Source organism: Daucus carota, chromosome 6, assembly GCF_001625215.2.
Source record: "Daucus carota subsp. sativus chromosome 6, DH1 v3.0, whole genome shotgun sequence".
NCBI classification, from domain to species: domain Eukaryota; kingdom Viridiplantae; phylum Streptophyta; class Magnoliopsida; order Apiales; family Apiaceae; genus Daucus; species Daucus carota.
The window spans coordinates 19,276,907-19,399,126 of NC_030386.2; the positions used below are offsets into that span (position 1 = coordinate 19,276,907).

The 122,220-nt window shown below is 35.6% G+C and overlaps 8 protein-coding genes and 2 non-coding genes across 10 annotated transcripts; 5 read left to right on the plus strand and 5 right to left on the minus strand.

Moving 5' to 3' along the window:
- The first annotated feature begins 2,924 nt into the window (after positions 1-2,924).
- Positions 2,925-3,031, plus strand: LOC135147434 (small nucleolar RNA R71). The gene has a single exon (XR_010285011.1). It is a non-coding gene; the product is annotated as a small nucleolar RNA R71 (small nucleolar RNA).
- Positions 3,032-16,408: 13,377 nt separating this feature from the next.
- Positions 16,409-16,515, plus strand: LOC135147435 (small nucleolar RNA R71). The gene has a single exon (XR_010285012.1). It is a non-coding gene; the product is annotated as a small nucleolar RNA R71 (small nucleolar RNA).
- A 40,838-nt stretch (positions 16,516-57,353) lies between these two features.
- LOC108192897 (uncharacterized) lies at positions 57,354-64,780 on the plus strand. Its single transcript, XM_017359428.2, has 12 exons — positions 57,354-57,537; positions 57,988-58,131; positions 58,240-58,422; positions 59,310-59,392; positions 59,473-59,671; positions 60,869-60,990; positions 61,443-61,509; positions 62,369-62,419; positions 62,815-62,867; positions 62,969-63,179; positions 63,624-63,794; positions 64,360-64,780. The coding sequence occupies exons 1-12, from the start codon at positions 57,481-57,483 to the stop codon at positions 64,420-64,422; spliced, it is 1,404 nt and encodes a 467-aa protein (XP_017214917.1). The 5' UTR covers positions 57,354-57,480; the 3' UTR covers positions 64,423-64,780.
- A 796-nt stretch (positions 64,781-65,576) lies between these two features.
- LOC108227129 (dynamin-2A) lies at positions 65,577-79,867 on the minus strand. Its single transcript, XM_017402127.2, has 21 exons — positions 79,451-79,867; positions 77,560-77,610; positions 77,349-77,469; positions 77,144-77,230; positions 76,533-76,585; positions 76,257-76,371; positions 75,820-76,162; positions 75,015-75,162; positions 73,782-73,883; positions 73,543-73,662; positions 72,705-72,788; positions 72,490-72,617; positions 72,207-72,291; positions 71,965-72,106; positions 70,365-70,441; positions 68,988-69,044; positions 68,494-68,653; positions 68,244-68,392; positions 66,917-67,030; positions 66,760-66,827; positions 65,577-66,323 (listed from the first exon to the last, which is right to left on the minus strand). Exons 1-21 carry the CDS (start codon positions 79,592-79,594, stop codon positions 65,918-65,920), a joined length of 2,754 nt encoding a protein of 917 aa, XP_017257616.1. The 5' UTR covers positions 79,595-79,867; the 3' UTR covers positions 65,577-65,917.
- A 2,034-nt stretch (positions 79,868-81,901) lies between these two features.
- LOC108227130 (chloride channel protein CLC-c) lies at positions 81,902-90,020 on the minus strand. The gene is made up of 7 exons (XM_017402128.2): positions 89,546-90,020; positions 88,868-89,068; positions 87,953-88,130; positions 84,933-85,195; positions 83,709-83,978; positions 82,312-83,440; positions 81,902-82,164 (listed from the first exon to the last, which is right to left on the minus strand). Exons 1-7 carry the CDS (start codon positions 89,773-89,775, stop codon positions 82,075-82,077), a joined length of 2,361 nt encoding a protein of 786 aa, XP_017257617.1. The 5' UTR covers positions 89,776-90,020; the 3' UTR covers positions 81,902-82,074.
- A 4,207-nt stretch (positions 90,021-94,227) lies between these two features.
- LOC108224993 (glycosyltransferase BC10) lies at positions 94,228-97,451 on the plus strand. The gene is made up of 2 exons (XM_017399774.2): positions 94,228-95,298; positions 96,663-97,451. The coding sequence occupies exons 1-2, from the start codon at positions 94,735-94,737 to the stop codon at positions 97,302-97,304; spliced, it is 1,206 nt and encodes a 401-aa protein (XP_017255263.1). The 5' UTR covers positions 94,228-94,734; the 3' UTR covers positions 97,305-97,451.
- Positions 97,452-98,790: 1,339 nt separating this feature from the next.
- Positions 98,791-100,985, minus strand: LOC108192925 (pentatricopeptide repeat-containing protein At1g10270). The gene is made up of 2 exons (XM_017359464.2): positions 99,133-100,985; positions 98,791-98,984 (listed from the first exon to the last, which is right to left on the minus strand). The coding sequence occupies exon 1, from the start codon at positions 100,853-100,855 to the stop codon at positions 99,140-99,142; it is 1,716 nt and encodes a 571-aa protein (XP_017214953.1). The 5' UTR covers positions 100,856-100,985; the 3' UTR covers positions 98,791-98,984; positions 99,133-99,139.
- Positions 100,986-102,460: 1,475 nt separating this feature from the next.
- On the minus strand, positions 102,461-103,825 carry LOC108227003 (SUN domain-containing protein 1). The gene is made up of 2 exons (XM_017401996.1): positions 103,276-103,825; positions 102,461-102,937 (listed from the first exon to the last, which is right to left on the minus strand). The coding sequence occupies exons 1-2, from the start codon at positions 103,810-103,812 to the stop codon at positions 102,620-102,622; spliced, it is 855 nt and encodes a 284-aa protein (XP_017257485.1). The 5' UTR covers positions 103,813-103,825; the 3' UTR covers positions 102,461-102,619.
- Positions 103,826-106,196: 2,371 nt separating this feature from the next.
- On the minus strand, positions 106,197-107,346 carry LOC108226001 (SUN domain-containing protein 1). The gene is made up of 2 exons (XM_017400954.1): positions 106,750-107,346; positions 106,197-106,499 (listed from the first exon to the last, which is right to left on the minus strand). Exons 1-2 carry the CDS (start codon positions 107,344-107,346, stop codon positions 106,197-106,199), a joined length of 900 nt encoding a protein of 299 aa, XP_017256443.1.
- A 3,060-nt stretch (positions 107,347-110,406) lies between these two features.
- Positions 110,407-121,640, plus strand: LOC108227520 (protein HASTY 1). Its single transcript, XM_017402707.2, has 22 exons — positions 110,407-110,719; positions 111,858-111,959; positions 112,418-112,561; positions 112,645-112,725; positions 112,819-112,888; positions 113,026-113,096; positions 113,177-113,340; positions 113,419-113,490; positions 113,602-113,836; positions 113,953-114,015; positions 114,124-114,411; positions 115,567-115,677; positions 115,774-115,900; positions 116,121-116,290; positions 116,380-116,481; positions 118,182-118,285; positions 118,370-118,664; positions 118,790-119,034; positions 119,472-119,975; positions 120,084-120,378; positions 120,485-120,668; positions 121,212-121,640. Exons 1-22 carry the CDS (start codon positions 110,609-110,611, stop codon positions 121,286-121,288), a joined length of 3,615 nt encoding a protein of 1,204 aa, XP_017258196.1. The 5' UTR covers positions 110,407-110,608; the 3' UTR covers positions 121,289-121,640.
- The last annotated feature ends 580 nt before the right edge of the window (positions 121,641-122,220 follow it).

Below are 122,220 nucleotides of genomic sequence, written 5' to 3' on the forward strand. Positions count from 1 at the left end.
TATTCACTATATTTTTATTTTTTTTCTTTTTATTATTGGTGATTCATTGCTCGGTCTAAGGTCAGAGCGCTTCGCAGTGTAAATGCGTTACGAACACCACAAGACTTCACACACCAATTATTCACTCTATTCTAGTGGTTTATTTAACTGTGCAATGGTTGAGATCCCTAAAGATTTATGCACTAGTACCCATGTAGCGAGCGTTGGTTCAACAATCCCAAACCACGAAGGGCTTTAGGTTGTTAGGCACAAAGTCCCCTCAGACTTAGTTACTCGAGTACTAATGAGCTCAACCTAGTTAATTCTACCACTTATTTTTTTTTAGTGAATTTATTTACTACTCTTTTTTTTTTCTTTTTTTTTTTTTTAGAAAGGCATATTTACTCCTCAGTTCCCCCAAACTTAAGATTTACAGACTTAAGCTGAAGGGTGCTCAATTCAATCCTAGAATTCATGGAATTTCGTCTAAATCCTATCTCAAAAACATATGTGAATTACAATTTCCAACACAAGCAATTTCCAAGTACTAACCTAGCATTGCAATTGAAATTACTAATCAAGAACTACGCACATAACTCATCATAGGCAATTAACTTGGCTTAACTTCATAATTCATGCAAATGCTCGTGATACTAACTACGACAATTAGCTCTAAACATGAAAAAATAAAAAAAACGTGAGAAATAATCAAAGCAAAATAAAATAAACGTGAACTACATGAACTAACTAACACATGCAATAATAAACATAATTACAATACTATGCTCTTCCTTAGATTACCACCCCCAAACTTAAAATCTTCAATGTCCTCATTGAAGGTGATAAAAAGGATCGAATGTACCTAGAAGTCGGGAGGATCACCCTCCTCGGGTTGCGGATCAGGCGGTCTAGACACCATGCCATCTCCAAACACTGGCCAATCAACCTCAACACCAATGGTTCGAAAAGCACTCCCAAGAGCCTGAGTCAAATCCTCTGCAAAACGGCGGTGAATGTCATGCATGTCATCTATGCGCCGTGACAACCTTCTAAATTGCACATCACTTAAGAAATCTGGAGGTAGTGTGAGTTCGAGTTCGGAAGCTTCTTCAATAAATGGAGTACGATGCTCTTGAGAATTTTCAAGCTCTGCTACTTCTTCATCTTCGAAATCAGAATCCCCTGTTAAGACTCTCTCAAAGGTACTTGGCCTTAGCTTTTGCCCCGTCTCAGAATTTTCAACAGCTTCTAGTGGCTCCACCTTAAAGCATTCTTCTTCGTCGGTTGGAAATTTCATTGCGTTGAACACCTTAAAAGTGACACTCTGATCTTGAACTCTCATTGTAAGCTCTCCTTTTTGCACATCGATCAAAGTTTGGCCTGTAGCTAAGAATGGCCTCCCCAAGATAATGGGAATCTGCTTATCCTCCTCGAAGTCTAGAATGACAAAATCAGCAGGAAATATGAGCTTATCCACCTTAACCAAGACATCCTCCACTATACCTCGTGGGTAAGTGATGGACCGATCAGCCAGTTGTAATGACATGTTCGTAGGTTTCGGCTCCGGCAGCCCAAGTTTCTTGAAGACAGACAACGGCATCAGATTGATACTAGCTCCCAGGTCACACAAACACTTGTCGAAAGATAACTGCCCAATAGTACAAGGTATCGTGAAACTTCCCGGATCTTTCAGCTTTGGGGGCAATTTCTGCTGCAATACAGCACTGCACTCCTCGGTCAAAGCCACAGTCTCCAAATCCTCAAGTTTGATTTTCTGAGATAGAATACCTTTCATGAACTTAGCATAACTCGGCATTTGTTCTAGAGCCTCCGCAAAAGGTATGTTGATTTGTAATTTCTTGAAAACCTGTAGAAATTTAGCGAATTGTTTGTCGATCTTATGCTTCTGCAGTCTCTTCGGAAAAGGTGGAGGTGGATATACTTGCTTGACCCCAATATCAGCTTTCGGGCTAGATTCCTCGGCTGAATCCTTGCTTGCTTCCTCGTTGATTTTATTCTTGTCAGCTTCAACAACAGTTTTTTCACTATCTAACTTAGATGAGAGCACGGGTGTTTCAACCTGTTGATCACTCTCTTCCTTGTTTTGCTCTGTTGCTGATTCTTTTTCCTTCGTAACCTTTCCGGACCTTAAGGTGACAGCCTGTACCTGTTCCTTCATCTCTTTCTTACCCGGATTGGCCTCGGTATCACTAGGAAGCGTTCCTTGTGGTCTGTTTATCAACGCATTAGCAATTTGCCCAATCTGATTCTCCAAAGTTTTGATTGACACCGATTGGCTTTTTACCATTAGTCTTAATTCTTCCAATTCTGATCTTTCATTGGAAGACTGTCCAGCCACCCCATGATTTTGTTGCTGGAATCCGGGTGGATGGAATTGCTGTCTCGGTGCAAACTGTTGTTGAAAACCAGAAGGGTTAAAAGGTCTAGATCCTTGCTGCTGAAACTGTTCCTGTTGTTGTGGCATGTAATTCTGATTATTGCTCCAGCTGAAATTCGGATGATTCCGATTATTAGGATGATAAGTGGCCGGAGCTGGCTGTTGTGACCTCTGAAAGTTGCTCACAAATTGTGCTGATTCACTAGAGATGGCACACTGATCAGTAGAGTGAGTACCAGCACATAATTCGCAAATTGAGATTGGCTGTTGAATTCCTTGGTTAGCCAGAGAATCGACTTTCATCGTGAGAGCCTTAAGTTGAGCAGCAATAGCTGTAGACGTGTCAAGATCAAGAACTCCGGCTACCTTCCCTTGAGTAAGTCTTTGAGTAGGGTTCTGATATTCATTAGCAGCCATCATTTCAATAAGATCATAAGCTTCTTCATAACGTTTAGCCCATAGCGCACCTCCAGAAGCAGCATCAAGCATAGGTCTGGATTGAGGTCCAAGACCATTATAGAAACAGTTTATTTGCATCCAATCTGGCATGCCATGATGGGGACACTTCCTTAGCATCTCCTTATATCGCTCCCAGGCTTCACAGAATGTTTCTCCTGATTGTTGAGAGAATTGAGATAGAGCATTTCGTAGTGCAGCAGTCTTTGCCATGGGGAAGAATTTAGTGAGAAATTTCTGAGCTAGATCTTCCCATGTAGTAATAGAACCAGATGGTAAAGAATGCAACCATCCCTTAGCCTTATCTCTCAGTGAAAATGGAAAAAGCCTTAGCTTCACAGCATCATCAGAAACTCCATTAAATTTGAAAGTGTCACAGATCTCTATAAAATTACGTATATGCATATTAGGGTCTTCAGTAGGAGAACCCCCAAACTGTACCGAGTTCTGGACCATTTGAATAGTTCCTGGTTTGATTTCAAAGGCATTGGCTGCGATTGCAGGCCTGACAATGCTTGACTGGATATCATCGATCTTTGGCATAGAGAAATCCTTCAATGCCTTACTGTCTGGTTGTGCTTCAGGTTCTGTCATTGTTTCAGAATCAAAAGAAGAAGATGAATCAATTGCTTCCTTACGAGCTTTAGAACGTGTTAGCATAAACGCGACCCAAGTACCTGAAATAAAGAAAAGAAAAGAAAAGTGAGAAGAGAATAGAATCCTAGTCAGTGAATTTTAATGCACACTGATGACAAGTACATAAACTAATTAATTAACATCGAGTCCCCGGCAGCGGCGCCAAAAACTTGTTCGCAAAAATCTACACGCAAGCGCACGTGATCACAAGTAATATATTTGTTCGTTCCCACAGAGACTGGTGAATTAAGAATACGCACCTATGCAACAATGTATGAGTAATTTTCACTGCTAAGACAATTAACAAGGATGTGTTCTTTTATACTAATAACTAAATTTACTAATCAAAATCAGAATAGGAAAACACATGGGATTCTAACTTCATTATCGAATTCATCTAGAATTGAAATTACTGATTAACATGCGACTGTTGATCCTAATCAGACAACACGAAAGTAATACATGCCAACTCTCGTTGCACACATATCATACCAATCAAAATCCACAATTAAGACAGAGATCTCATGGACACCAACAAAGCTCAGACCCTATATCTCTATAGCGGTAGTGTAAGCAAAGAGGTTTAATAACAGGTCATCTATCATGATTAAACAGGGTGATAAAAATAGTTCAAGTCTACCACAAATTATGCTTCATTCAAATAATCCTATGTTTACATGGCATAGTTCTAAATTCAATCATCCACTCTCGCTTCAGAAAGAATTAACAAACAACTTAGAAGTTAGCTACGCTCCTAAGAAGAATAAGCACGGCGCATGCAAAGAAATCAACGTACGTCACAAAATCAAGCAATTAATATTCTTTACTAGACTACATCGATAAGTCCATTAGAATCCCATGAAGGCGGTTAGTTCTTAATCGAACTAATCGACATCATGGGTTCTAATGAAAACATGATAAATAAAAGACGAGAATTAAACATAAGACAATTGCTTGAATTAATAAATAAGAACACAACGTTACAGAATTGATGTTCACGATCTCGCTCGAAACTGTCACTTCCTCGCGAAGAACGATCCAATACAATTCACTAATGTGTTTTTATTACAAGAGAAAAACTGATAAAACTATATTCCGATATTCTACGATACAAGTGAGGCTAGGGTTTTTACACATGAGAAATTAGATACATTGACCAAGTCAACCGGGCCTTGACCGCTGCTAAAATCCATCAGAAAAGCTGCAAAAATCGGCCCGGAACAACTCTGCTGGGCGCGGCCGCGCTAAACTAGCGCAGGCGCGCTAGTGGGACAGTAGCTAGCGCGGGCGCGCTAAGATCTAGCGCAGGCGCGCTACTGTCTGCCACTGGCAGCCCGTTTCTTCGTTTTTTAGCTCGTTCTCGCGTGCATGCCCTTCCTCGCTCTAGTACCACTTCCGTAGGTGATCACGGTTGCATTTAGCACATGCAACAAGCCCTTTAAACCCCTAGACAGCTCTAGTGGACGAGTGTGTTCTCGTGAGGGTTTGTAGAAGATGTACCCACAAAATCCCAAGTCGTGATGAATCCACAATTCTCTATTCTTGCAATTAATGCACCAAAAACAACCTAAAATGAGAGAAAATCACTTCATCACCTCAACTCGTGACCTGCACAGAAAAACACTAAAAACACATCAAAAGACACTAAACACTTAAGTACAACCAACCAATTTAAGTGGAAATGAAGGCCTATAAGTGTGTATAAATACCACTTATCAATATCTTCCTAAAATTCTTTGGAAGACCGCCATAATGCTTCAGGATGAATTTGGCGATTGCAGAGGAACTGGATCCATTTCTCCTCTTCAAAGAACATATGGCGTGAAAGATCCTCTTCATTTTAAACAAACTAGAAGTTAGATATATTCCCAATTCTAAAATCATTTTATATGTACTATATATATACACAAATCATTCAAATAGTGTATAAAGAATTTACCTCTTCATAGGAAGGATGAAAAGGCTTATAGGTACTAGATTGTGCATTCATCATAAGAACCATTATGACGATATTAGCTGTTTTGTCTCACCCAAAGAATGCTCTCCCAAAGACTTTGATATTAATACTCCGATCTTTGTGTGTTTGTGTGTGTTTCATTTGGATGTCAGTAATAGTTGTTGATTTATAATGACCTAACCGTAATGTGATTGGTTAGATGTAATGAGGTCCGTTGGATTAAACCTAATCTATTGTTGTGGGAGGGAGTCTTTTTTGGGAATATCCCTTCGACGCGGTAATTACTAATTTTCAAAATGATGATTATTTAAATTTAATGTTGATCAAGATCTAACTATCATCAGTCATGGTTTCGGTGTTAGGGTCGATAATACAATGGATCGTCATTCTGTCTAGGAGGATAGAATTGTTGAAATGCACTACAAAAAAACAGGGCAAAACCGACCGACAAAAACGGTCGGTTAAGCAGATAGGCGGTCGGTTTAACGCCTAAAACCGACCACAGAGGGTGGTCGGTTTTAACCTGGTTGGTTTAGCCGATTTGGTCGGGTTTAAGTCTTAAAACCGACCACATGGACGGTCGGTTTTATTCTTACCAGAAACTCGTGGATTTGGGCCCCACATTGCCATCTGGCGCCACGTGGGCGCAGGTGCAACGTGTCAAAATAAAACCGACCAGCTTCGGTCGGTTATAATATTTGACCTTTTTGGTCAAACATTTTGGGAGCAGACCAAACCCGACCGGTTGTGGTCGGTTTTAATGATTGACCTTTTTGGTCAACCATTTTTTGCAGGCAGACTAAACCGACCGAAGGTGGTCGGTTTTAATGTTTGATCTTTTTGGTCAAACATTTTGGTAGCTTTCTGGTCGGGTTTATAGCAGAAGGGTGTTGTCTCAGATGATTAAAACCGACCGGATAAAACCGACCGTTGATCATTAAAACCGACCACACAAAACCGACCGGAAGCTCTGGTCGGGTTTATAGCAGAAGGTTGGTGTCTCAGATGATTAAAACCGACCGGATAAAACCGACCGTTGGTCATTAAAACCGACCACACAAAACCGACCGAAATACTATGACGTCGGTCGGTTTTCTGGTGTTTGTTTCTGGCAGAAATGGTCGGTTATGACACACGGCGGTCGGTTTTCTGGCTTGTTGAATGGTAACAGCGGTCGGTTATGTCCTTTCCGGTCGGTTTTGACCTAACTTTTTATGGTATAGACGGACGGTTATGTCTGTTTTCGGTCGGTTTTCTGGGTATTATTTGGAAAAAAATAGCTGTATTTTCAATTTATTGCCACTACCTGCGATCGGCGACCAACAAAGCAACCAAAAATACAACCAACAAACCACAACCAAAAATACTAAAAAGAACCAAATATTATCATAACGCAAAACCAAATATTAACATTAACAACAACCATGTCTAATTAGGGCAAACCAAAAGCCCGTGGCAATCCAAATCCATAGTCTAACAAAGGCAAATCTAAATCCAAAGTTAACAAACAGGGCAAAACCAAAGCCCGTGGCAATCAAAATCCAAACTTCAAGAAATAACCGAAGTGCAAAGCTAATCTAGAGAAACAGTGGAATCGGAATCTACAGGACGTTCAGTAGCACCCGCAGCATCAGCACCGGCATCTGCATCAGCACCCTCACCGTCACCGCCATCCTCCTCCGACAACTCCTCTGGATCAGTATAGTCCTTCTCTGCTTCAAGCCTCCGTTGTTTTTCCTAATTGCACATATAATAGACAATGGCAAACAATAAATAAGGCAATAGACAATGACAAACTATAGAGCAATACAAGTAGATAACAAACAAAAATTTGTACCTCTTCAAGTTTTCTTTGCATTTTGTTGACAATATCCTCCACCATCGACCCAACAATGTGCACCATCTCACCACCAATAGGAGTATTCCATTGAACCCTTGTAGCTGGGTCGGCAGCTGGATCGGAGGCCTCTAGTGCGGTCCGTGCAAAAGTGGCGATCTCTTCATCGGTCATTTGTCGCTGAAACTGAAGGGGGTTCGCACGGACCTCATCTAGCACATTTCGCACAACAGAGAGGTATACATTGTCGGGAATGATGGCTTCTTGTCTGCGACCGGAAGATCCACCGGCTTCGCCCCTTGTTGAATCCCTGTATCGTGAGGCTAGAGTTGGAATAAGTTGACTTGCACGAGCCTCGGGGAACCCAACAAGGTAGTCCTTCTTAGGCTTCTGGCCTTCGGCAACCCCGGTCGCTGACAACCACCATTCCAAGGGCTCGTCTCTCTCCCCTGTTTGTGTAACCAACACCGGCATGCTTTGCAAAATAGAAGCATATCGTGTCTACAGAAAAATGTAGATCAATTAGTCCATGAAACAACTTAAAAAGTACACGGGGTGGTATACACGGGGGGTAAGTCAATAATTTATTTACCGCTATGGCCATGGCAGCCGGTGTGGTATACACGGGGTGCTCTGGATCACCTCCAACCCTTGTATGCGTTTGGTTCCATACTTCGAGCCGAGTTGGATTCTTTCCTCGTTCTTTCCTTTTCATTTCCTTCAAAAAATAATTTAAATCATCAATGAAACATATATATGTATTGAACATTAATTAAGAAATTTAGGTGCGTATGACATATATTTATATATACCTCTTTTATTTTATTGAAAGACCGGGCACCAGCACTATGCAACCGCTCAACATGGTTGCGGTTCGTAGATCCAATGGATGATCTGTGCAAGTGGCCTTCATTCTTCTCCCAATAATTTAACAAATCCTTCCAAAAAGGTTCGGACCAATATTGAGGTTTCAAACTCAATTTTGAACATCCTCTTTCCTTTGATTTTTGCTCAATGTTTGTCTTGAGCTCATTCATTGTCCTCTTGATTGTGTTCTTGATATGCTTCTCGATTATCTTTGTTGCTTCGGACCGACTTTGTCCCTTTTGTTGCTTGAAATATTCCTACAATTACAATAAAGACAAGATAAATAAACATACATATATGGTTAGATTATTTACTTAATCACGACCAACAAAACATATATATATATACACACATTTATATATATATTCTCTAAGTTGATTTTTACCCACTTTAAATTCTTTCACTATATTCTCTAGCCATTTGGGATGGGCGTCATCAATGTCAGTGAACGTGTAACGTCCAACTGGCCACCTTTCCCGAATAATAGCAAGCAAAGTCTTCTTGGCTTGATCATCTTCGACACTACCAAAATTTGACAAGTGAGTTATATTATTTATCGTATATATATACACACATACATATATGTTCGTTTGAAATTAAATTATAAACATATATATAAATGGGGTGCAAGAAATAACGACAAGTAGATAGACTTACTATCCGCCCGAAATATTAATACGGATTGGTTTAGGAGGCACTTTTCCAAACAAACCGGTTGAATGGGATCGTGGCCTCCTAACTATCCTCCTTGGAACCTCCTCTATCGGGTTCTCTCCTTCATTCGGATTATGTTCTTCATCCGAATCAGTTGGTTCATCACGAATAGCCAAAGTGCTCGACTTTCCTTTACCCTTCCGGGTGGAAGTCTCCTTGGCTTTTCCCCTACTCTTCTCCTTGCCCTTGCCCTTGCCCTTATCTTTCCCCGTATCCTTGGCCTTCCCCTTGCCTTTTCTTGCCATTAAGGCAATGATCATGATCACAACCACGAAAAACCACCACAAGGTGCCCTAATCAAACACCATAAATCAATCATTAGAATATGAATCAAAAACCACAACCCCTTAATTACGAATCAAAGTGCCGAATAGAATCAAAAACCACAACCCCTAAGTTACGAAACAAAATGCCAAATAGAATCAAAAACCACAACCCCTTAATTAATTACGAATCAAAATGCCAAGTAGAATCAAGAACCACAACCCCTTAATTAATTACGAATCAAAGTGCCGAATAGAATCAAAAACCACAACCCCTTAGCTACGAATCAAAATGCCAAATAGAATCAAAAACCACAACCCCTTAGCTACGAATCAAAATGCCAAATAGAATCAAAAACCACAACCCCTTAGCTACGAATCAAAATGCCAAATAGAATCAAAAACCACAACCCCTTAATTAATTAATTACAAATCAAAATGCCAAATAGAATCAAAAACCACAACCCCTTAATTAATTAATTACGAATCAAAATGCCGAATAGAATCAAAAACCACACCCCTTAATTAATTACGAATCAAAATGACAAATAGAATCAACAAATTACCCGAGACTCGAGCCTAATTGCCCTGGGATAATCAACTAAAGATACACAAGATACCCTATTTTTAGTCAAATTTACCATATTCATGCTCATGACATAACCGATGAAGAAAAATTGCATGTAAATTTCAAAACTAACATATACATAGAATGCATACATATAAATGCTTGAAAACGTGACAAATTTAAGTTGAATAGGGTTATATACTAACAAATAAGCCAAGAACATGGTTTGGACTATATGAATTGAACTTGAAATTAGTTCGAGAATTACCGAGGAAAAGGAGTTTGGTGGAGAGGGTTTTCGGGCCTTGATTCTTGGAGCCATTCTTGGAGTGTTGAAGTCGAGTGTTGAAGTCGGAGTTTGCTGGAGAGGATTTGCTGGGGGAGTTAGAGTTTTCTGCGAATGAAGGAGAAAGGGGCTGTTTTTTTTTGTTTATATACTGACGTATCAAAACCGACCGACAACACGGTCGGTTATGACTTGGGGAAAAGTGCAAATCCCAGGAACGACGTCGTTCTCAGCGCGCGGGCGTTTTAATTTTTCGTGAAAATATTTCATTTTCCGCGTAAAATACAAGCGGTCGGTTTTACCGGATGTCGGTCGGTTTTATTGAATTAAAAATAAATCAATTTTGTTTTATTATGAAATTAATAATAAAACAATTAATATTTATATTATTCATTTAATTTTAATTTAGATAATTTATTATTTACATATAAAAGTTAATTTTGTGCTTTTAGAACTTGAAAATTAGGCGAATTATAGTTTTTAATAAAATATTTTCTTAAATTATTATTATATTATATATTCTTACAGTATAAAAAGGTTATATAATTGTATCTCAGTATCTCGAAACCATCCGATTCTTTGTCTCCGCGTTGAAGAGATTATCTTATTAACATCCGTACGGTTGGATCGCTGAAATAATATAACATATAATTTTGAATAAATTAATTTGTTCAATGTAATTCAAAATAAGACTTCTGGTCTATGATCGGTCTTCAGTTTAAGTGATCCACACATCAAGCAATGTTTTGCGAATCGATAAAAAATTTAAACATATTATTCAAGTTCATAAACAACATGTGTGACTTCGGAAAGTGAAAATTAGGTGAATCATATTTTTGAAAAAATATTTTCTTAGTTTAGGTGCAAGGCGGTCGGTTTTGGGCTGATGCGGTCGGTTTTCTGTGTTGTTGAATGGTAAAAGCGGTCGGTTATGAGCCAAAGCGGTCGGTTTTCTGGGTTGTTGAATGGTAACCACGGTCGGTTATGACGTCAGACGGTCGGTTTTCTGGGTTTTGAATGGTAAAACCCGGTCGGTTATGTTGTTTGTCGGTCAGTTTTATGTGTTAGTTTTTTTCAAAACAAAGGTTGAGCTATTTCTTATACACAATACCTACGACCAAACAACCAAACAATCAACCAACTTCTAAGAGCTAAAAATTCAAGTACTAAATTCAATAACATTATAAAAAATGCAATTACATTAATCAATTTCATCAAATCCATCATCATCATCCTCAACATCCTCATTATTTTCATTCTCGTCATCACTTTCTTCTTCTTCTTCTTCTTCTTCGTCTTCTTCTTCGTCATCTTCGTCGTCATCTTCTTCATTCTTTTCTTGTTCTTCTTGTTCTTCCTCCTCCTCTTCAAGTCGAACGAACGGTAATGTTCCATATTGTTCAAAATCGACAAATAAGGAGAATGAACTAGTGGCATTTGATCTATCTTCTTGATAAGCTTCTTCAATATCATTTGATATTTTGATGGATTCGCTTATCGGGCTACTTTTAGACTTGACGACCGAATACCATTTGCCAAGTGGATGCAATACACTAGGAGCATAGTAAACCTGGGAAGCTTGACTAGCCAAAATAAAAATCTCATCTGACTTCAATCTTGAAGTAATATCGACGGTCACCACCCGATTTTTATCAATCACAACACCATTTCCGACACTATCAAACCATATACATTTGAATAAATATACATAATTTCCTCCCCGATAAATAAGCTTGACAATTAACAAGGATGTGTTCTTTTATACTAATAACTAAATTTACTAATCAAAATCAGAATAGGAAAACACATGGGATTCTAACTTCATTATCGAATTCATCTAGAATTGAAATTACTGATTAACATGCGACTGTTGATCCTAATCAGACAACACGAAAGTAATACATGCCAACTCTCGTTGCACACATATCATACCAATCAAAATCCACAATTAAGACAGAGATCTCATGGACACCAACAAAGCTCAGACCCTATATCTCTATAGCGGTAGTGTAAGCAGAGAGGTTTAATAACAGGTCATCTATCATGATTACACAGGGTGATAAAAATAGTTCAAGTCTACCACAAATTATGCTTCATTCACATAATCCTATGTTTACATGGCATAGTTCTAAATTCAATCATCCACTCTCGCTTCAGAAAGAATTAACAAACAACTTAGAAGTTAGCTATGCTCCTAAGAAGAATAAGCACGGCGCATGCAAAGAAATCAACGTACGTCACAAAATCAAGCAATTAATATTCTTTACTAGACTACATCGATAAGTCCATTAGAATCCCATGAAGGCGGTTAGTTCTTAATCGAACTAATCGACATCATGGGTTCTAATGAAAACATGATAAATAAAAGACGAGAATTAAACATAAGACAATTGCTTGAATTAATAAATAAGAACACAACGTTACAGAATTGATGTTCATGATCTCGCTCGAAACTGTCACTTCCTCGCGAAGAACGATCCAATACAATTCACTAATGTGTTTTTATTACAAGAGAAAAACTGATAAAACTATATTCCGATATTCTACGATACAAGTGAGGCTAGGGTTTTTACACATGAGAAATTAGATACATTGACCAAGTCAACCGGGCCTTGACCGCTGCTAAAATCCATCAGAAAAGCTGCAAAAATCGGCCCGGAACAACTCTGCTGGGCGCGGCCGCGCTAAACTAGCGCAGGCGCGCTAGTGGGACAGTAGCTAGCGCGGGCGCGCTAAGATCTAGCGCGGGCGCGCTAAGATCTGCCACTGGCAGCCCGTTTCTTCGTTTTTTAGCTCGTTCTCGCGTGCATGCCCTTCCTCGCTCTAGTACCACTTCCGTAGGTGATCACGGTTGCATTTAGCACATGCAACAAGCCCTTTAAACCCCTAGACAGCTCTAGTGGACGAGTGTGTTCTCGTGAGGGTTTGTAGAAGATGTACCCACAAAATCCCAAGTCGTGATGAATCCACAATTCTCTATTCTTGCAATTAATGCACCAAAAACAACCTAAAATGAGAGAAAATCACTTCATCACCTCAACTCGTGACCTGCACAGAAAAACACTAAAAACACATCAAAAGACACTAAACACTTAACTACAACCAACCAATTTAAGTGGAAATGAAGGCCTATAAGTGTGTATAAATACCACTTATCACACCCCCAAACTTAAACTGATGCTTGTCCTCAAGCGTCAACGACACTATACAATAATACAATGCAATGCATGAATGCAACTACGTGATGAATGAGTGAACTATGAAGTAATTGCCTTGCCAATTATAATACCTCAGATTGTGCTAATGTTCTCGAATTTCACTTCTCTCGCTACTAAGTCAATTACTCTTCTATTTACAAGTGTGGAGTGCCAGTGTGTGCAAGCATGCTCTTTTATTGAGACAAGACAAAAACTACTACTCCCACAGAATCCCAATCAAGAATCGTAAAAGTTTAAAACTAACACCCCGTCATTCAAGTCCAACTAAAAGCCAAGGTCCCAAAGAATGTCCACACCCTTCTATTTTATTCACTATATTTTTATTTTTTTTCTTTTTATTATTGGTGATTCATTGCTCGGTCTAAGGTCAGAGCGCTTCGCAGTGTAAATGCGTTACGAACACCACAAGACTTCACACACCAATTATTCACTCTATTCTAGTGGTTTATTTAACTGTGCAATGGTTGAGATCCCTAAAGATTTATGCACTAGTACCCATGTAGCGAGCGTTGGTTCAACAATCCCAAACCACGAAGGGCTTTAGGTTGTTAGGCACAAAGTCCCCTCAGACTTAGTTACTCGAGTACTAATGAGCTCAACCTAGTTAATTCTACCACTTATTTTTTTTTAGTGAATTTATTTACTACTCTTTTTTTTTTCTTTTTTTTTTTTTAGAAAGGCATATTTACTCCTCAGTTCCCCCAAACTTAAGATTTACAGACTTAAGCTGAAGGGTGCTCAATTCAATCCTAGAATTCATGGAATTTCGTCTAAATCCTATCTCAAAAACATATGTGAATTACAATTTCCAACACAAGCAATTTCCAAGTACTAACCTAGCATTGCAATTGAAATTACTAATCAAGAACTACGCACATAACTCATCATAGGCAATTAACTTGGCTTAACTTCATAATTCATGCAAATGCTCGTGATACTAACTACGACAATTAGCTCTAAACATGAAAAAATAAAAAAAACGTGAGAAATAATCAAAGCAAAATAAAATAAACGTGAACTACATGAACTAACTAACACATGCAATAATAAACATAATTACAATACTATGCTCTTCCTTAGATTACCACCCCCAAACTTAAAATCTTCAATGTCCTCATTGAAGGTGATAAAAAGGATCGAATGTACCTAGAAGTCGGGAGGATCACCCTCCTCGGGTTGCGGATCAGGCGGTCTAGACACCATGCCATCTCCAAACACTGGCCAATCAACCTCAACACCAATGGTTCGAAAAGCACTCCCAAGAGCCTGAGTCAAATCCTCTGCAAAACGGCGGTGAATGTCATGCATGTCATCTATGCGCCGTGACAACCTTCTAAATTGCACATCACTTAAGAAATCTGGAGGTAGTGTGAGTTCGAGTTCGGAAGCTTCTTCAATAAATGGAGTACGATGCTCTTGAGAATTTTCAAGCTCTGCTACTTCTTCATCTTCGAAATCAGAATCCCCTGTTAAGACTCTCTCAAAGGTACTTGGCCTTAGCTTTTGCCCCGTCTCAGAATTTTCAACAGCTTCTAGTGGCTCCACCTTAAAGCATTCTTCTTCGTCGGTTGGAAATTTCATTGCGTTGAACACCTTAAAAGTGACACTCTGATCTTGAACTCTCATTGTAAGCTCTCCTTTTTGCACATCGATCAAAGTTTGGCCTGTAGCTAAGAATGGCCTCCCCAAGATAATGGGAATCTGCTTATCCTCCTCGAAGTCTAGAATGACAAAATCAGCAGGAAATATGAGCTTATCCACCTTAACCAAGACATCCTCCACTATACCTCGTGGGTAAGTGATGGACCGATCAGCCAGTTGTAATGACATGTTCGTAGGTTTCGGCTCCGGCAGCCCAAGTTTCTTGAAGACAGACAACGGCATCAGATTGATACTAGCTCCCAGGTCACACAAACACTTGTCGAAAGATAACTGCCCAATAGTACAAGGTATCGTGAAACTTCCCGGATCTTTCAGCTTTGGGGGCAATTTCTGCTGCAATACAGCACTGCACTCCTCGGTCAAAGCCACAGTCTCCAAATCCTCAAGTTTGATTTTCTGAGATAGAATACCTTTCATGAACTTAGCATAACTCGGCATTTGTTCTAGAGCCTCCGCAAAAGGTATGTTGATTTGTAATTTCTTGAAAACCTGTAGAAATTTAGCGAATTGTTTGTCGATCTTATGCTTCTGCAGTCTCTTCGGAAAAGGTGGAGGTGGATATACTTGCTTGACCCCAATATCAGCTTTCGGGCTAGATTCCTCGGCTGAATCCTTGCTTGCTTCCTCGTTGATTTTATTCTTGTCAGCTTCAACAACAGTTTTTTCACTATCTAACTTAGATGAGAGCACGGGTGTTTCAACCTGTTGATCACTCTCTTCCTTGTTTTGCTCTGTTGCTGATTCTTTTTCCTTCGTAACCTTTCCGGACCTTAAGGTGACAGCCTGTACCTGTTCCTTCATCTCTTTCTTACCCGGATTGGCCTCGGTATCACTAGGAAGCGTTCCTTGTGGTCTGTTTATCAACGCATTAGCAATTTGCCCAATCTGATTCTCCAAAGTTTTGATTGACACCGATTGGCTTTTTACCATTAGTCTTAATTCTTCCAATTCTGATCTTTCATTGGAAGACTGTCCAGCCACCCCATGATTTTGTTGCTGGAATCCGGGTGGATGGAATTGCTGTCTCGGTGCAAACTGTTGTTGAAAACCAGAAGGGTTAAAAGGTCTAGATCCTTGCTGCTGAAACTGTTCCTGTTGTTGTGGCATGTAATTCTGATTATTGCTCCAGCTGAAATTCGGATGATTCCGATTATTAGGATGATAAGTGGCCGGAGCTGGCTGTTGTGACCTCTGAAAGTTGCTCACAAATTGTGCTGATTCACTAGAGATGGCACACTGATCAGTAGAGTGAGTACCAGCACATAATTCGCAAATTGAGATTGGCTGTTGAATTCCTTGGTTAGCCAGAGAATCGACTTTCATCGTGAGAGCCTTAAGTTGAGCAGCAATAGCTGTAGACGTGTCAAGATCAAGAACTCCGGCTACCTTCCCTTGAGTAAGTCTTTGAGTAGGGTTCTGATATTCATTAGCAGCCATCATTTCAATAAGATCATAAGCTTCTTCATAACGTTTAGCCCATAGCGCACCTCCAGAAGCAGCATCAAGCATAGGTCTGGATTGAGGTCCAAGACCATTATAGAAACAGTTTATTTGCATCCAATCTGGCATGCCATGATGGGGACACTTCCTTAGCATCTCCTTATATCGCTCCCAGGCTTCACAGAATGTTTCTCCTGATTGTTGAGAGAATTGAGATAGAGCATTTCGTAGTGCAGCAGTCTTTGCCATGGGGAAGAATTTAGTGAGAAATTTCTGAGCTAGATCTTCCCATGTAGTAATAGAACCAGATGGTAAAGAATGCAACCATCCCTTAGCCTTATCTCTCAGTGAAAATGGAAAAAGCCTTAGCTTCACAGCATCATCAGAAACTCCATTAAATTTGAAAGTGTCACAGATCTCTATAAAATTACGTATATGCATATTAGGGTCTTCAGTAGGAGAACCCCCAAACTGTACCGAGTTCTGGACCATTTGAATAGTTCCTGGTTTGATTTCAAAGGCATTGGCTGCGATTGCAGGCCTGACAATGCTTGACTGGATATCATCGATCTTTGGCATAGAGAAATCCTTCAATGCCTTACTGTCTGGTTGTGCTTCAGGTTCTGTCATTGTTTCAGAATCAAAAGAAGAAGATGAATCAATTGCTTCCTTACGAGCTTTAGAACGTGTTAGCATAAACGCGACCCAAGTACCTGAAATAAAGAAAAGAAAAGAAAAGTGAGAAGAGAATAGAATCCTAGTCAGTGAATTTTAATGCACACTGATGACAAGTACATAAACTAATTAATTAACATCGAGTCCCCGGCAGCGGCGCCAAAAACTTGTTCGCAAAAATCTACACGCAAGCGCACGTGATCACAAGTAATATATTTGTTCGTTCCCACAGAGACTGGTGAATTAAGAATACGCACCTATGCAACAATGTATGAGTAATTTTCACTGCTAAGACAATTAACAAGGATGTGTTCTTTTATACTAATAACTAAATTTACTAATCAAAATCAGAATAGGAAAACACATGGGATTCTAACTTCATTATCGAATTCATCTAGAATTGAAATTACTGATTAACATGCGACTGTTGATCCTAATCAGACAACACGAAAGTAATACATGCCAACTCTCGTTGCACACATATCATACCAATCAAAATCCACAATTAAGACAGAGATCTCATGGACACCAACAAAGCTCAGACCCTATATCTCTATAGCGGTAGTGTAAGCAAAGAGGTTTAATAACAGGTCATCTATCATGATTAAACAGGGTGATAAAAATAGTTCAAGTCTACCACAAATTATGCTTCATTCAAATAATCCTATGTTTACATGGCATAGTTCTAAATTCAATCATCCACTCTCGCTTCAGAAAGAATTAACAAACAACTTAGAAGTTAGCTACGCTCCTAAGAAGAATAAGCACGGCGCATGCAAAGAAATCAACGTACGTCACAAAATCAAGCAATTAATATTCTTTACTAGACTACATCGATAAGTCCATTAGAATCCCATGAAGGCGGTTAGTTCTTAATCGAACTAATCGACATCATGGGTTCTAATGAAAACATGATAAATAAAAGACGAGAATTAAACATAAGACAATTGCTTGAATTAATAAATAAGAACACAACGTTACAGAATTGATGTTCACGATCTCGCTCGAAACTGTCACTTCCTCGCGAAGAACGATCCAATACAATTCACTAATGTGTTTTTATTACAAGAGAAAAACTGATAAAACTATATTCCGATATTCTACGATACAAGTGAGGCTAGGGTTTTTACACATGAGAAATTAGATACATTGACCAAGTCAACCGGGCCTTGACCGCTGCTAAAATCCATCAGAAAAGCTGCAAAAATCGGCCCGGAACAACTCTGCTGGGCGCGGCCGCGCTAAACTAGCGCAGGCGCGCTAGTGGGACAGTAGCTAGCGCGGGCGCGCTAAGATCTAGCGCAGGCGCGCTACTGTCTGCCACTGGCAGCCCGTTTCTTCGTTTTTTAGCTCGTTCTCGCGTGCATGCCCTTCCTCGCTCTAGTACCACTTCCGTAGGTGATCACGGTTGCATTTAGCACATGCAACAAGCCCTTTAAACCCCTAGACAGCTCTAGTGGACGAGTGTGTTCTCGTGAGGGTTTGTAGAAGATGTACCCACAAAATCCCAAGTCGTGATGAATCCACAATTCTCTATTCTTGCAATTAATGCACCAAAAACAACCTAAAATGAGAGAAAATCACTTCATCACCTCAACTCGTGACCTGCACAGAAAAACACTAAAAACACATCAAAAGACACTAAACACTTAAGTACAACCAACCAATTTAAGTGGAAATGAAGGCCTATAAGTGTGTATAAATACCACTTATCAATATCTTCCTAAAATTCTTTGGAAGACCGCCATAATGCTTCAGGATGAATTTGGCGATTGCAGAGGAACTGGATCCATTTCTCCTCTTCAAAGAACATATGGCGTGAAAGATCCTCTTCATTTTAAACAAACTAGAAGTTAGATATATTCCCAATTCTAAAATCATTTTATATGTACTATATATATACACAAATCATTCAAATAGTGTATAAAGAATTTACCTCTTCATAGGAAGGATGAAAAGGCTTATAGGTACTAGATTGTGCATTCATCATAAGAACCATTATGACGATATTAGCTGTTTTGTCTCACCCAAAGAATGCTCTCCCAAAGACTTTGATATTAATACTCCGATCTTTGTGTGTTTGTGTGTGTTTCATTTGGATGTCAGTAATAGTTGTTGATTTATAATGACCTAACCGTAATGTGATTGGTTAGATGTAATGAGGTCCGTTGGATTAAACCTAATCTATTGTTGTGGGAGGGAGTCTTTTTTGGGAATATCCCTTCGACGCGGTAATTACTAATTTTCAAAATGATGATTATTTAAATTTAATGTTGATCAAGATCTAACTATCATCAGTCATGGTTTCGGTGTTAGGGTCGATAATACAATGGATCGTCATTCTGTCTAGGAGGATAGAATTGTTGAAATGCACTACAAAAAAACAGGGCAAAACCGACCGACAAAAACGGTCGGTTAAGCAGATAGGCGGTCGGTTTAACGCCTAAAACCGACCACAGAGGGTGGTCGGTTTTAACCTGGTTGGTTTAGCCGATTTGGTCGGGTTTAAGTCTTAAAACCGACCACATGGACGGTCGGTTTTATTCTTACCAGAAACTCGTGGATTTGGGCCCCACATTGCCATCTGGCGCCACGTGGGCGCAGGTGCAACGTGTCAAAATAAAACCGACCAGCTTCGGTCGGTTATAATATTTGACCTTTTTGGTCAAACATTTTGGGAGCAGACCAAACCCGACCGGTTGTGGTCGGTTTTAATGATTGACCTTTTTGGTCAACCATTTTTTGCAGGCAGACTAAACCGACCGAAGGTGGTCGGTTTTAATGTTTGATCTTTTTGGTCAAACATTTTGGTAGCTTTCTGGTCGGGTTTATAGCAGAAGGGTGTTGTCTCAGATGATTAAAACCGACCGGATAAAACCGACCGTTGATCATTAAAACCGACCACACAAAACCGACCGGAAGCTCTGGTCGGGTTTATAGCAGAAGGTTGGTGTCTCAGATGATTAAAACCGACCGGATAAAACCGACCGTTGGTCATTAAAACCGACCACACAAAACCGACCGAAATACTATGACGTCGGTCGGTTTTCTGGTGTTTGTTTCTGGCAGAAATGGTCGGTTATGACACACGGCGGTCGGTTTTCTGGCTTGTTGAATGGTAACAGCGGTCGGTTATGTCCTTTCCGGTCGGTTTTGACCTAACTTTTTATGGTATAGACGGACGGTTATGTCTGTTTTCGGTCGGTTTTCTGGGTATTATTTGGAAAAAAATAGCTGTATTTTCAATTTATTGCCACTACCTGCGATCGGCGACCAACAAAGCAACCAAAAATACAACCAACAAACCACAACCAAAAATACTAAAAAGAACCAAATATTATCATAACGCAAAACCAAATATTAACATTAACAACAACCATGTCTAATTAGGGCAAACCAAAAGCCCGTGGCAATCCAAATCCATAGTCTAACAAAGGCAAATCTAAATCCAAAGTTAACAAACAGGGCAAAACCAAAGCCCGTGGCAATCAAAATCCAAACTTCAAGAAATAACCGAAGTGCAAAGCTAATCTAGAGAAACAGTGGAATCGGAATCTACAGGACGTTCAGTAGCACCCGCAGCATCAGCACCGGCATCTGCATCAGCACCCTCACCGTCACCGCCATCCTCCTCCGACAACTCCTCTGGATCAGTATAGTCCTTCTCTGCTTCAAGCCTCCGTTGTTTTTCCTAATTGCACATATAATAGACAATGGCAAACAATAAATAAGGCAATAGACAATGACAAACTATAGAGCAATACAAGTAGATAACAAACAAAAATTTGTACCTCTTCAAGTTTTCTTTGCATTTTGTTGACAATATCCTCCACCATCGACCCAACAATGTGCACCATCTCACCACCAATAGGAGTATTCCATTGAACCCTTGTAGCTGGGTCGGCAGCTGGATCGGAGGCCTCTAGTGCGGTCCGTGCAAAAGTGGCGATCTCTTCATCGGTCATTTGTCGCTGAAACTGAAGGGGGTTCGCACGGACCTCATCTAGCACATTTCGCACAACAGAGAGGTATACATTGTCGGGAATGATGGCTTCTTGTCTGCGACCGGAAGATCCACCGGCTTCGCCCCTTGTTGAATCCCTGTATCGTGAGGCTAGAGTTGGAATAAGTTGACTTGCACGAGCCTCGGGGAACCCAACAAGGTAGTCCTTCTTAGGCTTCTGGCCTTCGGCAACCCCGGTCGCTGACAACCACCATTCCAAGGGCTCGTCTCTCTCCCCTGTTTGTGTAACCAACACCGGCATGCTTTGCAAAATAGAAGCATATCGTGTCTACAGAAAAATGTAGATCAATTAGTCCATGAAACAACTTAAAAAGTACACGGGGTGGTATACACGGGGGGTAAGTCAATAATTTATTTACCGCTATGGCCATGGCAGCCGGTGTGGTATACACGGGGTGCTCTGGATCACCTCCAACCCTTGTATGCGTTTGGTTCCATACTTCGAGCCGAGTTGGATTCTTTCCTCGTTCTTTCCTTTTCATTTCCTTCAAAAAATAATTTAAATCATCAATGAAACATATATATGTATTGAACATTAATTAAGAAATTTAGGTGCGTATGACATATATTTATATATACCTCTTTTATTTTATTGAAAGACCGGGCACCAGCACTATGCAACCGCTCAACATGGTTGCGGTTCGTAGATCCAATGGATGATCTGTGCAAGTGGCCTTCATTCTTCTCCCAATAATTTAACAAATCCTTCCAAAAAGGTTCGGACCAATATTGAGGTTTCAAACTCAATTTTGAACATCCTCTTTCCTTTGATTTTTGCTCAATGTTTGTCTTGAGCTCATTCATTGTCCTCTTGATTGTGTTCTTGATATGCTTCTCGATTATCTTTGTTGCTTCGGACCGACTTTGTCCCTTTTGTTGCTTGAAATATTCCTACAATTACAATAAAGACAAGATAAATAAACATACATATATGGTTAGATTATTTACTTAATCACGACCAACAAAACATATATATATATACACACATTTATATATATATTCTCTAAGTTGATTTTTACCCACTTTAAATTCTTTCACTATATTCTCTAGCCATTTGGGATGGGCGTCATCAATGTCAGTGAACGTGTAACGTCCAACTGGCCACCTTTCCCGAATAATAGCAAGCAAAGTCTTCTTGGCTTGATCATCTTCGACACTACCAAAATTTGACAAGTGAGTTATATTATTTATCGTATATATATACACACATACATATATGTTCGTTTGAAATTAAATTATAAACATATATATAAATGGGGTGCAAGAAATAACGACAAGTAGATAGACTTACTATCCGCCCGAAATATTAATACGGATTGGTTTAGGAGGCACTTTTCCAAACAAACCGGTTGAATGGGATCGTGGCCTCCTAACTATCCTCCTTGGAACCTCCTCTATCGGGTTCTCTCCTTCATTCGGATTATGTTCTTCATCCGAATCAGTTGGTTCATCACGAATAGCCAAAGTGCTCGACTTTCCTTTACCCTTCCGGGTGGAAGTCTCCTTGGCTTTTCCCCTACTCTTCTCCTTGCCCTTGCCCTTGCCCTTATCTTTCCCCGTATCCTTGGCCTTCCCCTTGCCTTTTCTTGCCATTAAGGCAATGATCATGATCACAACCACGAAAAACCACCACAAGGTGCCCTAATCAAACACCATAAATCAATCATTAGAATATGAATCAAAAACCACAACCCCTTAATTACGAATCAAAGTGCCGAATAGAATCAAAAACCACAACCCCTAAGTTACGAAACAAAATGCCAAATAGAATCAAAAACCACAACCCCTTAATTAATTACGAATCAAAATGCCAAGTAGAATCAAGAACCACAACCCCTTAATTAATTACGAATCAAAGTGCCGAATAGAATCAAAAACCACAACCCCTTAGCTACGAATCAAAATGCCAAATAGAATCAAAAACCACAACCCCTTAGCTACGAATCAAAATGCCAAATAGAATCAAAAACCACAACCCCTTAGCTACGAATCAAAATGCCAAATAGAATCAAAAACCACAACCCCTTAATTAATTAATTACAAATCAAAATGCCAAATAGAATCAAAACCACAACCCCTTAATTAATTAATTACGAATCAAAATGCCGAATAGAATCAAAAACCACACCCCTTAATTAATTACGAATCAAAATGACAAATAGAATCAACAAATTACCCGAGACTCGAGCCTAATTGCCCTGGGATAATCAACTAAAGATACACAAGATACCCTATTTTTAGTCAAATTTACCATATTCATGCTCATGACATAACCGATGAAGAAAAATTGCATGTAAATTTCAAAACTAACATATACATAGAATGCATACATATAAATGCTTGAAAACGTGACAAATTTAAGTTGAATAGGGTTATATACTAACAAATAAGCCAAGAACATGGTTTGGACTATATGAATTGAACTTGAAATTAGTTCGAGAATTACCGAGGAAAAGGAGTTTGGTGGAGAGGGTTTTCGGGCCTTGATTCTTGGAGCCATTCTTGGAGTGTTGAAGTCGAGTGTTGAAGTCGGAGTTTGCTGGAGAGGATTTGCTGGGGGAGTTAGAGTTTTCTGCGAATGAAGGAGAAAGGGGCTGTTTTTTTTTGTTTATATACTGACGTATCAAAACCGACCGACAACACGGTCGGTTATGACTTGGGGAAAAGTGCAAATCCCAGGAACGACGTCGTTCTCAGCGCGCGGGCGTTTTAATTTTTCGTGAAAATATTTCATTTTCCGCGTAAAATACAAGCGGTCGGTTTTACCGGATGTCGGTCGGTTTTATTGAATTAAAAATAAATCAATTTTGTTTTATTATGAAATTAATAATAAAACAATTAATATTTATATTATTCATTTAATTTTAATTTAGATAATTTATTATTTACATATAAAAGTTAATTTTGTGCTTTTAGAACTTGAAAATTAGGCGAATTATAGTTTTTAATAAAATATTTTCTTAAATTATTATTATATTATATATTCTTACAGTATAAAAAGGTTATATAATTGTATCTCAGTATCTCGAAACCATCCGATTCTTTGTCTCCGCGTTGAAGAGATTATCTTATTAACATCCGTACGGTTGGATCGCTGAAATAATATAACATATAATTTTGAATAAATTAATTTGTTCAATGTAATTCAAAATAAGACTTCTGGTCTATGATCGGTCTTCAGTTTAAGTGATCCACACATCAAGCAATGTTTTGCGAATCGATAAAAAATTTAAACATATTATTCAAGTTCATAAACAACATGTGTGACTTCGGAAAGTGAAAATTAGGTGAATCATATTTTTGAAAAAATATTTTCTTAGTTTAGGTGCAAGGCGGTCGGTTTTGGGCTGATGCGGTCGGTTTTCTGTGTTGTTGAATGGTAAAAGCGGTCGGTTATGAGCCAAAGCGGTCGGTTTTCTGGGTTGTTGAATGGTAACCACGGTCGGTTATGACGTCAGACGGTCGGTTTTCTGGGTTTTGAATGGTAAAACCCGGTCGGTTATGTTGTTTGTCGGTCAGTTTTATGTGTTAGTTTTTTTCAAAACAAAGGTTGAGCTATTTCTTATACACAATACCTACGACCAAACAACCAAACAATCAACCAACTTCTAAGAGCTAAAAATTCAAGTACTAAATTCAATAACATTATAAAAAATGCAATTACATTAATCAATTTCATCAAATCCATCATCATCATCCTCAACATCCTCATTATTTTCATTCTCGTCATCACTTTCTTCTTCTTCTTCTTCTTCTTCGTCTTCTTCTTCGTCATCTTCGTCGTCATCTTCTTCATTCTTTTCTTGTTCTTCTTGTTCTTCCTCCTCCTCTTCAAGTCGAACGAACGGTAATGTTCCATATTGTTCAAAATCGACAAATAAGGAGAATGAACTAGTGGCATTTGATCTATCTTCTTGATAAGCTTCTTCAATATCATTTGATATTTTGATGGATTCGCTTATCGGGCTACTTTTAGACTTGACGACCGAATACCATTTGCCAAGTGGATGCAATACACTAGGAGCATAGTAAACCTGGGAAGCTTGACTAGCCAAAATAAAAATCTCATCTGACTTCAATCTTGAAGTAATATCGACGGTCACCACCCGATTTTTATCAATCACAACACCATTTCCGACACTATCAAACCATATACATTTGAATAAATATACATAATTTCCTCCCCGATAAATAAGCTTGACAATTTCTTCTAATTGTCCATAATAGTCAAGATTATTATCATGTGAAGTCCCCTTAACAATGACACCGGACCCGGAAGCTGATCTCGTACAAAATTTGTATCCATTAACTTTACAAGACTCAAATGTCATTACCTGCATAGCCGGTCCCTCAAGCAAATATTGAAAACGAGGTCCATTTACATCATCTTGTCCAACCTAAAAATTAACCAATAATCATTAAAAATATATTGGACAAATAAATTCAAATTCAAAATCAAAAGAAAATTGAAAAAAATACCTTTTTCAATAACCACTCTTTAAATCGGGCCTTGATGAAACAATCTAATTGCTGAGGTGTTGTCCCCGGACGTTGTCTCATAACACGATCTGTATACCGTCTGAAATTAAAAAATAAAATATAAATAAAAGGGGCTTAAATTACAAATAAATTCTAAATAAATTCTAAATGATACCTAAGATAAGGTTGGATTTCTGGAGAGTTCAAAAGTACATAATCTTCTGCTAGCTTTCGCTCCTTGTCGGTCATATAACGAGTTCCTTCTTTACCAAGAGATTCAATTGGATATGCAAAAACTTCTAATTTTTCGGATTCATCAGCATCAAAAAAAGCTTCATTGCGACGTACTTTATTATGAATTGAGTCTGAGGCAAAGTAGAAGGAACAAAAATTAAGAATCTCCTCCTCCATATATCGTTCGGCAATTGAACCCTCAACTCGCGCTTTATTACCAACCTTTTGTTTAAATTTCCCTAATAACCGTTCAATTGGATACATCCAATGCCAATAAGCGGGTCCTGCTAGTATAATTTCTTCTGCTAAATGTATTATTAAATGCTCCATTGAATCAAACCAAGTCTGAGGAAAAATTGTTTCCAATAAACACAATGCTCTAATAACCGATTTCGTCATTAGCTCCAAGTCGGATCTCGTAATCACGGATGAGCATAAATCTTGAAAAAAATTAGAAATCGTTGTCAAGGCATCCACAATAGGTCCTGGTAGAAGCTCGCGAATTGCTAGAGGCAACAATTTTTGAAGGAAAATATGACAATCATGCGATTTAAATCCAAAAAACTTACACTCTTTAGCATTGCAACAACGAGATATATTTGAGACATAACCGTCTGGAAGTTTCAACGACTCAATCCACTGACATAGAAGTTTGAGTTGTTTTCTATTTAGAGCGAACGGTGCTTTTGGTTTTTTGCCATTTTCATCAATCCACAAATGAGGCAACACACCGAAGTGTTTGCAATCCGACCTTGCCTTGTGGTGATCTTTTGACTTCTTACCCCCAACAATGGTAAAAAATATGTTCTCAAACACATTTTTTTCAGTATGCATTATATCAATGGAATGGCGCAAACTATGTGAAGACCAATAAGGGAGCTCGTAGAACAATGGGGCATGAGTCCAATGATGCTCAACCCCATATCCATCACTTCTCTTCTTTTTGTTAGTCTTTCCGGGTGGTGGAAAGTCTATGTTTCCAATCCAAGTTTTAACTTCCTCCCCGGATAAGCGTCCACGCCACAACCTTCTTTCCGAATGGTCAAACAAGCAACTCTTCTTACGCAATGGATCATTAGGTTCAAGAAATATTCGGTTAGTGCCATGAAAAGAACATTTCCCTGAATGTTTTAACTGAAACCCCTGTACACTTCCCAGACACACTGGACATGCCAGCTTTCCTTTCCCCGACCAACCACTTACTATACTCATGGCAGGAAAATCACTGATGGTCCACATAAGAGCCGCTCTCATGGTAAAATTTTGTTTAAGAGATTGGTCATATGTTTGCACTCCAGTATACCATAATGTCTTCAATTCATCAATGAGAGGTCTAAGATATATATTAATATTTTTCCCAATACTCTCCGGACCCGGTATAATATCGGTCAAAAACATATACGGTCTCTTCATACACATGGAAGGCGGAAGATTATACACAACAATAACCACGGGCCACACACTATATGTTTTGTTACCCGTATTCCCAAACGGGTTGAAACCATCGGTTGCAAAACCAAGTCTTATATTTCGAATTTCTTTAGCAAATGATGGATATCGGATGTCAAAATTCTTCCATTCGAGACCATCCGCAGGGTGACAAATTTCTTCTTCATTGACCTCTCGGTTTTTGTAGTACCTCATATGATCGGATGTATGTGCCGACATATATAACCGTTGTAGTCGTGGAATCAAAGGAAAATGTCTTAAAATTTTCCTCGGAACTTTCTTACCATTTTTCCTTGATTTATCCAAATATCGATTACAACTACATATATCACACACAATTTTATCTTTGTCATCTCCATAAAATAGCATACAATCATTCTCGCACACATCAATTTTTTCATATTCCACCCTTAAACTTTTCATAACCTTTTATATCTCATAATAAGACTCGGGTAATGTGTGCTTTTTTGGTAACACGTCCATAATGATCTTAATCAAACTATTGAAAGCTTTGTCACTACAATTAGACGCATTTTTGAACTCCAACAATTTTGCGGTAAAACTTAATCTTGTATATTTTGTGCAACCGGGATAAATAGGAGCACCATTTTCAACAATCGCCTCATAGAATTCCTTAGCACTATCATTAGGAGCTTCTTCAACATTAGTAGTACCCGTGGTATCATAAAATTCATGATTCGAACCAGCAAAATCATGTAACATGGAGTTGATATCAACTGTATCATCTACTACCCTCCGAGATTCTCGCGTTTCACATGATTTTCGCTTTTTTTTTATGCAAAACCTCCCCGTGCGATGTCCACACCGTATAACTCTCCATCATACCCTCGGAAATCAAATGAAATTGAACATCATCTACCCCTAACCAATTCAAATTTTTGCAAAGCTTACAAGGACATTTTATCATACATCCCTCCATTTTCAAACTTGCAAATTTTAAAAATTCTTCTACACCTTCTCTATATGCTACATTTAGAGTAATTTTATCTCGTTGCATCCGGTAACTAATCCAACTCCGATCAATATTTGTCATCTACATAAATATACACACATATACATATTACAAATTATCCCAAAATATTATATAAACACCATGCATACAAATTATTCTCAACAAAATAAATAAAACAATATGCATATTTACAATGTGATTATAAGAAGAGTAGCTTACTTTTTTGATAATTGATTCTCCTTCTTTTCTTCTCCTTTCTCTTCTTCTTCCCCTTTTTTTAAAAGCTTTTTTGTAAAATGAAAGAAAACAATGGTTTTATGATTTTAGCTCGAACAAAACCGACCGCCTGTCATATCACTGCGGTCGCTTATAGCGTTTTTAAGAAAACGGCGTCGTCTTCCATCTCCAACGCACCTACCCGCCGTTTTTTAAATATTAAAAAATTGGTTAAAACCGACCGCGCGGCGGTCGGTTTTAAGTAGCGAACACGAAACGACATCGTTCCCATTCAACACATCGATTTCTCGTGATTGTTGGCCTGTACACCGACATAACCGACCGCAGTAACCGACCGACAGGTCGGTCGGTTTTATTGTATGGGTAATGGTAAAACCCGGTCGGTTATGTATGTTCCGGTCGGTTTTCTGGGAATGTGCTAATGGTCAAGGTGGTCGGTTATGAGTAAAGGCAGTCGGTTTTGTCGCTTAAATTTTTAAAAAAAATACACTGCAATGACGGAACTGGTTTTATATCAGAAAACTTGAAACAAATGCAAACATTTTATTTGCAAGTCGTCTGATAAAAAATCAGCCCCGTCAACGGTACCTTTCTTCAACATATTTCAAATCAAAAAATATGCTAATGATAAATTCAACTCAAAATATTTAAAATCAAAAAATATGCTAATGTCAAAATCAAATCGAACTCAAAATCAATTAAAATAGTTGAGTAATATCAATATTCAAACCAAATTAAAATTTCAAATTTCAAATAAAATGGATGACTATTGGGAATAGTCACTTGGAAGGGTGTGACTATTGGTTAATGGACTCTTGGGATTGAATTCATGAATAGATTCATGAATGTCATTAATAGGTGACTTTTCACTTGATTTACTAATCCACTATAAATACCACACTAAAATTAATCTTTTTAACACAAAACCTTCAATCAATCTCACACATATACACAACAATGGAAGTCACCCTCAATCACCAAAACAAAACCGTTACCATTAACGGAAACACCTACGGGCTATTCGATATCCCGGATGAAATTTGGGCCGAACTTCGTATATGGCACGAAGACATGGCCAACATCATGTTCATGCAACTTGATTTTATTCTCGAGGAGGAGAGGCTCGAGGCGGAAAGGATAGCAGCGATACGAAGGCAAGAGTGGTTAGTGCGCTTCGCGGGGATGATGGCCGGGAAGTTAAAGAAATAAAAGGAGGAGGAGGTGGGTAAGGGCAAAAGAAAGGCGGGCGACGACGAGGCGGGCCCTTCGGGGGTTTGAAGATGTTTTTAAAGTTGTTTAAAAATGGTTTTTTATGAATGTTTTTTATTGTTTTTATGAATTTTATATAAGTATTTGTAATGAAATTATCATGTGGTTTGCTTTCAAGATTTATGTTTATAATTATGCTTGTTCTAAACTCAAAAATCCACCAAACATATACATAAACAAAATTTATCAAAAATCGATGAATCATGCTTACAAAATCCACCAAACATATACATAAACAAAATCCACCACTAATTCGACGAATCATGCTTACAAAATTCACCAAAAAATCAAATTCAAAAAACAAAATCAAAATCACACTCAAAATCATATACACACATACACAAACATATATATACATACATACACAAACATATAAAGAGAAATTAAGGGAGAAATCGATATACCTTTAATTTGAGAAATTAAGAACCCTAATTTGAGATTGAAATCCAATCGAGACCGAACCCTAAATTGAGGGAGATATTTGTTGGTGGAGGGAGGGAGGGAGGGAGGGAGGGAGGGAGAGGGAGAGGGAGAGAGAGAGAGAGAGAGAGAGAGAGAGAGAGAGAGAGAGAGAGAGAGAGAGAGAGAGAGAGAGAGAGAGAGAGAGAGAGAGAGAGAGAGAGACATCTTGTGAAAAAATGAAATGGGGAAAAAAGAGGAAGAAAATCAGTTTGGGGAAAAGAAGGAAGAAAAATGAGATGAGGAAAAAAGAGGAAGAAAATCAGTTTTAGCGAAAATAACAGGTCAAAACCGACCGTCGGCGGTCGGTTTTGTGTTTCGAGTTAAAACGCGTCGTTTTGGCTTATAATTTATTTTAAAAATAATTAAATATAAACCATATAACCGACCGAAGACGGTCGGTTATGAGTTTTATTATAAAACGAAGGCGTTTTGTAATAAACCCCCGTCGTTCAGACTCATTATTTATTTAAAAATTAACTAAAATTCCAAAATGTCTTAACCGACCGAGGAGCCGGTCGGTTAAGATGAGTACACGTCAGCATTAAAACCGACCGTATTCGTTGTGGTTGGTTAAAATATGTCTGGGTCTTGCCAGCAAGACAAAACGACGTCATGTTGGGTTATAACCGACCGATATACCTCGGTCGGTTTTAAATCGACACTTTTTTCCGCCGGTCGGTTTTAGACGGTCGGTTTTGCCCTGTTTTTTTGTAGTGATGGTAAGGCCATTTCTATCCCCATCGGGCTACTGAGGATGTTTGGGTTTCCATAAAATTCTCAATGATTGATATACACCACTAAGTAGTCTGCCCGGATGTACAAGGTGTGAGGTAAACTATCTCAGCAGAGTTGTGAAGCATCCCTTGAGATTGTCAAACATTATGTTAGGAAAAGGAAGAAGCTTGTGCCAGAGGAAGGAGTGAAATGCGCACACTAATTCTAGTTGTCAGTATGTGTTTGCTTTATCGACTTGTGCTCACTATTTCAATCATGGTCGATGTATTCTTCCGCAAACGGTGTCAAATTTTGTTGAATGAGAAATAGGTTAGTCAGCTTCTAGTCTTGTGAATGACGTGTTTTAAAAGTTGTGTTGGTGTATCTAGACTTTATATGCCCATGCAAAATGGTTGTAAATCCAAGAATTTGAATTATTTAGGGTTTTCTAACAAAGAAAACCTATCACTTGATAGATTATACAAGCTTCCATATGGATAATTTTTATCTCGTGGGATAGAATTACTTCGAGGTCAAGATTCACAGACTTAGACTCTATTAAATTTTATTAATAAGGATTACTACTTAGCCTAAGAAAAACCAATAAAATTAACAAATACTAAGTTTCAATCCATCATTAGCTGGGACTTAAACTATTTAATAAGCTTGTACATTGTTGAGACCATATTTCACAACAATGAGAGTCTTTGACTCAATTAAATTTGGTGTTTATTCACCAATTTCATTAAATCTACATCATGTGTTATATCGATTCATGGCCTTGTATATGAAGAGGGCTGGGTTAATTTTAATAGCACACTGATTGCCTATATCAAGTACTTATGTTTATAAGAAAAATATCCAAAAAGGCTTTATGTGATATTGGGGTGCTACATTTGTATTTGGTATAAGATTAGAAAAGGGTTTAACATCTCTAAATTTATTTGATAAATGTAGCATAAGTTGATAAACACATAATACTATGATTATTTATCAACATGAGGGAGAGTGTATTGTTTTTTTGACCCCTTGTTAGTTAAAACTCCATGTAGTTAAGTGATAGTATTTAACAACATCTTTATAGTCTAATAATAGTTTATGTGCAACTAAGAACCAGCAATTCCAACTTTTCTCATTTAAACTTATTTATCCCCATGCAAACGCCATACAAGATTATATACAACAAAAGTAGGAGATAATTTTTCCATGTGAAAGGATACCATCTTATTATTTTCAATATTACAAACCCATAATTCAAATCTAAAGAAAATGATCTAACTAAATAAATGAAGATGATAGCATCCCTATAGGGAGATCAATCTGAGATATTTTTCAAGGGCCAGTTTTGTAATTATAGGATTTGTGGGATTGAAGTGGTACATACATACATTTTTTCCACGATAATTTGTCCTGGCTCATAATACATCGATGTTCACTAAAGATTTCATTTTTTATTTAGTTATATAGCGAGATAAACAATATCAAACACAACACACTAAACAATATCCGGCGTCCAATTTACAATTAATGAGCACCATTTTGCATTTATAATTAATTAAAATAATTTAGAATTTTGCATACGGTGTTTTACTATACTTTATATGTAAAAAAATCAATTTTACCAACAATAGAAAAAATCTATATTATAATACTCGGTCTGGTATAGTAAAAAAAATTTATGGTTAATTTATAATCATCATTCACGGTGAGAATCTTAACCACTTATAAAAATTTCATCAACCATTCAATTTATATACCATAACTTTACACATCTATGATATGTATATAAGGTTATTCTCACAATTTAGATTGCTAAACATATATGTAATCGGCAAGAAATGTATAGTAAAAAGATAATATAATCACAACCAGTTATTGAGTGTTGCCATTAAGAGTATGACAAGCAAATTATATATTTTATAAAGTGAAATTTTATCGAGAAGGAAGTTTAAATGAATTTTTGACTCTGACAAGTTTCTCGCAGGCGACTAGCTCTTTAAGCCGACGAAGCAATATCTTCCTAAAATTGTTTGGAAGACCGCCATAATGCCTCAATATGAATTTGGCGATTGCAGTGGAACTGGATCCACTTCTCCTCTTCAAAGAACATATGGCGTGAAAGATCATCTTCATTTTAAACAAACTAGAAGTTAGATATATTCCTAATCAAATAAAATCATTTTATATGTACTATATATATACACAAATCATTCAAATAGTATATAAAGAATTTACCTCTTCATAGGAAGGATGAAAAGGCTTATAGGTACTAGGTTGTGCATTCATCATAAGAACCATTATGACGATATTAGTATTATGTCTCTCCCAAAGAATGTCTCTCCCAAAGACTTTGATATTAATCCTCCGATCTTTGTGTGTTTGTGTGTTTTTCATTTGGATGTCAAGTAATATATAATTGTTGATTTATAACGACCTAACAGTAATGTGATTGGTTAGATGTAATGAGGTCCGTTGGATTTAAACATAATCTATGGTTGTGGTCCGTTGGATTTAACCATAATCTATGGTTGTGGGTGGGAGTCTTTTTTGGGAATATCCCTTCCACACGGTAATTACTAATTTTCAAAATGATGAATATTTAAATTTAATGTTGAGTTCTATATTAGTTTTTTTATATTCGAAGTTTTTTATTAAATAAAAGTTATGTTTGTTTAAACCATATTCATATTTTTATATAATTTTAATTTTATGATCTAATTTAATTTATTATATATTATATACATGATATATAATAACTGAATTATTATGTTTGAGCTTAGTTTAGTTTAATATATAATTTAAATTTTCCTATATTTTATTTTTTGAATTAAATTATAATTCAAATTTTCCTATATTTTATTTTATTTAGTGTATATAAGGTTATTCTCACAATTTAGATTGGTAAACATACATTTAATCATCAAGAAATGTTGTAAAAAGATAATATAATCACAACCAGTTATTGAGTATTGCCATTAAGGGTATGACAAGCAAATTACATTTTTTATAAAGTGAAATTTCATTGAGAAGGAAGTTTAAATAAATTTTTTTGACTCTGACAAGCTTCTCGACTAGCTATTTAAGTGGATGAAGCAATATCTTCCTAAAATTCTTTGGAAGACCGCCATAATGCTTCAGGATGAATTTGGCGATTGCAAAGGAACTGGATCTATTTCTCCACTTCAAAGAACATATGGCGTGAAAGATCATCTTCATTTTAAACAAACTAGAAGTTAGATATATTCCCAATTCTAAAATCATTTTATATGTACTATATATACACAAATCATTCAAATAGTATATAAAGAATTTACCTCTTCATAGGAAGGATGAAAAGGCTTATAGATACTAGCTAGGTTGTGCATTCATCATAAGAACCATTATGACGATATTAGCTGTTATGTCTCTCCCAAAGACTTTGATATTAATACTCCGATCTTTGTGTGTTTGTGTGTGTTTCATTTGGATGTCAGTAATAGTTATTGATTTATAATGACCTAACAGTAATGTGATAGGTTAGATGTAATGAGGTCGGTTGGATTTAAACCTAATCTATGGTTGTGGGAGGGAGTCTTTTTTGGGAATATCCCTTCGACGCAAGAATTACTAATTTTCAAAATGATGATTATTTAAATTTAATGTTGATCAAGATCTAACTATCACGCGGTCCAAACTTCTTCTTGGAGTTGAACTCATTGTACTTATCATTTTTGATTACTTCTCATCGAGGTTATAATTACTATCTACTTTACGATTCTCTGTGTTGCTTGCGACCCCATTCTTTCAAGACCCCTTGCTCGGTCTGAATGTACTTCGTTGCTCTTTCCTAATGGGCATCAATGCTTTTACCAGTGATCTTGCGAAGTTTCCTTAGGTTGGTTCTCCTTATACAGCCACCATAGTAACCTTCTCAGCTAAGTCTGGGACTTTTAATGCTTCCTCCATAAATCAATTCATGTAGTCATTAAGAGACTCGTCTTTTTCTCGGTCATACTTAGGTATTAAGCAGAACCCTTATCATGAATTTTTTTGCAGATAAATTATTCAAAGAAGGTCTTATTCACTTCTTTAAAATAGGTTATTGAGGTTGCAGGAGTTGATTATATCACCACTTCTCCTTGCCCCCCAGGCTTCAACGAAAGGCCCTCCAGTTTATGACATCATATTCCGGATATAGTAACATTGCAGGGAGGAAGGTCCTCACATAATTAGAGGGATTGTCCATTCCATCATATGCCTTGACGGGTGGCATCTTGAATTTGTGTAAAATATGGGTGTTCACCATTGTAGTGATATAAGGAGCATTTAGATCATTACATCATCGAGTTGAGTGTTTAGTACAATAGGTTCGGTCCTTTTTTGGCGAGGTTCATCCGTCTTACTTATAGGTGACCCTCTCGGAAGTGTTTTATGAAGTTAAATTGCCTCGAGTCTCGAGTGCCACTCTCGTATTGGCTCGGGTCGTGCGGCTAAGTTTACCTTCAATCTTGCCAGCTTTTCATCATGAGTGGTTACATTAGCTTGAATCCTTCTCCGTATCCTTTCATGAGTTTATTTAATCCTTCATCACGGGGAACTCCCTTCTTTTTCATCAATCATGGTATGGGTGTTAGTGTCGATAACACAATGGATCATCGTTCAGTCTAGGAGGATAAAAGTGTTGAAATTGTAGGCTCATTTCTATCCTCATCGGGTTGTTGGGGATGTTAGGTTTTCCATAAAATTATCTATGATTGCTATACAGCACCAATTAGTGTGCCCTTGATGTACAAGATGCGAGGTAAACTTCCATCTGAGCTGTGAAGCATTCCTTGAGATTTTGAAACATTATTTTGTGCTGGAGGCAGGTGAGACACGCTCAAACTGATTCTAGTTGTCATTATGTGTTTGCAAGATCGACGTGTGCTTAGTATTTCATTCATGGTCCATGTATTCTTCCCACAAACAGTGGCAAATTTTGTTGAATGAAAAATAGGTTAGTCGGCTTCTACTCTTGTGACTGACCGTGCTTTAAAACCTGTGTTTGAATATCCGAACTTTATATGCGAGTGATTGACACTTTGCACCCCTTATGTTTAGGCGCTTTTTCGATTTGGTCTCAAACAATTTTTTTTGGCAGTATGCACCCAAAGTTTGAGAAGCGCTTCACTTTGCACTCCTTTGACCACTCTCCGTTTAATTGAACGTTAAAGTTAACAGATGTGGGGTTTACACTTTTCACCCCACACTTTACACTTTGCACCCCACATCTGTTAATTTTTTTCATGAGTATTTTTTTTCATAAGTATTTTTTGTATCGGCTAATAGGAAAAGGGTGACAATTGAGGGACCTGTAAGCCCTTGAAGCTATGTCACCTTGCATGTCTATTAACGTTTCGGTAAAGTTTCTTAGTAAGCATAATAGGTAGTAAATATGTTCAAGTGCGTTTGATGATTGCAAATGCCAACCTGAAATCCATGACGTTAATTTGAGGTATAGTTCAGAGATGGTACTTTTTTTCACTTAGATTGTTGATATGGACTATTTTTTTCCCTGATAATTCTGCTTCTTGCGGGACCGCACTTTTATATTATGCATTAAATGTTGTGTACACTTCATATATGATTAAAAGTATACTGAAAACCATGCTTTAAGGTATCAATCTACACTTTGTAATAATTAAAAGTCTTGAGATTTCAAGCTTTCGGTTGCTGGAAACTAAATATTGTATTTAACTTGCACATATATATGCATTATCATTAAATTCTGCAACACTGAAAGAAAATTAAATTTGAACTCGTCTCAAACTTATGCAACACATGTAATTCATGACCAAAATAGAAGCTGGCTGTTCTAAAATTGTAAATAAGTTAAAATAAAGCCATTCTGAAAATACAACAGTGCATATATGCTTGTTTTAATATGGCTGAGGGTTTTCCTGAATGGTAGAAGTATCTACAGGACTATGTTTCATGATCACACTTTTCTATTTGGCATAGATCATAAAATTTAGGGCAATAATGACCTTGCATATCTATCCATGTCAAAAGTAGTTTCAAAGGGTGAGGGTTTACATTTATGAAAAGAATATTTCAAAATACTCATGAAAAAAATTAAATTTGTGGGGTGCAAAGTGTGGGGTACTGCAAAGTGTAAACAACACATCTGTTAACTTTAACGGTCAATTAAACGGAGAGTGGTCAAAGGGGTGCAAAGCGAAGCGCTTTTCAAACTTTAGGGCGCATACTGCCAAAAAAAATTGTTTGAGACCAAATCGAAAAAACGCCTAAACATAAGGGATGCAAAGTGTCAATATATGCCGGTGCAAAATGGTTGTATATCTCTAACTATGTATGAGAATCAAGTCCAACATGTATTTCCAAATTGTGGGGTTGAGTAAATATATATGATTTAGAAGTCTAAGAATTTGATTTCTTTAAGGTTTTCTAAAAAAGAAAATCTATCACTTCATAGATTACAGAATCTTCCATGTGGATACTTATTATCTTGTGAGAACAAATTACTTCTAGGTCAGCCTTTATAGTATTTGACTGCTATTAGAATTTATTTACAAGGATTACTAATTACCCTAACAAACACCAATAAAATTAACAAATAATAAGTTTCAATCCCGTATTAGCTCGGTCTTGATCCGTTTATGATAATTTTTAATATTACCAACACATAATTCAAATCTAAAGGACATCATCTAACTAAATAAATGAAGATAATAGCATCCCTAAAAGGAGATCAATGTGAGCTATTTTGCATAGATGTTCTTCACAGATTTCATTTATGTTTTAGTTAGTTAAAAAAAAACATTAAACACAACTCACCCATCAACAACCGGTGTCACGATTTACAATTAATGAGCACCATTTTAGATTTGTAATTAAATAAATATTTGTAGATTTTTACATATTGTGTTCTATTATGTTTTATATATGATAAAATTCAATTTTACCAATAATAGACAAAATCAATATTATAATACTTCGTTTGGTATAGTAAAAAAATTTTATAATCATCATTAAGCCCCACAATCTTAACCACTTGATAAATATTTCATCGTCGCTTCTTAGTGCTATATTTATGTTAATGCACTTTCCAATAATACGTAAGCAAACAATTCTTCTTATATGGTAAAACTTTACACATCTATAATTTGTTTATAAGGTCATTCTTACAATTTAGATTTTACGCATTAATAATTTGTTCATAAGTTTATTCTCGAAATTTAGATTGGCAAATATATATCTGTTGCGTAGTAAGGGTGTCTTAAGTCCTATTACGTGTCCGATGTGTGAAGGCGATATCGAGCATTTACTGCATGTCTTCTTTGATTGCACTTTTGCTCAACAATGTTGGTCTAGGTCTACTGCTGGTTTAAATCTTGATATGAGGTTAGTTGACTCAGCTCCTGCCTGGCTTCTGAATCAGATTAGTGAGGAAGAGGATGGCAGAGTCATTAAAATAGCTACTGTGCTCTGGGGAATATGGTTTGTCAGAAACAAGAAGCTTTGGGAAGGTAAAAGTATTACGCCTGCTATTACTGTGAAGTTGAGTTCGACACAAGTGGAGGACTGGCAGTCTGCAATGCACAGGAAGGAGCTTTATTCTGCTGGGTTTAGTAGGACTGAGGAGCAAGATTGTTCCAGTTGGAGTCGGCCACAGGAAGGCTGGGTGAAACTAAATGTAGATGCTTCTGTTTTTAATGGTGTTGACTCGTTTGCCATAGGAATGGTGTTGAGGGATGATAAGGGCGAGTTTATCAGGGGTAAAAACTTGCGGCATGCACGGTAAATGTCATGGAGGCAGAGGCTATTGGTCTGCAGGAGGCACTAGCATGGCTGGAGGATATGGGTGTGCAAAATGTAATCATCGAATGTGATTCACAACTGTTACAGATGCTGTGCAGTACAACAAAGAATATCAACTTGAGGTTGGTAATGTCCTTGAATTCTGTCGCGCCAAGCTTCGTCAAAGAGCTGATTTCATTCTCCATAATATTAAAAAGCAAGCAAATAAGGTGGCTCATTACATGGCTAGGATTCCTTGTTTGGTTGGTTGCTACAACATTTTTACGTCTCCTCCGCAAGATGTGTTGGAGTCTTTGTATTCGGATATTTCTCCTATTTAATAAATTATCCTTTCCTCAAAAAAAGAAAAAATAAGCAAGAAAAAAAGTAGCAAAAAGATAATATATATAGTTCACAACTTGTTAGGAAGTATTGCCATTTAGAGTATGACAATCAAATTACATCTTTTATCCCGGATCAGTTGTTCGGTTTCAAGTTAGACATAAATTTGGAGAGCTGGGATGTAGTTAATCAAGGATTAAAAGATGTAATTTGGGATGATATTAAGGTAGTTAATATTGATTCTGAATTCTCACCGATTTCATATCAATTTTTTGATTATTCGGTAAATAATCTCATTATTTACAGAATCGTTGGAAACTCGATGATTCACGAAAAAGATCGTGTCGGAGAAGGCAGCAAAGCAATGGCGGGATTTCAAGGGTAAATGACATGTGTAGTCTATCATTTCATCAGCCGAGAGCAGTGGAAAATATACAAAACTAGACGCGAATCTGAGGAATTTAAGGTGAAATAAAGTCAGGAACATAATGACTTTCATGGACTGTTAAAATTAATTTTAATCTCATTTTTTTGCTGCTTTTGAAAACAGACAATAAGTGACGCGCGAGGCAAAAGAAAGTCCAAAAGATATATAAGCATGTGCATTTTCTTGGGCCGAGTGGATATCGTGCAAAAAGGACTAAGTGGTCCATTGAGGATCCCATAGCTAGTCTGGAAAATTCGAAATCTCTTGACCCGTCGATTTTATCGAGCAATCGTAGTGTACGTAATTATGACTGGGTTAGAGCGAGGGACGGATCTACACTGGGGCAGTGGGGGTACTTGCCCCCATTAGATTCTGTAGTGTTTAATATTTTCCACTATACATATATCCTCAATTACAGTTTTGACCTAGTAGTTCAAGCTTGAGTATGGTACAGAGTTTGTTTAGGTTCGAGTCCTGTGCAGCAGTAGTAATTGTTCACATGTTTCCTTACTACACTCTCGTCCTACTATACTAGGCTACAAAAAGGTTTTGCCCCCTCATTGTTCGAAACCTGGCTCCGTCCTTGGTTAGAGCACGTATAATAAAGAAGGAAAGTGGCGAATATTACATCCCAAATAGTTAGACTGAGGAAGTGTTCGAGAAAATGGTGAGTTTCGCATTTTAAGTAAAGTCAATTTTGCATCTCACATGCACCTGACTAAACAGTATATATACTTGCATAATTAGGCATTAGTCCAACAAAGTAGTACTTAAATTGAATTACAGACAAAAAAATATCTTCCAAATTCACAAGCAACTGACTTTTATTAAGGTGCGTAGCTGGTATGGCATGGGACCTCCTTTATTTCCTAAATTTTGTGATGTAGAGTACAGAAGCTTAATGTGATTTTGAAGTGGCCTCAGTTTGGACTTAATAAAAGTCATGTGATTGCTGGCCGTTTGGGAAACACAATTTGGGAGTTGAGTACTACCACTTTATTCATTACTAAAGAAATTAAAATTTTAATATATATGTATATGCGAATTAATTTATTGGTATGTACATGAGTATAAGGAATGATTTTCTGCGTACACATTTATTGTCATTGCAACTATAGTGATAAGATGACTTGTGAACATGTGGCTTGAACACTGGGAGCATTGCTTTAATCTCTGTATATATGTGAAGAGAAGTTCTAAATTTAGTTAAGTGCCATGAGCTCAGAGACCTTGTCAAGTGGTGTTATCACGGCCTTAAAAGTACTCATCACTAGTATAAACACCCGTCCTTGTAGTCGAAGTTGTCTAGAAGGAGACCAGACACCTAAGAAACGTTTCTTTTTTTTGCCTGACCTTTACATAGAGCATATAACACTATTCTTCATGTTGAAGCATAATAAATTATTAGGTGACCTTGGTTTGGACTTAGATTTTTCAACTTGTGGGGCTAAGAAAATATACATCTTTTGAGTCACTAAAAAAAAACACCACATATATAAGTGTAACATTTTCAGTAGGTGAATGTTGGACATCACTCCAATTTATTTATTGTTAAAGAAATATAATATATTAATTTATTGTGAATTCTGATGTACAAAAAATTATGAGAAATTTATTGCAAGTAATCTCACAATACATGTTAAATATCTGTCTAAACTTGCTGCAAGTGAAATAGGAATCAATAGGCCAATCACAGAAAAACTAATAAAAAATGAATTGATATATCAGTTGTCCGGTTTCTATATACACAACATTTGCGCTTAAACAATCAGCTCGGATCATATATTAGTACTCGGTCCTTTTATAATAAAATTTGCTTACACTTATCCTATGAATTCTCATCATTTTTATATTAGTACTCCACTTATGTCCTTTTATAATGAAATATGCTTACATATATCCTATGAATTCTCACCACTTTATATCATTTTTATCATACAGGGTGAGTTGCAGAAACAAGTTATAGATGGATCTTGGAAGCCAGAGGGTCATGATAATATTTTATCACGGACATGGGACGTAAGGAACATGGAGGACATGTTAGACACAATTACACAAGAGACACCAAAAAAGTTCAGAATGAGTGTAATGAAAAATTAAGATGATGAACACAAAACTTCAAGGGATATATCTTTCATCATTTAAAACATACGGGCTTGTCATTTTCGGAGGATAATTTCTTGAATGATATCGGAAACCGAGGGCATGATATTTTTCGAAGCAGCTGCATCAGTGGAAGAACAAGATCATATATCAGAGCTAAAGGTACAATAATAGTCTAGTTAGTTTCTATATTGTAATTGTCTTAATTTTCTTTATTTATAGGCTTAGGGCAGTGTATTCCCGTCTAACAGTGAAGGCAGCAACATGATTCATAATAATCCACTTGCCCCTCGGAATATTAGAGTATCAGTTGATGTCTTGATGATGGTGTACTAGAATTTCAACAGTCTCCCCTTCTAGTGCCACGCAATGAACATGAAACGATAGGAAATGCTGAGGGTAGTTTTGTACAGTGGCCTAAAGACCTCGTGATATTAGGATAGGTATATAATTTATATTTAGGTATTGGTTTTTTTTAAATTTAACTGCCTTGTTATGTGCTTCTAATTGTGATTGATTAGGATCCCATATTATTGGAAAATAAAAAAGGTCATTACAAAAGCTCGAAAGATGTTGTCACAAGGCCTAAGAGCAAAGGTTAAGCAATTCAAAGAATAAAGGCCTTTGTGACGAAAATTCAACTCAAAATTGTCGATCCTTACACTGCTTGCTTGAGCAATCTGGTCAAAAGGTACAACATTTACTTTTGAACAAGATGGAAAACCTCCTGTATACGTGACATGCCCTTTTTTTATAATCCTAAATTTAAAAAAAAAAATCAATCATCACATATTTTATAGGTATATAATTTTTAGTTATTATTTGATTTTTTATTAAATATTCAAATTAAACCCGAACCGAAACCCGAAAAAATCCGACGTAACGGATTTGGATATGATTTGGATCTTCATTTTAGATATCCAAAAATGCGGATCTGAACCGACCCGAAATATAATGGATCGGGTCTAGATATCAAGATACACGATCCGATAGTTGGCTTAGACATTTGGCGGGGCTTAAAAAAATTGCAAATTCTGGGCGCATAGTGCCTCCGCCCCTGATTACTTCTTTATTTTATTCTGGTCCATTTTGGAATACACACACATATTAAGAAAAAAGTTGGTTAGATAGAATCTTATCTCATGTATCATTAATTATTGCATTGATAAGTGAGAAGATAGTTGAGTTTCAAAAAAATCACAATAAATATAGGGATTTAGTGCATTGAGAAATAAGAATAATATTGAGTTTCAAAAAAAACACAATTAATATGTAGATAAATTTCTATTGAAAGAAAAGAGGGACAAGTATTTTGGGACAATTTTTTTTCCAAAAGATACATATAAATTGAGACGGAGGGAGTATTAAATTTGATAGGTCCCGCCAATTTACCCACTTTTCAACTAAATTTACTCATTTTTACTACCTTTTCTTAATATCCATGAAAGTCAAACAAACTCACATAAAAATGAGACGAAGGGAGCAATGTTTATATTTTGTTAGGTTCAAAGTATCGTAGAAGGGGGGGTTGAATACGATACTCACTACAATTTAAAATTCTTTCGAATCTTGCGGATATATAAATTGCAGTCCTGTAATGGGTTTCGTGTTCCGGATATATATTGGGTCAGTTTCTAAGGATATTTAAATATTAAACCAACACACAATATTTTCAAGGTATATCTGTATATTGATAAATACCTCGAAGGGTGCTATAAATCCAAACCCGAAAGTTCGGCTACAATGGCCACTACTCTCAAAATTACAAACTCTAACCGCTACGGATATTTTTATTACAAAGCTAGGCTAGGGTGTATATATAGTGGGAGTAGCCGTGCAGAGCAATATACATATACATATGTTTAAAAACATATATACATATATATTATATATATTATATTTAACTAAATATACATATATACATATATAATTATATTTGTACATATACAAATATATAAGTGCACACATATATAAAATGTCACTTCCTGATATGGCTTTCTGTGGAAGCTTTGACATATGGCATTTGAGCAATAAGCTTTGGCATAGCTGATGGAGACTAGGCATTTGACTTGGCTTGGATTTGGAACAAATGACTTGTTATGACTTGATCAATTCTTCGATTGATAAATACTTTGCAAACTCCGTACGTGCTGACGCTTAGTGCACTGGTCTGGTTCACAAGCGACTAACACTGAAGTCAAACATTGTACCGTCTTTGTCAGCAAACATTGATCAGTCGGTTCCGGGTTAGTTTATGCTTCAGTTTGTTGATTATAAATAACCAACCAAGATATATAGAAATATCTTGTTTCAGGGGTTGCACTGAAATCTTCTGAGTACTTAGACAACATCTTCCTTGCTTCCACAATCTTGAATACTCCAATCTTTATTCTTCACCGAGGCATGAACATATTAATGAACTTTTTCCAGTGAACTTATTCCTTCAAGACTGTAGATGGCTTCTTCAACCTTTGTCTTCGTATCTTCCGATTCCGGTGCAGACGTAGTGTTATTTACTTGTCATGTTCTATTGTTGAGTTATCATCCCTATGTAGCAGATAGGGTTGTCTTTACATTTAGACTTACAATCTCCCCCTATTTGTTTGTTAATCATAACAAGCAAATCCTCTGGAGGATAACTCAACTAACACTAGAAAAAGTATTGTCCTGGACTAGTAAATAATGCTACAATGTTTCTGGATCATATAATACAATTCCAGATTTCATGAATAGAAATAATAGATGTGCATATCACCTTTATTTCTCTGGTTCTTGCTTACCTGCCAGATAATCCTCATAGTCTGTCTTGAAGAGAATTCAAAACATTCCATTATGCAAAGAACAATCAGCAGCTTCTTTAAATTCTTCAGTGGTGATGAATAAGTTCCTGTCTACCACTTACTGAAGAATAAATGTATCACCATGATTCCTCACAAGTAAAGAACAAGTCTTTGCTTATGCTTCTTCCTCTAACAAAGATAGTGGTGAACCAATACCACTACTTCCTAGGAATCATACCACGTACCACCTGAATAATATTGCAATACATTGGTGAGGTGTACATGAGTTATTTACTTCTCCTCCCATTACCTGAATCAGGTTCCCCTTAGTGATAAGTAGCTATCTTCCTTAGATGAAAGATCAATCCTCCTCCTTAGTTGAAAGATGAATCTCCCCTCAGTAGTACACAGCTAAAGAGTAGTTTAATCCTCCTTAGATGTAGACAGCTAAAGAAAGCTAACTTACTTTTTCTTCCCCCTTTCTTATATTCTCCCCCTAAATATATTCTCCCCCTTAGTTATGGAATCCTCCGAAGATATGTGGTATCAAATATGGTCAAGGAACGTGTACAATACTTCCTGTACCAAAAGATAATATCCCCGTAGAGAACTAAAAACCGCTAAAGCTGGGTTTGAATAAAGAGTTCAGAAGAAGGGTTTAATTTGGTTGGGTTATGGAAAAGTAATGAGTAAAATCTGACAATCGTGTCCCTTTGGTGTTACCAAATGATAAAGCTTCCCGATATTGTTAGGTCGCAATACCAACTGTTAGATCCCTAGTAAGGTTTCGATAACATCTTCAACATGGCTCCAACGGCAGTCAGTCGAACATTTCAGTGAAAGTATCCACTTTGCGTTTAGGTATAAATTTGGTAATCAGTGGTTATCTCACTAAACGTTCTGCAGGTGTATCACTCAACACTCAATTTTCTCTTGGTTTTTGGGTAAGGGTGTCACTCACGAGTTCTGGAAGTGTATCCCTCCACACAAATACTAAGCTTCCAAAATGCTGAGTACCTGCAAAAAAATCACCTTAGCCACCCTTAAAGGGGGTCACGGGTGGTGCAATGGGAGTTCGTAATTCCCAGTCCCTGCAGACTCATCAGATAAATCCGAATCATGGTCCACAAGTTGCCAACCACTAAGTGGCTTATCCAATTAAGGATCCAGAGTTGTTTGCTCTGGGAGGTTAGACAAAGGCTTAATTATGGCAAAGGCCTAAGTCCTCCTCAATGTCTATGAAGACACTTGATTCAAATGAATCATCAACCATAAGTTCACACCGTGAAATGGAATGAACTATAGTTGCTTCCGTCAATTCTTTCAACAACTTGTGAGCTTTCAATACCAATTATTATTATATGTACCTCACAAGTGTTTCACTCTTCTCAATATCCTATGTGTTTGCACTCACTCATGCTCACCTATTTCTCATTCTGATATCTCACTGGTTCTTCTCAGAATCTCACCAAGTGTTTGGCTCACAGTGTTTCTCTCAGCACTCAAAGTATGATCTTCTGTACCTGCATGAGAAAATCACCATAGCCCCTTCAAGAGAGGTCACTGGCGGTGCAATGGGGTTTCGTAAATCCCCGATCCTCAACTGACTCATCAATAAATTGACTCATAGTCAGAGAGTTGCCGATCTCCTATAAATAGGAAATCCATTCCGATTGGATCCAGATCTGTTCTTATCTGGGGAGGGAGACGAGAATCCTGAAGATTTGGCAATTGAGACCCTCGTTTCCTCCTTACACCTATAAAGGCATCAACCATCTTATTTACCGTAAAATGGTAAATGAAGAAGTTGCTTCTGGAACAAAACCTTTAACCTTACTATGCACTCTCTTGTATTGTGTCCATAAGATTTTCTGTTTAGGCTCTTCATCAGTGATTACTGATGATGGGCTTGACTCAATACAAGATGCTCTGGCTGACGAGCGAATTTCAATGGACTCATCCTGTTGAGAGAATGATTCCAGAGACTGTTTAATTGCCTTTTCAACTCTATCTTCTTTTGAGAGAATACAGATGAGCAACAGTTACCTCAATTTTCAAAACACCTTTTCTCCTTGAGAGGTAGAGTTGTGGGTACACTATCCCTCACATCCTTATTTGCTGCAACAAGTACAGTTTCTCCCTCATTGACCTCTAGTCTAATAAGTTCATTATCGCTCCAAGGGGAAAGTTGGGATGTGTTCTGAATTTGGTTTTATGGTCTGGGATAAATATTGTTGGTTTTCAACCTTATGACTATCTAGGAAAGCCAAGAGGCTGATTAAGTTCCGATGAACAGAGAGATATAAATGCACTTTAGAAAATCTATGATTTTGAATGAAAGCAATTGCATTTAATCTTTTGAGGAAAAATGAATCAGTTGTGATTGTAAAAATGATTTTCATAAAGAATGACAATCACAACTGATGAAAGAATCAAAGTTTTCCATTAAAAACTGGTTTGAGTACGAGAGTCTGAATCTATGCATAAAAGGTTTAAATGAACTTGTCTTTGAAAAAGACACAGACTCCTGTTTCTCACTACAATTTAAAAAGGAGACAAGAAAATTTATGCGCTACAGTGTATAAAGCACTCACCACAATAATTAGTGAAAAGGCCTCATACTAGCACATTGTCAAAACAGACGCGGCAAGTGACAAAGATCACCAAGTACACAAATACAAGATAATCAATGTCTAGTCCTATGACGCTACATGTATAGATGCAAAATATTCTAAGAAATATTTATGAAATAGAGTAGTGGATACCAATTGCTGAAATCAATTGATAAGAAAATTTTATTGAAGAAACTCACCACTCCAGAACATAAATATGAGACTGAATAAAGATTCTGTTGTCTCCCTTGTACTCAGAATATTAAACACCTAAAATATATTAGCACCAGTGGTTTTAAGAAATATGCACAATATTTCACCAGTGCCAATACATCACAATCAATTCGCAAATAAAACATCAATAAAGCATCAAAAAGAGATACCAATTAAATATTTCAAAACGTGAATTAAGCATGCTTCTATTATTCTATCAAAGTCAATCATGAAACAAATAAGCATATAATTGTGGATCACAATTTAACTAAGATAAAATAATAATTACCTACGCGATATCATATAATTATCAGATCAGCATATAACAACTAAAATCATGACAATCATACAAAGATATTCGCAAGCCCGAGGGAAAGTTGAAGAAAAGTTCACAAGTCCTATACATGTAAGCATTGAGTACAAGTAAACTCACACAACTCCTCGCAGAAAATATTAACAATTAATATTAGTGATATACATATAAGCATGCAAAATATCACTAACACTAAAAGTATCACAACTATATGCAGTTAGACATGAAATAAAATATCAATTAATAAATCATCAAATATCCAACACAAATAGTTATGCTTCAAGTATATACACTAATATAAATGGATTCAGCCTAGAGAGAATCTAAGTAACTCCACAAATACTAGTATATCATGACTAAATTCTAACTAGATTCTAACCACATACCAATTACTCATACAAGTCACAAGTCTAGAAACAAATAAGTCATGCTTCAGATTTTATACCTATAAAAATGAATTCAACCTAGAAAATAATCCTAAGTATGTTCACAAATACAGATATGTCACGACCAGATTATGACAAACTTCTCTACTAGATACCAATTGTTAAAGAAGTATAGTTCAAGAAAAATAACATAATTAAATAATGCTTCATGTCATCTCTAATCATTTAAATCATGAACATTTAAGTCACTTAATTGTGATCCACCATAATTTAAATAAATTGAAATAACAAACACTCATGCTAAAACATATAATCACCATCTAAGCATGCAAAGCAATAAACATGGCAATCACATATAATAGCAAAAAGCACGAGGTACTGGATTTTAAATAAATTCACAAGTCCTATGTATAGACAATTTAATACTCATGAATTCATTCAAGAAATACGATAGACATGCTCATGAAAGAAGTAATACCTTATGTCAACGAGCACTAGATCGAGCAATAGGTCCTTAGGTTCCAATAGCAAGATCCATAGGTTCCAGGGAGTAGAGAGTGCTTTATAGAGTTGCTGGAAATGGAGTTATTTCCTTGTTCTTGACATCTTCTTATTATAATAAGAAATCAACCTCCTTCCACGAATGACAGCTTCATGAGAGAATAAATCCCCTATCTTTCTGACAATCTGTAAAACAATATCTATATAGTTGTATAGGTTAAGCACAGTATCTTTAGGGTACCATTCCAATAGATTAGGCAATCCCCAAAAATAACTATAAACCTCTTAACAACTAATTGGATAGGTTCTCCAAAATCTACCCAGAACCATGAGCATTAACATAAAGAAAATATAACATGTGATCATTTTTCAGTTAAGTAAAGTGATGAGTTGAATACCTCTAAGACTTGACATTTCAGTGGATGTACCTTTCTTGTATTGATCAAGTTCAGTGGTTGTTGGCTTAAGTCTTGGCAGGTCTAGAATCTTCCAAAATGCGCATATTCAAAAGATCCTTGACTTCCTTTTATTGCCATCATTCTTTAGACTAGCTAGTAGACCATAAAGAATTTCAACTTTCCAACAAACTCATCATATCACTAATCTGCATTCACTTAGCAATTATCTTGCACAAGTGACGTTAGTCCACATATAAGATAATCATGGTATCACAGCACATATAGTCTTATTGTGTGTGCCTTGTATCATGAGAGGTAATAATTTGGATACCGAATATGACTCTAGCAAACAGATATTAAAATAATATGCTAGTCAGAAGTCATACCATGTCCGTGACGATCATCAGGACTTGGATAGCAACTCAATGAGAGCTGATGAAGAAAGTCCTTGAAATGTTGTATGAATATTCATCTTCTAGCTCACCGTAATATCCTGAACCCGAGTCTCGTCAATGGTGCTTTAGTTCAATCATGAAGGTCGTTGAGTCCCCTAAGATGTAGAGTCCTGAACTTGAAGATTCTATTTCCATCATCTTCATAACCTTCTCTTTTGAAGTAACTCTAAGCAACCAAATTGGCTTGTCCCTCGTAACAGAGCCAAAAACATCCAGTTGGAATCTAAATACCCGACAAGTACTAAGTACTAAATTGTCATTAGGTTAGGTATTAGAATTCGCACAATCTGCTTTACAACTTGATTGAGATCATATTGTTGTGCAATCACTCAATCTGGATCCCTTTAAGAGCTTCTGAATCTTCCTCAAGTTTCACTTCAGATTGAAACCTAAAGAAACAACAGTCTTTGACAATAGCTCTCCCAGTCTTCAGTTCACCATTAGGAACATTTAAGAACTAGAACCCGGGAATGATATTGACTCCAAACCCTTTGTCTAAGCAGATACGTTCTTGATATGTCATGTTCATCTTCAATATGGTGTTGAGTTTGACTAGTGAATCCACCAAATGCTCCCCCTAAGCTGTTGCTGGGATCTCCTTAATAATCCTTATCCTTGCAAAGAGATTCTGCTTGGATCTGGATCATTATTAAACCAATACTATCACCTTTAACAGCTTGGAGCAAAATGTCGTTCAATGTCCCGTATAGACTTACAATCACCTTCTGTTCATTAATCATAATCACCCTGTAGACTGTAGACTCCATAGAGTAGCCGAGGAAAGTATTCTTTGATCTTCAAATGCAAGACTTGCAAAGAGGCATTTTCCTCCAAACACATACCAAGAGTTTGTGTTTGCTTATGATTGGCCACTGACAAGAATGGTGTCTTTCTGGATTTATCAATGATCAGGGTTCATCTTGATCAACCTTCATTTGTGACGTCTTGTCCTTCGAATACATACGAACAACACGAAAGAATCTAGAGTAGTCAATGATCATCGCAAAAAGATATCTGGCTTTGTTTGCAGACATGACATTAGCCGATCCGTAGAAATCCATACGTATCATCTGAAGCGGCTCAGTAATGTTGATCATATCTTTGCTTCTGTGTGATGCTCCTTCGACTTCCCTATTTTGACATAACTCATATCCTTCATCCAATTTGAATTCCAGATGAGGTAGTCCTCTCACCAATTCTCTTCTTACTAATAAAAAGAGCTCCTTGTTTTGACATACAAGTTTGAGAGCTTCAAGTGCCATAGCTAATACTCATCTGATGAAGCTTCACTATCAAAACAGCTCACTCCATCTTCAGTTGAAGTTCCATATTAGCTACGAGTAAAATTCACATCCTTCCTGATTTAAGATAAAACACTATTCCATGAACTGACATAATGTCCTTTGTCAGAGAACCGTCTGATACTAGGAATGTGTGTTTTGACTTCTTGCAAGAAAGATATGCTTCCATGATGACATTCCAGGAAAGCAGGCATGTCCCGCAAGAGAATCTTTGTTGTCATCTTTCAAAGATTATTGACGGAACTGCTCACATGATCACATTTGCTAACAGGGTACTTTTGGTGAATCATATGATTTCAGCTACTCGGCAAACAGAGTGCACCAAAAATCATATGGAACATATGTAACCTGCAATCACAAATGGAAAGAGTTTTATGGTCCCCAATCATAACCAGGTCCGGATGGATTAGAGATTTTTCTTTAACAATGGTAACAACAGAAGCAACCTTAACATGCTAATTCTTATCTAGACATTGCCCTAATGTGATTCTCAAACATGCTTTTCTAAAATCAATGCAAGTACAAAGACATGCATTCATGACATGAAAATAAGCAGACATGATGTTGAATACGCATGGCAACCAATCAAAGATAAGACAAGAGCAAAACAGGCAGTTATGCAATTCAGAAGATTCAGTACTCTCTACTTAAACCAATCAACACAAGTGCAACAGGTAGCAAGTAGAATTTCAGATATTCAATAATCTTCTAAGAGCATAAGGATCTGATTCCACTCTGTTGTTATATGGCATTATACTATCTCTATTACCTAAGTCAGTTTTAGATCTAACATGAAGTTCTAATAGTTCTACTGACATAAGGTAGACATTCCATCATAGAACAAATAAATTCCTTAACAAACAATTCAGACTAGATAAGCAAATCTAATTGTACTAGGGAATCTGAAAGTAAGTGTTTTAACAAAGTTATACATGCTAGGATCATAAACCCCTAAAACTAAGAGGCGTGTTCCAAAGGAAAGCTTCTAATCTCACCATTGCAAATAATCAAATCCTAAATATTCATACACATGTTAAGAATCTGCTAAAGACACATGCACAAGATTATCATCAAACCTAGTTACTAGAGAAGTGATCTAGCATACTAGTTCAACATTATTTGTTGTGATGCTACCATGCTTGTGCTTGTGTATTAAACATTTCTACTCAGAAATTTATAACATGCTTTGAATATAAAGAAATATGTATTGCATAGTTAGAAAGAATTCGTACCTGAGATGTGCGAGTCGAGTCATCTTCAGAGAATGCTAGGATAGCCAAATAACCATAATCATCCTTCTCATCAGCAACTGATCCATCTCACACCTTTCCTTATGTAGCATAAGAACTTGTTATGATGCTCAAAGCATCCACTTACATTTCAGACAAGCCCCATCATCCTTGTTTGTCGAGGCTTCAATATATATAGCAACCCTTCTTTGCTAAAGATACCAATAAATATTGTGTAACTGACCAACTCAGTTTTCAAACAACCTGTCGAACTGAACCCCGAAGAGTCTCCGCTTGAAACCAATGGATTCCATCTGAATCTGATACGACTAAACCTCTCAGACAGTGTTATACTAATCCTTGAAGTTTTGTCCTCACATTCTTTAAAAGTGTTAACTTTCGTCAACTTGAGCTTCCTCAAATTCAGAAGCTATAAACTCTTCTGTTCAATCCTAAGGATCTGTCATTAATGCACGAAACTGATGTGATGCGGTAGTAACTCGATAAATATATCCTTAAACCTCCACAGTTCTCTGTCTTTGGTTTAGTTGATTCTGGATGGATTTAGCATTGATATAATTCACTGTGTAATTGTGTATATCCCTGAATCACTGAGTTAGATTGAAATCCCTTGAAGATTCGTCCGCAAAAACTTCTCTTTTCCTACTACTAGTGGTGCCATTCAAAGTTGACATTCCGAGCCCTGGAAAGATGCTTTATTGCAGATGTAGCAAATTCCCATCCTGATCTGGTGATCTGATAATCAAGTCGGAGTAATTTCTCAGATCAAGGCCTGAAGTACCTTCTTCAAAATCCACTGTTAGTAGTACCAAATTAGTCTTCAATGGAATCTTCTTCGAATCACAATCAGCTTTGTTGAACATAGAAAAACTGCTTCTAACAATCCTTTGAGTAATCAATTGGATTGGGTCATCAATGTACTTCCATTACCGGTTCTGAGAATTTGGTATTTGAAAGCTCGGTGTTTGTCTTGTGTAATCCTGATCTGTCTCAACTAGATGTCAATCTGATTTGTCTTGGAGTAGAATAATTAAGAAGGTTACGGGACACTTGATTATTTAAACTAAGTTTAAATTATAAAGAAAATAAATTTAAAAATAAGTTTTAAAAGATGAAAGAAAATAAAGTATAATATAAACTTAAACTTAGTTAAATCTATAAAGTAAATTTAATTTTCAAGTGTAGAACAAATTTATTTCAAATTCATTTAGTAAATATATTAAAATTTATTTGATAAATTTAATTTTTGAAAATATTCAAGTGTCTCGTCTCCAATTAAATCATAGCTTCCAGAACAAACTAAATTGAACCCTTGAACTTGAACTTATATCCATAATCAGTTAAATCCTATTAAATTTGTATTTTATATTTTAACTTAAATTTAAATCACAAACTATAAAAAATTTAAATAATAAATTTATAAAATTTATGATAAACTTAGGGGTCGTTTGGTTCGCTTCGGGGAAACGGAATGGAATCCAGAAAGGGCAACGCGGAGGAAGGAAAGGAATGATCCTTAATTGTTTTACTTGTTTGGTTTTGTTGCAGAAACGGAATGGAAATTTGTGTGATTAATTTTATATTCGATTTTTTTAATATTATATGATTTCAAAAGAGTTAAATGTATTCATATCTATAACAAGATAATTTATTTACATTCTAATGAATTAATATAATTTATTTAACCATACTATTAATTTCTAAAATAAATTTAAGCAAATTTATTAAATGAATTTAGTAAAGTTTATAAAGTAAATTTAACTAAGTTTATAAGATAAATTTAATTAATTCATAATAAACTCAATTATTAAGTTTAAAATAAATTAAATCAAATTTATAGATTAAACTTATTAAAATTTAAAATATAAATTTATAAGTCCCGGTCCAAAGTTCAGTATCCGACAGATAATCCTTGTTTAGGCCTACACACAAATTCAACAACACAAACCGGAAGAACATTTCCCCTAATCAAATATCAAAAGCTAGGTTCTTGATTTTCCGTACGATAAGGATCCTGATTTGTATATCAATCAGCCTGCTCTGATACCAATTGTTAGGTCCAAAGTATCGTAGAAGGGGGGGTTGAATACGATACTCACTACAATTTAAAATTCTTTCGAATCTTGCGGATAAATAAATTGCAGTCCTGTAATGGGTTTCGTGTTCCGGATATATATTGGGTCGGTTTCTGAGGATATTAAAATATGAAACCAACACACAATATTTTCAAGGTATATCTGTATATTGATAAATACCTCGAAGGGTGCTATAAATCCAAACCCGAAGGTTCGGCTACAATGGCCACTACTCTCAAAATTACAAACTCTAACCGCTACGGATATTTCTATTACAAAGCTAGGCTAGGGTGTATATATAGTGGGAGTAGCCGTGCAGAGCAATTGTCCATTTCATCCCGAAGGATGATTGAATTGTGAGAACCACAATCACTTATTTATAGGCTTCATAAACTAACCATGGTTACTGAGTTCGTCCTGGACGAATTGAGTTCGTCCTGGACGAATTCATATGTAACTGTGGTTAGTTAAATACAAATTATCCAGAAACTAACTCCACAATACTGAAGTTACGCCAATTGAAAGTCAAAAGTTGTTCCTCAGTCAAATGTTGTTCCTTAGTCAAATGTTGTTCCAGTCAAACCTTGCGCCTGGGTCAAACCTTGTGCCGGAGTCAAACCTCGCGCCTGGGTCAAATGTTGCGCCAACGTCAAACCTTGCGCCTGGGTCAAATGTTGCGCCAAGGTCAAACCTTGCGCCTCACAGTGTATAGAGTATACTGGGACTTAGAAAAAATTCTAAGGCAAATATGAACTTGCTCCACCATTGTAAATGTTTCCCTTGTTATCACTCCCTGGACCAAGTTGACTTGAGTTTGCTCCTCCATAGTAAATGCTTCCTTACTTAGCCAAATTAGCTCAAATCTTGAGTTGGCACAATTCATATATTATATATTATATTATATTCATAATATTCTATAAATATATGTATAAATAAAGATATATATATATATATATATAGATATTATAAATAATATTTATATAAACATATAGTAATATATATACATATATTTAAATATATTCTCATATATTTAAATATATATAATATACATATAATTATATGTAAATATAAATATAAATATATATATAGATATATATAATTACCTATAGATATAAATATACATATATTTATGCACATAATATAATATATATATATATACACTTAAATATATAAATGTTTATGTAAAATATAAATACATATATTATATACATATATATTTATTTAAATATATATACATATAAATATACATATACATATGTTTAAAAACATATATACATATATATTATATATATTATATTTAACTAAATATACATATATACATATATAATTATATTTGTACATATACAAATATATAAGTGCACACATATATAAAATGTCACTTCCTGATATGGCTTTCTGTGGAAACTTTGACATATGGCATTTGAGCAGTAAGGTTTGGCATAGCTGATGGAGACTAGGCATTTGACTTGGCTTGGCTTTGGAACAAATGACTTGTTATGATTTAATCAATTCTTCGATTGATAAATACTTTGCAAACTCCGTACGTGCTGACGCTTAGTGCACTGGTCTGGTTCACAAGCGACTAACACTGAAGTCAAACATTGTACCATCTTTGTCAGCAAACATTGATCAGTCGGTTCCGGGTTAGTTTATGCTTCAGTTTGTTGATTATAAATAACCAACCAAGATATATAGAAATATCTTGTTTCAGGGGTTGCACTAAAATCTTCTGAGTACTTAGACAACATCTTCCTTGCTTCCACGATCTTGAATACTCCAATCTTTATTCTTCACCGAGGCATGAACATATTAATGAATTTCTTCTAGTGAACTTATTCCTTCAAGACTGTAGATGGCTTATTCAACCTTTGTCTTTCTTATCTTCCGATTCTGGTGCAGACGTGTTATTTACTTGTCATGTTCTATTGTTGAGTTATCATCCCTATGTAGCAGATAGGGTTGTCTTTACATTTAGACTTACATATTTTTCATTACTAACTTTTAACAGATTTTTGTTTCTAGCTTCGGTAGTTTTTAACGTGACTACATGTCATCTTCTTGTTTTTTTCATTTATATATATACTAGTTCAGAATCTGTCCTTTACGACGATTCTTTAATAATACATGAACAAACAATATTTGTAGAATAAAGTTAAACTTTATTAAATATTTCAATTTAATGCTAATATTAAGATTAAAAAAAATAAAATTAGACTATAAATTATGATTAAAAATATTGAAATATGTTTTTACATAATTTTAAACTTTGATAGATTTCTTTTATGAATTGATCAAGCAAGATGACTATATATTATAATAAAATCATTATGTTTAAAACACATGTTGTGGTGTCATGTAGAATGTGTTATACTAATCGATTTCATCACTTCTATTCCATCCATCACCTGGTGTTCTCTTCATCTTCTTTTCTTTTCATCATGAGCAAACTTATCAAAATAAATAATAATATAATGATAAGTTAAACATTCAAAACATATTCATAAACTAAATATTTATATGATAAAATATTATATTACACTTGCAGTCAAAGAGATGAATCTATGTGTACGTAATCTATAATAGATTAGAATGTACCTTTGTCGATTGCTTTGATTCATACTCTTGTTTAAAAGTTCATCTCGACTTAAAAATTTCTGCAATTGTGAAATTGTGTTAGTATAATGTAACTCTTTATTGTATTACACAAAAAACTAAAAAAACATTAAAGTTAAGAATGTGTGACCTCAATTTATAGGAATTTATTGATTATCCCTAAAATGCATATATGTTTAATACATGAAAATATTGAATTATCAAAAGTTTTTTATGTTTATGATATACACACTTCCCAAAAATTTGCACAGTCTTGGAAGACAAAATATTATAATCAAAAATTTTCTTCCAATGATTTCGAATATAATTCAAAAATTTCATAAAATTAGAAAAATAGAACTTACCAAATATTATAATTTGAAACTACCTTCCAATAATTTCGAAACCGAAAAAATAAGTTTTAAAATTTTTCTTCCAATACCAGAATAGGTAATTTTTGAACTTTCACCTCCCAATAAATAGCTACTATTTAAAATATAATTGTTAGAATTGGGAATAATAAAATTAAAAATTTTAAAATTTGACTAATCATTATAGTTAATATTATCGGAGGTCATAAAGTCATATGTTCACCCAATTTTATCTAATTATCTGTTTTTAGACTTTTAACTAACTTGCTACATGTGTGTTCAGCAAATTTTACCCGATGTATTTTTATACTTGCTAACAGTTTTACGGTTCTTGGCCAAACACCTTCAAATGTCCTACCTCTGTCCCATTTTAACTGATATTTGACTTTTTAACACGTATATTGAGGAGTAAAAAAATAATATCTACACTTAATAAAAAATTTCAATTCTTATATCAAATAAAAGTTCAGATTCTAAATTTTTATTTGATATAAATTTTATAAAAAATAATTATGTTTAGATGTGATTTTTTTAACCCTTTAAAATACGTGTAAAAAAGTCAAAAGCAGTTAAAATGGGACGGAGGGAGTATCTTTTAAACATATATTTTATAAAATTAAATTAATGAAAAATCTCAACAACAAAAAACAATGTAAAAATGTACTCCGTGTGGGAAGCCAGTGACCAGCAGATTTTGAGTGTGCGCGCAAGATTGTAGTTTTTTATATTTTACTAAGATTCTATCTCACTGTAAACAAGGTTAGCTCAAGCTCAAATCTCTGGCCATGGCAGTGGCCATGGCTGCTGTCTCTCCGTTTCTGGGCTTCATTCAACCTCGTCTTGTAAGCATCTCATTCTCTCACTCTTAGCAAAATTTTCTTAATAAGAGTACATATTAAGAGTTTATTTGTCTTATGGGTTTTGTTAGTTTTGGTAGCCCTTCTCATCTTAAGTGGTATTTTTGTTTAAGAATGTTAATTTTTGATTGTTTAATTGTTCTGGGCCGTTATAATTTTGTGTGTTCTTTTTATTACATAGGATAGTTGTTAAAGTTTGGTTCTTGATTACTATTTTAAAATTTGCTATTAAGGGCTTCCTGTATGTTTGTTGGGAATCTTGTTTCTTGATATTACTATTTTGATGGGAGTGTTTGCTTGTGCTAAAAAAAATGCTGATATAGTGAAATTGTGTTTAATTCCCCTTTGAATATTGTTGGGGTTTATAATTATACCACCAAGGTAAAGTTGTTGGGGATTAGAATTTATGAAAATGTTTTTGATTTGTGAATGTAGAGGAAATCAGGTAAGGGGCAATGCTTCAGGGATTCAGTTAAGAAAGGGAGAGTAATGGCACTTTTCTGGGGTCCTAAAAAGGAGGTGGCGCCTGAAATGAGTCTTTCATTGCCGGATTTCATGCAGGCACAGATATACTCCGAGGTATCATATTTTGTTTTATGGAATTTGTGGTAGATTGTATGCTACTTGACCAAATTAGAATTTTCTTCGTTGCTGAAGTTGTTGCACATTGTATTTCTTCTATATTAGGGAGACTCGGCAAAATCTGAAAATGTTAAAAAGGTATCAGTTTCAGTAGTTTCTTCAATTTCAGAGGTTTCGTCAGAGGAATGGGATGCATGTAGTCTTGATGCTACAGGACCCAAACAATATAATCCTTTTCTTGCACATAATTTTCTTTTGAGCTTAGAGGAGTCGCGTTCCGCCGTAAAGGTTAGCAAATGCTGTGTAACTCCTTTTATCTATGGACTGATCTTCTTTACTCAAAAAATTGAACTAAATAAATATGCTTATTGCTAAATGAAAAGCGTAATTAAAAAAAAGTTAGAACTTCCTTTTTATTTTTCACTATATAAGATCAAACGTGTGATTCATGTCTAACTTTGGTGTGTTTATAGCTGTGGAAAATGTCAGTAACATGTTCTCAGGTTTCACAAAAATCGTTACTCATTAAAGCTTAGGTACACTAAAACGACTTCTCATTCAAATTTTTTAATCCCCTCGTAACACTATATCTGAGAATGAGGTCATATAAGCCGGATTCTCAACACCCTATTGCAATTCTTTAGCCTGAAAGGGCCTACATTCTTATAAATTTGAAAAAAATCCCTTGACTTCTGAGGAGATGACAGTGGTTTGTGAATCTCTCACATTCCAACTAAACCTTACATAATATTTTCGAATATAATATTAAATATGATTCTCATTACTATTTTGCTTTCATTTTCTGGGGGTGATAATTTATTTTAAAATATACTCTCGACTGACATTGATTATCTTTATCTTTACTTGCATAGTCTAGCTCACTCTTAGATATTTTTGCTTTTCTGCATACTTGCTAATAGAAATAGTATTAGCTTATGAAAAAGATTTTGTGAAGATTATGCTCTCCAAATTGAAACATTCCAGATGTACAGCCATCACTTTGATATATATATATATATATATAAAATTGTTGGTTGTAGATATTGAATTTTAGGTTTTAATGTTTACCAGTTTCTTTGTGCAATAATAAAAAAACCCAGGTGAAGCTTGTTTTGGACCGAAACTTTCTTGGTGCTTAATCTTATTATTTAGATTGAGCCTGTATTTATTTTCAGGAAACAGGATGGGTACCGCAGCACATCATCGCTCGAGATGAACATAATAATATATTAGGTGTAGTTCCACTATACCTTAAAAGGTTTGCACCTGATTTGCTCAGATTCAGATCTGTGGACATTCTTCGCAATTAGCTCACCTCAACTTTTTGCATCTTTGCAGCCATTCATATGGAGAATATGTTTTTGATCATTCATGGGCAGACGCCTACTATAGTTATGGTGCAAGGTACTATCCGAAGTTTCAGTGTTGTGTACCATTTACTCCAGTAACTGGGCCAAGGATCTTGGTTCGAAACAATTCATATAAAGATCAAGTTTTTGATGTTTTAGTATCTGCATTGAAGGACTTAGCAGTCAAGGTATTGGATATATCTTATTATTTGCCTTCGCTATCTTTTTAGCATGTAGAATTATTGTTTAAGGCTTGTGCAAATATTTAGTAAAAGCTTATAAATGTTACCATAGGTATGACTGGTAATCATGCCTTGGTATTATGGTGAGAGAAATGTCTTTTGTCACTTCATCTAGTTTGAAAGTAATGTTCAACATTGGCGTCGATTTATTTCCGGTATGCTTTGACTTTTTGTGAGAATCTTATTGCTCCATTAGTCAATTTACCATCCGAACAAACAATGAGTAAAACAATGCTATATAGTGTGTACATACTACATAGAGGGAGGGACCTTTCACACTCTGGCAAGTATGTTCTAGAGCCATTTGTATTCTGTACTTTCTTATAGTAAATTTGTTAAACAAGTAATATTTGTTAGTATTTTCCTGATCCATGTTATATTGGTATGAATTTAATGATTCCGTAGTCTTGCAAACTCATCCCTCATTATTACAATAACAAGGTTCACTATAATATTACGTGTTTATGACATATAGTTCCTTCCTGATTCCCTTTTCCAAAGAAAGCACTAACGGAATCTAGCATTTATAATTGAATGAAATTTCTTTGATGAATGATGGTCTTATTTATATTTGAAATGTTGTGTTTCAGTTTTAATAAATTCTGGAAGAAAAAAAAAGGTGTTATCAAATATATTATATAATGAATGTTTGTATGACTAAGATTTTTCAAACAATAGTAAATAAAAAGATCTAGTCATTACTCATCAGAGAGTACTAACCAGTAGTTATTTAAGACGACGTTCAGTCATATATTCTAATAATGTTATTTTTTGAGAAAGAGTTTGAAGCTCAACAAGATATAGCCAGTTCTAACAGATCACATGAAACTATACACGGAGGCAGATACATACCCCAATTTCTATGTTAGTGAGGTGAACTGAAATTTGATTTTGTTGTTTTTCTTAAGAGTGATATATGGGAATCAGGTTGTTTCGGGGGGTAGACAATATAGTTTCCTTTTGCTCATATTTTCACCAGTGTATTTATTATGTTTCAGTAGTTTCTATAATCTTTCGAAAGATAGGAAAGAGTGATCATTATTCCTAAAAAATACTTTATTTGAATTGCCAGAATTGTATATCTTTAATAACCTGTTGTAAACAGGTTATACTGATAAATAATTGTAAAACTTGTTTTAACAGTTTCAAGTTTCCTCCCTGCACATTACCTTTCCATCAGAAAATGAGTGGCACAGACTGAAGGACAAAGGTTTTCTTCAAAGGACTGGAATGCAGTATCACTGGAAAAACCGGAACTATAAAAAGTAATTATATGTGTGTACATGTTTGAATTTATATTCTAATGCACGTATTCTTTCCATCTTAGCATAAAGGCAAACCTCTTTTCCTCTAGCTGCATACCAAGTCTGTTTTGTGAGGAGTCAAAAAACAAATTCACTTGTTCAATGGAGAATCTTATTGTGTTATATATTTTAATTTAACCGCACTGTTTTATTGTTTTTTAGGAAATAATTTCCCACATTGTAGCGAAGTAATCTATCTGAACCTAAAGATCTGTGCAGAATTCATCTTCTGTTTATGCTGAACTACTTTAAGTCATTATGGTATCTTTAGAGAATTCTTCAAGTCTTATGTGCTGATCAGTAAATGATGTGAAGACACCTCAAATTTTGTGTTATGGATGCAAATGAATATAACTTTGGTATTTAGTTGTCGTTGAAAGAAACTATATTCATTTACTATTTTTATGGCACAGCTTTGATGATTTTCTGATGGACATGAAGCAAAGTAAAAGAAAAAATATACGTCAAGAGCGTAAAAAGGTTAGTCTTCCCTGTGTGAGATTATATGCAAACATCTCTTGTTACTGGATGTATTTTCCTCCACTTGTGTAACCAGGTCAAAAATTAACATTTTCCCATAAAACTTAATAGTAGTGCATGTACTGCTTCAGTTTCCACACTCATAAAATGTGTAAATAGTAAATCATTTGATGATGAAATATCCCGTCCCTACGTTTACCAACAATTATGTCCAAAAGCACGACAGTAGTTTAGAGAACCATGAGCTTGAACTATATTCCTTTTGTGGTTGCGATTTTTTTACACTTATAAGATTTTTGTAAAACCGAGACTCTATTATAGAAGTAATAGGAGTTTTATATCTTAGAAAACCTTCAGATAGATCAAAGTCAACTGCTAGAATGTTGATATGAGAAAAATATGTATCTGATATAGCCATGCATGCCTAAAGACCTGAGAAGTGAGAACTTGATCATGTAGATTGTTGCTGTCTTCTTTCTTTCCTTCATTAACTCTGCGTAGCTTAAATCATTGTTGGTTTTTTTATTGATAAAAAAGGAGAGAATGTCACGCCAAAGAGAGTGATTTTTCTGAACTCATATATATTCTGAATACATTAACTTGTCTTTTATAGGCCAGCACATAAAAATAAACATCCCTAAAAGATAGGACTTCAAAATAGTTATCACTACTAACTTATTTATTCTAATTTCCAACTAATTCTACTTGTCCAATAGCTAACAATTTAAATAATTAAAAACGATTCAAATAACTTTGAATTATTAATCTTAACAATCATGATAAGGGTTGAGGGATGTAAATCAAATCTGCCTAGACAATGGCATTGCTACTAATGTGATTACTCTTCCGTTCTCTGCAGATTCCTGCCCAAAATTTAACTATGAAACGCCTAAGAGGTCATGAGATTAAGGTAATGACACGTCTTGCTTGCTTCTTTTTTCATTTTTCTGCTTAGTCATAAATGTGAAGTGTTTTTCATTTATACGAAATGTGCAATGTAGAGTAATTGAGCATGGTGCACCATTTAATTATATTGCATTTTGTGATATTGTGATTTCTTATTCTTCTGTCTGCGAAAAATTATCTGTACATTATTAAATCTCGATGTTTTTGACATTTTGTGTTACATTGATTGACAATGTTCCAGTTATATGTTGCAACTTTATAAAAGAGGTTTTTTCTTGATTAGACTTCCTTTCTCAAGTAAATTTAGTTGTGTGTTGTTATTGTTGTCTGTAGCTATAAGATTCCTTATGACAAATAATTATTTCAACCACTTGCATCATTATTATCGTTTATTTGCAGGCCAAGCACTGGGATACCTTCTACAAGTTCTACAGGAACACAACAGATAACAAGTTTGGTGCATGCTTCCTTTTGCTTTTGATAGCTGTATAAACAAAACAAAAAGGTAATCTAATCGTTAGAACTGAGTTGGTGTTTTTGTGTTAACCTACAGATGGGGCACCGCGTATCTTACAAGGGAGTTCTTTCACAGCCTAGGATCGAAGATGGGGGATCAAGTATTGCTCATTGTTGCTGAAGAAGGAGATGAAATTGTCGCCGGAGCACTGAACCTTATCGGGGGAGATACTTTATTTGGACGATTATGGGGCTGTCTGCCACATGTGTATTATCCAAGTTTGCATTTTGAAGCATGTTATTACCAGGTTTGTTTAGCCTCTTAACAAAAGCATGTCTGGCACTGTTAGCTGATTGATGATGCTGTCTCTCGGTAAATAGTTCATATCCTAAAATAATGGCCTGGGTGCCACTTCCACCAAATCTTCATATCTTGTATATTAAGTATATGTATATTGTTCATGTTTCCATGCATCTCTTCGAAATATTTTGGTTCCCACAAACAACAAAAGACGTCCTCATTCTATCTGTTAGCATGATATCTTACCATGGAGCTCTATACTATTTTACCTCAATATATTTGTCTTGATGAGGATAGAGTACTGTATCAAGGATAGCATTTAAGAATTATGGACATAGATAGCTGGTAAATTGCTAATAAGCTGATCCTTTCATGAAATAACTAGTCTTATAGATTATAAATGAGAGATGTTTATTGCTGAGCCCTGACAGACTTTACAACTCTATCACAGGCAATAGAAGCTGCTATTGAGCTTAATCTTGACAAAGTAGAAGCAGGAGCTCAAGGTGAGCACAAAATTCAGAGGGGTTATCTGCCAGTAACAACATACAGCTGCCATTATATAGTGGATGAAGGTTTTAGACGAGTTCTTGGAGACTTTTTGGCTCGCGAAACAGCTCAGGTGATGGAATTATCTAGTAATTCTAAGCAACTTTAAGAAATTTTAGAAGTAAACCTTGGAAACTACAAATCCAAATATTCTATGCTTCACTAGGGTTTTACAACAGTTTTCGACCTTAAAAAAAACCGACTAAAACATTTGAGCTTATTAAGTAACAAATTTCAGAATTATCTTTCTAATAACGGATATTCTGTTCATTTATACCATGGATTTTTTTAATTTAGGATGCCCAGTTGTCTGTCACTTCAGTATCAGACAATCCAAGCACATAATTGGCTGTATCATGTTTGACTAGTATGGAGAATGCTAATAGTGGTCCCAATAGATGTTCCATAGGGGTGGTGATTAAGTACTTGATGTTTCTTTGGTTTTGTACCACACACATTCCTGCTTAGACACGTCACTAGAAACTTTATTAGTGCTGCAATATGTTTCAGTTTACAAATATTTCTAATTTGCTTACAGTTTGAATTACTCCTTGTGCAAGTTAAATATTCTTTTCAACTAGAAAATGGACAAACTGTGCGATATTGATATGCCTCTGTCAAAATGCATGTTTTTACAGGTCGAGCTTGTCACGAAACTTTTTCAAGATTCTGGCCCTTTCAAAGATAAAAATACAGCATAGCTTTGAAGTGTGCATGCTTTTGATCAATTCGAAGAAGCAGCTAGCGAATCAGATTATATTGTAATGATATAGTGACAGACAATTCTTAAAAGAAAGGATGCTCGTTTTAAGAACTAAATTAGAAGAAAACAGGTGTCACGGAGAAAAAGACTTGTGAAAATATTGATGAATACATTAGCTGCTGTATAGGCATGTGGGACATATTGTACAGTGTGTTAAGATGTACCCGCGATAAGGACGTCTAAGAACTGGGAGTAACTGTTACTTTGTGCAGAAGAACCACGCTGGTAATTTGTATGTAAATAATTGCAAGTTTGATATCTCGTGTATGCTATACGCCTTTGGTTTCTGTTTGTAAGATCAATATGGTTGTCGAAGATACATTGTGCACTTGTTCAGTGCAGAACGGAGGTTCAAACTAGGTGCCTAACGAGGCTTCTGTAGTGTTTTGGACAAGTATGAAGTATCTAATCGCGCGAAGTCACCTGTTAACTTTAAAACATTCTGAAAGAAGGCAACAAGTTATCGTCCTTTCGCTCATATGCTCTAGCGATCCTGAAGTTGTTAATTTGATTAATGTTCAAGATGATCCTGCTACCAAAATGAAAAATAATATTGCCATGCATTCCCTTTCAAAATAAATAAATATATATATATTGCCATGCATTTTGGACAACCCTGTGATCAAATTGATCAAACTTGGACTTTGCAATCATGGATTTTGTTCAAAACAGTAGTAAAATAGAGATTTATTTCAAATTAAAATTCATATTTATATAATAAATGACTCTTGACTTCCATTATGTGCTGAGATAATTACTTTTTTTAAAAAAAAACATTTACTTTTATTTCCAAAAATATATGACTTGTTTTCGAAAAATTTCAGAATAATAAGACAAGCCAAACAAAAATGTATTTGGTATAACAGTTTTAATTAAGCCATGTATTTGAGCCGTCTGTTGAATCAAAAACGATATTTAGAAGCCAGAGAAAAAATGCTCCAATTTGCATGGAAAACTTTTAGGTCAAATTTGATCAAACCAAAAGAACATTCAATATTATAATTATGTGATGTTCTGCTGCTCAACATCCTTGCACATCATAACTATATGTAATATTGTATTACACTTCATAAATGATTGTAAAGCTGATCCTGCTAGTAATATCCAAAATTATATTTCGATTTAATAATATTTTCTAAATATACAACCAAAGCGTTTCAATAATATTTCTAAATGATGGTGAAGGCCCCCAAGAAGGGGGAAATTTAACTGAACATAAAGATACATTTACAGCCCCACAACCGCAAGCACAAGGTCCGAGAGATAAAAACCTCACTGTGTCTATTCAAAAAACAAACTAGTAAAATTATACAAAACCTACTCAAGCATAATTTGGGCTGGAAGAAACTCTATAAAGGCAGGCAGGCAGGACAGAACACCTACAGTGCAAGAATGCAAGAAGCCAGCTCATCGTATAATTAAGACTTTTAAGTTTAAAACCTATATCCAGAGCCAGACGGAGGCACAGGTGGTAATCGATTAGGGGTGCGCCGGCCACCAGGGTTTGAACCTGAGTCTGCATCACCATTTTCTGCAGGATCACGACTATGACCATTGGAACCTGTTCTTGAAGAATTACCAAATGAATCTGAACGACCATTAGCAGCAGCATCAAAAGCAGATCTCCAATCATCACCTGCTGAAGGCCCATTGGTCCTTGGGCTACTTTCAGGGGTATCGCCAGACAAACTGGAGGCAGCGGCTGCTCGGTTGTCATGGATACTAAGTTGCCTCGTAAGTTTTGAAAGCAGGGAGGATTGTTTCTGATAACGCTCCCTTCTGTGCTTTACATTCTGGTCCTCCATGAGCAGCTCTTCAATCCTTGCTGTACTTTGGGAGCTATCAAAAGTTGCATTAGAAGTTTAAAAACTACTTGAAGAATAAAAAATTTAGTGATGACTAACTTCCCGGTCTGGAGGGATCTTACAAACAGGATTTTGTTTTATGCCACATGCAAGATAAATGATGATGCAAATATTTCATAATGTGAGAAACAATTACTTATTTCAAGATATTTACTCAAAATACTAATAATGTTTATACCGTATGTGAGGTAAATGATGATACAAATATTACGAATGTGACAAAAAGGTTATTATTCGAAGATATTTACTCGAAAGACTGATAATAAATATTTCATGCATATACTTGTATGGCTTTGTATAAAAAGTACTTGAAAAACAAGACCCAGGAGTTCAACAGACCACCTGTCAGATCAAATATTAATGTTGCTAGCATATGATCTGCACATTCACACTTAAGAATGGTCGCTAACCTTACAGAACTGTACAACTTGTTAAGCATGTCTTCCTTAGCTTTCTCTACTTGGCAAAGAACAACAGCCTGCACAACCAGCAGAAAAAAAAATAAAAGGTCTAGATACAGATATACAGCAGTATGTATTGTAGAAGAGATCGGGAAAATGGACAAACTTTTGGGACATTAGCAGCCAGGCTGTTCAGTACAGCTTCAACATAACCTCGTACTTCTTGGGCCATCCATCTGAGTTCCTCTTCCGGGTCTGCAGGTCTTCTGGCCATTGTGTCCTAAAATTTGTATTCAGAAAACATTTCAGATACAAGTAAAGTTGGACTAGACAATTGAAAAAAGAAATAGATCTGGAAATAATTACTAGGAAAATATTTACTCCTAATGAAATATATATATATATATATATGGGAAAAATCTTAATTAAACCAGTCCGGGTTCGACATTGAGACTTGCGAACGTATGATTGTACCCAGTCCAAATCTAATTCAAAGTTCTGATTAATGCAATCCAGAGTCTAAAAGCATATTCAGATTCTTAGCTGTCTCCGGTAACTTCTTCTCGCTAAATACATTTTATAGGTATCATCTTAAATCCACATTTCTCTTCTTTTTTTAACAAGAAAAAAACTTTTAGGTGGAAAATTTATACAAGCAGCAATACCCACAAATGACAGCCTTCACCATTCATGTACCAGTGAATTATAAAATAATGTTACGCACTCTATCTTGAACAGGATCAGTAACCATCTTGAAACTGAAACTGAATAGATCTGATATCAAAAACACCAGCAATCACCTAAGGCCGAGACTAAGGAATGGCTAATAAGGTCCTTACTTATATTTTAGCAGAGGGAGGACACAACAAAACAGAAAAGGAAAGGGATCTCATATGAGGTGCAAAGATACAATTACAATATTATTCGGCGCTCAATCAAACCATATGTCTATATGGTGAAGGATAAATCTGAACTCTGTACACCTTAAATATTGGTAGGCAGCCAGAACTGTACAGCAGTATGCTATATAGCTTAAAGGTATAACCAGGAGTCCTTAAAAAACAAAAACCAACAGCATAAACTATTAACTATTCTGAAATTGCAGGAATGTCCAAACAAGAAACTTCCAAGACCATCATCTTGACCTAGCAGGTTATCAGTATTTTCTTGCTCAATTCCATGTCTGATACTAAATTTCAACTGCATGGTTTGGTTGCTGTCCATGAAAGAGAATAAACCAAGTCACTGTACTATGCTCATGCTGCTGAGCACCGACCGCAAGAACCTAACAACACTGTTTTTTCTCCTTTTCTTGACTTCTGTTATATTTGTCCATTACCGTGTGCTTCTCTATCTTCCCTTTTTTTTTGTTTATGAAAAGTATTGTAACTGTCAACATTTCCTTAAAAAGCGTGCAACTGTATTAAACATTAAGCATGACAGTCTAAATACTCCCTTTAAGAAAAAATTAAGTTGGAGTACTAATTACTTACAAGAGAACCATCAGAGAGACTTTGTCTCATAGGAGTACCATTTTCACCCTTCGCTTGGCCTCCTTTAACTCCAATCACTTTTCTTAACTTGTTCAACCACTCAACTTTGTCTGCCATGCTCTCAGCCTTTAACAGAACAGCACTATGAGCTGCATAATAAATGTAAAATTTATTAAAAAGTAGTAATTTTAAAATAAAAATGCATCTAGACCTAAACAATATTGCTACATTTAAATAGATAGATGTATACCTTTCAACACCGTCTTATATGCAACCTTGTTAGTTATCTTGAAAACAAGATTTGGTTTTCCAGCATCTGGACCATTTGCTTTTTTATCCTTGGAACTTTTTGATGGGGGTTCTTTTGATGGGGGTTCTTCTTCCTCGGAAGCATCTTCAATAACACAATCCTAATTCATTCCCCAATCAGGATTAAATTCAAAGGCAAATAATCTTAAAACTATATTTTACAATAACACTTCAGTCAAAAGAATCATAAAACTAACTACAAGGTTCAAATGAAATGGAACATATCAACACAAAAATATTAGGCATTCAACAAAGATGTTTCGTGGAAAAAGCAAAAGAATCAAGAAACTAGAACATTATTGACCGGCAGAATTCATCCTGTAACACTGTCTATCCCCCTCAGAAAAGAACAAAAAATTATTCAAGTTATAGCTTGAGACATGAGACAAACAAAACTATATAGTTATCTTCTTTTCTTTCTTGAATTGAATATACCTCCAAAGTAATGACTCCACGGAAGTGACGCTCCTCCTGTTTCTTGGTGTATCCAAGCTGCCAAAAAAAGAAGGCAAAAAGAAAATGAGAACACAAGTTAAAACCATATAAATTTGATGGTTTCATTTAACAAAGGAGGCTAGGGACAGGATAACTATAATTTCTAGATATTAACAATATATTTTCTACAAAATAGTACCTAGTTTAGCTACAGGGAAAGGGAAGAAAAGTTGACATCTGTGGTATACGACGAACAGCACACCAACAAATAAAATCTTGAACAATAACTAAATGCCAAACATATTCTTAATATTTATCAACGTTTTTTTAGAGATGTGAATCACTAGAAGCAAAACTATAAATATACTAGGAATATAGGATTTCAAGTATAAAATAATATATAAGACAGTCGAAAACATATGTGTGCATGTGTGTAATATAGATAGATGCATGTATGTATGTATGTGTTTATATATATATATATATATAGGGCCGCGCTCTATGGAGAACACGTTTTAGCTTGAGAACATTATTGTTCAGCTGCAGAACAATACAACATTAAAAAAATAAAGTAGCTGCAAAACAATTGTTCTGCACTTTTTGAAAGTGCAGACTGTTCCCATTGTTCTCACAGACAAACTGTTCTCACTTGAATCACTGCCTATATATATATAGGCTAGTGATCAAAATACAAATCAACCCTTAAATATAAACTAAAAAACAGTACAATATAGTGATAATCATCTCAGAAAATAGTGATTTGTGTTGCAAAAATTGGTGAAAAACTCCAGATCTATCCTTGCAACAAGGATTTGCAATCACACTCCAGACCTGGTGGTGGTGGATTTGGCAGTCGTGGAGATAGTAGAGGTGGAGATGGAAGTGGTGGACATGAAGGTGGGGGTGGACATGGCAGAGGTGGGGGTTGAGATGGCGGAGGTGGCAGTGGCAGGGGTGGAGGTTGACGTGCTGGAGATAGGAGAGGTGGAGATGGATGTGGTGGACATGGAGGGAGCGGGGGACGTAAGGTGGGGGTTGAGATGGCGGAGGTGGAGGTGGAGGTTGAGGTTGAGAAATTAGTGATATTCGCTTTAGAAATGATGGCGGAGATGGGGGTTGAGATGGCGGAGGTGGAGGTTGAGAAATTAGTGATATTCGCTTTAGAAATTAGTAATATTTTTGTTGGGTTTGTAGTTTGTAGTAGAATAAGACTATGTATACACACACACACAGACACACACACAGTGTGTGTGTGTGTGTGTGTGTGTGTGTAACTATATGTATGTATTATGTAACATCCTTGGTAGAACTTTAGCGTCTCAAAAAAGGTTCCAGGTTTCTTTATCGCAAACCTACACGAAATACACTGTGACTAACCTTTCCAGTTTTCTCGTTTAAAACGAACCATTTTCTACTCCATCCATCCGTCTTTGTGCTTTTCTTCAGCAGAAATCCTGCAAATTATAGCACAAACTCATCACCTGGTAAAGTGCAGGATGCTCAAGCATAACAGCAATAAAAAAATACACACACACTTGGATATACAGCTTCGGTATATAAGATGAAATATAGGTCAGAAAACTAGTGGAATACAAGCGCCATCTTTCTCAAAGTAGAAGTTGAGCTGACACGTAACACTCAACAATTTTACTATTTATTTTAGTTAATTAGCCACTGCTCACAAGCTTTGCAATGAAATAACAGTAAAGATTACAAGTTACAGTTATAACAATCACAATTATTTAATGTAATATTAACAAGAGGTTAAAAGATCAAGTGTTAGTCGAGGCATGTATGCCTGAGCATCCAAATTTCTGCAATTGATCTTTAGAAAAATGATTTAAAAATATTTTTTGAATTTTCATTATTTTTATGTTATAAATTATCCTCACTCCTTCCCACCCATTTCTTTACATTTTGGTTGGGCACGGAGTTTAATAAAAATGTATAAATTAGTGTAAAAGAGTAACAACAGTGGGTAAATTATGAACTTTTATAATATAAAAATTATCTCACTCATCTCACCCACTATATCATAAAAGTGGGCGAGTGAGATTAATTTTTATATCATAAAAGTTTACTACTTTTAAAAAGTTTAAGTGTAAAGAATTCGAGAGGGACATCCCAAAGAAGAAACTGTAAAGAAATGGGTAGGGCATAGGGAGTAATGAATGTGCATCTAGTATAAGCAAATGAATGTTGGGGAGATTACCGTACTTATATAAGATATAGATGATTCTAACAGTAGTGAAATTATTGAATGAACAAAGAGGTATAAATACTTTCGGTGATTAAATGAACTGGGGTGATGCTGGAGAGGTATGCGAAGGGGAAGGATAGATAGATAAAACACCTATCTCCGCCGAAACACAATAAATTTTCAAATTTTATCATAGAAACAGTTAACCAATTCATATTTAACTCTGTTGAAAAAAAATGATTGAAACAATTTATATATAGATACTTCAATTTGATTTACATGTAAAATATTATTTAGGAAACTACTCTTCCCTGGTTTCAAGTATCAACTGTCTAATTTTACTAATAAAATATAGGAAAGAGCTCCTTTTGGGCCTCTACTAGCATGACTCAAATATAATTCTGATAATTTTCTGTCACATAATTAAATTATACAGATATATAGAGAAAACTATATCTATATTTCAAGGAATAGCTAGGAAGACAAGAAGATGGTATCGACTCTGATGACCAACCAAGGGGAAACTTGTTTAGGCCTTACTTTCCCTTCATCCACTTATTATACTCTCAATGAATTCAACGAAGTTCTTTTCTGAATGTGAGCTATATATGAATCATGATTACCATTTAAACAGCAACAGAAGCGCTAGCCACAAAACACTAACCAAGCATAGTTGATTAGCTAATAATACATGGTTCGTGTACACAGCCATAAGAGAGTACATATATATATATATAATATATATATATATATATAGACCAGAACTTCACTACAAACCTGCTGTTATCTCCCCTTCTGAACCTGCGGTCTTCAAGGCTGGTGTCTCTGGTGAATCCTTTTCTGAACGACTCAACTTGTCCTTCAATGATTTCAATGCTCCGCCGCTTTGTTGTTGGCCTCCTGTTTGAGGACTAGTTGCCTGAGTGAAGCATATAACATAATATAGTGAGAGATAAATAAAAATTTCAGCTTACAAATGCAAAATACATATTTTGGAATATGCAGAAATTGTGATTTACCCTATTCGAACTAGACTGCTCCGCGTCAACTGCCCTTTTTGAACCGCGGTTTTTCAGCTCATCTTCCCGCCTCTGCCTGTCCATCCTGGTTATGCCAATTTGGTAGAATAAAATAAATTAGCATTTTATTTAAGAAGAATCATTAGAACTGATAACTATTTCATCTAACAGATTGTCACAATTAACAGTGAAAAGATTGCCAATTCATATTCACATTGTTCTTCTGCTTCAAAGAATGCAAACCATTTGTTCTTGAAATTGATCAGTTAAACACTATGCCTACCTCCTCTGCACCAGACGGATGAAGTGTTGTGGAGGGACAAATGCACGTTCCATATCAACAAGTGCCACAACCATGTTTTTTGCTTCAGTTTTAAACCCTTCCAGAGCAGTAGTTGCAATTGCCACAACCTAGTTCATGATAAAACATTAATGCCAGCGACCAAAATGTTGCCAGAGTAAAACAAAAGAATGTGTGCAAGCTGAAAGAAATTTTACCTCTCTCTTAAAAGGAGGATATCTTCCTAGCCCTGGGGTAGCATTTGCAGAAGCTGAGACTATATCCACGAGTACCCGATGCACCTATATAATGAGGGAGTCAACGGTAATGCAATTGACAATATTATTATATAGTACAAAGATATAGAATGGATCAGCATAGCTTATTTACGTATAATAAAGTGTGTTTGTTAGATGAGATAATGAGTTTTTGCCTGTTTTGCAGAAGATAACTTTTGTATTTATGGACCACCTATAATCTATAATTTGTCGGTGTATCTCAAATCGTAGGAAACATAGAGGTTTCTTATTTTTCTGGTCATATATGGAAGTTACTAATAAGTCACATTGTTTGTGAAAGCAAAAGTCTTTACATGCGAACTCATGACTTCAGATGTTTCAAAAGCTAATGCAAATAATCATCTAAAAGGTAATGAACCGATTAGAGCTAAAATCAATGACAAAAAAGTACTTGAATATTACTTGAGATATCCTCTTTGACTCTCTTCGCTTTTGCAGAGCGACAATAATATAATGTGATTACAAATAGAGAAATGTCAAAAATCAATCACAAGCGCATGCCTGTGACCTAAACTTCACTATGCCATTAAATATTTTATTGTAAGACTTGGTCCAAAGACCACATAATTAACAAGTCTAAATAAAAACAAGGTACCCCAGATAGAACATCAAAAAATGTGCAAAATTTATCTTGGGCTGGCTTTCAAACATTACCACTATCAAGATTACACAACCAAACTAGGGAACAACAGTCACAAAGAGGATGCTGTATTATCAGATGCATTTATACATATCACAAAGAAAATAATAAAAATACCTCATCAACACAAAGGCGGGATGGTTCTTTAGCCATTTCTAAAACACCCTTTATCAAAGATCTTAGACCTTTCTCAGGAGATATCAGATAAGGTTGATAACCATCTGCTTCTAAAACAACCTGCCACCCAATGAATTGATTAGTAAGAGATCGACAAAGCATAAGACACACTTGAAACCATTATATATATACACACAATCAAATAAGATCAGGAGACTGCTCATAATGGAGATAAATACCCTCTTGACGTTGTTCATGTCAAAATGTCTGTCTAGAGGGAGCTGTTTAATTCTATTAGGAAAGTTCCCCTCAAAACTAGCAACCACCTTCCATCCACTACCCTGCAATAGAAAACACCCAACATAATAAGCAAAGGTAACAATCACATTTCCGGTATCTAATGTGAAGGCCAGAAGCTTAAACGTTTTTTAAATTACATAAAATAAAGTACACCTAACTTTAGCAACCTAACACTCTGCATCCCTCCCCGTGGATACTGCTTATGATATGACAAATGTAAGAACCAGAGCAACAGAAAACTTAGCCATCTATCAACTTGCCATAATCATGAATGCATTTATTACCAACTATTTTGCGTCTTCCAAATTCCAATACATAACACATCAAAGGAGGGTAATGTCCTTCAGCTACAAATCCAACCTTAGCTTTATACTTCAAAGAACTTTCTCAAAAAAAGGTTTCTAGAACAGGGTGCCCAGGGAGAGGAAAAAGTAAAATATGAACATTATTTCAAGATCTACAGGAAGTACCACCTCCTAACTTGGGGTAAATTAACTTTAATTTGACCATAGCTAAAGTTACTGCACCATTTCTTAAATAAAACAACCGCCATAAATCTCTTGCCACTTGTTAGTGTTAATTAACACCAACATGTTCAGTATATTCTATTTACTTTTTATTATAATATTAACCTAAGAAATCCTCCAAACTTATTAACCCCAAAAATCATATTACATTGCGCAGCATAGATGCCTCCAAGACTACTTACATCCATAATAACATGCTATTTTCTTTTCATGCAGAAAACGCTACACATGGTGCTAATTACAAAACTGCTGATACATATATTGGGCGGTTTGGCTTAGCTTAAAAGTACTTACATAAGTGAGAAGTGATTTATAAGTAAAAAAGTAACTTTTAATCTATGTGTTTGGATAATCTTTTTTATATTTACAACTTAGTAAGCATAAAAATTATTAATATAACAATAAAATATTATAAATTATCTTTTAAAGTGATTTATGCAACTTTGTACAGTCAAATTTGAAAATAAAATTATGTCACCAAGTTAGGTTAGGATTTTCAACTTCTCAGCTTCTGGCGTATAATTCAGAAGTTGGCTTATAACTTCTTTAAACAAATATACAGAATATTTAGTGTTGTCTGAATGACACTCTATTGGTAAAATTACATAAATAATGAATTAATCAGCTTTTTTCTATTGGTCTCACCTCACCGGTTGTAATATGTTGTAGAAATCTATCCTCGAATTCACGGCAAAGCTCCAACGCCAAGGCCTTTGTGCCTTCAGAGCTACTAACCATTTGTTCACCAAGCTTTACTAATTCATCTTTCACTACTTGAGACTTACCCTGCAGCCTGCAAAAATTTAATATAAACCAAAAAAGTAAAATAACTATTGAGCAGTTTGAGCTCCAGAGTTTGAGAGTACTACATTGAAAAAGGAAAAAGAAGAAAATTCTCAAGTCACGAGTTCACAGCAGGCTATGGTGTAAGTGTACATTAGTATAAGAAATTCATTATCCATTAGAAAAATAATACACACATGCATTCTCATTAAACTCCTAACTTCCAAAACCTAAACCATAATTCCGAATTCGTAGCACATAGGTGATGAGAAACACAATGCAGGACCGAGCACCTCTTCTCTAGATATAATTAAATAGAGAAGCATAATTAGTGAATTTCTGACCAAGTAGCGTAAACCTTGTACTTTAAAAATTACATGTCCTTCCCTGTTGTGCATTTTAGTTTTCTACATACTGTTAGCCAGATCCCATATAAACAATCACAGAATACATGCTGTCCACCGCCGTCATTTAAAAAATTAAAACATATAAGTAATCTAACCACTAGTTCAAAATCAGTAGTGCATAGTCAGGTTGAATGGATAAAAGTAATAGTCACCTTAATCACTTGGATGTATTACCACCAACTAGCAAACAAAGAAGCCATCCAACAAAAGAAAATCCAAAACCAAAATTATTTAAAGCAGTGTCATGAAATAAACTATACCCAGATAGAAGGTTTGGGAGCCTGATGCTCATACGCTTCCGGATTTGTTGAGCAAGGGTTTCCACTAGTGCTAGTCTACCAAGCTTACTTTGAGGAGCTCCCACTAAAATCGACTTAAGACTTTCACTCTCAGCACGCCAAGCAGTTTCTAGTGAATTATCAGATCCAACAGTTCCGGACTGTGCAGACGCTATAGAAACAGACTGACCAATCAGCGCAACCCAAGGTATGTCGGAAGTACTGCGTGGTCCCTGGTTCAAAAGCAGAGCCTGAACAGCTGCAAGAACCTTTGGTTCTGAAGATGCTTGATCTATCTTACTAATCACGCCAATGGTTCTTGTACCTTGATAAACGACATTGGCCCAACAAATTTTTTTACAAATTGAAAACTCAAATATAACAAAATTAAAAATATTAGAGGGTTCAAGTAGGTTTACTATCTCCATCGTATTCTTTTGCAATTCTCAGGGCTTTTGCAGAGGAAACATCTGGTGCTTGTGAAGCAGGTATAATAACTAATAATATTGCATCACTGTGCTCGGCATATTTGCTCTGCAAGAAAAGTAGTAGTGAGGCTTGCTTGACAAAAAAATATGGCCCTTGTTAATAAATATAAAAAAAAAAAAAGCTTAATCAAATAAAAATTTATTGCAAGAAACAAATTTTCATGAGATAATTAAAGTAAAATCAATTCTACTCAAAAAAAAACTCACCACTGAATCACCTTTTTCTACTCCAGGCAAATCAATCAGTTTCAACGGAGGAGCTAAATAAAAGAAAAATAACCAGTCAATCAGAAGTAAGATAATGTACAGTACAAATCAAAGCACCAGAAAAGGCTTACGGTTGTTCTTCCAGATAAGTATTTTTCCAAGTGGTGTGAAAGAGATAGGGAGCCAAAATGGTCACTTCTTCATCTAAGATGTTTCTTACTTGCATAGTTGTAGTTATTATAGTATTCTTCACAATTCCTCCGTTCGTATCTAACTAGTTGTTTTAGTGCAAAATTGAAAGTTCGACAGTTCATGGCGGTAATTGCTTTTTCTACACTGCCCTACCCTCACTTATCTTTAAGTGAGTTTACTAGAATAGGGGTCTGTTTTATTTATTTTATAAAAAAAGCTACTAGAGTACTAGTTACTCAAAGGTATTTTCAGAACTTAAAAGCACATGTCATTATCTTCTGCGTCATCATCAGTTTGGGCTTCAGATGATTTTATTGATAAAAATAAACATGGTGAAAAAACAAAATAACAATAGATGGCAGGATACGCAATTCTGTGAGTTGCTTACCAAAAAAACGTTACACAAAATTAACACTAACCTGTACTTGTTCGAAGCTTCAGATATATCTCATCATTCTTACTTGAGTTTTTGCTGAGCCTATCCTGTAAAGAATGTCGTAGTGCACCTACGATAAATAAGAAAGCCACAAGTTTGTAATTTACAGTAAATACATTGTTAGGGTTAGCTAACAATGAGCTGTGTTTGTTATTAATAAACAACCATTCATCAGTTAAAAATCATACTTGCAGAAACTGGTTGAGATTTACTATCGATCTGCAAAACAATTGATTTGCTGCTTAAAGAATCATCTCTTTTTAAATCGATGCATATTGGAGCACGTGTTGCACCACCTTCACCAGTTGGCTGTCAAATAAAAATGTAATTTTCATTTTAGGAAAATCATAAGAAGTTGAATGAAACTCATAACAAATTTTAAGCAGTAAAAATGCTTACCAAAGCAGGATGTCCGATTAGACTGTTCAAAACGGCTGATTTACCCGCACCCTAAACAATTTTTTCCACAACTAAGTTAAGAGCACTTTCAAAATTAAGATATCCTAACCAATATTCAAGTACAAGTTACAACACCCCTCCCATAATCCAAACAGTACACGGAGAGTATTTGTTACTGATGCAGCCACAATAATAATTCTTCATAAAAGCTATCTCGTACTAATAACGAAACAGAACAAAGTCTTTAAAGTAACAACGATAAACTACTATAGTGATATCACCATTCACCATACTAGTGATGGAATAACGAATCATGACACAGAGAACCACTACAAAAATGGCAACATGCTAGTCATGGTAGCAAGATGTTAAATTCATACAATCAAGGAAAAAATAAATCTACCAATATTTGTCTCAAGGAAATTACAACCATAGTCCATACAATCAAATATCATTTAACTGTAAAATACGTGTAGGTTAAAAACATCTAATAACAAAATCCTGCACCAATCTTTTCCTCGAGATTAAATTCAATGAAATTTTAGCATTCGTCTTCTAAATCATAAAAGATATGTGTTTTATCTTCTAGTCCAAACTCATAATAAAGTCATTGCATTGCTTGTGATGAGGAATCTTAAAATGTATCTATTTAAAACAAAGGCAACTTAAAAAAAAAAAAAATAACCAAAATATATGTATTTGAAGCATGTGTTTGCACGTAACACCGACATAGGTAGCATAAGGTGACAAGGAGCATGATGATGAGCACATTGGTGATAAAGGGTATTCCGCTAATATTGTGATAAGAGTTATTCATATACTAAGATTATAGGGCTAGATTTTGCATCAAATGCTTCCTACAAGGTGCTACTAGTAGCCAATACGACATATTGGTCGGTGCCCGTCATCGTGGTGGATAGTAGTTGCTGCAGTAAGCAAAACTTGCTTCTTTGAAGTTATTATGTCATAATAATGACGGACTACATTAAAAAAGATAAACAGCCAGAACCTGGAAATATGTATCTATGCCTGAAACCCACCAATCCAAAGAAGCAAAGGTCTGATAAACCATATCGTATTAAGGGGTTTTAAGCAATTAAATTGTGTTAAATTTCCCTTTTCCTTTATTTCAACTTTTTTGGTAAAAATAGAAAGTGTCATCGAGTGCTAATAATCCACCTGCACAATAAAGACCTATACAAGTGGCAGCAACAACTAAAATGCAATCGGCACAAGTGTGAATTTTCTCAAAACAACAGCTTAATGTATAGGGATGATTGGGGTATCCTATCCAGCTATCCTTATAACCAACTTTTGGGGAAACTGATCATACAAAAAGGTAGATTGTAACAAATTATAGGTACAGAATCAAAAAAGAAACGGACATCTGCAAAGATTATATCAAAACCTACACAATACTCCAATGGTTCATCTTAGTAACACTATGTCATTAATAACAAAATATCACACTATTGTGCTTGAAAAAGAATCTAATATCCGTCTACTTCTTCACTAACCAGCAAACCAAAACAAAAGCCTTAGGTGCACCGTGTAATTATAAAAATTTCAAAAAATGTGTAAATATACAAATAGCTCTGTGACTAAATACTGATAACCCGAAAAAACTAATTCCACTTAATATTCAAAATGAGCATTACAGCTCGAAATTTTCGATTTCCTACACTTATTGGTCATTTTATCCATTTACCAAACACATTATAATCCTCCAAGCAGATCACTATCCGTATTCAACTCATATTCACGATAACCAACTAAATTTAACATCAACACACAGCTAAACCCTGAGATCTACCACATAACCAATCAATCACATCAATTATTCAATTCCAATAATAATCAAATACACATCCAACAAAAACACCAAACTCACAGTATTTCCAAGCGCAACGACATTCATAAACGTCGAACTCCGCCTCGACGATCTAGAACTCTCATCCACATCCTCATCCGCCAGCACCGCAGCAGCTTGCCGCATCGAATCGGAGAGCTGAGATAACTCATCGATCGCCTCCATCACTTAATCAACAATTTCTCAAACAATTCGATCTAAATCGAGATCAAATAAGTCTAATCTAAATCAATTAAGTTAAAAATCAAAATTAATTCGATCTAGTTCAGAGAGAGCCAGGGGGAGAGAGAGAGAGAGAGAGAGAGAGAGAGAGAGAATCTAGGTTTACAGGAAAATTGGAGGTTGTGAATTTTGAAATAAGCTTTGCTCTCTCGCTCTAAACTGTGTTTCTATCTCTAGAAATTGGGTGTAAAAGTATATAGCGAGCAGTTGTTATGCATGCCATCTGCGTGCATCTACTGTTGGCTTAATGGACTCTCTGCGTGTTTTTACCGTTTTGGATGATTTAGGAAATATAGGATCCTTTTCGAATTACAAAATCTAGGAATCTTTTGTTTCGGGGGCACAATATTAGGCGGATAATAAAATATAGGAAATTTTTCCGTTTCTTTTGTTTACATGATCTAATCATAGGCCATGACTAAAATTGATTTTAAGAAAAATTTAGGATGAATAAAATTTGAGATTTATTTATATAATTCTTCTAATATATTTAATAGTTAGCAGATTAAAGTAATAATTTATATTCAATTCATTAACTCGACAAAATACAAATTTTCAAATCAGTAAAAATATCAAACCATTAAAAACATGATTGAGGAATCTACATGAAACTCTAACGAGACACCATATTTACAGATCGTTTAATAAAATACAAAAAAAAAATTGTTTAGATGTCTAATCTCTCGACGACATTCTTTAGTAATTTGACCGAAATTTGATACCATTGGAAGTGAGCTTCGAATTGCCTGCACCACAGCCAAGCAATTCAACTCCAACTCCACTCTTGTACAGCTCTTTTGTTTGATCCATGACAGTGCTGCTTTCACAGCCATTGTCTCTGCGGCGACACAACCCCAGCATAGCTTCTTGTTTTTGTTTCGACTAAATATCATGTCCCATCTCTCGTGACCAAACCAATACCATACCATAACAGTTGTTGCATCAACTGTTACCTTTATTGTATTTCCTAGTGGTCTAATCCATGACATAGCTCCATCTCCTTCCCTCAGAGTTTGAAGAAGAGCACTTTTCTAATGAACTTGGGCTTGTATCCATTGTAAAAGTTACTACTTTGCCGAAGCAAATACATTATTCACTTGCAAATAGCTCCGAATCCAAATTAAATTGTTTTTAGCTTTCCATAATGCCCAACTGACCATGACAATTTTCGCACGTTTGCTTTAATTACAACCTTCTAGCATACGACATAACCAGAAGAAAAACTCTTATTCATCGAGACCCTGGTCATTGGGCAAAATAATTCTCTGAGCACTGGGTAGCAAATGGACTTGTGACTAACCCGTGCAAAATCGTCTCATCCTTTCTTAAACAAACTGGACATTTCTTCTCTACTTGCACATGCTTATGATCAGGTTGCACCATAGTTGGTAGACAACATGAGAGTGCCCGTGCACCAAAGAAGATTAAGAGCTTTCGACGAGCCTTTATCTTCCAAATCTGGCTCCATATACTTGACCTGTCACCCATATTACATAAATCCTTCTGCTGTTGAGGCAAATTGTATGCACTCTTAACTCAGTACATACCACTGTTCTGCGGATTCCATATCTTCGTTCTCAAACTCACTAAGGGGGAGTTCCAGAATACAGCATTGATCTCTTTCATTGAATGAGACTCTAATGATGTCAAGATTTCACTTCTTTTTATCAATTTGGGAGAAAGACTCCACCGTATTACTCACCAGAGTTTCAGACTCAGTTCTTATATAGTAAAGATTAGCATTAAGTATGAGACTTTATTCAAAAAAAAACATTAAATATGAGATTAGATTCTTTACAATTTAAGAAATTAATATTCGAGAAAAAGAAGTTTAGATAATTTTAATGAGATTGAAATTCTTATATAAAATTTCTTTTAAGTAATGGTAGTTGGGAGTATTAGTATTAAAGTAAAAAAAAATAGACATGATTAATTAGATTTTTTTGATAAAAATCAAATATTATATTATGCAATTACGAAAATGTTTTTGAACTTGCACCTCATATTCAATTTTAACGGAAATTTTTTAACGGACGGGTTACAAATTGAAGTTCGTTTGAAGTTTGAGGGTGAACTGTCACGTTTCAAAATATGGATACTTTTCTGTAATTGTGCGGAAGTTAAAAGTTACAAACCGCAATTAAATCTAGATAAAAAAAATTTGTTTCCAAATGATTGTATAAATTGCACTTTGTGGGAAATTTCTCACAGAACACTAACACTATTCAAATGTACAACAAAACAGAGAAAGAAGATGCAACCCTCTTGTATTATTTTTATTAGGCACTGAAAGTACACCTCTATTATTAATTTGTCTCATAAGCAGATATAAGTTCACTAAAGTATGTACTTGCCAATAAATAATCATTCTAGTTACACAACGATATCTATGAGAATATAATAAAAAAATCAACTTGCTGGATTTACTTGTGGGGATTGATATGTGGGTAGAGCCCCAATATGTGCTCTGGCATGAAGTCGTGCCTCGTCAGGATACCAACAATAGGCGGCCTCTGCAAATCATCACAAAATAAAAATAAAAATGTGAGCTCGTCAATATATACAAATACAAGGACCAAGTGTGGTTTTCCCTGTACAAAAAGTTATTTGCAACAGAAACTTAGAAGGTGTACTAGACATGTAAAAGAAAATTATCTTACCCCTGGTGACTTTGGCACCACACACAGGTGCCTAAGGCCAACCTCTCTAAACAAGACTGCAGCTTTGGCCAACGACATTGTCTCTACAACTGTGTATGGAGATGTATTGGTGATAGGGTGAAGATCGACGAACATTTCCATTTCTTCTTCGGTGAGATCCAAATCTTTTAGTTTGAGCCCCTTCCCTGATCCGGCCTTCGCAAAATCAGAGGCCTGAAACTTACTTAATAATTCTTTTCCAGACAACTCCCTTTGCTTGGTAAACCTCTTTCCGTGGAGCAAAACGAGCAAGTGAGACCTCAAAACAAGTCCGCACAATTCTGGGGCACTTGCAAAAGGAGGCTCGTCAATAACTGGAAACCCATGATGTTTTGTCATCTTCAAAGAATGATATATGTTACCAACTCTCTCTACAGCACTAAACTCTATTAAAGGTCCAGAAACAACATCCCCTGCTACCAAGTTTCTCATGTAGGGTTCAGCATGAGCTTCCAAATAAGGCAGACCCTTCATCATCACTATTTGGTCATAAACACCCTTATTGAAACTATCAGCAACAGTTTTAGAAACAAGGAGCACAAGCATCACAAGTGGAAGCATCAAGAGATTATTGGTGAGCTCGAGAAGAATGACACAAAGTGATACTGTCATTCTCATTGTGCCACCAAGGAAAGAGGCAGCCCCAAGCAGAGCAAAGAGCCCTACATTGAGGTTGGAGATATGGCCAAAGAGGGTTCCTGCAACCCGTCCGTAAGATGCTCCAGCAAGTATGACAGGTATAAAGAGCCCGGCAGGAACGGCAATACCATAAGTAACTATACCAAGTAAGAACATAGCAGAAAAGAATATAAGAAGGGAAGAAAGGCGAAACTCTCTAGGATTGCTAGAGTTAAATAAGTTGCGAATAGCATCATCATTGGGATTAAGGAATAGGGAGGCCAGGTCGTTATAATGGTCTGGTTGACATTGAAAGTTCTTATAGTTTCCCGAACGGCCTATGGTTGGGCATTGAGCTTCCAGACCTGGTGGACAGGGAGTGCATTCTGTGAACCACGGAAGACCGTATGAGCAACAAGATGTGAGAAGAGAGACGGTAATGACGAGCAAAAGCTTATAAGCTGGACCTCTCCTGCATTCCACAAAAAATAATAAACAAAATCAACACTTGTCAATTGTCATTTAAATTAGTCAGCCAAAGAGTTGAGTTCTGGGCACTGTGGGAACTTGTAGCAGGAGTAACATGACAACAATCATTCAACAGATTCCAGATAACACCTTGCAACACAATTTTTTTTAAAAAGCATATTGTAGTGCCAGCCACAATACAACTTAAAATTATTTTTCCTAATCAACAGGATTAGCAATATTAATACCAGGAGAAAATTTTAGGGACATACTCATTAATGATGCTATAAGTTCGAAGGACCTTGTCGACGAGATAGTTGTAAAAACTTCCAAAGATACCACCAACAACTCCAAGTACTATAACTGCCAGAAGATCTGGCACAGTATAATTAGTTACTGCGGAATCCATATCGAACATGATGAGACCACCTTCTCCAAATAGCCCGCATTTGCCACTCTTACAAAATGATATGAGAGATCTCAGTACCATAGCCACTACAGCAGTTGTGAAAAAGGTTCTCCACAGAAGAGCACTCCGCCACCTAAATACAACAGGAAAGAAAACCAAGTAAGAATACTATTTTTAGGTGTTAGTTGACCTTTTTTCTGGCCTAGTCATTTTCCAAGTACATTGAAGATAAAGATGGGAATCAAAGGGTCACTCCTGATTCTCAACAGATTCCATATGTATATGTATATAGATACATATATTTACTCAGGTACACTAACAAATGAATGGTTATCATCTATCATCAAAAGCTTGATTTTTTGATTGCGTACTGTAATCAGAGTTGTTTCACTATTCTGTCGTTCCTTCTGTAGTATAAATTCCACCTGAAATCTGACTGAAACCTCCAATGCTCTCAATCTTAGTAAATATATTAGCCTGTTTTGTGAGGTTAGCTAGTTACTGCCTAATGGAGTGTGCAAAATATAAAAATTGATTACTGATACATTTATTTTAAGAGCACGGTTGGACAGCTCAAGTGGTTAAGAGCTTATCCTCCGTTATCCCAAGTCCTGGGTTATAAGCCATATTTGTTAAAAAAAATGCAACTCTTACCATTCTTCTTAATTGCATTGGTTTGTATTTAGTTTATATTTAAGTTGTTTGTATTAGAGTAGAACCATTTATACATGTATATAGTCTTTCTCTAGTACAAACTACTAAATACAAACTAAAATACAAACCAATTTTTTGAAGAGGATGGGGAGGTTTGTGGGCCTCGAGGATGGACCCTGAGCTGGGCCTTGGCAAGGACTAGGTGGGGCCTAGTGGGCGGGGGTGGGGTCAAGTATTGACTCTTGAGCTTGTCTGGAGGCCATCTAGGGCCTGTCCGAAGCCTTAGTGGGGCCCCAGGTGGATTGAGTGGGGTCAGGGTGGGCCCCGGGTGGGTAATGTCATCTAGGCCTAGTTTGAATTTGATCACTAGTCTATATATATCTCTATGCATGTATATATGTATGTGTGTGTGTGTGTAAAAAGAGAGAGAGACCATGAGGCTGCTTCTTCAAGAGCAAAGAGAACTCCGCCAACTGGAGCACGAAAGGCAGCCGCCACACCAGCAGCTGCTCCACAAGTGATCAAATCTCTACGGTCCCTGTCATTTTTGAAAAACCTGAGCCATTTCCAAGTCAAATGGTACTTGCGTGAACCTCCCTGTCCAAGCAAGTTGGCTATGCAAGCTCCAGTGTGTACCATGGGTCCTTCTTTACCACAAACAAATCCAGCAGCAACACCAAAGATAGAGCCGAAAATCTGAAAAAGGTAATCCAATAAAGATCAGATTGTATATATATATATTTTAATGTGGTTGTAGAAAATAACCTTCTGATAACTGCTTTATAAAACTCCCTTTGCATCAAAAAGGTAGTCACTAATTATTATCCTACAATCTCTGAATGATTTCTAGTACATGTATGCTGCAAAAATTGAAGGTAACAGACCATGACTCTGATTCTCTAGAGCCATGTACTAATTCTCCTAGTACATGTTATATTTCATTCAGATGGTTTTTGACTATAGGTTGTGTTCATCAAGCGTGAATGCAGTGTTGATATCTTAAGAAATATTTATCCTTTTGGAACTAGTAAGTGTTATATATTGAAACAATTAATATTTAACTTGTAAGAGGGTTTTGGTAAGATAACACATGATAAACTTCATATAAAAAGAAACTAACATCATGCAAATTAGTAACATTGAGCTTGGAAGCTATCATACACGATGGGAGACAGAGAACTAGCAACCATACATAAGCATAACAAAAGCAATACACATTATAGGTGACACAAAATTGTCTAAACTTCAGTTCTCTGATGGTTATCAATGGCATCTAAAAAGAGCACGCACGTGAAAGTGTTACGGAGTATGTCCTAATTTAAAGATGAATTGTTCGCTCGTTCATTTAAATTACATCAATCCTAGGAACTCTTTTCCTGAAATCACATTGAACATTATAAGCAGAATGCGATTTTCAGAAAACAAACAAATAGGAAGATTTATATAATCGTTTGCCATCATCTATGTTACTCCATCTCTTCTATTCAGGTTGCCTACCCGTGTTCGACACTTAGACACTCGGACACGACACTTATTTCGTGCAGGATCCTTTGACTAATATGTGGACATTTTGACCAATTTAATAATCAATTATGAGTCAAACTTACAATTCAAAAGAAATATGTGAGAAGAAAGAAGTAAGAATAGGATTAAAGTAGAGAAGACACCTGCAAAATCATGTATAATTTGATTTTTATTGTTACTTTTTGTTAAGATGTCTAAGGGGTCATTTGGCATATTTAAAATAAAAAATATCTGAATGATTAAAGTATCTAAATAATCTGAATGAATAATAAATCTGAATGTTGAATGATTAATATTATTTTTTAAAGAAATTATTAAATGTCTGAATAATACTAGCTAAAATATGATATATTATTATTATATCTCATTATTATTGATTGTAATTTATCAATCGTCGTCACTATCAAAATACTATGCGGTTTTTTTATTATTTTATTTTTATAAATAAAAAAAATTAATTATTATATACTAAATATATATTAGTTTCAATATATATATTAATATAATATAGATTAAAAATATCAATAAACGATTATGTAATGAATAAAAATCATGCAAATTTATCGTATATCATTTAAATTATAAAATAGTACTAATAATTATAAGCAGTGGAGCATAATAGAGTGATGAAATCAGAGTGAGGATTAGCAGTTGGCACATGAATCTACCTCTTATTATCAATCGTCAATAGTCAAAAGCTCTCTTAATGCTTCAGCCAAGTTTTTGGGCAGGAATCAATAAGTTGTTTATGAATAGCTCAGTTGAAAATAATGTTGATCCAAACGAGCTTAACTGATGAGACGGTCAGATTCTACACCATTCAGCTTCAGTAAGCAGCAAACAAATGAGCCCTAAACTACCATAATTGTTTATGAGTAGACTACGACATGTCTCGGTACCTGTGTCCAAAAATAGGACAGTGTCCCCCATTTTCAAAGTTTCCAAGTCCGACACTCGGAGATGTGTCATGTCCGACACTCCTACCCGAATCCGAGTAACATAGGACAATATTATAATCACATATATACCATTGGCTCATGAAGAAGAACTAATAATCTCATCAAGCACTATAACATGAGAGCACAAACGTAATGATATCTGCACAACTTAAGGCCCTATTTCTTGAAATTATACTGTAAGAGCGTCATAAAATTATCTTACTTTAATTTGTATAACATATGGGAGATATACCTATGCTGAATTCATATGGGTATAAATATCTTTTCAATGGAAAAGCTAATGCACTTAAAGTTGCAGATGCTATGACATCATCCTGTCTTAGAAGTACAGAGTTGTTGTACATCATGCAATACTGCCCCAGCGTCTACAGATAAAGCTTGATGTGTAGTCTTCTACACTGTAAACCAGGATCCCAGAATTCAGGTAGCACCTAGTTACGTAATCTATAATTTCTATTACAAAAATAACTATAAGCCCCAGAAAAGAATTGTAAGCCACATTTTATCTCATCATATACAAGATAAAATATTGACAGTAAATGAGGTACTATAATTTTATAATATTATGAATTCAGGACAAAAAGTAAATTGCATTGAAATTTATCTCCATTCAGTATATCATTCGCAACTGCAAACAAGGGTCACATTTTTTTCCCTCAGGTTGTGTACGACTGGGGGAGTTCAGTTTAGTAGATGTTGATAAAATCTTAGAAGATATCAGCCTCAATAGCAATGCTTTCGAAGGTATGAACAGGAGCCATGTCAATTGTCAAGAAAGATGGTAATTGGGGTAGCCCATAATCTTGCTAGACTTGTCCGAGGAGGGGTTGTGCAATGTTGGTATTATTTTCTCCCTAAAGAAATTGTTTCTTTTGTACTGCTGGACAAGCTTTCTTTAATTTAATATATTTAATCCTTTACCCCAAAAAAAGGTAAGAGTGAAAAGGGTAAGTTGAGGGATTGAACACACCTTGACAAAGAGAGTACTTGGAGCCAAGATTGAATGAGCATCTACACCATTAAGATATGCTTTAACCTCAGGTATGCCAGAGCCTGCTGCTGCAGGGGCAATGTAAGCACACAGGACTCCAGCACAAATTGCTAAAAACACGTTGCAACCAGCATATGCTACAAAAGCCAGATAATACCTGCACTCGATTAAAATTACTTTATTGCATAAATACAGCGAAAACCAACTGCATGAACGGAGCACAAAAACCGTTCGAAAAGAAATGCCATAAATGTCATAACCTATACTAAAACGTAGTGTTATCGCAAATAATTTCTAAGCGGAACTTACGATCCATATTAAAGAAAATATAAATGCTTGCATGACTTCATTTCATACTTGGAGACATTTTCAGTCATTGTCTATGAAGAATTAGTATCCTTTAAAATCTGTACAAGCAGCAATTAGAGATAAAGGCTACTACACGATATATTTTTGGTATTTTCCTTAAAAAGTTTGTTTTATTATTTTCTTCAGCAACCTTGTGTTCCTACATAACACAGCCCACAAGCAAAAATACACCCACACCACCTTGTCACTAAGAGAAGGTCACAATATGTGTATAGGATAAGTTTCTCAGTGACTATAATTCAAAATGCTGCTTGCAGAGAAGGTTAAATAACCAGACAACTCTCAGCAGCTTTCAAGATGGCGCTGTTAATCACAAGTATAAAGAATTGATTTTGTTTGCAGCTTCATTCTTAAGCAGCAGTACAAGATTATCTATCTTGTGCTTTAGTAAAATGAGAATGGAGGATGCTTAGATGATAAAAGACGCATGGTATATTAACCGATTATTAAACTTTCTATATCAAATATATGCAGTTCCTTGTAAAGTGATATATAAAAAATATTGAGGTCTTTACAACATATTACCTTTCTTTAAGCATAAGATCATTAGTGAGTAGAAGCTTGAAACCGGCAAGATTTTCCACTCCTAAGTTATTGCAGAAAGCAACAAATCCTGTACTTATTCCGATAAGGCATGCCAGTGTCCACTTGAGTACAACATACTGAAAAATCTGAATCTTTTTCCTTGATCTCCAATCCTGCTTAAATAGATCATTTTCAATAATCCTGCACAAATGAGGATCAAGTGAGACAATGAGATATTACACATGCCTATACACTGATGACCGCTAATTTGTGATTTGTATAATTATTCTGCTACTTTATATGTAAATCATTAGCGATTTGTCTAACACTATGTGCCGACTTTTTTATCAAATCACCATCATACAATCTCTAGCTCTCAACTTTTCATATCCATCTAAATGCAAAATTCTGTTAGTAACACATAAAAAAAATCAACTAAAATACAAGTACGATTTATTACGAAAACCAGACCAAAAAACATTTCCAGTACTCGTAGCACATAAAATACCACAAAATAATATTCTAACTAAAATACAATTACAGTTTATCACGAAAACCAAACCAAACATATCCGGTATTTCCACTAGTCCGAGAACGATAAGATAAGATATATACTGATACTAAACTAGCTCGCAACACAAACCACGTACAAAATTACAACGTGTCAAAAACACATACTCATAATCAAGGCTCTCGATCGGCGAAACATTGGCGCCAACAATCGCAATCTGCGACGTCGTATTCTTGCGGTTCTTCAGCAGCAGCGGTTCATGAAGAGAGCGGCCGGAGTTCATGCCGGACACGTCGTCGTTGACGTTCCGAAAATCTCGGCGATCGAACAACGAGCCTTCGTTCTCTATGTCGAGCTGAGGAGGAGAAGTGTCATTTTTAGCATCTTCATCCTCCATGAACGAGAGAGCTTGAGATTGAGATTCTGTGTACGTGGAAGATGTGTGTGGAGGTATTTTAGATGGTCAGTTAAAAAGATAAATAAAAATGAAAAGAAATTAGGGAAGAGAAATGTGTAGTAATCATGTTGAGGATGGGATGATTAACGAATATGTGCCGAATGTGATACGGAATTTGGGAGAGATTTAATTTGGTTACCCGATGTATTGCTTGGTTTGGTAAAGTTTCGGCAATAATCTATTTTGTTCACTGGGATCATCAGTACCACTTATATATAGTTATATATAAAAATTGTCTTCTAGTGGTGTTTTAAAAAATTTAATAATCAGATAGACCTCCCCTGTTTATAAAAGTTGTCTTTTGATTGTGTTTTAAATTTTTTAATGTTAACAAGTTAATTTTTATATTTACATATTATATATACTATAAATTATATTTTTGTTGAAATCATTGAACAATATGAGATCATGTTTCTGGTGGGATAACAAATTAATATTATTTTTTTCGAAAAGAAGAACACTTTCGTTAATTTTTTTTTTTAACGTAGGAACCCGCGACAGGCTCTGGCCCACAAAGCATAATCACAAATTTTTCTCTCTTCGGGAGTCGAACATGTGACCAAGAAAATACAAGTCCCCTCATTTAAACAGCTCGGGACAAATCTCCAACTATCGATATAATCAGACTAGAAAACAAATAACATACTAAAAATAAGACCTCCTTGTATTTTGCATCATCAACGTAGTTTGACAAAATTCAATTTACATCCCATGCTTTTCATATCATAACAAATTACACCTTTTTCGTCTATATTGACCTTTGTCGTTAGTCAAATGAAGGTAAATTAGTAATTTTCATTTGCGTTCTTGAGTTGTTCTTTAGGATCAGATCAAATTTCAACATGTTATTGACATCCAATTTTCAAGTATGAGTGACTAAATTGAATTTTAGGCACTATACTATCCATATCTATCATCGAAATCATATTACTGATAATCAAACAAAGATCAATTTTAAAATTTGATAATTGGGGTTCTATATTGAATTTTCAATTATTCGCTTTTAAATTTATGATCAATAGTTAGTTGTTTGATTATTTAGATGATGGATATGGATAATATAAGGTCTGAGATTCAATGTGATTACTCATACTTGAAGATTGAATGCCAATAACATGTTGAAATTTGATTTGTTCTTCAACAACTCAAGAATGCAAATGAAAATTACTAATTTATCCTCGTTTGATAATGGTAAAGGTCAAAATAAACGAAAATGGTGCAATCTATTACGAGATGAAAAGTATGGGAATGCAAGCTGAATTTTGTCAAGCTACATTACCCATTTTGCATTCAGTCCAAACCAAAGGGATGCAAAATACAAATAAGTCTAAAAATAATTAGTTGACAGTTTAACACATAGATTTTAAAAATTCTTCACGCTAAAAATGAAATCAAAGATACTCCAAGTTACACCAATGTCCTATAAAGCAGCAACATCACAATTAACCTTATCATATAAAAGTCATTGTTAGACTAGTGTTAGAAACCTTAACGCATAGATTATGATTGGAAGAATGAAAGCACAACCATCTACATGTAGAATACCAGTTATAAAAATGCCGAAAGTATAATCCTCAACAGATGTCCGTCATAATTATGATTGGCTCAGATTTGATGCGGACTTTTTAAAGTCCAAAAATATCAATTGAAACAGTCTCAGCAAATCCAATATAACTAAATCAAAAATAACGTAACATTCCAAAAAAAGAGAGAAATGAAACACAAGCCAAAAACGGAGACACACAAACAAACAAAAAATGAGTTTTATTAAAAAAATCAATAAAAAAAAAGAAAAAAAGTATTGAAACTTTCTACCGGAGGAAAAATAAGTGAAAACCAACAACTAACTTGAAAAAGGATAAATACACAGGACAGAAAACTGCTTTTTAATCCTAATTTCTTTTTTAAGTTAAGGTATATTTTTTTTCCATGAAACAACATATTAAACATGTACAAATGGAGAAGGTCGAGTGAAAACTCATCTTTTAATCAAAAGTAAACCATAAAATAACTGAACAATATTATATATAGGTTATGGTTATTAGAATACTTTTCTAAAATAATTTTTTTGCAATAATTACTATCAGGCCCGATCTAGAGGGAGGGCGAGCAGGGCGACCGCCCAGGGCCCATGCTTTTTAGAGCGCCCAAATTTTAACCATTTATAGTATATATTAAGGTTTATTATAGGTTTTGTCCAACTACTTACGAGTTTGTGTGTTATTCTGTACTATATTATTTCTCAGGACATCATCGGCTAATCCACTTCTCAAGATTCAAAAATTGAAACGCTAGTATGCAGGTTTCCTACGTTGATTTCATTAGTAATATCTATCAACATATTTAGTTAAATCTGAATTCCCTTTTATAAGAATTTTTGTAGGAGGGCTCAAAATTTTATTTTCGCCCTAGGCCCTCATATGGTATGGAACGGCCCTGATTACTATACAAATGCGACAAACAGAACACGACATAAAAAAAAAATTAGCTAAAAAGCACTCGCGTCATTAAAAAGGTTACTAAATCATTCTAAGAAAAAATGTAACTAAATATTTGAATTGAAGATATTACTAGTAAAAATTGTATAATATTAAAGTCACGAGGTTCATGGATTGTGATCCACATAACTTTTCAAAATCTTATAATTCCCGTGAGATTAACATCCAACCATATACAACCCCTATTAATTTATTGTACCAAATTAACGTACATGTAGGCAATGAAACTGCTTCTTCATTGATTAACGAAGATATTAAAGATTGAAAATTCTCACTAATAATAATAAGCAGAGAGAAGGTATTGGTATTCATGATTTTTATGTTTTTCTCTACTTCTTCGACATGATAATTATTCTTGCGAACTCAAATTTAAGATTCCACGTAAACTTAAGTAGTCACTACAAAAGTTTGAGTAAGGACAATTTTCTCTTACACCAAAAAGAAAGTAATTTTATATTCGATTAGTCAAAAATTATTTTTCAGTGATTAATTAAAAAATTTAAATAAATAATTTTTTTGTTAGAACACACTTGTAATCAAGATTGTGTGATATGCTCACAAATTTTAAACAAAACCTAACGAAAATAAAATGGTCGCAGTCGAAGTGCTACAAGAATCATCTCGACAAAAATGAAAAGCCAAACACGGCCTTAAATTGTGTCCATTTCCTTCCAACTCCATCCATGGTGGGCTGGTGGTACCTGGTGGTGGTGGGCCAGTGGCTTGAAAGCTTGGAGCCGGATTATTTGTCTTTATTGCGCTTCTGACGAGTCAAACTCTAATCATAGTACCTGGATGCAGGATACTCCATAGAAAATTAAAATTTTGAAAAACATGGGCAAATTGGAGAAGATTTTTTAATAGTTGAAATTTCAAGTTTAATTGTGCAGGATTTAAATAATTTACTAATTATTGTAATTCATTATTTATTATTTTTCTCTAAGAAATACTCATTTTATATAAATTGTATCGATAACATATTGATAAATAAGGAGATTTTTTATATACGATGTATCTTCTCATTCATGATCATAATCGTAAATATTTAAATAATAAAAATTTTATTTTTAAAAAACAATACATGAAAACAAGTATATTAACAATTTGATATTGATATCATATGATTGTAAAATAACCCACTTCACATATTTATATTTAGGGTCGTGTTCAGTGAAAAACAATTTTAAGATGAGAACACTGAAAACATTATTGTTCTGCTGCATAACAATACAACATTCAAAAAATGAAAATTCTTCGAAACTTCTGCATTTTTTAGAAAGTGCAGAACAATTGCTCTCACTATTCTCACATATAAAATGTTCTTATCCAAATTATCGTCTTTACATTTATAAAATTAAAAATATTGATTTATCTTTTGCAATGCCGGTTCTTAAATCGGATCTCGGTTATCCGAAATTTATAAGATTACATACTCACACATAGAAGTATTTTTGAACGCCTACGAAAGGAAGGGTGGTAATTTGATCATTTACCGATCTGGGTCTGATAGATCCTATTCTTTTGAAGGTAAAGGTCAATTTTATTATAGAGCCGTATGCAAAATGGATAAAAGATGCCCTTAGGGTTGTGGTTGTTCAATTCTATCTTTATTTTTTTCTTTTTATTCTTTATTTTTCTTTTCTATTCATTATGCAAAATAGAGGAACCGCCCCATTTTCAAAAAAAAATAAATAAATTCGAACCGCCCCATTTTCTCCAAGTAAAGCACCCGATTCTCTTCCCCACAAAGAAAAGCACCTAAAGAAAACTTAGGTAGTGAACCATATGCGAAACTCTCTAAAGAAAACTTCAAACAGAGCCTTAGGTAGTGCCAAACTACTCTACTTGCAATAATAATTACATAAAAACCGAAATTTTGAAAATTATATCCAACAATTAATTGCAAACCCAAGATCATTGTCATAGATTCTGCCCTGTACTTCCAAACACACACACACACACACACCTCTCCCTCCCTCCTCACATCTCTCTCTCTCTCTCTCTCTCTCTCCCGTAACATACATATAAAAAAAATCTTTATATCACACAAACACAATTCCTTTAACCCTTACACCGATTGCACTCTTTAATCACACACAGACACATGTATACATACACTTATTTATATCTGTGTGATTAATTATCATGTATAGCTTAAAGTATTTTCAAATTGATCCTATGTGGTAGTATTGATCATAAATGCTGTTTGAACTGAAAAAGATTGATTTTTTAATCAGCTCTAGGATGATTCTTGTTCCAATCGATTGAAAGTTTGTTACTTTGTGATTTTGCGGTGGATTTGTGTTGGTTTGTTTGGTAGTTTTGATCGGTTGTAGTGAAATTGCTGTTTTGTTTTCGTTTGGGTAAGGTTTTAATGGTGTTTGAAGTGGGTTAATTAGAGATGAGTAGAGGTTCGAGAGATGACTTGAATTGTAAATATGGTGCGGTTTCTGTTAAGGATTCATCGGTTGGACTGTTTAGATTGATAGTGTTCTTGATAATTTTCGTCGTTGGTGTGGTGATTGGGTTATTATCGAGTTCTCATGTTGATAGGTTGTTACAATTAGAAAAGCAACAATTTTATGGAAATCAAACCGCGTGGCATGAGTCTGGATATATTAATGTTACTGTTAGTTGTCCGGATATACCCAAGTGTGAGAAAGAGGATTGTTTGAGTATGAAAAGCTTTTTGGCACCGAAGAATTTGACTCATAGAATGACGGATAAGGAGTTGTTTTGGAGAGCTTCGTTGGTGCCATTCAAGGTTGAATATCCGTATGTTAGAAAGCCGAAGGTGGCTTTTATGTTCTTGACAAGGGGGCCATTGCCATTTTTGCCGTTGTGGGAAAGATTTTTCTATGCACAGAGTCGGGAGTTGTACTCAATTTATGTGCATGCGCTTCCTGGTTTTGAGCTCAATGTGACTGATACATCTGCTTTTTACAAGCGGCAGATACCTAGTCAGGTACGGTTACATTCAATTTAATGACTAGTGTGAAATGTTTTCAGCTCACATGTTTTACTCTATATGTAGATGATCATGTTTTATGTTCTAATACATTCTAAAAAATTGATTACCACATAATACTAATCATTTCAGTATTTTGTTCACTATTATCTAAGTACTTGTATATATACGTAGCACACTAGCAGTAGCAGAGTAGCTGAACAACAACAAATAGGGAAATAGCAAATTATGCAACTTGAAATTTTATGTCGAACATCTTAAATTTTATTTTTAGGTACCATAAATGTTGGGAGTTGTCTTTTATGACAAATGTAAGATGACTGCCTCAGTATAACTTGTCCATATTTCACAAGTTTAGTGCGGCTGGTGTTAGGAATATGCATTAATTGAGTTTTAGTGTATCCAAATATTACATGTGTACATGGACTCTTCATATAAAGGATTACTGGTAATGCTTTTTAGAGATGTAAATATGAAGTAAGTAATGAAATATAGTAATTCCTTACTCCTATGAATATCAGGAGTGAAACCATTTTTTTTATTTATTGAGCGAGTTGATGGTCACCTTATGATGATTTGAAGAGGCAGCCGAGTTCTGACATATATGACAAGGAACCTTCATTGTAAGAGTCTTGGTTCCCTGCATGATTGTTTTAGGATTTTGATTGCCTCCAATCTTATAGGAGTAACCAGATTATCAAGATACAAGTATGTATCCTAAATGATTGATAAAGAGCAAAGACTACTCCAAGCTATCATTACATGTTTAACGAACAATCAATTGTCTCTAATGAACGTGGCACACTTATTGGCACTAAAAAGTTTAGTTGCAGATCTGACAATGATTTGCTACCTGAGTCCTGATGTTTTGATTCTGTCATCCCTACTCAAATTAATGTAGTGTATTGCAACTACTATGCGACACATTCTTTTCTTTATTTTTTGTGGGATATGGATTTGGTGTATAGAAGATTATACAGTACATCACATTTGGGGATATTGCTGGTTGAATGGATAAGAAAGTTTTAAAATTGATGCTCATAGGGAATATCTTATAAATTGCACTCGGTAATAATGGACACTGTGGTGTTAGTTTATCATTTGACACACTTTAATATTTGATTTTATGGTCTACCTGTATAGCATAGTGGTCTCAATACCTTTGTCAAAATTTCTAGTTTATCGTTTTTCTGGCTTTAGAATTTGGTATTTATTTCTTTTGTATTGGAGTTGGTATATTTCATCACTACACGATATTATATTGTGCTTCACTATACATATGGTATGCTATAGCTGTCTTCCATATCATATAGCTTCCTGAACATTTATTTTAAAGCAAATTCTTTTGTGTTTCATTGCAGAAGGTTAAATGGGGGACAGTATCTCTTTTTGATGCCGAGAGACGTCTTCTAGCTAATGCACTACTAGACTTCTCAAATGAGCGATTTATTCTCCTTTCCGAGAGTTGTATTCCTGTTTACAACTTCCCAACTGTATACAAGTACCTCACAGAATCCCAACACAGCTTCGTGCAGTCTTATGATGACCCATCTCGCTATGGTCGTGGCCGCTACAGCCGCTACATGCTCCCTGATATTCATCTCCGTGATTGGAGGAAAGGTTCCCAATGGTTTGAGCTTAGCCGGAATTTGGCAGTTGGCATAGTCTCAGATACTAAATACTACACACTGTTTAAGAAGTACTGCCTGCCTGCATGTTACCCAGATGAACACTACCTTCCAACTTATATTCAGAAGTTTTATGGACCCTTCAATTCAAATCGAACCGTTACATATGTTGATTGGTCACAAGGGGGGCCTCATCCTGCAGCCTTCACTGCTGAAAATATAACAGAAGATTTTATACAATACATTAGGAACAATGGGACACTCTGTCCATATAACTTTGATGAGACGCCTATATGTTACCTCTTTGCCAGGAAGTTCGCTCCAACTGCATTGAAGCCTTTACTGAACCTTGGTATGACAGTGATGGGGTTTTGAAATAAATGATATTGACGAGTTATCTGCTAGTTTCTTCTAGTAATCCCATTAAAATATTTGTCAGATTTGATTAATTATTTAGTAGGTAGGATGTACAGGACCTGGTAGTCAAGCTTCACCGTTTAAAAGGCTTAGTTTAGTAGTTCACTACTGAGGAAGTTATAGTTTTTGTTAATTGAAGTTGAGATACTCCCTCTGTCCCATTTAATTGTATACGTTTCTTTTTAACTGTTCGACACACATTTCAATGCTCTTATAAAATATAGTTTCATTACTTATTTTTCAGATTTTCTTTTTCTGAATAAAAATAGAACATCCAAACTTTAATTCAGAAAAAGAAAATTTTAAAAATAAATTACACAACTATACTTTACAGGAGCATTAAAGTCCGTGCCGCGTCCCCGTCCCCCAATGTATACAATTCAGGGGGACGGAGGGAGTATTAAGGAATGTTAGACGATAAATACAAAATTTTCTGCTTATGACAGGCTTGTTTTTACCATGGCTACTTGAGTAGCACACTTGGTGTTTACTTTTTACTGTATGAAGAAGCATATTGTTAATCAGGCAAGAGCATATTATGATGACAATATGAGAGCCTAGTCTAATGCAATGAATCAATGCAAGAGTCTTTGCACTGTGTCCGATCTTTTAGAGATCTTCTAGGCTTTAGCAGCAATACGACATGGCAAAAAGGTTTTCGAAAAGGTTTTTGCTACAAGTGGTGAGGAGAAACTGTAAAAGTCCTCTGCTTTAGAGAAGCCCTGAAACAGCATTGTCATGCCTAATGAAGAGAAAATCTGAAGTTCTGTGCTTTCTGTATCTTTACTTATGAACCATTGCAAATGGATTCACAGAGGCATTCTCAGGCGTTGCTGATTTTGAAAATCTTTTCACGCACCTTGCATTTCAGAATATCCCAGGTATATTAATCTATACGATGGGCTTTAACAGTGAGTGGAGATGCAAAGAGTCCCGTTTATATATTTCAGTAGCCCTTTTCTTGGGCCGAATCAAACAAACCATACCTAAATTCAGACAATACAACTTGATCGTTCACCCCGCAACCACTGACCATGGAAATGACCTATATAAAACTGCTACCAAAGGCTTATTTAAGCCTTAAAACATGGAGAATACTTGGCAAAAAAAAAGAGGCATGGAAGACTGCGATCTAAGCATTGATATAGTTAAGTTGATATGCTAAAAGTAATGGCAACAAGACGTATCAATATTTAACAAATGAACCCTAAACTTGCTATCTAAAGCTTTGATTTATGATGAAGCTGCCAGATAGTATGACAAACATAATGAACAGCATCCATGAGCGCCAAAAATAGTATCGTTGAATGTATTAGAAAACCAACTGCTATACGACAAAATTTTCTTTTTTTCAGCGCGCACAAAAATTCCCTGCCAAAGAGGAAGTTTGTTCTATAAAGCATTACAAATTACAAATTAGACAAGGTTCTGTAATTCAAAAGAAAGCACGAATATAACTATAGAACCGTGGGATAGAGAAAAGAAAGATGAACAGAATAGTTCATAATTTACTATGCTGGCGATGTTTTGCTCCAGAAATTTAGAATATACTAAATCATTACATATAACACACCAAATTCAATGAGAATGTCACTGTTATTGCCAATAGATGTAACTTCCACCAAAACATAAAGGTTCCTGGTTCAATAAATATTCAACTAGTCAGTAGTAACACAGCATGACATGATCCATGATCACAATTCTGAAACACAAACTCGACTTCGCTTATGGCAACTAAAAATGGTTACTCAAACTGGGCGAAACAGAGAGTTCTGCAATTCTGTACCTTAAACTCAATATGCAGGTTGTCTGGGATTTCGAGGGGGTCCTGCTGGAGGACCACGTGCTGCATAAGGAGGATATCTTGCATGCATAAGTCTGTTAATCTCTTCATCCCGCCCCGCATTGCCAAAAGTCTCGGACAAAAATTGCTCAAGGGGTGAAGTGATGCCTACACCATATCTACACATCTGTCCAACTAGCTCAAGAACAGCATCCAAATTACCTTGCTGGCTAAGTGCCCGAATTACAATATCGTAAGTAGTGACATCCGGTCTCGGCTCTCTTTCTGCCATTTTAGTCAGTATTGGCACACAATCCATAACCTTACCATTTTCAATAAGAAGTGAAAACCATTGATTGGCGTAAGGAGGAATTACCCGTAGACCTACATCCACCATTTTGATATACTTTTCCAAAGCATTATCAACCCTCCCCACCTTGAAATATGCATCAATCAAAGTTCGGTAAGTTGTAACATCCGGATTCAACGACCTTCCACATAATTCCAAATATACCTTTTCAGCATCATCCACCATGTCATGTTCACAATACCTCATAATCATATTATTAGACCCTCCAACGTCCATCATAAAAGGCTTTGACTTTGCACCCTTACCCACTTTCTTAAACACTTCATACGCCTCAGCAATTTTCCCCTCCTTAAAACACTCATTCACCATTATATTAAAAGTATCAGAATTCACAGCCTGTACTGTAGGCGGAGTATGATCATCCAACATCTTATCAAACAAAGCCTCGGCCTCAGCTTTCCTCCCATACCTAAGCAAAACCTCTAAAAGCACATTACAAGTTGCTGGCACCATCCTAAACTCTCTACTCAGCAAATACTTATATGCATCCATCGCTTCCTTCTCCTTTCCTTGCTTAAAATACCAATCCATAAACGTGGCACTCACAACCCCATCGTAAACCAAACACCTCTCCTTCAACTCATCAAAAAGCTCGTTCGCCTTCTCCAAATCCCCCAAATTCAAAAACCCCGAAATCAAATTATTATAAACCAACGAATCCGCCCCATGCCCCTTGTTAATCATCTCTCTAAGCAACTCCAACGCGTCCCCAATCCGCCCCGCATCAATCAACCCTTTCGTCAAATGCCTATACGACACCGACGAGGGTGAAAAAGGCGCATTCGCAATAATATGCCTATAAACATCCATAGCAATATCCACATTCCCCATATCACAATGTGCATTCATCAAAAAATTATAACTAACCACATTTGGCACAATATTCGACTGATTAAAGAAATACGCAAACAAGGCAACCGCATCCTGATACCTTTTCGCCCTATGCATCGAAGCAATTATAGCATTACAAGTAAAAACAGTAGGCCTAGTATTAGAAAATACAGACTGTCGGGCCACGATGGAGGCATTATCGAGATCATTGGCCCGAATGAGGGACTGGACCCGGTTGTGCAGCGAGAGGCGCGGCCCGACGAGAGCTGACGTGGAGTCCGGCAGGCGCGGCGCGTTGGGGTCACGCGTGGGGCGCGGCGCGTTGGGGTCGCGGCGGAGGGCGTGGAGAGGGGGCTCGATGCGGAGGCGGCGTTTGCGGCGGCGGCGCTCGGCGGCGGCTTCTTCGGCGGAGGAGAAAGCGAAGGTCCGGAGAGGGATGAGATGGGTCGGGTTCGGGTTGAGGTGGGGATGGGCCAGGGGGTGAGTCCGGGAGAGAGAACGGAGGATTAGGCGAAAGAGAGTCATGGTGATTGAATAATTGGGAGAGATTGGGATTTGAAACCCTAGAAATGGGGGAGATGAAAAGAGGGGTTTAGTTAAACCCTAAAAATATCTCAAGTGAAAATGAGAATGATAGATCATAAATGTGGGGAGAGATGGAGTATAGCGTACAGAAGGGAAAAAAAAAACATGAGATTTGACTTTTGTAAGGGATTTGACCTTAAATGCTGATACTTTTCTAAAATTCATTGGAAATTTATCGTGTGGAATTAATATGATGGAATTTATTTGATGTGGTGATTTTTGAATGAAAATAAATAAATATTACTCCCTCTGTTTTTTTTATATGACGTTTTGATTTTTGGCACACACTTTCAAGTGCTTTGACCGGATAGTTAAAAATATTATTTTTTAAATTTTCTTTTTCTGAATAATAATATATAATCAAAATTTTTATTCAAAAAAAGAAAATTCAAAAAATAATATTTTTAACTACCCGGTCAAAGCACTTAAAAGTGTGTGCCAAGAGTCAAAGCGTCATATAAAAAAACAGAGGGAGTAATAATTAAATATATGAAATTATATGAAATTTGATATCATATACATAACATTCCGAACATTTATAATTTAATCATCATAATTATTAATATTTTTTATCAGGCATTTAATTATTAATCCTAAATAAAATTATAATTTCAAATTCAAATATTATTGTTATGGTAATAATTTTGCGTAACTCTAAAAATATCCCACAAACATATGACATTCGACAAAAGGAGAATTTATCTTTTGCATAACTCTAAAAATATTAAAATATGATCTTTAAGTGCAGATTTCATGGCCTAAAACGATTAAGGATTTATTCTGTGTTGACTCAGGTTCTCGGTTCGGCTCAGCTCTGGATCACCCGAGCGAGATCGTTTAAGAACTATAAATCAAATTAGTCAAAAAGAAATAAATTGATTGTTAAGAAAGGTTTCAAGATGGCTGTTACATAATTCTGGTATTTCGATTCCAGCTATTGCAAGATACATGACAAAAAGGGAATATGGAAAATGGACACTTGCTAATGCTATTCGAGTATCGACGTCCACTCTTCATCACATTAAGTTTTTGTTTATCTATGCTTATTAATCACTTAAATATTTCTACATTTTCAAACATGTTACATGTCATTCATATTGATGCAAAATGATTTTGTTTAACAAAGAAAAATTAGAGGTATTGGCTTCTTCCTGACGAGACTTCTTCGTTGCGTAATTATAAAAACTCTCATTTTATTATGAAAATAATGTTCTTATGTGGAGTTTCAAGACCAAGATATGATCACACCACGAACAAAAATAGTAAAAATTGACCTGCTAGTACATTGCAAACAAAACCAATGAATAAGGTCACTCCAGACTTTAAAAGACATACAATGGTTAAGTCTTAAATTACTAGGACACGATATTTGATTATGTTTATAAGACATACATTGTCGGACTTGCTCTCAACTTATTAAAACTACACCAAAAATCTCGATTCCCATCCAGAAGCATGATCTGTGCAATAAATCCACTTAATGTAAACTGTTTTCGATATAAACATGGACTCCAGGGTTGATACTAGTAAGATATGCAGAAAACATGAACAAGAAACAATTCCCAATCCTTTTAGAAAAATGTCAAAGATTTCATGGCAACAATATATGGTCCTATCTTGAAATTACCTAAACACTACTATAAAATCCGAGAGCTAAAGCTAAGAAACGATCAAATGCCTAGAGGGCAATAAGCAAAGATTGCTCTAATTGGCATATGCCAAGGGGACCAAAGAATCAGGCTCATGACCATGAACCCTGAAACGATATATGCTGGTGTGAGAAGCGCTTCCATGGTTTGATGTGAAGTCGAGCCTTATGGTGTCCACGACGCCTATGCCACCGTCTTCTGGGAGCGATACATCAAAAGTCTGAGCATTGCTCTTCTCAAGGTCATAGGTGAATCCCCCCAGAGGAATCGTTTTGTCAGTGTTTTCTACTGAATCGGTCTCTTTCTCTCCGAACCAACCAGACACGCTGCAGTCCTTGGGAGCGCTGGACCTCTCGTTGTCATAAGCAACACTCTGTTGGAGACACAATAAGATGTATTTAGTTGCAACATTTGCACAAAAATTATCAAATTAAAGTAACAAACAACCACCAAATTACCATACGAATTATACATGGCAAATGTTTCAATAATAATGACATATAATGAGCCATGATAAGAATGGACACTTAATCTCATTCTCAGGTTGAGGAGGCATTGACGGAACCAGGATTCCCTGATAGAGTCCGGGCTAAAATATGTGTCGTTAATTTTTGAAAGTCAGACGGGCTGAAAGTAAATTTTCACAAAACAAATAACATCACAGATCAACAAAGTACAAACAGAGTGCACTTCAGATTTATAAATACTTACCTTAGGGACATGTTCCAAGGTAACAGCCTCAGGAACGATAGCGCTTCTGAGCTTGATCTCAACAAAGCCACTGCTCCCATTCAAAGCAAAACAATCCCCTGGCTCACCAAAACTAGGCCTCAACATCTTCACCGAATCAACATGAACCCCATTACGCCCCATCCTCGAGAACCAAACGCTCCCAATACCAACAGCATGAGCTTGCGAGTGCCTCGTGACATACCCTCCACCAGCAGCCAATGCATAGTCCGCCCTCCCTAGCCCATCCGCAGCATGTTTCTCAATCTCTTCTCTGACAATTTCCCGTGCAACGGCTCTAACCTCATCGACGTAATTATAACCAACACCGACACGAACATCATCCCACTTATAAACCGTCCAAACAACAACCTGAATCAACCAAGCGAGTGTGACTAAACATAATATTTTTTTTGTGAAGGCAAGTTTAAGTGCCTCGGGTTTTCGACTCCGGTAGGCCTTGGTTGTTGCTTTAATGGACTGGTTTGAACCTCTGTTAGCTTCGACTTGCTCAGCCATTGGTAGAGATTAGGGTTATTGAAACTGGAGATACAGATATTGAAGATATGTGTTAGTATATATAAAAGTTTTCCAGTGGTAGAGGTTTATAAGAATTGAAAGTCTGCATGGGAGGTTTTTAAGTTCGAATGGGTAACTGTTAACTCACTCTAGCTTAAACTCTACGGGAATGCTAAAATTTTATTAAAACTGAACTAAATTTAATAGTATACATCTAAATCTAAAAAAAAAAAAAATCAATAGATTGCCAACAATTTCATAAACAATTTATACAAAGTCTGTTATAAAATAAGTGTGCAGACAACACTGATTAGAAGCTAAGAAGATCAAACAGAACCACCAATCTACAGCATTAATATTGTCCGTGTCCAAACCCGCACGGATTTGTTTACGAGCTTCTCCCAAGAGGCCTCAGTTCTTTGGCTTATATTAAACAATTTTTTTTTTATCTTTACGATGTGGGACTTGGGTTGACAATAACTCAACATGTTCATGACCATACACCCTGAAGGTATGATGTGAAGTCCAGCCTTATCATGTTGACAACGCGATCTAGGCCATCGTCTGATGGTGGCGATGCATCTAAAGTCTGAGCATTACTCTTTTCAAGATCATGCGTGAACTAGACCAGATCAGATTTCTCAGTATTATGAGCAATATCATCGTCTTGCCCACTCAACCATCCAGATACCCTGCAGTCCTTGGGACCGCTGGACCTATCGTAAGCAGAACTCTGTTCAAGACATTATCAAATGTATTTGAGTTGCCGATTTACTTAGTAATTTGCAAATTGGAATAGCAAAATAGACGGCATTGAACAAACCAATTTACGATACCAGAGCAAGCATTTCATAACATTCTGGTGGAACCAAGGGGCTAGCCAAGGCTCCAGCCCCTCGTAAGCAACACCCTGTTCAAGTCATAATTGAGCGGACCAAGCCTGATCTTTATGAAAACCACTGGTCCAAATGAGCGCAAAACAGTCACCTGGCTCATTAAAACTAGGCCTTAACGTCTTCACCAAATCAGCATGACCCCCACCCTGATCCGCAAAACCCAAACACTCTCACCACTAACAGAAGCAGCTTGCGAATGCTTCTTGTTCTCTTCCCCTACGAATTCTCGTGCAACTGTTCTGACGGTCTAACCTCATTCAAATTATTATCAACATTATCAAAAGAATGAACCGTCTATAAAGTTATGGGTTTATGGTAGAAATACATGAATTTTCAATAAGATTTATCGTGTAATCCGTGTATGTGGAACATTACAAAATTTTAATATTAAAATTTGTTGAGTTCAAGTAATAGTTTTAATAAACATATATGAAGAAGAATAATCAGTGCTTCAAATTGTTGTGGTGGTGGTTTCTTGGCATCTGCAAAATCGTTCGGGGTTTCTGAGACCCTTTAATTCTCTCTGTTCTAACAAGTTGCTTCATGACTGAAAGGAAATTTAAAGGAGAAAGAAGAATGAAATACGAAGGAAAAAGAGGCTGATTACACCTCTCCTAGCAATGTTCAGAAATTGGATCCCGCGATAACTAGAGACCAAGAAGAGCAGCATTGGCTCCTGAAACACATGTTCTCTTGACTCTAGGTCCGAAACAGTTGATGTCTCAATAAAAAAAAACCGGTCTTTCTAATGTGTGCCCAAGGCACACAATAATAACTAAATTCTATAAAAATGGCCTATTCTGATTGGTGGAGTTGATGTGAATGCAGGGGGCCATTCTCATTTATTATTCATCCACCAATCAAAAGGAGCTATTTTTATTGGAGTTGGGGACTATTGTGTGCCCTTGGGCACACCATAGAAAATCCCAAAAAAAACAATGAGTTAGTTTATCTCCAACTATTTGGCCCCGGAAAAGAGTACCTTTCTGCATTAATAGTCTTACGTCATGTCTGAAGACCTTCTCGACTAGTTGCTGAATTGCAGTCTTCGCCAAAAGAACAGAGTCGGCTCAGATGCTTAGATATATAAGAAGAGGAGGATTTCCTCTACTTGTTTGTCGTTTTAGTACCAGACTACTAGCTGATATAATCCACTCGGGAGAATGAAATGTAAAAATTGATGATATATCTTATTATTTTAGAATATATGGAACTGCATATAATATTAACAGTACATTTAGCAAAGATTGCTGATCATATTAAATGTGATTCGAAAGTGGTTGTATTCATAACTATGACAATGGAGCACATAAATCAGCACATCATCTTAAACTCTAGAGCAATCTACACAAGGCAGATGAAAATCTAAAGCCTTATAAAGGTGAGCCATAAGCATAGAAATGGCTGTGCTAACACATCTCAATACACTCAAATTCAAAAAGCCAAAACTAAGAAGATCAACCACCTGAAGTGAATAAGCAAAGAATACTAAAACCTCTTTGCCACGGGAATAGATGAATCAGGTTTGTGACCATGAACCCTGAAACGATATATGCAAGTATGACAAGCGCTTCCATAGTTTGACGTGAAGTCTAGCCTTATCATGTCAACGATGCCTAAGCCTGCTGGTTCTGATACATTAAAAGTTTGAGCATTGCTCTTTTCAAGGTCATAGGTGAACTTGGCCAGAGGAAACTTTTTCTCAGCAGCATCTGAATCCATTTCTCGTCCTCTGAACCATCCAGATACCATACAGTCCTTTGGAGCACTGGACCTACTGTAAGCAACACTCTGTTCAAAACAAATTAGGACTTAGGTGTTTTAGTTACGAGAAATCACAATCATATCAATGGAATCACATTGTGATTAACAAATCATTCATTAACAATTAATAAAAATTATAGTGGAGTATTACTGCAATTTTATCTTAAAATTGGTAAAAACTGAGCACAAAAGCAAAACAGAAACGACATCGAGCAATTGGTGAAACAGATTACCATATCACATTAACAAGTACAGAATATGATGAAAGAATACTTACCTTGGCAACATGTTCTAATGTAACAGCCTCAGGAACGATAGCTCTCCTGAGCTTAATCTCGACGAAGCCACTGCTCCCACTGAGAGCAAAACAATCACCAGGCTCACCAAAACTCGGTCTCAACATCTTAACCGAATCCACATGAATCCCATTCCAACCAATCCCCGAAAACCAAACACCACCTGAAGCCTTGGAATGCCTCGTCACACGCCCTCCCCCCGACGCCAATGCATAATCCACCCTCCCAATCCCATCCGCGCTATGCCTCTCAATCTCTCCCATAACAACCCCCCTCGCCACCATCCTCACCTGATTATTCTCCGCGTCTTCTTTAGCCTTCTTATACTTCTCGAAAACCTCATCAAACTCGTGTCTTGACAACACCTCTCTTTCACTCAAATACTTCACCTCTCTTTCGCTCACACTTGCCCTGCTCAAATAAAGCATGCATGCAATCTGCACTACGCCAGCAAGTACAACTAGAGGCACCACGTGGCTCTTCCACTGTGGCTTGACGGACACGCCACCTTTTCGGCTAGTCTGGTAGGGTTTCGTGGTTGCCCTGGAGTCGGAATCTCTGGAAAGTTCGGTGGACATTGGAGAAGCGTCGAGGGAGGTGAACAAACGGCGTCGTGTTGAGCTAGGGTCGGGGATATAAATGAAAGTTTAGAGGTAGACATTGGGTGGAATTATCACACTTCTTGAATATTTAAACATTTACTCTATAGGTTTATAAATTCGTTCATTTTTTTTGACAAATACTATAGTTTTATAAGTTAGTATCTGTCCAAACAAATTCTCGAAATGAACCAAGATCGAATCAAGACCTGGGATGACAAAATATAAGTTCTTAACCGCTTGAATTATTGAACTATCCAACCGTGCTCTATATATTCGTTGATTAATCATCCATGACTAAAGTTATATTTGTGTGTTTTAGCGGTGTGGTCTTTGAGGTGCCACTCTCGTTTTATCCTTCTTACTAAACTAAAAATAGACTCGTCTCCCGTTGTTTCCATCCGTTTTGTTTTATAATTCGTTTCAAATAAAATCTATCTATTTAGAATTTCAATTTATAAAAAAAAAATATAAAAATGACCTTTTTTATTATACGATAACAATTATATCTATATGATATGTTCATATTCCAATATAAATTATATCAAAATAAGAATCACACACAATATTAGGCAGTATAATGAGAAGAATAGTCTACTGACTACATGGTCCTAGCTTGATATTAAAAGCGGGATGTATGAGAATGGAGATATTAGTGTCGATAAAGATCAATCAGGGATTCTTGGACTTACATGGGTCTATCTAGGACTTAGTTTGTTTAGAGCCTCATGGTCCTGTTAGATTTTGATGGACTCGGGTCAATGGAGAGGAAACTTGATCTTCGATAATTGATGATATTACGATCAATCGTTCACATATATTTTGGCTACTATGTCTTGAAGTTGTTGAATGAAGTATAAGAGGGGTGTATTGGATTGGGAGTTTAAAGCATTTTTTTGCATTCATGAAATCCGAGGGTATTCGATTGAGATTGTTTGAAATCCATTAAAATCTTGAGGTATACAATTGGGATTTCAAATTATGCTACAAAATCTGGTGGTATTCAATTGGGATTTTAAATTACGCTTTAAAATCCGATGGTATTCAATTGGGATTGTTTGAAATCCATTAAAATCTGATGGTATTCAAATGCTGATGGATTTTTTTGCATTTCATAAAATGATGGATTTTGTGGCATTCTTCAGTGTATTTTAAGTTTTTTGAAATCCCATCAAAATCAATGGGATTTTGAAGCAGTGTGCTTAAATCCTATCAACTCTGCGACATTTTATCAAGAATCCGCACAAAATCAAAATGAGACACAATCCATTAAAATCCATAGACTAAAAACAATCCATTAAAATCCCAATCGAATACACCTCTATAATATTATGTCTTAATAAATGTTCTTGTAAACATATTTAATCATTGAATAAGTCTAGCACCATTTGGTATATTATAATAGCGATCATGTTCTGAATTTTTCATGTTTCTAATATGATTGATATGTTAATTTCTCACATAAGATGTCAAATGTTGTTGCACAAAATTTAGATTTAAAAACTTAGGATGATAGTCAATCTATGTGTACATTTTTTATAAACAATTAGATGACATGCTGGTCAACAAATTGATCAATTAGGTTTTGTGAAAACTTTAGTCATCATTATTAAATGATATTGATGATATTGATATGATACATTTTGTATAAATATTAAAATATCTTCAAAATTGAATGTAAAGATTCCAGAGCTTGTGCTAAACTGACAATATAGATTTCCTGACGACATCGATCGTCATCTCTCGTATAAGATGCATACATATTTCAAATATGATAGAAACCAAATTTATGTGTCGTAATATTTTTGTGGGCCGGGTCTTTTGTATTATGGATGTTGGGATAGTAACATCTAATCGAGGATCAAAATTTTCGTAGAGAAATTAAAGTTCTGTATAATGAAACTAGTTTTTGTTGTAAGAATTTTATTTTATCAAGTGTTCTTCTATAAAATTAGGCATCCCCCCCCCCCCCCCCCAAAATCTTTCATAATTAAACTAGACTAATTAATTATTCAAATGTTCGGTCATCAGATAAGATATTTTTTTACGAGACAGGTACATGACATTTAAGATGTTACTGTCAGGTATGTCACTTGCGGGATGGGTACACGACATATAGTCAAATATGTCTCAATCATCAAATTAATTATACGATTACTCTTTTCCGAGTGAGCTTATAGTACTACATTCATATGTAACGGAATTCACTAACAAACAATTAGTAATTTCTAATCTGATTTGAAACAGCAACATTAATTATTGATCGTCAGTATCACCAAACAAATTTACCGTCTAAAATTTTTTAGTACGACATTAAATATATTTTAATAACACACTTTAAATAACTTGTAAATGATTTTATATTTCTTAATTAAGAGAAAATTAATGTCATAAAAAAGTTCATATTTTATGATTCATTTGATTTGATTTTGATTTGAGGTTAGTCTATATGATTATTATAAGATTATCTGATAAAAATAATGATCTTCTAAAATGACATATAATAACACATTTCTCATTTGATCAAACTTATACTTTAACTAATTTAAAGTAACTAATGAGATGAATACATCTGAAACTGGTCACGCGGCAGGCGAACAAATTCCAATGAATTGTAATGCAGTTGTTGACGAGTGTATGCTTGGTGACTTGCATCAGAGCGAAATGTCTATTCGTACTGGAAATCTTTTCAAGGAAGATTAACCGATTATCAACGAGACGAGTTGCTGCTGGACAGGCGGATTCACATCTCTTGCAACTAACACAATATTCTGTTCCTGGAGGAGAAGCAATTTGTTTAGCTTTACACCCGTCCCAGGGTATCATTTTTAATACGTCATGGCGTAGGCTTGGCTCGGACACATTGAGTGCACCCCATACATGTATCATAAATCCATATCGAATGTGACATTTGATTAAAATATTTTAATTTTAGTAATATTATATAGTATCATAATAATTAATATTCAAAGTAATCATAGACATGACCAAAAAGCAAAATAAAAATAAAAACGAATAGACATAATAGTATTTTGAAACATAAACAAAGGCAGACACACAAATTCGCTTTCCCTATTTATGTCCAAAACCCAAACACAAAGCTCCACTTACAATCGCTGCCAGAAACCCTTGCTTAATAACCCCCTCTCTATCTATAATCTATATACATACATACAAAGCTGCTGTATCTGTACACCCACACATAAAATCAGTGATTGAGTGGTCTATAAAACCCTAGGAAATGGAGGATTCGAACAACACAGCAAGGAATGTGGCGCAAGCAATAGTCGCTGTACTTGAATGGAACTGCCCTCCTGATACTCGCAAAGCTGCTGTTTCGTATCTCGAATCCGTAAGCTTCTTCGCATTTTTCTCTGTAAAATGTATTTTTGTTTTTTTCTTTTCGTTGTTGTTGTGTATGTTGAATTTGTGTGTGAGATTTGGTTGATTGTGATGAAATAATTGTTGATATTGGTGTATGTAATTTAGTTAGAATTGGAGTGGTGATCGGGTTTTGGTGGTATCGGTTTGGATGAGTTATGTAAATGATCTAGTTTGGTTATATATGTGTGTGTGTTGGTTCGTGTTTTTATATGGATGTGAAGGTTGTTATGATTGCTAGACTGTTAGTTCAGCTTGTAGCGGTTGATTGCTACTATTTGCGGTAAATGTATAACTGTTATGCCAAGATTAAAGTTATTTGTGTAATGTTATTGATTTATATATATATATATATATATATATTTAATTTTTCCATTGTATCCAGGGATTTATCCCTTTTTTCTTAAGAAACCTCTATATCCAAAATCTGAATGTCACAAAATCAAGGTGTTCGGCCCAGTCGCTGATTAATCGTCTTCCTAGGACAATTTTCGAAACAATGATGTTTATATGTATATATATATTTTCTGTTGGTAGAGGATATACTTACTGTTACTGATATTGATTTGTAAAGTTAAACCTTATGAGTGTAAACACATGGTTGTTAATGTGCTCATATATGGTGAAATGGTGGGAATCCCTTCATGAGCCCAAAAAGTAATGGCAGACCTATCTTTTTAATATGTTTGAAGATATTATAATATTCTAGGTTTGGTATGAAAAAGATAATTTTGGTATAGGATATTAATGTTTTCCTCCTATCTATAAATCTACTGCTGTGTAATTGCAAGCATTATGCAGGTGATGAATATTGAATGAAATGCGAGTGATTGAATACATTATACAAGTAATGAATGCGAGTGATTGAATATTTAATATCTGCCCCCATACCTTTAATTTTATGGCTCCGCCCTGGTGGCATTGCAATGCGCGCCTGGGAGTTTATCACTCAATATGTCTGCTTTAATGTGGGTGGATCACTTCCACAAGTTATCTAGGGTTTTCTACACTCTCTATGTACAGACATTTCCCCCCCGATTTAAACGCTAATATAAAATTTAATATATATATATAGTTTCTTATAATTTCTTTTTCTTAAATGTTTGCAGGTAAAAGCAGGAGATGTGCGTGTCTTGGCAAATACATCTGTTCTATTAGTTAAAAAGGATTGGTCTACCGAAATTCGTATACATGCCTTAAAATTGATGCAAGTATGCTTCGTGCCTGTTCTCATTTAAAATGTTTATGTATGATCTGTGTCAGTGACGTATCTGTTTAAAGGAAAACGGGGAAACTCGACTGTAATTAATTGTTTATAGTGTTATACCAGAGATCATAAATGGAAATCGTGCCGGTTCTGTAGCAATTTCTAGTATCTTTCAGGACTTTATCCAAGGAGTTACTTTTTTGATAATTTCAAGTGCTATATTATATATACAAGTAGCCCATGATTTTCTTTAAGTATTTTATTCCAGATTAAACAATTGACATTAAATTAATTATATAATTTGTTATACTTATAATCGCTATCCATTCTCTTGCAAGAGTTCTAATTTTCTAGTTTTTCTTTTGTCTGGTGATGTGAATACCTTACAACCATGTTTTTAGATTCATCTGATATCAATGAAGATTTTTTATTTCTGTCTTGTATCTGTTTTTTTCTGTGCAGCATGTAGTGCGATTACGGTGGGATGAGCTTAGTTCTAATGAAAGAAGAGACTTCACGAATGTTGCCATTGGTTTGTTGCCTGAAGTTGCAGGTCCTTGTGAAGTCTGGGCTTTGAAAAGTCAAACAGCTGCCCTCATCGCTGAGGTTTCTAGATTCTTGGTGTTTATTATGTTGTTGATTGGTAGTATGTTGCATAATAAATCATATATATAATATCTCTGCTGCAGATAGTCCGTAGAGAAGGTCTAAGTCTTTGGCAGGAGCTTCTTCCATCGCTAGTCTCCCTTTCCGCCAGTGGTCCTCTCCAAGTACTTCAATCGTTTGCAATCTTTGATGTATATTCTGTTTACATTAAGTTATGCAGCTGCATATGTTTTGATGTTGGAAAAATGGTTTTGTAGGCTGAGCTGGTGTCAATTATATTGAGGTGGCTTCCAGAAGATATCACAGTTCACAATGAAGACTTGGAAGGTTTATAGTTTAAGATTAAGAGTTATTGTTATCTGTTTACTTGGTTTTGCCATGTTCAATGTTGTAGAAAATTATTGAAAAGTATTAGATATCCATAGCTTTCACTGATATTTGTTCCTAATGATATTTTAATATAGGTGATAGGCGAAGGCTGTTGTTACGTGGACTAACCGATTCATTGCCTGAAATCTTGCCATTATTGTACTCTGTAAGTCCTGGCCATTATTATCCGTAGTTGATGATGATTTTCCTATAACTAAATATCTGTGTAAATTTTTCGCAAGACAGTTACTAGAAAGGCATTTCGGAGCTGCTTTAAGTGAAGCAGGTATGCAACAGATGGACTCTGCCAAACAGCATGCAGCTGCAGTAACATCTATTCTGAATGCTGTCAATGCCTATGCGGATTGGGCTCCTTTACCTGATCTTTCAAAATATGGGATAATTCATGGGTACTTAGTATATTTTAATATGTTAAGCATTATTATTTGTGATTTTGACATTGATATATACCCTTTTTGTCCTCCCAGCTGTAGCTTCTTACTCTCAGCGCCCGACTTTCGTCTTCATGCATGTGATTTTTTCAAGCTCGTCTCTTCAAGGTACGTTCTATAAATTATTTAACTAATTGAACAGCTGTATGTGGAAATTATGCAAAGTCAGGTGGTCTCTGCTAAAGGTGACTACTGAATCTTGGTATTTATTGTTTGCAGGAAGCGACCTGTTGATGCAGACACCGCATATGATTCGGCAATGAGTAATGTTTTTCAGGTGTTGATGAATGTGTCAAGAGAATTCTTGAGCAAAACTGGACCTCATGCTGCTACTATTGATGAGAATGAATTTGAATATGCTGAATATATATGTGAGAGTATGGTGTCTCTGGGTACATTTAACCTAAAATGTATTAGTGGTGACAGCACAATAATCCCTTTCTACCTTCAGCAGGTATGTTAATGCTCCTTATTTCAGACAGTCGTGTTGTATTAACTTTGAGATGTCTCATTGAATTATATTTTAACTACATGATCCATGTTCCTCTTTCCTTTATTCTTTTTCTCCAGATGCTAGGATATTTTCAACATTTTAAGCTAGATCTGCACTACCAGACTCTATTCTTTTGGCTGGTATAGTTTCCTATTCTTTTTCCTTTTTATTAGTATATTTGGAGTTTTGAATCATCATATGTACTATTTGTCCTATTTAAAGTATTTTTTGTTTGTTTGATATGGTAGGCTTTGTTGCGAGATTTACTTCTAAAGCCAAAGGTTATTCAACATGCAGCTGTTGACAGTTCATTGAACAATCTGAGCTCTGGTTCTAAACAAGCTGACGATGGGAAGATGAATATTTTAAGTTTTCTGAATGAAGATATATTTAGTATTATGCTGGAAATCACATTTCAACGCATGGTCAAAAAAGAAAGAGTACAATCTGGCACAGCATATGGTATTGGGGCACTGGAATTGTGGAGTGATGATATTGAGGGTAAAGGAGATTTCAGTCAGTACCGTTCAAGACTGGTACGTCTTCCATGCCTATGCTTTTAACAGGATTGTAGTATCTGCCTGTATCATATACTATTTTCTTGATCTTACATATGATCTTGCACTTAAATTTCTGGAAACCTTTATGATCATCTTGGCATCTTAAACTATAATCAATTGATAATGTTTGTCTGATGAAGATTTTTTGCGACTGAGACTCACACATGTAGACTTTTCTTTCCAGTTGCTAGTCGACTACTTTTTTTTGGCGGCTTTCCGACTAGTCGACTCAATAACAGTGTTGCCTACTTACACCGACACGGCATCGCTGAAAATATAAATAGCATCCACCAAATATTATGAACATAAAAGCATGATGGGTTTGTTTGGAACATGACCCTATATAGTTTATGTGTGTCTGTGTGCGCTTCAGTAAATCTGAACTATCTTCATCTTAATTTGAAGCTATTAGTTGGTGGTGACTATTTTTGAATAGATGAGAGACTTCGACGGTGACAAATATCTGTATAGATGAGAGCATCAGCATTAGCTATTTCTATCACAGAGATGTCAAGTTATATTTACTGAACATAATTTTATAATATTTTGATCATATATTTTAAAGAATTGCCTTCTGCAAAATAACTAAATTTTCTGTAAATGAGAAGGTAAAACACAAATTTTTATAATTTAGTAAAGATCCTCTAGAAAGACAAATTAATAAATAAAACTGTCAATGTTAGAGACTTTTCTTCTATGTGATTATTGTCTCCTTAATAAATTACTATATATTTGAATGTAAAAATATGTGATTTTTAATATCTGAAATAGAGATCTCAAACAAAATAAATTGATATTATTCGGCTCATTAATTAAAAAAGTCAAAGTTAACCGCCAACAATATATGTAAAATATTATATAAATTACAATATTCATATATCAAATAAAAAGTTCTCTGAAATATTTGACATATATCGAAAAATGAATTAGAGTTAGGAAATTTTAGATATAGATTTAGGTTGCAACTCTGTCAGGATTGTGTTTTCGCTATGATTGTCTATGATATACTTGGAAGGAATAGATTTAGCTTGCAACCATACTGTGATTTTTAGTTGTTAATCAACTCTGTTATTTATTTCTTGTAGACTGTACTTTATATCTGTCTCACTGATTTATAAATTCTCATTACAGACAGAGTTGATTCGGCTAATTACCTGTAGCAAGCCTCTCCTAGCTGCTACTAAGGTTTCCGAGAAAATTTTAATAATCATCAATGCCTTTTCACTTGATCCAACTGCTCAGGTTTGATCCTGTCTTTTGTACTTGTCATGACTTGTTACAGTATCTTCTAATTCAGTATTGTTGATTAATATGCTTCATCATTTTCTTTTGCTGTAGAATTTTGCCGCAATGGAAAGCATGCAATTTGCTCTAGACAACATTGTGAGTGCAATTTATGGCGGCTCAACTGATTATAACAATAATGATTCTGAGATACGAGTTTCATTAGGCAGAATTCTTGAAGGTATACATTTGATTTTCTTTTTCCTTCTCTTCTCGGTACAATATACGCATTCGATTATATTTAATATATTGGTTTGAACTTTAAGTATAGGGAAGGGAGAGTAATGATTCAGTCTCATGGATCAGCCTTGTGCATCCTTTATTTGGTTTTTGCATAGACATATCAAAGAGTTTAAGTTTCTGATTTTATGTTGATTCTTTTGATTATTTTAAACCACAAGGTCTACTTCAACAACTGCTTTCATTGAAATGGACTGAACCAACGTTTGTGGAACTACTTGGGCACTATTTAGATGCAATGGGGCCTTTCTTAAAGTACCATGCTGATGCTGTGGGAAGCGTGATAAATAAGCTGTTCGAGCTTTTAAATTCACTTCCATTTGTTGTAAAGGTTTGTTCTGCAACTACATTTTTCTTGTACTAGGTAGTTTACAAGAAAATTGCTTGGCTTTGCAAGTATAACTTCTTCATAAACTGCAGGATCCTGCTACAAGTACGGCTCGCCACGCAAGATTGCAGATATGTACATCATTTATTCGAATTGCCAAAACAGCTGGAAAAAGCCTTCTTCCTCATATGAAGGTATAGTGTATCTTTGTTCTCCATTCTGATTGTGTGTTGCAAGATTTAAGTAGTCAATCTTTATTGTTGTGTGTAAGAATTACTCACATATATAGAGATGGATCGAATAAAAATTGTTAATATATAAAGTTGCGTACCTTTTAGTACATATTAGACCAAAGTTATATTTGTATTGAACCTTACTTGTACATGTGTAAAATTAGTTTGAGTTTAATAAGTTATTTTCAATGCCATCGATTCCTAGGGAGGTCACTGTTTCCAAATTAGGGTATAGGAAGGAATGTGTATGGTTTGTTTAGTTGTAACGTTCATTCTAAGAGATAAAATATTCAGATACCAGACTCTACATGTATAACTAAGGGTTAATCCTCTATTTCGTCACCGTACTGGAACAAAACTTTCAGTTGGCCTACCGAGTCAAAAAAGTTTTCATTGGATGGAAAAAAAACAGAGTCGGGAGGGAGCTGTGCAGGCTATATCGCAGCCGGAGACGATAAAGGGAAAGAGAGAAGGAGAGGCTGTGTGAGAGGGTCTGTGTCAGGAGGGAGGGTTTACAGTGGTGTTATGTACAAGCTTGGTGCCAATAGATAGGTTGTCATCCGGTGGCGATTAGTAAATCTTGATATAGCAATATAATTCTAAAGGAAGCTTTACAAATCAATTTCATTATCGTAATGGTCTGTGCTCTGCACCAAATCTGGTGTAATATGTTACCCAATGGCTGATAGGCGGTGGTGGGGGAGATAAAAGGAGGATTACGGAGGAGTAGTGGTCGGGTATGTGTGCTGATTCGATATGTACTATTGTTTGGCAGCTAATTAGTCTATCTCACTCTAAATACAGAACACATACATACCGTTTGTCGTGCCAGAGCTTGGTTATAAGACCAGAAATGATCCTATTGACCAAGACAGACACCATTTCTTCCCAAAGCATCCTCCTGGGCTCTAATTATATCCATTCGGATATGACCATACAAACCATTTTACATCAACGTAATGCTTAACCGTGAGTCACATAACGAGAGACAGATTCCGGCAGCGGATGACAGGGGCTGGAGAGGCGGTTTAAATGAATTTTTTTTCACTCGGTGGGCTAACTGAAAATTTTAGTTCAGTACAGTTACGAAATAGAACATCAATCTGTAAAAACTTAACAGAGACTAACGGAATGGCCTATTTGAAAATTTTAAATTATACAATTAGTTGACTGAAAACTTTTTTGACTCGGTAGGCCAACTGAAAGTTTTGGTCAGTAGAGTGATGAAATAGAGCATTAACCCGTATAACTAAGGTATGCCTTTTAAATTTCACTTTTTAGGAAAGTTCCAGTTAAAGGTTTCACCTTTTATTTTATTACCAAGGTGGTCTTATTTTTTTAATTGGTTGCAAATGTCACCTCATTAAGGTTCAACACATATATAATCTGAGAACTGGCGTGCTGTAAGATCTGTTCATTCTATGGATTCTGTAATCTTGTCATATCTTGCATGAGCTACTTATTTTCCTTCTTTTTTTACTCTCTTTACTGCTGAGCTTAGTTTTTTTATTTGCGTGATCTAGTTGGAACTTATTCTAAATTTTTGTTTCTCCATATTTTTTATCTGTTAACAAATTTAGTAGACTTTGTATATGATATTCACCCTCTTAAGCCATTTCCCTAATATTCCTGTACTTACTTTTAGTTCCATTGTTCTATAGGCAATAGCTGACACAATGTCTTACTTGCAAAAAGAAGGTGGTCTTCTTCGTGGGGAGCATAATCTGCTAGGGGAAGCATTTCTTATCATGGCTTCTGCTGCTGGGTAAATAATTACAAGGCGTTTTTTAAATCTGTTTTTTCTATTTATACTATATTAATTACTTTCATGCTTCTAATTCTTGTGCAGGGTTCAACAGCAGCAAGAAGTTTTAGTATGGTTACTTGAACCTTTGAGTAAACAGTGGATACAAACTGAATGGCAAAATGAGTTTTTATCAGACCCGAATGGTTTGATTCGCTTGTGTTCTGAGACAAAGTTCATGTGGTCACTTTTCCACACTGTAACATTTTTTGAGAAGGCTCTTAAGAGAAGCGGTGTCAGAAAAGGCAGTTCAAGTGTACTGAACACTTCATCAGAAAATTATGTTCCCTGTCATCCTATGGCATCTCATCTGTCATGGATGCTGCCTCCTCTTTTGAAAGTAAGTTTGCTTCTGTAAAGAAATGGTCAGTAAAATACTCATACATATTCGGCAAATGTCATCTAATTTGCTTGTTTGCATTGAATAAAGTGATTATTCTAATAATGGCATGTTTATATTCACAGCTGCTTCGAGGTATACATTCTCTATGGTCGCCGCCTGTTACTCAAGCTTTACCTGGAGAAATGAAAGCTGCAATGGTTATGAGTGATGTAGAGCGGACAAGTCTTCTCGGTGAAGGAAATTTAAAATCGTCCAGGACTGCATTGAATTTTATTGATGGAACTCAATTCGACATGAATAAAGAAGGCTCTACAGAGTCAAATGAAAATGATATACGGAATTGGTTGAAGGGTATAAGAGATAGCGGGTATGTTCTGAAATTTTAATATGTTCTTCTGGATCATATATGCAGAAAGACTGCTGGTTTAGTTATAAAAAGAATGTCATGATGATGGGCAGAGCTGTGTGGGTCATAAAGGAACAACCTATATGTCTTTTGTTGAGCCTCATCAATTTTGATTTTTTTTATTTGGGCAAGACGGAAAGTAAAACATATACTATTTTATGTATATATATGTGTTTCTTGTTTGTAATTTCCATCAACAGATAGAGCTTATGTTTGATCAGAAACCATTTTGTGATTGTATAGCAGAAGTTATAGTATAATATCAAATTATAAATAATATATATATGACGCTTCTCATATTAAGTATTATCTATTTATCTGTAAACTATGCTTGATAAAATTATTTCTTCTATATGCATTTTGGTTATCTGATGAATTCATGAAATTACTTAAACTAGGTATAACGTACTGGGCTTATCAGCAACCATTGGGGATTCATTTTTCAAAACTATGGATGCCCATTCCGTAGCTTTGGCTTTATTGGAGAATGTACAGTCAATGGAATTCAGACATATGAGGCAGCTTGTTCATTCAATTTATATACCATTAATCAAATGCTGCCCATCAGATATGTGGGAGTTGTGGTTAGAAAAGCTTTTGCATCCAATATTCCTGTACTCGCAGCAGGCCCTTAGTTGTTCATGGTCCAGTCTTAAACAGGAAGGTAGAGCAAAGGTTCCAGATCGTCTTGGCATACCTGCAGACTCCGACTTGAAAGTGGAAGTAATGGAGGAAAAGCTACTGCGAGGCTTGACTCGTGAGATCTGTACGCTCCTCTCGATTTTGGGTTCCCAAGGATTGAATACTGGTCTTCCTTTAGTAGAGCAGTCTGGGCATGTTAATCGGGTGGATGTGTCTGCACTTAAAGAATTGGATGCATTTTCTTCTAGTTCCATGATTGGGTATGCTTGCATGTATTGCTCATGAGAATTTTTTTTATTGCGGTTAGTGGCAGGTAATAACAGATATGTTTTCTGATTTCTGATTTATAAAGTTTAATTTAAATGCAGTTTCCTTTTGAAGCACAAAGGCCTAGCTCTACTGGCACTGCAGATAGTTTTAGACACCTTTAAGTGGGGAGATGGTGAATCTGTGACTAAAGTTTCTTCCTTCTGTGGATCTATTGTTCTCTTGGCTGTTTCATCTAGCAATGCTGAACTCCGAGAATTTGTTGCAAAGGATTTGTTTTATGCAATAATTAGTAGTTTGGAATTTGATTCAAATGTTAATGTCAGCGCTGAGCTTGTTGGTCTATGCCGTGAAATCTTTGTTTATCTATCTGATAGAGACCCAGCACCCAGGCAGGTTGGTGTGATTCCTTAAGTTGTTTAATTTGTAGTATGATGGATATTCTTGATTGCAATTTAATAGTCTTTGCCCTTGTGTGCAACCATATTTTATGTTATCGCAGGTGTTACTCTCCCTTCCTTGCATTGCACCCCAAGATCTTCTTGCTTTTGAAGAAGCTTTAGCAAAGACGAGCAGTCCCAAGGAACAGAAGCAACATATGAGGAGCTTATTGTTGCTAGCTACAGGAAACAAGCTAAAAGCTCTTGCGAATCCTAAAAGTGTTGGTGTGATTACCAATGTTTCTGGTCAGTACCAACATCTAATATATTTCAGCTCAACTAATAATATATATGAGTGCTTTTGTCCTTTTTTTGTATATGGAGTGTTGCCAATCATTCTAAAGCTGAAGTGTCTGTTATTTGTCCTTTCAATACTTCTCTGGCGGGTTGACTGTGTTAGTTATATATGTTGGTTATAATTTAAAGAGCCATGGTAGTGTATGGTAGTGTATTGAAAACTTACAATAAGATATAACATTGTGCCAAAAAAGTGATATTAAAATATTGAGGATCAGTATTGCTTTGGATGTTCAGCAGCATGTCTTAATGAGGTTTAACTAATATCAAGTAAGCTTATAGTCTGTAACAACTGATTTTGGTAATGCCACGTGTAGAACAACTTCAATTGTTTTGTAATATTGTAAATCCCCAATATTAGTGTTTGACATTACGATGGTCAATCTGCGCTTGGAGTTGGAGGGTTTGTTTGTGAGCTCTGTCACCTGGAAAATCTATCAAAAAGTATCTTTCATGGCTTTGTTACTGATTATTACGTCTTAATGTTTTCAGCTAGGCCTCGCAGTTTGGTCCCTGCTCCAGAGCCCAGAAATGAGGAAGGCCCTATAGGTCTAGCAGCAATCATGTAAAGGTCTTCTTCAGAGTTTATTAGCGTGTACAGGGACATAATTTAGTTTTACAAAGGGTTACAAGTTTAACAGGTTATGGAGCATGACAGTGGAGAACTACAAATTGTGGTATAATACAGGAAATGACAGATGGGGGGCATTAACAGCGTATTAGTTTTCTATATGCAATCTTTGCCGTGTTTGTAATGTTGTCGAAATTCATTGTTATAATATATATTTCCCTGAACCCCAATTTTGTCGGTTTTTCACCGCCATCATATCTTTTGTTGAAGATGAGCCCTGAACTTGTTGTACTTACATTTTTGCTAGCAGCCAATTATGTATCAATGGTTATATCGTGGCCTTTCTATCATTTTAGTAGCTTTGTATTGTGGTGACATACACTAATGAGTTTGGTAATGCAGGGGATTCCCTTGCTCCCCAGTTTTTATTGGAGAATGGAGAGACCCACTTTTGGAATGAAAGTTTTGGAGTGAAACTATGTTATATTTTTACTTACTTTCACTTGCTTTCATTCCTTTAAAAAACTCGGGAGCACAAGTAGGAGTGAAAGTTAGATAACTTTACTTCCTCTTCATTTGCTTTCCTCTCTTTTTAAAAGTCAGGAGTAGGGTGTAAATCATTTTTCTTAAAATAATATAATATACGAGTTTTAACAAGTTAATACATTAAATATCTTGATACTTTTAATCCTAATTTTTTTATATTTGCTTTTTATTTGTATTTTTATTATTATTTGAAAGAAAGGTAGGAGAGAGAAGTGAATAGAATTGGAGGGAAGTATTATATTTTATCCTACCTAGGAGGGAGAAGTCATTGAAACACAATTTTGTCACGTATGGTTTAAATTTAAAGTTAAGAGTGTGTTTGAATAAATCATTGAAGATATGTGTTTTTTTAATTTTTATTTATTTTTGAATTGAAAATTTAAG

Excerpts from the sequence above, each read along its gene's own strand:
- LOC108227130 (XM_017402128.2), bottom strand. The coding sequence starts at position 89,775 with ATGGAGGATGAAGATGCTAAAAATGACACTTCTCCTCCTCAGCTCGAC. Across the intron at positions 85,196-87,952 it reads CAAGTACTCTCTTTGTCAAG|ATTTTCGGCTCTATCTTTGG; the intron begins GTGTGTTCAATC and ends TACCTTTTTCAG. Across the intron at positions 83,979-84,932 it reads CTTGAAGAAGCAGCCTCATG|GTGGCGGAGTGCTCTTCTGT; the intron begins GTCTCTCTCTCT and ends TGTTGTATTTAG.
- LOC108192897 (XM_017359428.2), top strand. The coding sequence starts at position 57,481 with ATGGCAGTGGCCATGGCTGCTGTCTCTCCGTTTCTGGGCTTCATTCAA. Across the intron at positions 59,393-59,472 it reads GTTCCACTATACCTTAAAAG|CCATTCATATGGAGAATATG; the intron begins GTTTGCACCTGA and ends GCATCTTTGCAG. Across the intron at positions 62,868-62,968 it reads AGGAACACAACAGATAACAA|ATGGGGCACCGCGTATCTTA; the intron begins GTTTGGTGCATG and ends GTTAACCTACAG.
- LOC108227003 (XM_017401996.1), bottom strand. The coding sequence starts at position 103,812 with ATGGCTGAGCAAGTCGAAGCTAACAGAGGTTCAAACCAGTCCATTAAA. Across the intron at positions 102,938-103,275 it reads CCTTGGAACATGTCCCTAAG|AGTGTTGCTTATGACAACGA; the intron begins GTAAGTATTTAT and ends TGTCTCCAACAG.
- LOC108226001 (XM_017400954.1), bottom strand. The coding sequence starts at position 107,346 with ATGTCCACCGAACTTTCCAGAGATTCCGACTCCAGGGCAACCACGAAA. Across the intron at positions 106,500-106,749 it reads CATTAGAACATGTTGCCAAG|AGTGTTGCTTACAGTAGGTC; the intron begins GTAAGTATTCTT and ends TGTTTTGAACAG.
- LOC108224993 (XM_017399774.2), top strand. The coding sequence starts at position 94,735 with ATGAGTAGAGGTTCGAGAGATGACTTGAATTGTAAATATGGTGCGGTT. Across the intron at positions 95,299-96,662 it reads AGCGGCAGATACCTAGTCAG|AAGGTTAAATGGGGGACAGT; the intron begins GTACGGTTACAT and ends GTTTCATTGCAG.
- LOC108227129 (XM_017402127.2), bottom strand. The coding sequence starts at position 79,594 with ATGGAGGCGATCGATGAGTTATCTCAGCTCTCCGATTCGATGCGGCAA. Across the intron at positions 76,372-76,532 it reads TAGAAAAAGGTGATTCAGTG|AGCAAATATGCCGAGCACAG; the intron begins GTGAGTTTTTTT and ends CTTTTCTTGCAG. Across the intron at positions 73,884-75,014 it reads AACATATTACAACCGGTGAG|GGTAGTGGATGGAAGGTGGT; the intron begins GTGAGACCAATA and ends TTTCTATTGCAG.
- LOC108192925 (XM_017359464.2), bottom strand. The coding sequence starts at position 100,855 with ATGACTCTCTTTCGCCTAATCCTCCGTTCTCTCTCCCGGACTCACCCC.
- LOC108227520 (XM_017402707.2), top strand. The coding sequence starts at position 110,609 with ATGGAGGATTCGAACAACACAGCAAGGAATGTGGCGCAAGCAATAGTC. Across the intron at positions 112,562-112,644 it reads CAGCTGCCCTCATCGCTGAG|ATAGTCCGTAGAGAAGGTCT; the intron begins GTTTCTAGATTC and ends TCTCTGCTGCAG. Across the intron at positions 118,286-118,369 it reads ATCATGGCTTCTGCTGCTGG|GGTTCAACAGCAGCAAGAAG; the intron begins GTAAATAATTAC and ends ATTCTTGTGCAG.